This window comes from Euleptes europaea, chromosome 6, assembly GCF_029931775.1.
Source record: "Euleptes europaea isolate rEulEur1 chromosome 6, rEulEur1.hap1, whole genome shotgun sequence".
Classification (NCBI taxonomy): Eukaryota; Metazoa; Chordata; class Lepidosauria; order Squamata; family Sphaerodactylidae; genus Euleptes; species Euleptes europaea.
The window spans coordinates 73,621,447-73,765,625 of NC_079317.1; the positions used below are offsets into that span (position 1 = coordinate 73,621,447).

The 144,179-nt window shown below is 43.3% G+C and overlaps 1 protein-coding gene and 1 pseudogene across 1 annotated transcript; one reads left to right on the forward strand and one right to left on the reverse strand.

Annotated features, from left to right (window-relative positions):
* The first annotated feature begins 6,156 nt into the window (after positions 1-6,156).
* Positions 6,157-69,709, forward strand: SLC17A6 (solute carrier family 17 member 6). The gene is given in 12 exon segments (XM_056851318.1): positions 6,157-6,338; positions 10,082-10,335; positions 13,404-13,522; positions 53,575-53,689; positions 55,883-55,970; positions 56,588-56,674; positions 62,260-62,402; positions 63,060-63,209; positions 63,828-63,960; positions 66,335-66,445; positions 66,636-66,763; positions 69,235-69,709. Coding segments are annotated over 12 exon segments (1,761 nt in total). The 5' UTR covers positions 6,157-6,241; the 3' UTR covers positions 69,571-69,709.
* Positions 69,710-114,210: 44,501 nt separating this feature from the next.
* On the reverse strand, positions 114,211-114,327 carry LOC130479829 (U2 spliceosomal RNA; annotated as a pseudogene).
* Between the last annotated feature and the right edge of the window lie 29,852 nt (positions 114,328-144,179).

Here is a 144,179-nt window from a genome sequence, read left to right on the forward strand (position 1 = left end):
CCATTTTCCTCATTTTAATCTGTTGTTCAGGGCTGAGCACAACCAACCTATAAAAAATTTGAAGTTCAAGAATGAAAATCTGATACTTTAGGGGATGACATGTGACTCTTGAAAATCCCAAGTCATTGAAGAGACAATTTTAGCTTATCTTTGTTCCTTCCAGCTCCCTGTCTCAATATGCTAGATTAGTTCAAACAGAGAGAATTTAACGACTCATTACACAGTAATTGAAGAGATGAATGCAGGAACTGGCTCATTTGCAAAAAATATGGTGTTTATGGATGTCAAGAACCCCTAGTCTAAGGGATTCTTGGAATGGGCCAGCAACACACAAAATTACAAAACCCTTGAATATGAGTCCTCACACCTCAGTCTTAGTAGCTGCCACGAGCCCCCTTTCACTACCCAAACAGCCAGAAGCCAAGGGGCAACCTTCCAGCCTTCCTGGTATTAAAGTCAAGAAAGTCACCCCTGCAAGGTAGACCACTTGCAGCATTTTTTTCACAAAACAATTAACCTAGTAGGTGTAGCCACGTAGGCCTAGGTACTGAAATCAGATTGAAACACCTGAAGACAAAACACTATGAGATATAATTAAAGTGATTTATTAAAATTGTGCAAGAATATTCCTAAAAAGAACAGTGAACAGTGGGGATTAAAATAACAAAGGCTAAATCAAAAGGGCTAACTACACAGTAATAGCATCAGTTCAGATTACCAGATGTTACCCTTCCATTCCAGCTAAAATCCTCCAGCATTCAATCTTTCCAAGAGTCGGCGTGGATAGACAGCCTGACTGACCCATAAAGCAGGTATGAAATCTAAAGGTCCAAGGTTGGAACAAGGAGCCATGAATAAGGCAGGCACCAAGAACAATGCTAGACTGAAAATGCTAAGCTTTACGGCCAAGAGTCTGAGTAGGCCTGAGCTCATATGACCAATCAAATCCATGGCTGTTGATGTCAATGAACTATGTAACCCAGTTACTTGCAGGGGGTGGGCATGAGATGGAGTGGTGGGAGCTCATCTGCAGCTAAGCCCTTCCATTTCTCACAGGTGTCGAGGCTCATGATTTCATCTTCACTAATTAGATGGAATGTGGCTCCACTGTTCTCGGACTAGAGAAGAGTCAGGATAGAAACTGCCTCCTCCCGGCATCTGAATTCTTATCTCAGTTGCAAAAGGTCACAGCTTGCTGAATCTCAGACAAAAGCACAATTGTTTTCCAACTTAAACATTTCTATTGTAGGCCTGAAGCCTGAACCAATGTGTAAGAGAACAAGAAACGACATTAAGGGACTCAGTTTCTTAACAGTGGTGATGGCCTGATTGCAAAATTCTTCCTTGATGTATGATTTCTGATGGATGTTTTAAATATGCACAGAGTGGTGATGGTTCAAATGTAAGACTAGAATCTGGGAGATCCAGGTGAGAATCCTCACTCTGCCATAGAAGTTCATTAGACCAGTCACTTTCAGCCTAACCTATTTCACTGGGTGGCTGTGATGATAAAATGAAGGAGGGGAGAACAATGTGTTAAGCTGGTTTTGGGTCCCCATTGTGCGTAACTCTCCATCACAGAACCAAGGTGGAACACACAGGTATTGGCCAAACCAAGACCCCATATCCCACAGCACCCCACAGTTGGGAAGCCTGAGAGCCAGTGTGGCATAGTGGTTAAGAGCAGTGGTTTGGAGCAGTGGACTCTGATCTGGAGAACCAGGGTTTGATTCCCCACTCCTCCACATGAGCAGTGGATGCTAATCTGGTGAACTGGATTTGTTTCCCCACTCCTACACATGAAGCCAGCTGGGTGACCTTGGGCTATTCATACTCTCTCAGCCCAACCTACCTCACAGGGTGTCTGTTGTGGGGAGGGAAGGTGATTGTAAGCTGGTCTGATTCTTCCTTGGTGGTAGAGAAAGTCAGCATATCAAAACCAATTATTCTTCTTCTGTTTTTGGAACCCACTGACTTCTCACACCCTCAGTGACACTCCAAGGACATCTCCCTTTTGGATTCTTCCTTCACAACTTCCAAGTTTGTGCAGCAGGATCAGGCAATGTATGGGACTTTCTTCTCTGCACTGTTAATCTGCACTATCTTCCCCCCTAAACCTTCCTTCCCAAATCCATCCTCCCTACTCCTCACACCAACCCTCACCCTCTTTGAAGGAAACCTTGATCCTGAGCTCCCTCCATCACTACCCACCCTCTGGAGATACTAAACACTCATAACAAACATCAGGGATGGATTCTAAGACTAGACCAAGGGAAGACACATTTAGCATAAATGGGATGACTTACTGGGAATCTTGAGTGCTCATTCCCCAAGTGCTTATATATCTGCCCAGTTAATCATAGCTCAATCTCATCCCCAAATTTAGTATCTTGCATTGCCTTCTCAAGCTGTCTGCTTTTTCCTCACTTTTCTCCCTGTTATTTTTACTTGCCCAATACAGATTAAAAATCAGTTACCTGCATCTCCCTCTCTCTGCTGCCATGATTTTACCTAAGGTGTTGTTCTGTTTAGGATTGTGTTGCAGAATCCAGGCCATGGGTTTGCCAGTTTCTTTGTCTACTGTCCCAATCCTGTGCAAGACTAGAACAGAGCAGATGTCCCCCATTCTCTTCTCTACATGCTAGGAAAGAACTTCTCATCCTGCATTTCTGCAACTTGATCTGCTGTTAGAGCTGGAACAAAGCCCAAGAGTATATGGCAACTCTAAACCTAACTATAAAACTATCACAAATCAATATGACCTAGAGATTAATTACTAGATCTGTTGGTGTGCTCTACAGTTAATTATTTTAAAGCAAGCAAGCAAATAAACACAATTGACTAGGAGATGCTTAAGAATTGTCCCTGCAACCTCATAGCAGAGGAAATCCCTTTTCACACTGGAAAGTTTGTTGATTCTGGAGCCAGAATGTCGTATATTCCTCTGAAAAGTAGGATGGCACGTACAGGGCAAACTGCAGGTCTTTGATGCCTCAGGCTCTTCTCTCCATCACCCTATCATTCTGCAGTAACTTGTGGGCTTCCTTGGGAACTGCATTCTTACTGGCTGCTTTTGAGGCAGATTTGTTCACTTCCAACCAATACCTGAAACTATGGCAGTGATATCACAATTACTAGTCGCTTCATAGTGGTCCAGAACTCTAGCTGCAGTAGAGACCACTGAGTCACCCCTGCACACCCATAACCAGGCAACGACTCTAAAAAGACACCATACTGTTCAGAACACAAACACTTCATTAAAATGCTATGCATTTTCAGCTACATGACATTATTTTTTAAAATGTATGCAATAACATCAGCTGAACACCCAGCTATCAAACAGGCAAAGCTTTCCCTAGCATGGAGACAAAGTGATAGGGAAAGATTCAGCCACACACTTAATTTCTGCATGTTAGGCTGCTTCTATAAGAACAGGAGCAAGGCTAGTAACAGACTTGGCAACAGCAGTACCATTCTGATTGTGAATGGCTGGAAATGTATATGTCCTTTCCCTTTGTTGATTTCCTCTTTCCATCTAAAGTCAGAGTGTAAGCAAGCTTCTTGGAGCAGGGACTGGCCTCTAGTCAAATTACTATGTAAAACAACATGTACACTAATGGACATAAATAATAAACCATTAAAATTACAATATAGGCATGATATTTCTTACATTTAGTAGAACTGCAGTATGGATAGTGCATTCCTAACTGGGGTTATACCCTTCTAAGCCTATTGACTTCAATGGAGTTAGAAGGGAGTATTTTATTTAGGATTACACTGGACGTCTATTAAAACATTTAGATTGCTTAAAAAAGTACTTCCCAATTAATCATGCAGCACACTCACAAAATACTGCAGGCAGTAGGCACCACTTAGAAGAGGCATTCTCACTTTTATACCCCACACCAGAGTGTTCCTCTTCTAAAAGGAAGCCTGCTGTGATATGTATATGTGTTATCTGAAAATAAATATTCTTCAGAACTATCGTTTTATCCATGTGCAAATGTATTCTGATGCATTCAATTAAAATGACATGATGAAATCGATAACTGTTTCTTTAACTGAGTGATAGCCCTAAAAATTAGGCAGAGGCTATGTATAGCTCATTTTATCAATATTACTCATTAGCCTTTTCAGAAAAACATTTTCTTAAAATGTCACAAACAATGAATTAATAAGAATGAAGGGAACATGTAAAGATATTGAATTCTGTAGGAGAATAAAGGCTAACACAGACTTTAGTTTTTAAAATGCTAAACCTATTATGTATAATATGTTATAATTTACAACCCTGTTTTACTAAATACATATTTCATGTTCATATACTAATGTCATTGTAATGTAATTCATTCTCAAGGAAAAAAGTCTCCACTAAAGGCCAGTAAAACACAGTATCATGATAATAATTAATTATAAAACATCATTGCCTTCCACCAGAGGGCATCCTTAGTAAAATATTTTAATCACAGGGACAATGGTGTATTTATAACATAGCAACAGGGGCACACATTTGATCAAGTAATTATGTGTGTGGACCCCATATTTATGCTTTGAATAAAATTATCCATATCTAGTGTACAATATTTGCATTTAAAGATATATAGTTGCTTTTCAGGAAATTATAATAAATTATCTGAATAATAATGAATTATCATAATGTCATCAAAATAAATGATCAACAGTAACGTGCTTGATGGGACTGTTGAAATATATACATTCTTACCACCCTTTGGATAATATGTTCACTCACAGTCTCACCAAACTATAATTTCTAGAGCAGCCATCAAAGTCTTCCCACCATAAAATAAATAAGGTTCATCTGAAAAATACAATTTGAATATATTTTTATGAACATCAATATATTAACGTTAGGCAACTATATGTATTAAGGAATCAGACGTTAACGATAACATTGGTCCGTTTTCGAACATATTCCATGTGATTAATATTTAATCGTATTTCCCATTTGTAGCAGACAGATTCCGATTGATACAAATAATGTAATCTGAGATATAAATCTATCCAGCGCTGTAGTACAGCTTTCGCTAAAATTCTGTTGCTGCTGTCTGGTTTGTCTACAAGCCCGGTTTCACTGGGGTTTTTGTGTGTGTGTGTGAAGAGATTGTATCTTTCCTTTGCAGGAAATATTGGGCAGGGGGGAGGTTATACTGCAGCAACCGCTCCTGAACTGCTCTATGGCGCTTGCACTGCGCAACTGGGTCAGCCTATGCGTCAGGAAAGAGGGGCAGACATGGAAACCCGAAAGTTAATTGTCAGCGTCTTGTAAACCCCCGTGTTCTTGGAGACGCGCGCTGCTCTCTGGAAAACCTGGAGAGGGACCTTGAGACGGCTCCCGGTTGGTTTCCATGGCATCCGTCCTTCCCTGACTTGGTGGGAACGAGTCCGCCCAATTCCCCTAGAAACCTTGCTGGTGGAGGGAAAGCTTCCGATGGAGCTTTCCGTGGTGCTGAGAAACCCCGGGCGCCTGCTGGGCTCATGAGGCGCTGTCCGTGGTGCTGAACTCCCTCCGGCGCGCACGGGCGCCACCGGGGTGGTGGAAGGGAGCCGCCAGCGCGCGCAGCGCCTCGACAGCCAAGTCTACTTTACATTATCACTCTTTCAAGCCCCGGAACAAGTGGCCGATGAGTCGGACGCTAGTGATGCTAGCTCTGCCCCTGTGCCAGAGTTTGCAAAACCATCAGCGAGGGGTTCGCTTAAACTGGTTGCAGGTGGGCGGCGGGGAGGCTTGCACGCGTCCACTCTGGCAAGCTGCTGTATCTGACGGCTCTCTTCCTAGCCCAAGCGCAGGAAAGCAGTCGAGACGAAACCGGGATTTTATCTGATTCGTTGGACTCCCGTTCAAGCCTGCTGCCTCGCTCAAGCCAGCCATGACAACTTTTGCTCGTGGACCTTGCGCTCTTAAGAAGACGGTCTAGTTGAGTCCCCTCTCCCATTAGGAAATCCGTGGGCTGCATGTAGACGTTGAATCGCCTCTTTCTGGCTCTCGCTCTTTCGCTTCCCCTCTCCCCCAGTCACACACAGAGAGCCTCTCTCCCTCTCTGCCTCCCTCCCTCTTCGTCTCTCTCTCTCTCTAGCACACACTCTCACCTCTTTATCTGGATACACACCAATAGCCACTTTACGGGGGGGAAGTTAGAGATGATCCCGATATGAGCCATCACCGCTGTTTGTAAGAGTGCTCGAGTTAACCAAGCAAACGCCAGTACGAACCTTTACAAGAATGGAGTCCGTAAAACAAAGGATTCTGACCCCTGGCAAGGAGGGGCTGAAAAATTTCGCTGGGAAATCGCTTGGTCAACTCTACAGGTAAGGAAGAGGTTCTCTTGGTCAGGAACAGTGTACTGGGGATATTGTGGCGCTAAGAGGACCGGCCACTTCTGAGAAGATGATAATTATATACATGCATGTATGTACGTTTGGCTGAGGAGAAATTAAAACCTATTTATGAGTTTTCTTTGGGCTCTTTGGATTTTGCTAACTGTAACTGAAATGAAATGGCACCAAAATGTTTAGGATATTTAAAGATTTAATATCCCTGCGTGCATACGTTTGTTTTGAAGTAGGAGCTATTGGTTTGAATGTATTTGGTTTGCAAATAAGAGTTCTTAGATCGCAATCTTAACTGGGAGTTTTCCTCTTTAATTCAGTTGTATGTAGTTTGAACTTCAAATCCAAGGCTACACATTTCCTTGCATTTGAATTTTTTAAAATTTTATTTGGTTTTAACTTTGCAATGTATTTATAGGAAAGTTTCCTATTCCCACCCCCACAACAAAAATATGGTTTTCCACTCGGAATACCCATTCCCCTGTGTAATCGCCGTTCAGGCGAAGAAAAACATGGAGATGCATAATTGATAATCCAATGACTTCTCTCTGGAACACACGAACAGTGGAGACCAAGAGAGTTCCATTAAATCTACCCTGAATGATATATAAAACTATATCACGGCCTCAAAAGCAGAGGTTTCTCATCGTCAAGAAATCTCTAAACCTGAGTAGCAGCCTATAGACGATGCCAATAGAATCGAAAAGTACTGTGATCTTTGCTCTGAATTAGACAAAAAATCCAAAATGATAAACCAAATAATCGTATCTTAGAAGGCAGTGGAAAAAGTCAAAATCATCATTTCAACGGTTTTGCAAAGCTTCTTTTAAAGCAATCGCCATCCCCCCCTTTCAACCAGAGTGGCAGATTCTTTCAATACCTGCACGGGAAGGTCACCTTTTAATGAAATCTACCAATGCGGCACTCCTTTGGAAGCCATGCTGTACCGCTGGAAACGTTATGGTATGCCGACCTCCGGGTGATGTTTAGGAAATGAAGAGGGAACTGATTGAGAATTCCAAAGTTATGCATTGATATCGGTTTGAACCAAACTGGCTCTTCCAAAACAAACACACACACACTCTACCAACCCACCTATTTATCACGCCCTCCCCTCGCACGGGCTGCTTTAAATTCCTGAGAGGAAGCAAAACATTAAATGTAATAATAGCAAATGGCTGGGCTTAAATCTTTTTTTAAGAACATTTTTCTTAGGCATGCTCCGTTTCTAGGGATGTTCGATTTCGCATGAGCTTTAGAAATGAAATGGTCGTGAGGAAGGCAAATTCGAATTGTCCTCTCTTGACATTAATTTTGACATCAGATGTTACTTTTTCACACTCATGCGTTTCTTTCTTTGGTCGATGTTCAAAATAAGAAATCAGCAGGGGTGACTAAACGAGGAGGGGTTTCTCAGTATCGTTGAAATAAGGAGATGCCATCTTACATGATTGTCTATTGTCTCAGATGCTTCCTTGGACAAGCATGGAATGGGACTTGTTGGGAGGCAGGTGCTATGTTGTTTTAGGCATAAATTCAACCCATATTTTAAACGGAGGTTCATCATTGAATTCATTGGGGGAAATAACCTACTCCCTTAAATACACGAACCTGCGAGCTAATCTCTTCTGCCGCCATTGGATCTGAGAATACTATAGGGAACAGTATTAAACGAACGTCTGAAGATAACCCTGACCCCGTAAAGGCGCTTGATCCTGATCCCGGACACAAGCATTTGTTTGCGCTGTTCTTTTTCTCCGCTGAGTTAACGTCCGTGCTGTACAAGATGATTAAAATGGGGTGGGTGGGTGAGAGAGAGATTCCTAGCAATGAGACCCCGAGTATAAAACCATAGTGTGAAGGAATGTTTGGGAGAACTTTCGAATCCTCCAAATACTCATGGCACAAAAACCAGCGCTACTTAAAGGATGGAGCAACATTATTGGCCATTTATGCATGGGATGTTTTGCCTTGGGTTTGCCACTCTCTAGATGCACATTTCCCCCATACGAATGCTCAAAACTCTGCATGGGGGACTTATTGTTGAGTTTTGAGAATTGGGATGGGGAAAATGTGCACACAGAGAGCGGCAAATCCAAGGCAAAACCTCCTATGCATAAATGGCCAATATTGAATGACATCCCGTCTTTGTATAAGAATTCCGTTCGCGGTATGAAATGCAGCCAAGCAACTGTTGGGTAAAATGCAAACCCTACAGGTTTTTGTTGATGTGAATCGCAGAATGCTAAAGTTAGATCGATGGGGTCGATATTTGATATCTGTGTATTTTTGCTTCACACACCGAAGCCCTGATCGAAGCCCTCGCTTCGACATGCACAGAATGAAGCCCGTTGAGTGTTCTTCGGGGCAGTAAAGAAAGGTCCGATTGCATTGCGTGAAAGGCGAGAACTTGCCAAGTCACTGGAGTGCGGCTGAACTGCAGGAGTGGTTTTGCTGGGAACGTGCGAGACAGCCATTTTGTGCTCTGGGATCAAAGCAGACCCCGGCCAGTCTTTCCCAATCGCTGTTCTTTCCCTCCCAACGTGTCCCACCGGGATGCAGGTTTGCACGTTTCCCCCTAGTGTTGGCCATTCATTATAAAACAGTCACGCCCGTTCCCCAGATCAACGTGTTTAGCTTTCGCGATCATTCTGTTCTTCCTTGAGCTCTCCAACATGGCGTCTCTGCAGTAGTAGTTGGGAGGCGATGCAGGCGTGTCTTGCATGCATTTAAGCAGGTGTACCTGAACTGGACATTGAAGAAAGCTGATAGGAAGAAAGTAGACTCCTTTGAAATGTGTTGTTGGCGGAGAGTGTTAGGGATACCGTGGACTGCTACAAAAACACAAATCAGTGGGTTCTAGATCCAATCAGGCCTGAACTGACCTTGGAAGCTAAAATGAATAAACTGAGGCTATGGTATTTTGGTCACATTATGAGAAGGCAAGAGTCAATAGAAAAGACAGTCATGCTAGGAAAAGTTGAGGGCAGCTGGAAAAGATGAAGACCCAACAAGGGATGGATTGGCTCAATAAAGGAAGCCGCAGCCCTCAATTTGAAAGATCTGAGCAAGGCTGTCAAAGATAGGACATTTTGGAGGACGTTGATTCATAGTCCCCGTGAGTCGGAAGCAACTTGAGGGCACTTAAGACACACACACACACGAACTGAAAGAACCTTTGGCTGACCTGCGACACACTTATGCACACCCATGCGGATTTCTCTGAACGCTTAAGCCTTCTGCGAGCCTAAATCAAATTCTGCAGCTGGCAGGCCCTGTGTGTTATCTCGGATGTGTGTGTGGGGGGGGGGCTGGGTGGCTGGGGGTTGATTGCGGAGGGATCTGCGCTCTGAACATGCTCAGAAGCGCGCAGCCCTTCAAGAAGGTCATTAAGCTTTGACCTTCAGCGTGTACCTTAAGGCAGACCCGGTTCAAATCAAGCCACCGATTAAACATTTTTCTTTTCTTATTAAGTTTTTATTTGCTTTTTAGGGGATACAGAAACAGGAAGGGACATATGGGAAAAGATATTGCATTACATTCTTGGTCCGTGCCCGTAAACGCTATCTATAACTGTCTTAGCCCCACCTGATTAAACATTTTTCAAAGCAGAAAATGTACATGGCATTTTTAAACTGGGGGGGGGGGGACCCGAAAAGGAATTCGCAGTAACCTCACTGCGGCTTTTTCTCGGCGCCCTCGTGACCGACTTGTCCCCTTTGCTTGGCCAGAGTCCTAGAGAAGAAACAGAAGCCCGGAGACACGATCGAGTTGACGGAAGATGGGAAACCCTTGGACCCGCCCGAGAAGAAAGCGCCGTTGTGCGACTGCACCTGCTTCGGGCTCCCCCGGAGATACATCATCGCCATCATGAGCGGACTGGGCTTCTGCATCTCTTTCGGGATCCGCTGCAACCTGGGAGTAGCCATCGTCGACATGGTCAATAACAGCACCGTCCACCGAGGAGGGAAAATCATCGTCAAAGAGGTGAGGGACCCCGGGGCGATCGTCCCTGCGCGCCAGGCCCCGACGACCAGCGTGACTTCCACCTGCCCTTCCCATGGCCCACCTTCCAGAAATCCGCAGCCCACCTGTTCCCTGCCTGTTGGGAGTTTGCTTTCCAGATCTGAGGAAAGTTCAGCCATCCTTATTCGCCAGAATAAAACCAATCCCAAGGAGAAACTGTAGCGGTTAATACATGGATGCCCACTCCCCCCTTTCTTCACTTTCATTACATGACGCTGCTTTATACTGAATCAGACCCTTGGTTTATCAAAGTCAGTATTGTCTACTGAGACCGGCAGCGGCTGTCCAGGGTCTCAGGCAGAGGTCTTTCGCATCCCCTACTTGCCCAGTCCCTTTAACTGGAGACGCCGGGAATTGAACCTGGGACCTTCTGCATGCCAAGCAGATGCTCTACCACTGAGCCACGGCCCCATTCCCCATTCCCATTTTTGTTGCCTGTTTCTTTACATATCCCCCTGCTCAGATCGAACGCATTAAGCTGCCTTACACTGCCCTGGGTCCGTCAAAGACAGCATTGTCTACTCAGACCGGCAGCGGCTCTCCAGGGTCTCAGGCAGAGAAGGTCTTTCACGTCACCTACTTGCCTAGTCCCTTTAAATGGAGATGCCGGGGATTGAACCTGGGACCTTCTGCGTGCCGAGCAGTTGCCCTTCCACTGAGCCTCGGCCCCTCCCCAGTGCGGTTGCTTGTGGTACAAGCAAACCAGGGTGAAAACTCTCCTGGCTAGCTTTCAAATCCTCCTCCCAAGTTAAATCGACGTTTTCTTCGAACCAGTGGGGCTTACACCCCGCCCTCCAATCATTTACTTTACAGGAAGTTTCATTTATTTCAAGTAAACCCACTTATCCGTGGCTGTGCCTGGCAGGGCCACAGTCGAGATGGGTTTGACGTCTAGTGATTCAAGGGACCCAAGAGACAGCAGTTCGGATCTACGTGCTCTCTCCCCACCACATTTGGTTCCGACGAACAAGTTGTTCCAGACACCCACCCAGAGCGCAGCTACTCCTTGGCCACGTCTATACTCTTGGCAAAATTGAGACCTGTCGGTGGGGGAGGGGGCGTCTATCTCCTCGTTGGGGAGGGGCTGTGGCTCAGTGGGAGAGCCTCTGCTTGGCATGCAGAAGGTCCCAGGTTCAATTCCCGACATCTCCAGTTCAAGGGACCAGGCAAGCAGGTGATGTGAAAGACCTCTGCCTGAGACCCTGGAGAGCCTCTGCCAGTCTGAGTAGACAAAACTGACTTTGATGGACCAAGGGTCTGATTCAGTATAAGGCAGTTTCATGTGCGTTCATGTGAGATTAGGCAGCTCATCCTGGGGTTGCCTGGGAAGGGGCTGTGGCTCAGTGGTAGAGCATCTGGTTGGCATACAGAAGGTCCCAAATTCAATCCCTGGCATCTCCAGGTAAAAGGGACTAGGCAAGTAGGTGATGTGAAAGACCGTTGCCTGAGACCCAGGAGAGCCGCTGCCGATCTGAATAGACAATACTGACTTTGATGCACCAAGGGTCTGATTCTCAGTATAAGGCAGCTTGATATGTTCATGTGTTGTAAATAGCTATGGTAGATTTTTTTTTTAAAATGCATTCTTAATAATAGGACACCAAGTAGCAAAACACCGAAAAAAGGAGCAGCTGTTGTCGGGCTGCGTTTGGAATGAACCGGACACAATTTATGTGGGAGGTTTTATGCCTGCTTTTAAAATCGGCTCCATTTCTTTTTTAATTGAGAAAGAGGTGGGCGCTGGGGGGCGGGGGAGAGCGAGATAGCTAGAGAATGTGCGTGGGTGGGTCCGTGCGCGTGACAGGTGGGAGGCGGGGGGGGGGGAAAGAGAAAATCTGGAAGAAGTAGGTCATTAGGAAGCTGGGGGAATCTACAGCAACTCCCCAAATGGGGTGGGCGGGAAGGTGGGGCTGAGAAGAGCGGCTGGGTTGCAGAGGGATTGGTGTCCTGTTGGAATCTCAGACCAAGGCTTTTTAAAAAAGATACATATTTTTATTATTTATTGGGGGGACTTTTGTCTACCGTGACAGAAATATAGGGCGACAACGCACGGGAGGTTTTGCCTTGGATTTGCCACTCTCTAAATGCACATTTTCCCCATCCGAATTCTCAAAACTCTGCATGGGGGTTTCTTTTTGAGTTTTGAGAATTTGGCTGGGGGAAATGTGCATTTCGAGAGTGGCAAACCCAAGTCAAAACCTCCCGTGCGTTTTCGCCCTTTTGTCAATGAAAAACATGAAATGGTTCACGTTTGTCTTGTTTTAAAAAATCATCCAAAAAGAAGTCATATTAAAACGGAGGAGGGGGAGAGAGAAACTGTCATCAAGGAAACTGCCCTACGGAATTGTGTCCGAAAGCTATTGGGGTGGGGGTGTTGTGGTCTTCAATCGAGTCTTCGCCCAGCGACATCTTTCTTTAGCAAGCCTTCTCCAAAATGCGGGTGCCCCCCCCCCCCCAAAAAAGTCTTTGTCAGCCAAGGCCATTTATGCATGGGAGGTTTTGCCTTGGATTTGCCGCTATCTAGACACACATTTTCCCAATCTGAATTCTCAAAACTCTGCATGGGGGATTATTGTTGAGTTTTGAGAATTCGGATGGGGGGGAAATGTGCATCTAGATAGCGGCAAATCCAAAGCAAAACCTCCCATGCATAAATGGTGCAAGTCGAGACTGGGCGTGGGCAACAGAGCTAAGCCTCCCGCCTCTGCCGTCAGGGCTAATGGAGTCCACCCACCCGTTCAGACCCATTCATTATTCTTTTTTATTTTTAAGTAAACAGCCATTCAGAAAGCACTGGTTACCCACCCAGCCCTTAGCACCATTTCCACCATCCCCAGTTGTGCTTGATTTCTGCGGCAGCCGATCTATCGCTTTAAAGGGGGGGGGGGGGGGTATCGATTGGATCGAGATAGGTCAGCCCTGAACTCTACTCCCCGTGGCCTTTCGCCTGCTCTTTAAAAGTGCTTTGATCCTCCCTGTTTGACAACCCCCCTTCTTTTTCTTCTCTCTCTCTCCCCCCCTTTTCCAAGAAAGCGAAGTTTAACTGGGATCCAGAGACGGTCGGCATGATCCACGGCTCCTTTTTCTGGGGCTACATAATCACGCAGATCCCCGGGGGATATATTGCATCCCGTCTGGCGGCGAACAGGTAACGGCAACCTAATCTCTCTCCTAGGCGTGCGAGACGCCAGTCAACAAAGCGGGGAAATCCTCGCTGCTGCGTGTTTTGGGGACGGGCTCGTGTTTCTAAACAGTCTGCAGCGAGAGCAGACGTAACAAGAGCGGGAGCAGAGCCACGCAACCTGCTGCGGTTGGCTCAGGGCTCCTTTCCTAGCAGGACAGCTGGTTGCTGTATCCGCGTTTGGATCAGAGCAGCGCTCGAGCAGCAACGCTAGCTTGGCCATTTATGCATGGGAGGTTTTGCCTTGGATTTGCCGCTCTCTAGATGCACCTTTTCCCCATCCAAATTCTCAAAACCCAAAAAGAAGCCCTCATGCAGAGTTTTGAGAATTCGGATGGGAAAATGAGCATCTAGAGATCGGCAAATCCAAGGCAAAACCTCCAATGCATAAATGGCCATGGCTGAATGGCCCCGCATATTTTTTTCCTGAGTTTTTCACGTTATACATGGGAGGTTTTGCCTTGGACTTGTTGCTCTCTAGATGCACATTTCCCCCACCCAAACTCTCAAAACTCGGCATGGGGGCTTATTTTTGAGTTCTGAGAATTCGGATGGGGAAAAGGTTCATCTAGAGAGCGGCAAATCCAAGGCGAAACCTCCCAGGCATAAATGGCCACGCGTGAATCGTCGTTCAGGAAGCGACTGCGAAGCCGGCGCATACCTGCTTCGCCTTACTGTAACGCGACCTTTTGCGTTTGCGCCGCCGCCGCGAAGAATCCCCTCAAGGAAACGTGCAAAATCACAGCTGCGCCTTAGCTGTGCAACCGGCGATTGCTAATGGCTATGCAAACAAGGAGCAGGCGAGTGTGTGTGGGTTGAATTTCTCCTTTTGCATCGGGACCGTGAATATCCATTTTAAAGGTTGCATTTAAAAACAAGCTTTGAGGGAGCTTCAAAACTGACCCTGCATCAATGGCCCTAGAGTCCTTGGCCTCGGAGGGCGGGGAATGGCCAGATCAGGCACACAGACCCTGGGGGCGGGGGTTGTGATCCTAGGACTCCTTCCCGGGCAGGGAGCCCCACTGACCACGGCAATGCCACTTATTTCCGAGTAAACATGCATGGGAGGCTTTGGCTTGCAAGCTTCGCAACAGTGCGAATCGCATCGGCAGCGAATGGGCGGTTTACGCACAGATCATGCCATTTGGGCTTTACCAGCCAGCCTTTGCAGTTGGCGCCACATAAAGTTTGGGTTATATATTTACACAGAAGAGACTTTTCGCAGTCGAGCAGAAGGCACCTCCGGCTGACAGCTCCAGAGGCTACTTCGACTACCGTTCCTGAAATTCGGGCTAGACTCTTCCGCCCTCCAAATTTAAAGGAGTCGCATCCTTCTACACCTATTGAAGTCAAAGGGCTTAGAAGGGTGTAGCTCTATTTAACACATGAACGCATGAAGCTGCCTTCTACCGAATCAGACCCTTGGTCCATCCAAGTCAGTATTGTCTACTCAGACCGGCAGTGGCTCTCCAGGGTCTCAGGCAGGGGTCTTTCACGTCACCTACTTGCCTAGTCCCTTTAACTGGAGATGCAGGGGATTGAACCTGTGACCTTCTGCATGCCAAGCAGATGCACTTTAGGACTGCACTGTTGGAATCTGACAGTTCGATCCTAAACCGAGTCCACTCCACATCACACCCTTCTAAACCGCCAATTGAAGGGTGGGACTGTTTAGTTTTGCACTGAAAGTCTACTTTTCAAGGAAAGCGACCCCCCCTCGCATCCCCTTCTCAACACGAGACATTGGGCGTCAGTTGAATTTGAAATTAGACTTCCTTTTGACTGTTTTTTCCCTTTTAAACGTCTCAGACAAAACCCATCAAAGTCCACCTAGGAGAGTCACATGAACACACGAACACATGAAGCTGTCTTATACTGAATCCGACCCTTCGTCCACCAAAGTCAGTATTGTCCACTCAAACCGGCAGCGGCTCTCCAGGGTATCAGGCAGGAGTCTTTCACATCACCTCCTTGCCTAGTCCCTTTAAGTGGAGATGCCGGGGATTGAAACTGTGACCTTCTGCATGCCAAGCAGATGCTCTACCTCTGAGCCACAGCCCATCCCCAAACATTTCATCTTCCCCAACTATCGTGTTGCCCAATGCTGCTAAAGCTATTTCTACTGCTAAATTAGCAACAACAACATCATGATAGGCCACCCTTAGGTCAAATCTACACCATCTTTATCAAAACATAATCCTCTTATCGCTCTGCAATTCTTTAGTCTTAATTACATGATTATTCAAATATCAGGATGCTTTTCATGGAGGAAGCCCGGGTGAAAACACCAGCGGCCCGTTGATTGGACATGCCTTCTGAATGGGAGGGCATGCATGCATTCGCTTGACAGCAAAATCATTCTAGCCGGCCTGTTGGGATGAAGCTCAGTTCCTGCGGGCTGTATACAGTGGCCATTTATGCATGGGAGGTTTTGCCTTGGATTTGCTGCTCTCTAGATGCACATTTTCCCCTATCTAAATTCGCAGAACGCAACAATAAGCCCCCATGCAGAGTTTTGAGAATTGGGATGGGGAAAACGTGCATGCACAGTGCAGCAAATCCAAGGCAAAACCTCCCATGCATAAATGAGATAAATAAAGAAGTAAATAAATAAATAAAGTGGAACCCCCCCCTCCCATTCTGGTCAGGTTTTTCCAGTAGGGTTTTCTTTAAAGGATTGATTCGGAGTTGACCACGTTATGATTAATTATTTTTCTCCTTTCTTAACAAAGAGGACTGAGATGAAAGGTGGCTATTAATGGATCCGAGTCGACTGAATGGGGTGCCCTCTGTATGAAGCGGGAGGAATGGGAAGGGGGGGATTGGTTTCTCCAAGAGCTTTGCACAATGAAAAGGAAGTGCAGATGGCGCGGGGTCTGAAGGCTTCGTTTCTATGGCGTCTGGCGAGGAGGTTGCCGGCACCCAGGGGGTGATTCTACCTGTTAATTAGATCCTCGGAGCTTTCCGAGGGCGCCAGGCGTTCAGAGCCGCGCTCAGCCGCTCGGAGGGGCCGGGGGAAAAAAAGGGTCCCGGGGCCGCTTTGGAGAGCAGAGCCGAGCTGGGCGCAGGTGGGAGGTTGCAGCACTCCGCAGGCGACTGGAGAGCGGCGAGCGCGGAAGAACAAAGTCGCCTCGCCCAAGCCCCTCGACAGCCAGCAGCTCCATTCAAGGGAAAGCAGCCAGGAACCGTAGCCGCCCGGTTGTCAGCGGATTCGAGGGCTGTTCGCCCTCCCATTTCCTCCAGAGCCCCCCGCTTCAAGGTTATTTCTTTTTATATGTTGCTATAACAACATATGCCCTGACCTGGACGGCCCAGGCTAGCCTGAGCTCAGAAGCTAAGCAGGGTCAGCCCTGCCTGGTTAGTATTTGGATGGGAGGCCACCCAGGAATACCAGGGTTGCTGTGCAGAGGAAGGCACTGGAGAAAACCACCTCTGCTAGTCTCTTGCCATGAAAACCTCAAAAGGGGTCGCCATAAGTCGGCTGCGACTTGAAGGCACTTTACACACACATAACAACATATATTAGGAGCCCTGTGGCGCAGAGTGGTAAGCTGCCCTACTGCCGGCCAAGCTCTGCTCAGGACCTGAGTTCGATCCCGACGGAAGTAGGTTGCAGGTAGCTGGCTCAAGGTTAACTCAGCCTCCCAAGGTCAGTAAAAAGAGTATTTAGTTTGCTGGGGGTAAAGTGTAGATGACTGGGGGAGGCACTGGCAAACCACCCCTTAAACAAAGTCTACCTAGTGAACGTCGGGATGTGAAGTCACCCCATTTACCGACGGAAGTAGGTTGCAGGTAGCTGGCTCAAGGTTAACTCAGCCTCCCAAGGTCAGTAAAAAGAGTATTCAGTTTGCTGGGGGTAAAGTGTAGATGACTGGGGGAGGCACTGGCAAACCACCCCTTAAACAAAGTCTACCTAGTGAACGTCGGGATGTGAAGTCACCCCATGGGTCAGGAATCACCCGGTGCTTGCACAGGGGACCTTTTCCTTTTATAACATCTCCCATCCCACCTGCAGTCTCTAATTCAGCAGGATCTGTTTCAGATAGGTGGGCGGGGCACCCTCCCAGGAATGTTAAAGCAAGCATGCAGGACTCCCCCCCTCCCCATTTCTGTCTTAATTTCCCTTGGGTAAATCCAGTCAATGACCTCCTCCCAGGTACCTAGGGTTGCCAACCTCCAGGTACTAGCTGGAGATATCCTGCTATTACAATTGATCTCCAGCCGATAGAGTTCAGTTCACCTGGAGAAAATGGCCTCTTTGGCAATTGGACTCTATGGCATTGAAGTCTCTCCCCTCCCCAAACCCTACCCTCCTCAGGCTCTGCCCCAAATGCCTCCCACCAGTGGCGAAGACAGAGGCACCTGGCAACCTTACAGGTACCTCCAAAGTGTATCCATTTAAATGGGAAGGGTAGGGTTGCCAACTTCCAGGTACTCCACCTTCACTTTTGTATATGGTATATATAGGATTTGATTGTGTGTTTAATATTAGTGTTTAGTTAGATATAAGAGCCTGCTTGCTGCCTTATTTTTGTTGTTAACCTCCAGGTACTAGCTGGAGATCTCCTGCTATTACAACTGATCTCTAGTAGATAGAGATCAGTTCACCTAGAGAAAATGGCCGCTTTCGCCAATGGACTCTGTGGCATTGAGGTCCCTCCCCAAACCGCGCCCTCCTCAGGCTCCACCCCAAACACCTCTCACTGGTAGCGAAGAGGGACCTGGCAACCCTAGGGAAGGGACATAACCCAGGGTACTTTGTGAGGATGGCAGAAAGAGGCAGAAACCACATGTGATGCTTGCACATCGCAGCAGGAGAGAAAGGTAGCATCCACAATCCTTATATATTGCTCCACAGTAGTTGGTCGCCTCCTGCTGGATTCCAATAGCGCAATATGCCACGTGGATACAGCCACTCAAGCATATCCTTAACGCTAATTCCTCCAGCCGCACTTGACATCCCAAATTTGGTGCCAGGTTCACACATCATTTAAATTGGATCGCACATATCCTTTTAAAGCAAGCAGATAGCACGATCCTATGCATGTTCAATCTGAAGTAAGTCCCACTGTGTCCAATATGTCATGAACCGGAACAGAAGATTGCAGCTTAGTTCCCGTCGAGCTCAATGGGAATAATTCAGCGTCTGTAGGCCAGGCTTCCTGTTTAATTGGTTCTGGGTCTGCAGTGGTGGAAGTGCAAATTGGGAATTGTGATTGTGTGTGTGTGAGGGCGAGGGGGATTAAGCTACTATTTTGGAATGGGAAAGGAGAGAGGAGCAAGCTGGAGAAATAGAGACCCGCTGTTCTTGAGCACTGGCAGTAAAATCCTCGCTCTATAGATGGGACAATAAAAGTCTCTCACCATGAGGCTGTGAAAAGAAAATAAACGTCAAATTCTCCACTGTAGCCTTCATAATGCAGCATAAATGGAAGTAGCAGATTATCATCATTATTGATGATTATTTAGTTGCTTACAGCACCCACCAACGTTAAGAGCAAGGAAGGTAGTTGATCTACATGTTGCTTTCATACGCACCCCTGGGGATGCATTCACCAACCCTGTATCCACACCTCACGCAGAGACTCTGCCGTCTGACTGGCCCACCTTTAGCGTCCAGTACAGAGGGGAGGAAATGACGCCCCCTCCTGGTCAGGGATGGAACAATCAGGTTTCCTCTTGAAGGGATTTCCTCGCGGCAGCACCCTTCCCCCAATCCAAATGACTAGACTGAAACTACAGATGAAGACACCTCGAGTATGAATACGGTTGCCAACCTCCAGGTACTAGCTGGAGATCTTCTGCTATTACAACTGAGCTCCAGCAGATAGAGATCAGTTCACCTGGAGACAATGGCCGCTTTAGCAATTGGACTCTATGGCATTGAAGTCCCTCCCCGAACCCCGCCCTCCTCAGGCTCTACCCAAAAAACCTCCCGCAGGTGGTGAAGAGGGACCTGGCAACCCTAAATGTGAGTGGTGGGTACCCCCACTCTAAACAACCAAGTCTGAGTAAGAAATATTATTCTGTTTTCTCCAGAAGGGATTTCCCCCTTCCTACTTCATATACCTGAATGAGTTTTTCCATTTATTTGTATTTAACAACCACAACAACAAAGCTGAATTGAAGGAAGGTAAGAAGATTCTACGACCTTAAGCAGATGATGAGAGGGAGGGCATCTTGGCTATCTTCTGGACATGGAGTAGGGGTCACTGTGGGTGTGGGGGGAGGTAGTTGTGAATTTCCTGCATTGTGCAGGGGGTTGGACTAGATGACCCTGGAGGTCCCTTCCAACTCTATGATTCTAAGAGCAGGCCCTAGAATCCGCAATTCTGTTTCCTATGGTGACCAACTAGAAGGTTCAAGAAGACTGACAAGCAGGTGGAGAGGTCACAGCCCCTAGCCTACAACCTGCCTCCAGCAAAGATATTGCCTATGGAGTTTCCATTGTAAGCATGATAATTCATAGGTACCTTGGGCCTTTTCCTCCCTAAGAGGTATTTTTTTGAAGCTGTGTAAACTAGTGGCAGGAAAAGAAGAAGACCCAACAAGAGATGGATTGACTCTATAAAGGAAGCCACAGCCCTCAATTTACAAGATCTGAGCAAGGCTGTTAAGGATAGGACACTTTGGAGGACATTGATTCATAGGGTCACCGTGAGTTGGAAACGACTTGATGGCAGTGGCGGACCTACATTTTTGGGGCCCTGAAGCTTGAACTGTTATGGGGGCGCCTTTGTAACCAGCAACAATAGGGCAACATCCAGCAAGGTCCTAAGGGCCTTGCTGCCCTTGCAAGGACCTTGAGGCCCAAATGGTGGAAGACAGGGTGGTGGGTCCTTGAAAATGGGCCATACAGTGATGAAATAAAACTATAGAACTATTAAGCTGTGCACCAATAAAGGATTCAAGGATCCACCTGCCAAAATGTAGGCTATGAATAGATTCTGGGGAGCTCAGGGAGCCCTTACAGCTGGGGGTTCGAGCGCTGCAAGCCCCCAAGAAAACTGTGAAATTTGACCAATTGCAAAGATATTTTCAGGCCATATGAAATGGGTATTAGAGCATATTCTAAAGTCAATATTAAGTACTTTAACCCATCGGCTTATTATTCTGTCGCTAAAAAACTCCATCAATTTTGTTGAGAAATTCACTCATTAAAAAAAGCTGCTTCAGGGGCCCCCTCTGGGGTTAGGGGCCCTGAAGCTTAAGCATCATTTGCTTCATGGTAGATCTGCCTCTGCTTGATGGAACTTAACACACACAAACTAGTGGCCATCACTATGTCAGGTCGATGCAAATCAGTTCCATACTTTCATTATGCATCCCGTGGTAGCTGGAATATGCGGATCTTCTGCATTATATGGCCATTTATGCATGGGAAGTTTTGCCTTGGATTTGCTGCTCTCTAGATGTACATTTTTCCCCTCCAAATTCTCAAAACTCTACAAGGGGGCTTACAGTGCATTCCTAAGTAGAGTTACTCCAGTCTAAGTCCATTGAAATGAATGGGCTTAGACTGGAGTAACTCTCCTAAGGAATGCACTGTTATTGTTGAGTTTTGAGAATTTGGATGGGGAAAATGTGCACCTAGAGAGCAACAAATCCAAGGCAAAACCTCCCATGCATCAATGTCTCACCTGGGCGCTCAAGGGGAAGATGCCCTTGGCAGGGCAGCGGGATTTCAAACACTGGACTGGAGGCCGCTGGGTTGTAGGAAGGCGGCAAGAAATGGCCGAACCTGTAAAAAGGCTCTCGATGGTAATCGGGGCTTTAAGCTCTAATTGCAGCGGTTTTCCCTACAGTGACATCTCTTTACACCAGAGCAAGGGAAGGAAGTCTCCAGAGAACGCTTCATTCAGGCCCTCACCAGAGAACCCTGATCACAACCCCGTTCCGTCTAACCTTAAACGGAAAACAATGATTATGCTTTTATGGAGCCCAGCTCGTGTTAGCTGGCTCTTGAAAGGCGCCGACGATGCCACCAGCCTTTCCTGGCGTGGTCTCCCCGCTTCCGCCCACCCCCGGCCCTGTGCTTTCCGCCAAACGAGAGGCGCCAAAATTGCGCCTGGTGTCTATTAGAAAGCCCTGCAATCAGGGCGGAGGGCGGTGGCCCCCTTGCAAACGCCAGGAGGCGGACTGTGTGGGGAAGGGGAGGCGTCCTTTCATCCGGTGGCTCCAAGACCTCCTTTAAGCACGGGAGGTTTTGCCTTGGATTTGCCCCTCTCTAGATGCCCATGTCCCCCATCCAGATTCTCAAAACTCAACAATAAGCCCCCATGCAGAGTTTTAATCTGTGATTAATCAATAAGTCAATCACGCCCATCTGGACATTAATGAGCTGCTATTAGGCACACAATACCAAAGTCCTCTAACAAATCAGATCTAGTCATTAGAAAGTATGTAAAGGGGCAATGAGGAGGAAAAGGAGACAGTAGCCATATATGGAGAGGTAGTGATGGTTTTATTTCTGTGATGATGAGTTAAGAGGTCCAAACATCATAATAGTCAGTAGTAGAGTGGATACAGATATGTGGTTTTATATTTTATATAGCCTTGTTTTTAATACTGAGTCTGATTACACCCCACCATAAATACATGACTGGAAGCAAGTCATGTGATTTGAAGGCACTTCCTGCCACAAAAAAGGATGCCCCCGGTAGCTCATGCAGACATATATCTCTTGTGTGTATCAGTGGCTCCATTGACTTCAAGAGAAGGGGAGAGGAGAACGGCATGTCTGTGGTTTTTCAATAGGGAGGTTAGAGGAGCAATGCAGTGAACCATTTGTCTGGGACATGCAACATGAGATTTAGAATGTTTTTTTTTTTTAATGGGTCACTTATTAAGTTCGTTATGGGCAGAAAGTGAATGCGCACCAATGTCAGAACAAATTTTATGCTCAAATGCAAAACTCAACTGAAGTTTCACTTGTAAAAATCTGCTATCATTCACAGTCACACCTTAGCAGTATGTTATTTGGATTTTTATTTGTTGATTTGATCATACCAATGGCAAGAAACTAGACATTACTCAGTTCTAAGAGCACTCCAAAAAAGTAGGTTTCACTAAATTCAGTGGGACTATGTGATGCTGCCATCCTGAATGCTTTTATTTGGAAGCAACTTTCATCAAAATAAATAGGAGCCCCCCAAGATGAAGATGTAATCTTTTACATTTAAAATGTTCAGTTTTGCTTGATTATGGAGCTGCAGAAGAAGATATGCAAAGCACAGATCTTCCCTGGTTGAGGCACACATTTCTAAATGGTCATCAAAATTAACAAAGAATAATTGCATATGAATGTGAAGACCATTATGGCATACATTTTGTATTTCTTACTATTACTAACCAAAGATAGACAAAACTGTTAGAAGAAATTATCTGGGGAAATACTGCATTATGTAATCCCGGGCATGGATTTCTATAGAGTTTTGGTCTTGCCACTGCTGGGTTCTGTGTTGAACAGGTTGAACAAACAGCTGTGCAACGTTGGGTCATTCAGGGTCATTGTCCAGGCTTTGGTTTCAACAGGACAGACTGGACTCCCCTGTGACCATCACTTTCAACAAGTAATTTAAAAAATCACTGGGGCTTACTTTCAGCTATACATGCTCAAAACTGGGGCATCATCTTGTACAATGATTGAGCTACAGAAGTACATAAAAATATTTAGTACTCCCAGCAGCATTTGAATCCAGTGATTATAGGATATTTTATGTCACACCAACTATCCCATCCTTAATCACCTTGCTTGAAAATAAGATTGGTATTTTTAGGGTATATGACCATGCAAGGTGTTCAGGATGCAATTATTGGAACCTGGGCTTAATCTTGACAATACTAACATTATTATTCATTTAAATATTTCAATCCCAGTTTGCTACCAGTGTGAAAATACACAATGTGGCTCAGTTCCTACCAATAAGAAAAGATATAAGAAGGCTATGATATTGTCATTTCTGCCAACAACCCTTTTGTACTGCACACAGTTTGAACAAAACAACATCTCCCTGTGTTGCATCTAAAAATGGAACTGGGTTTCCTTTGCCAACAGAGTCTAGAAACCTCTCTTTTCCCACAAGGGCAGAGAGATCTGCTATTGGAAGAGGGCATTTGTGACATCATCATGAATTCTCTAAGGGCAGAAAATATGAACAAAAGGCTGCTGGCTGTACAGTCACAAGGGTATGATTTAGTACACCCAGCTTCTTCCCTTTCAGGGAAATCCTCAGTGAGAAACTGGTAGCATACAATCCACTTTCATTTGATTAAATTTTCCTAAACCCATAACATGAGGCTTTCTATAGCTTTCAGTGTAAATTTTGCATGAAGGTAAAGTCTCCCCCCACCCCCAGCAAACATTGTGCAACTTATTTCTGTTATTTGCATACATCATTAGGGTTTCCAGGTCCCTCTTCGCCACCGGTGAAAGATTTTTGGGGTGGAGCCTGAGGAGGGCAGGGTTTGGGGAGGGACTTCAATGTCATAGAGTCCAATTGCCAAAGCGGCCATTTTCTCCAGGTGGACCGATCTCTATCGGCTGGAGATAGTGGTAATAGCAGGAGATCTCCAGCTAGTACCTGGAGGTTGGCAACCCTATACAACATAGTATTTCAGCATCTTCTCTTTTGGATAAATTACGTTTGGTGTGCACTCCTTAGACTTGTGGCAATGGTCTAATGCAGAAATCCAAAGCAAGGTGCAGAATACTGAATGTAATAATGTCTAGAGAAATATGTGTTGCAGGTGCCGGTAAACGTACCTACAAAAATTATATCAAGCCTGTTAAGTCCGCGTGGGAAGGATTCACGAGATCAGAGATGGAGTTCAACAACACAACTTTATTTGTTCTCAGCACAGAACTAACTTACACACTGAACGTGCCCTGCTTATATGCCCCCCTGGCCGCCTGCGGCCACTCCCCCCCAATCCGTGATGGGGGGGGAATACCCTCTTGGTGACCAATGGGACATGCTGGCTTAGGTCCAATAGGATCCGTTTGCTTAGCCAATAGGGCGAGCAGGGTTTAGGATCCTTCGTGCGGAACTCAAGCTCCTAAGTCTCCCCTTGCTTACTACCCTGCTAGATACATACACAACAAAGCCCATTTAATTTTCAGTAAGATTGAGTAGCAACATTTCTGAGGAATTTCAAGTATGAACCCAAATGTTAGTAAAATCCATGAAAGCCAGTGTGGTATAGTTGTTAGTGTATTGGAGTAGGATCTGGGAGGTCCAGGTTGTCTGCCACGGAAATTTGCTAGGTGACTTTGGGCCAATCACTCTCACTCAGCCTATCCTACCTCACAGGGTCGTTGCGAGGATAAAACTGAGGGGCATTGAATAACGTATGGTACCCTAAACTTGAAAAAAGTGGGGTAAAAAGCATGCTTAATAAATAAATGTTACATAATGTACAGAGTAGCTTCAAGATAGATAGATAGATAGATAGATAGATAGATAGATAGATAGATAGATAGATAGATTGATTCTGAGTAATATCAGTCTCACCAGGATATAACCCACACCAGGATATAATCCACTGATAAATCTAACTAGGGGAAGGGTAAAAAACCGAACCAAAAAGCCTTTGCTCATTACAATTTCTCCTAAAACCTTAGGGCAACATACACGGATCCCCACAGTGCACCCCCAAGGAAGAAAAGGATGAAGAGCTGATGAACAACCTGGTTTAAGGTCTCACACAGTAAGACTAAGGGGATTTGAATCCAGATTTCTGTAGCCTGATACTATATCCATGAACCTTACTGGCTATCTTTTGCACCATCTGTGCAGGATTGTTTTGAGCACCTTACTAATGTACATTACTTCCCAATCACCTAGTAGATACCCTTGAACATCTCTGGAATGTGCCTAGGGTTGTAGTGCCATAAATCATTCTATGAAGTTCAAATTCTCTAATCAGATGAACTAATTCACAATATTTTGAATAGTTAAAAAGGTGCTGCCATATAATCAGGGAGCAGATTCTGAATATAGAAATGTTATTTTAAAAAGAATTACGGATGAACACCACAGGCAACAGGGGCCATCTGAGATGAGGTGTTTCCTTCTCCTTGGAGGAAATTCCTCTTTCTAAGATGTCATTTGCTAAGTTAAGTGCATTGCTCATCTAGAAACAAAGTATATTTTCCATCGAACCTGCTAGTTTTATTTATATGCAAATTTATACAATTCAATCAATTAACTGATCGACACTCGTACAATGAATCAACTGTTCTTTCTTCAATCAGGGGCCAGTCCTAAAAGTATGATGCTTATTATCATCGCTAGATGCCCACTTTCTCAAAGAGGTGCTATCCCATTAAGGGACTGCTTCTGAACTGATTTAAATATCACACAAGATTGAGGGAGACCTGCATTCAAATCCTTCTACAGCCACCCAACTAGGTTACTTTAGGCCAATCACTGTCTGGGCTAACCTATTGTGTGTGGATAAGGAGGGGGGAAAGAATCATATAAACCTCTCTGAGCTCCTCACAGGAAGGGCAGGCTAAAAATGAAGGAACAAAAGTAGATCATGTTATATCCCTCCCCTTTTAATATATAAATCTAATGCCTCTGTGTCTGACATAATACTATTTTTTAATTAAGCGACAGGGATCTCAAGGTTACATTGTCAGTGGCAAGATTTATTTCAGTCCTTATATCCCTCAAACATTAGATTTCAAATTACGCAGCTCAAGATCAATGGATCATGGAGCTTCTAAGGGATAATGGAAAGGAACAAAAGGAGACCACCGTCCTATTTTTCTGTGTTATTTAGAACATTAACTGGCGTCAAATTCACACAAAGTTTCATTAGTATCATATTTCCGTGTTACCTAATAAAATCAGACATAATTCAAAGATTGGGACACTGATGGTAGTATAAAGCAGTATAAATCTCATTTGTCTGCTCTTAAGGTGCAGGCTTGAACATTGCTGTCATAGTTGCTCCTGTCAGAGTGGATGATATTTGAGAAGGCTTTAGCCTTGTAATCCATTGTGTGCCTGGAGAACCATCTATGCAGTTCTGATAGCCTTCTGACCTTTCCGTTTCACGTCTTAATTAGGGTTACTGATGCCAAACCTATCTTGTTTTGAAAGCCCAGATGTCTGATTTGCACATCGTTATCATGGAATTAAACATTTATGTGAGAAACGATTTTGTTATAGATATGATAGTTTCATGCAACGCTTACTGCTTTTGTCAAATATGAAAAAGAATGATGGCTGAAACAACTCACTGATTGAAATCATGGGGTAGGAAGGGAGTGTAGTTTAAAGAAGAAGAAATGAACGGCAGAAGTTCATTGTTAGTTGTACCACACGTCTGTTGTCCTTCACAGTGGGGTTGCCTGGTCCCTCTTCACCACCAGTTGCCAAAGCGGCCATTTTCTCCAGGGGAACTGATCTCTGTCGGCTGGAGATTAGTTGTAATAGCAGGAGATCTCCAGATAGTACCTGGTGGTTGACAACCCTACTGGGGCTGCCATTTCCACTCGTGTCTTGATTACATGCTGTTTTGGTCCTTACATGGCTGCGTCTTCAAAGGGTTGTTGAAAGTACTGTAAATAAACAAAATGGCAGGTATCCAATGATCTGTTGACCTCATCAAATGGAACTTCTCCTCCTTCCTGCGGCAACCCATGTGCACCCCCAGAAATTCTGATCTTGGGAGTCAGCAAATCTGAAATATTCAGAAAATCATGGTTTCCAGTCTTAAGGATGGAGCTTATGCACAGACACTTCTACATTCATAGGCTCTATGCTCTTAAGCCAGCAATTGGATATAGGTGGGGGTGGGGCCAGCGTGTTCATGTCCACTACTCCTCTACACACATTGATTTCAACATGCTTAATGCCATGTAGAGGGCCATAGAGAAAGTCCCCTGTATACATTTGTATGTGTGCAGGCTTATGCATACCTAATGAATATGTGCAGGTTATAGAGTAAAGTGTGCCATTATGATCCCATACCCATGATTGTACGTTTCATTCTGCCTACATATATTGTGCAAAAAAAGAATGTTTGCCCTATGCATACTTATGTGCTACGAAGACAAAGATGAAATACAGGATTTTGTTTATTAATTGCACACAGTGTGATTATAACATAAAAAAGACATTCTGAATTAATTAGTTTTATTTCATACTCTCAGCAATGTGAGCAGTGCAGAGCTTTGACAATACTGCAGGATTTTATTTGCCATGTCGAAATGAATGCTTCCAGAGCTTCCTAGGTTTTACACGTCTAATAATGCTTCTTTTTGTCCATAAGAATTAAAATTATGCCTATGTTCTGAAATTCAAAATGTATGGATTAGCTGTTGTTGAATCATAAATATTTGTTTAAAACACTCATATCCTGCCTCTCTATAAAACTACATTCAGGGTGTCTTGCAACATAAATCTCAGCCGGGAAAGAGAGTGGGTTATAAATCTAATAAAATAAATAAATAATAATAATAATCCATAAGCATATACCAATAAAACCACTAAATGAACATATAATAGGTAATGTCTCATCAACCCACATTGAACTTCTGATCTTCCCTTCTGTCAGGTCTCACCTGTCGTCCTGTAGACTGATCCGTGTCGGCGTCCCCTTTTCCCTTCTTTCTACTTGCCTTCTCTCCTCCCTACTCCGCTCCCTCTCCAGTGCCCTGGCTCGCAACCCCTCTTCTTAGCCTGTTTGCTTCGCCTCAGACTTCCGAGTTTAGAGACCGCTCGTCCCTCTTGGCACTCGTGGCTTCCTTGGAAGGCGACCACCCAGCTTCTTGTGGTCGTCTCCTATGCCCGTCTCCTCCTCGGCCAGCAAACCTAAACCTCTCTTAAGCTTCCCCCCCTAGAACCTGCCCCACCCACCAATTAACCTGCTTTCCTTTCTTCACCGCCTGAGGTGTTGTTTTATCACACCTGCCTGCCCTAGATCTATCTCCCCTTTAACTCTCTGTTTCCCTCCTGCCTTATTGTCTATCTTCCCTCTGTCTCCCCAAACCTTGTCTTCCTCTCCATTTGACTTCTCCTGCGGTCTTTCCCTCTCTCTCTGCCTTCTCTCTGTTTCCCCTCCTTCCTCCCCCTGCGGAGAGGCCGGCCGGCGCTCTCCGCCCGAAGTGCCGGGCTTGGCACACCTTCCAACTCGGCTTCCCCTCTTTGTATGTTAACCATATCTATTGACAACATTGCCTTCCACCCCATGATACAAGCACAGACTCCAGGCTTTCCCCCACTCCTCCTTCTTGACCCAACACTTTGTTGCCTAAATACTTATCCTCTCTAAATAATTATCCTTGCTCAGTTGTCCTCCTGAAAAGCCTACACTGGTTTACCTTTCGGGTTCTGGACCCATCACAAACTTTTTATCCTCATCTTGTCCCCTTACTTTTCTCTGTTTTCACATCACCTTCTGTTTAGGGCTGTCGATTCGGTTTGTCCCAAACCGAAAAACAGCCGAATTTCCCCTGATTCGGGAATTTTTAGTTCGGGAAAATGGGGGAGCCGAATTCAGCGAGTTCGGGAGTTCACGAATAAATTCAGGGCGTCAGTAAGCAGCATAACCGTCAGTAAGCAGCATTCTCCTCCCCCGGCCAATCAATGGCCAAGCTGGGTCTTCTTCTGGCCAATCAGTCAGGATTGAGTATTGGAGGAATCAGCTGCTGCGCGGCCCGGCCAGGGAGAGAGAGAGAGAGTGAGAGAAATCCTCATGGGGGGTGCTTGTGCACATTCGCTTCTTTCCATGGCTGCAGGGGCGCATTTTTGGGGGTAGAGACCCCAAACTTTCTGCGAAGCTTCAGACGAGCCTTCTTAAGAGACCCCCCAAGTTTTGTAAACATTGGGTCAGGGATTCCCGAGATACGGGCTCCACCCCTTTTCCCTCCCCCTTTTCCATTTCCGTGGCTGCAGGGGGTGCTTTTTTGGGGATGCAGCCCCCAAACTTTCAGCATCGCTTCAGACGAGCCTTCTTAAGAGACCCCCCAAGTTTTGTAAAGATGGGTTCAGTGGGGGCAGAAATATGGGCTCCCCCTTTTCTCTTTCCATGGCTGCAGGGGGTGCATTTATGGGGGTGCAGCCCCCAAACATTCAGCATAGCTTCAGACGAGCCTTCTTAAGAGACCCTCCAAGTTTTGTAAACATTGGGTCAGGGGGTCCCGAGATATGGGCTTTCCCCTTTTCCCTATTGGGATGAATGGATCAGCCGATCCTGTATGCATCTCCAGAGCGGCAAATCCAAGGCAAACCTCCCGTGCTTAAATAGAATCATATTGGATTACCCAGTCCTCCCAGCCCCTCCTGATGGAACAGAAGACAGCCACAGTAAGACCCCTTTGGGGGCTTTAATCTATAATTTTTCTCCTGTGTGTGTGTGTGGGGGGAGGGAGCAGTTTCTGTGGGTGAGGGGGGGAAGCCAAAGGGGGCTTTCGCCCATTCTGCCTGGGGTGTGTGTGCCCCCTCGAGTCTCTCTCTCCCTGGTTTGAGGGGGGGCTTCAGTTGTGTGTCCTCAGGTTTTCCCTCATTCATAAGATCTGTTAGGTCTATTTTGATGCTTGCTCAAAACTGGTTTTCAAATGATGACTTAAAGAATGCATTTGCCTGGTCCCGAGTCCCATGCAAAAGGGGAAATTCCACCCCTCCTGCTCATTTTGCATAGCTAGCTGCCTCTGTCCCTTTCCATGGTTTGCAAACTCCCAGGTGTCAGGTGTTGCTTTGCAGTTGTGTTGCTTTGCAGTTGTGTTGCTTTGCAAACTTCTTAGCACCTGCCCCGCCCTTGCTCTCAGCTGTTTGTTGGGGCTGGGAGCTTTGTGCATGGGTGGCAAGCTCTGCTCAGAGATGCACATTAAGGGTGGGGGGACCCCTTTCGGGGCCCATATCTCAGGCCCCCCCATACCCAATCTTTACAAAACTTGGGGGGTCTTGCAAGAAGGGTCCTTTGAAGCTCCGCTGAAAGTTTGGAACCTCTACCCCCCAAAATGCCCCCCCTGGAGCCGTGGAAAGGCTCGGTTGTGTTTTTAATGGCTTTATTAGGCCGAACTTTGAATTCGTGCCGAATTGCACGGACCCGAAGCGGGGGAGTTCGGACTTCGGCATATCCCAAATCCAGACAGGCCGAATTCGGTTGAATCCGAACTATACCGAATTTTTTTTTCCAACACCCCTACTTCTGTTCTCCTATCGCTAGCTCCAAATCCCTCAGCTACCCACAAAGCTGTCAGGCCGTTCTGCCTTGCCAACCTGAATACCTGGAACTGCATACAGGAACCCCAGAGTGATATGATCTCTCTCATGTCTTTCAAATCCCTCTTCAAAACACACTTTTTCTTTGACAAAGCTCCCCTTCCCTCATTAATCTATAGGGCTGCCAACCTCCAGGTACTAGCTGGAGATCTCCTGCTATGACAACTGATCTCCAGGTGATAGAATCCAGTTCCTCTGGAGAAAATGGCTGCTTTGGCAATTGGACTCTATGGCACTGAAGTCCCTCCCCTCTCCAAACCCTGCCCTCCTTGGGCTCAACCCCAAAAACCTCCAGCTGGTGGTAAAGAGGGACCCTGCAACCCTATTAATCTAAGCCTAACTTCCTGTCACTGGAATGAACTCCTGTTCATCCCATCAACCTACAGTCCCTTTATTGTGAATCTGTTTCTAGATCATACCTCAGCAGATGACAGGTAGGGTCCCAAAATGACTTAATCCATATTGGGTTCCCTACCCACAGCTGCATTTTACAGACAAATCACACATCTGGGGATTCAATCACAAATTTCCAGTGTCGTGTGTAGGTGTGCTATATAATCATTAAATGGCATGCGTATCAAACTTGAAATGTAAACTTTGAAATAAATGCTTTATAAAAAGTAATAGCAGAATGGTCCTGAGTTACAACTGAACTGAACATTCAAAACTATTCAAAATTCACCTACCTTTCCAGTTTTACCATTAATGTTTATATATATTTTTGAATGTGACATTTTAATAAAATATGTGCAATTTTAATGCTATAAATGTTGGTACCTCCTCATCTTCTTCTTCTTCCTCCTCCTCTTCATAATATATTTTGACAGACATAATGACATTTCATAAGCTATCAATGGTCAAATATTTAATACCACTGCATATTTTCTATCAAATGCTGTCAAACTTTAAATATTATTGCATGCCAGCTATAAAATACTATCAAAAATCAGTATGCAAATATAAAATATAAAATATTATCACACAGAAAGCACAGATAAATATGTCTGGTAAACATATTGCAAGTATTTGAGTATATTCAGATAATATTTATAAAATATTTGGACAGTGCAATCCTGAGCAGAGTTACACCCTTCTAAGGCTATTGACTTCAGCAGACTTAGAAGGGTGTAACAGCACTGTAAATCGAAGTCCACAGAGGAAACTTATGAGAAAGATGTTGGGGAGAAAATCCCCATAGTGTTCAGTTCAGTGTTCAGTGTTCAGTTACAAGTCACAATTCAGGTTTTATTAACAGAAGACCAGCAATATCATATATCCCTTCATATTCTTAACGCAGCAACTGAATATAAAATAGAGGGTTTTTTTTTATTTGCAGTGTTATTAATTGGCTTGTAGTTGCATGCAAGTAGAAAGATCTCATTTGATGCTCTCTTCTAGAAAAAATTAACTATGACACCTTGGGTAATAAGCGTACTGGTGCTGTGCATAAATGTGTCTTCAATTTCTCAAAATTTAATTTATGCAAATTGCCACCACTGCTCTTTTGTTTATACAATACTTCTAAAAACAAAAGCTTATAAAAGCATTCAAGCATTGAGAAAGCAGTTGCAGACCAACTCCAGGTATTTTGGGATAACTCATCAGCTCTGAACCCTTTTCAGTTTGGTTTCACGCTAGCTATGGGATGAAGGTGGCACTGGTAGACATAGCTGATTATCTTCATCTAAATGTAAACAAAGGCCATGCTTCTTTGTTGCTCCTACCTAATTTATCTGAAGCCTTTGATATAGCAGACCATGCCATCTTTATAAAAAAAAGAACTTTATTTACATAATAAATTAACATAAATATTTGAAATAACATTTGACTGAAATCTTCATACTCCACTTAAATACATCAACTGAGCAACTCTTGGAAAAAAAAGGTTTGCCGGACTGTTCAGTTGACAGATATCCTTCCCTCTTTTTAAAGAATGTCAATTTGATTACAAAAAAGGTTTCTTTATATTTGTTGGTGGGATATTATCTGACTTTCAATATCTCGTGAAGGTAATTCAAGCTGCTGTCATCATATGAAAGATCGTCGTTCGAAACACTTTTGGAAACATGGGTATATAATTTAAGAAGATGACCTCAGAGGAATAGGGAAAATTCGTATCTAATCCACATTTCTTAGTGACTACAACCGATAATCAGTATTTTTTGGCCCGTCTGCATCTCTACTGCATATGCAAATAGTCTGCATTTGGTAGTTTGTAATACCAACATATGTCATAAGATTTTTAAAATAACGGTTTGCTATTTTGTATGGTGTCGAGTGCCATTGATATAGCATCTTTATTAAATTTACTCAGAATGTGAGAGAAATAGAAAAAGATAAACTGTAAAAACAAATTTCAATTTTTCTTCTGGAATTTCATATTTCAGATCTTTTCCCCATCTACATCTCAGTCTAAATCTAAATGAGACCATGCCATCTGTTGAGATGTTTGGTGGCAGAAGTGGTATCAGGGGATGTGCTTTGGACTGTTCCTTATAGGCCAGTCTCAAAAGATTGCTACTGGAAACCAGCTGTGATCAATGTGGGACTTGTCCTGTGTGAGGGCACAGTCCTATCCCCCTTGCTATTCAATATTTATGTAAGGCCTTAGGAGAAATCACTTGTAATTCTATATCTCTCTATCCAAATCCCTTGGTGATAGAGGTCTTGAGCCACTGCCTGACAACTGTGGTTTAATGGCTAAGACTGAAGAAACTGAAACTGCATCCTGACAAGTTGGAGGTAATGATGGCTGGGAAGGCTGAGGTCTTGAAGGAAATTGTATTCTCCCCCTTTTTATGGGGTTTGGGTTACCCTTACTGACTCACTCAAGCACTTAGGGGTTATACTAGCTCTAGCATTACTGCAAGCAAGTTAATTGTGCTGCTGCAAAAAGAAAGAAAGAAAGAAAGAAAGAAAGAAAGAAAGAAAGAAAGAAAGAAAGAAAGAAAGAAAGAAAGAAAGAAAGAAAGAAAGAAAGAAAGAAAGAGAAACATGGTCCTTTACCTTAACTCAGATGATCTAGCCACCTGGATCCATGCTTTGGTAACATCAGTGCTAGACTATTGTAATGCAATCTACATGGGTCTTCCTTTGAAGTCAATTCAGAGTCTCCAGTTGGTACAGAATGCTGCAGTTGGGTTATTATTGGGAGCTAGGCAGTTCATGCATATGGCTCTAATTCTGCAGTCGATCCATTGGTGGTCCATCAGTTCATTAATTCAATTCAAGGTACTGGCTATCACAAACAAAGCCCTTCATAGCCTTGGACTCTCACATCTCCAGAACTACCTTTCATCCTATGCTCTGCCATAACAGCTAGGGTTGCCAGCCTCCAGGTGGTGGCTAGAGATCTCCTGCTATTACAATTGATCTCCAGGTAACAGAGATCTGTTCAAGTCCCTCCCCTCCCCAAACCCCACCCTCCTCAGGCTCCACCCCCAAAATCTCCTGGTATTTTCTAACCTGGAGCTGGCAACCCTATTGATCAAGGTCTTCTGTGGTTGCCACCTGCTAAATGGGCAAGACCAACAATTGCCTGTACATGTGCATTCTTTGTTGTGTCTCCCACCTTGTGGAATGTCCTGCCCAAGGAGATCAGGAAGGTCCCAACACTTCTGTCATTCTGCAGAACTATGTTCAGGAGGGCGTGTTTATAATAGTAATAGGGGCTATACTATAACAGAATGGTTCAGAATGGTGCTTTTTAAAGGGCAAGGTACTATGGAGTGGTATCTGTCTGCTGTATATTATCCTGCTCTCACTAAATTATTTTCTACTAATATAATATCATTTTCGGCATTGTTTAACATAGCATGTCTAATACTTTATGCTTCGTTTCAGATTTCTGTAATCCTAGTCCTAGTACATTGCTTATTAGGTGTCTCATCCTATTGATTGCATCAACATCTGTCTTGAGTCTCAGTGAGAAGGGCAGAATATAAATACAGTAAACAAACAAGCAAATAAATAAACGATACCACATAAACAGAGTGATATTATCCACAAGTTTCAACCACATGATTTGAGAGGGGATCATTTCTGCACACATACCCCTCTACCAGTTGAGCACAATGCAGTTCTGGGGGGTGGGGGTGATATCATGAGACGCTTAAGCCATAAGCATATATGAAAACTATTTGTAGTTGGGGACAATGAGATGGTCAAAATCCTCTGCTCACTGGGAGTCAAACCAGGCTTCAGCAGTACTACAATGTTACACTTGCAAATGTGATAGTGTAAGTTAAAACACTTCCACTGGAATCATTGGCGAGTCCCAGATGAATGCTTTCCTTGCTTCTTCTCCAGCCAACAGCCACTATGGAAGATTCCAACAAATTCTGCAGCCAATCATGGCCAAACAGCAGCCATGTAAACCTCAGTCAGAGTATACACACCTCAGATATTAAGGTATGCAGCATGTGAATATATCATTCTGTCCCTATGTGAGGTTGTTGGTGATGATAATTTTGGTAATGGGCAGATTTCAGAAAGGGAGAATTTTTCACAAACAGAAGCTCTCAGCTTCCAAACAGGACCCAAACAGGACACAGGGTCTTATTCCAAGACACTGAAATACTGGACAATTCTACCAACTATTTTGTCAGATTGCACAGAGAAGCCATTGAAATTCATAAACATCAGCACAACTTTAACAGAAATGAAGAGAGTTTAAGAATGAATAAGGCTTGGCTTCCTGTCCTGAAAACCTCCAGACTAACAAAGACTACAGTCCACAGTAGCCATGCAGATTAGCCTTGGATTCCACATGTTAACAGATCACTTCAGGATACAATGGTTCCACATTAACATACCACACCCTCATTAGGACAGGACAATGATTTGCACATTACCTTTAATACTTTGCAGGACAATGACTCAGCTCAAACCCAACCCCCTTCTGACTATATATTACTCTTCCTACACACTTGACACTGAGAGACACTGTCCTTCAGTGTTACTCCTCTGAAGATGCCTGCCACAGCTGCGGGCGAAACGTCAGGAAAGAAAATACCTAGACCACGGTTACACAGCCCGGATAACCTACAAGAACCAAAGAAGCTCTCAGCTTCCAGCAGGATGAAAAAAGAAATGAAGGAAAGATGAACGATACTTCTCAGAACCTCCACAGGCACCCAGCCAAAGGCCCAAATACCCACAAGGAATCTCAACTCTACTAGGAGTACAGGAAGAAACTGTCCCACACAGGTAAGTTAGGGAGTGGGGGACCATGTCTCAAAGAATGAAACCTTCACTTTCTCGAACAACCATCCCTGCAACCATCCCCACAAGGGAAGAGGTGGGTATGAAAGCACCCATTCCTTCTCTTCCATTACCTCTCTGCCAAAAGGGAAACTGTTTACTGTCCTCATTCAATGTGCGGAAGCAATGTCCCCCATATAGTGGAGATAGGGCAAGTGTGCAGTCAAAGAAAAGATGGCCTGAGGGCAACAGACACAGGTAAATTCTCACCATACATCAGTGAATGAAATTGGGGAGCACAATCAACTTTATTGATAATAATCAGGCACCCCACTCTACCCATCGCCACTACCGGCCAAAACTAATGGTTTGGATCCACCAGTCCTTGGGTGGAAAGATCACTGATCCCAAAGACCCAAAATTTCTTTCCCCCATTAGTCTTTCCCAACTTCAGGAAAGTTGATTCCCAGGACAGTAGGCTTCACATAGACTAATGTGGGTCAGGGGTCTGTACTGAAGAGGGGGAAGGGGTGAAATAACCGTTGCCTCCCTCTTCCATCAGCATACTTCATAGAATCATAGAGTATGAAGGGACCACCAGGGTCATCTAGCCCAACCCCCACAATGCAGGAAATTCACAACCACCTTCCCCCTACACAAAAACTCTCCAGAATCCCTGGCCAATCTGGCCTGGAGGGAAATCACTTCCTGGCCCCAAAGTGGCGATCAGCGTTTCCCTGGGCGTATAAGAGAGGGCCACAAAAGTTTCACTGAAAGAAGAGGCAGAAAGGGCGGTTTAATTTCTTTGCCTCGCTAGACTGCAGCCCCCCATCCTGTCTGGCTATTAATCCATATGAGTCCTCTAACCCCAAGAATCAATTTACCCGGGGCTGGACAGAACTACTGGAAGGGAGGGAACAGGGCAAAGATCCATGACTGTCAGCACCTTCCATTGATATACTGCTGGATCCAATGAAATGTGTATTTTTTTTCCCATTCAGTATGTGAACTAAGATACTTGGAGCTGAACAGATAAGAACTGCAGACTCCATTCAGATACAACTTCCTGTAGGTGAGTATTCCCTTGATAACTACATTATCTACCTCAACAAATGTCTTCTCGAACAAATATCGGGCTGGCAGATTGGGCACCTTGGCTAGGGCATAAAGAATGGAGGATAACCTAGATTATAGCCTCATGCTTCACTAAGCTCTGAAGAGTACTTACAATACCAGTTGCAGCTGCTATCCATAACTCATAACCACATCCGTATTTCTCTTGTCCCTTCACAGGCAGACAGGCGGCCACTTCACACAGACAAGGGTTCTCCACCCTCCAGAGTCATGCAGACTTTGGTCTACAACAGCAACAGTGACCACCTGGAAACCAGCTACTCCTTTATAGAGCTTCATCTTTCTGCTCAAGAAGGGCACCTAAGTGCTTTCCAGAGTGCAAAGCAAATGGAGATGCAAGTGATAAGTACAGCTTCACCTATTAACATCTGCGCGTCATACAGCTTTCGGACACAACAGCCTGACGGGAACAAAAACGTTACAAGCTTATCATCCTATGATACTATCAGACCTCATTGAGCAACTGACTGGGCAGAAAGGCAGGAGATAAATGTTGCAAACAAACAAACAAATAAATAAAAGCGGTGGCCTTTCAGCTGTGTGTCTGTTCTGGTGATTTTTAGCAAATAGGGAACCGTAAGAATCCGTGAATGGACACACTTACTGGGAAGCAGGGAAGCAGTTCTCCATCCACCAGGGATGAGGATCTACATTTAGCAAAGGCCTTGCCACAGGAGCATTAGAAAGTATGAGAAAGGAGGTACCGACCACTCACTGTTCTTTCAGCCATCTCTAGATACTGCTAGTGTGATGATAAACCCAGCAATGGTACTGCATAAAATGAAGGATGGCAGGAAAAGTGAATAACTAAGCTCCAGGGACAATAAGAAGTAGATAATGCCAAGTAGGGGACCCACAAGATCATGGGATCATCATCTCATTTCCCCCTCCCTCACATTCTCTTTCCCTTTCCTGAAAGCCCCCATAGCCTCTCACCTTTTCTGCTTCCATCACTCCTTTCCACCCACTAGACAACCTATTTTTATCTGCTCCCCCACTTTCAGCTTTCCTTCCCTCCCCCAGTAGCCTCTCCTCAGGGAAAGTATGGCCCAATTGCATGGTGCCAACTGAGCTGGGCCCATTTGCACTGGTTTGTTGAAAGATCTGTCTTGCCCATTCACCACTCCAGTACTCTAGATTTAAGTATCCTCAGATTTGGCTGACTTTGCTATTAGTATATAGAAAAGTGGGGAACTGTGAGAAATTTGCGGGGAAGGGGCATTCCTCCCACCTTTGTTTCCTCCCCTCTCCCACGACGTATCCACCTCTCACCCTTTCTCCATCTTGCCACCTCGTCTTACTCTTTCCGCCATGCATGGCACTCTTTCTGCCCCCTACTCCATCACTGTCTCTTTCTCTTTCTGTCCCCTGCATCATCAATTTCTTTCTCTTTCTCTTCCCCCCCGCCAGTCCTCCCTTCTCTCTTTCTCTATCCCCAGCCAATGCCCCCTTCTTTCTCTTTCTGTCCCCCCAAGTCAATGACCCCTTCTCTATCTTTCTCTGTCTCCTCCAAGCAAATACTTCCTTTCCCCTCTTATCTCTCCTCCCAAGCCAATACTCCTTCTTTCTCTTTCTCTCTCCCTCCCATTCAACCCCCTACTTTCTCTTTCTTCCCCCACACGCCAATCCCCCTTCTTTCTCTTTCTTCCCCCCTTCCATTTTCCTATCTTTTAGCCCAACTCCAAGCCCACAGCAGATCCCAACCATGGCTAGGATTGCCAGGTCCTTCTTTGCCACCAGCGGGGGGGGTTTTGGGTGAAGACTGAGGAGGGTGGGGTTTGGGGAGGGACTTCAATGCCATAGAGTCCAACTGCCAAAGCAACCATTTTCTCCAGGTGAACTGATCTCTATCAGCTGGAGATCAGTTGTAATAGCAGGAAATCTCCGGCTAGTGCCTGCAGGTTGGCAACCCTAGTGGTGGCTAGGCCCAGAGCCTCTGCTGGCATCCGCTATCACCACGGCTGGGCCCAGAGCAGCTCCCAGCACCTGTTGCCTCTAGGCCCGGAGCTCCTTCTAGAGTCTGCCACTGCTGCCATGCCTGGAGTGACTGCTGGCGTCCTCTACCACTGTGCCAAGCTGAAGTGACTGCTGGCTTCTGCTGCCATCACTGGGCCTGGAACAGCAACTGCCATCTTTTAATGCCGATGCCAGTCCCAGAGCAGTTGCAAGCATCCACTAACGGTTGGAATGGAGCAACTCCATTTTTTTCTGGTAAGTGTGTTGTCTACACGTGTTCAGACAATGCAAATGTATAGGGGTGATTTAAAAAAACAAAACCCATATATTTTATTGAGTTCAGATTTTTCTGCAAACCTGGGGAGTATGAAGAAAAATCTGTTTAGCTTCAGTATAGCCCCAATCTGCAGATTTAGATTATGCTGACGATTTATTGCTAAATATTGGGGGTATTGCTATCATATTGGAAAGTCATATCTGAAACAATTTCCGTTTTCATAGGTATTGGATGCCTGCCCATTATTTTGTGTGGGGAAGTAAAGTTGGGTTTCCAGAATGGCTATTTTTTAAAATTTGCAGGAACCCCAAACCTTTCTGTCTCTCTCTACTAACAACCCTCAAGTTTGAAGGGAACTGGATAAAGGGGTCCAGTTTTATGCACCCCTGAAAAAGGTGCCCCTAGCCATCCTTGTTTCCATTATTTCTTATGACCAAAGGCACGCTTTTACTTTGGTGAGATTGAATGCATTCCCTACACAGGTTCTGAAGGGTCGTTCTTAAAAAAAAATCCTTTTAGCGACCGCCTGTGTGACTGTGAAGACAGGGTAGTTGAAACTTTATTTCACCTGATCCTCTTTTGTAAGAAATTGGAAGCAGAGAGAACCCGATGGATTTAGCCTATTTTAGTAAAGTACCGCCTTGGATTATGTCGTTTCTTTTATCAGCTCTAGACTCAGATACTGAGAAAGTACATCAGAGAGTGAAATATCTAGCACATGTAATGGCCGTAAAGCTATCAAATCGCTCTGATAACACAAGTTTACCCTTCACCACAGATGGATAAAATCTTTTATTAATTGTGTTTATTCTAAAATTGTAAAACTGTCCGTTTCTTTGTTTCTTTGCTTCTCTATATTATGAATGCTTAAGACTTTGTCAATGAGCAATAAAGATTAATCTAATTATTTCTTATGAGGGAGAACACCAGAGGGTGGCTTGGGATGACATCATGGTGTTGCTTGGCTGTAGCCATGTGTTGGTTGGTACCTTCTGTGCTAAATATGTGGGTATGAATACACATTGTGGTTGGTGGATAGTGGTAGAGTTGCCAGAGATAGTGTGGGGCTTTCTTTCAGCTTTACCACATTAGCTTGTAACAGAAGCTGTTGTTGACTCTACGGCTGCATGGACCAAAAGATCGTAACTATGTTACACCAGCATGAGTCCTGCCATAGCATTCCCTGCAAAGGGGAATGATAAGATTGGCTGCTCCAAAGCTTTGAAAGGTCAATTTTAATTTTCTATAAACTCTTAACTATATGCTAAACTATTCAACTTCATGTACATGCACACAAGCACATGTATATATCATTTGACATTCTCATTTCCTGCCTCTCCACCTGCCGGATTTTAAATCATACTTGTAAGTTGCTAGACTGTATTGGTGACCTCATCCTGCCTCCATTGGAAATACGTAATTTCCTTGATGTCCTTCCAGTGCCGTCTCTACAAACCTTACTTAGAGTATATAAATTTAAAATATTCATTAGTGGGATTATATCAAGTAAATGGATGTATGCTTCAAGCTGAAATGTCTGCATTTCCTCTGGGTAAAGCTATTAGCATATTTTTAAAAACAATGGTGTAAGTTGTGATTCTGTGAAAGCATAAAACAGCACCGAACATAAGACTACACACAAAATACAGCTTCTTGAGAAACTCAACATAAAAAAAATGTGTCTAACCCCTATGACTGTAAAAAATACATTTAAAAGTGTCTCAGCAATACCTAAGGAAATGTCACAAGCCAGAGATGTGACAAATATAATTTTCTCATGGTTGAGGTTGGGGCTTCAATATTCTGCACACCTGCATGAGACTCCATATCCCTTGCAAAGTACAAAACTATGCAAAATAAAAATTTGCAAATGGGCAGCATGTTGGGAATGCTGGTTTAGGGAATCCTTGGAGGAGAGCAGCATAACTCTTGATTTGTCATCTGAAGCTCTGAAATGTGTGTGCTGGCTTTCAGAGGTGAAGTGGGTCATGACAGCACAGGGCCTTTTCTGTTGTGGCACCTCCTTTATGGAACACTTTTCTCTCATGCCGAGGTCTAGTGCCAAATTTGATGATTTTCCATTGCCCAGTTTTAAACTCGGTTGTTTGCTCTGGCATTTGATTTTGCATAGAGAAGTTCATACAAATGATGGTAATTGTTGATGTTACCACTGCTTTTTCTCTGCTAATTTTTTCTCTGCAGGTTTTATTGCTATTTTTCCATTTGTGTTGTTTTTTTTGTTAGCGAAGGTGATTAATCTGATGCTGCTATCATTTTACAGTTTTATCTCCTTATAATTATTTTATTGCTGCTTGATTTTCTTCAGATTTTATCTTCTGCTTTTATTATCCTTTATTGACTTGTTTTATTGTGTTTTAAATAGTACTGTGCTATTGCTGTTAACCACTTTGGAAATTGTTGACTGATATATACAGTATATTAAATCTACTAACAAAATTAATCTCTCCCCACCCATAGTTCCCACATCATGTGAGCTTTATTGCATTTTTTGTTTTGGATGTTCTCGTCACCTGCTGGACAACAATTTGTGTTCCGCCGTGGCTGGAGGCACACAGTTAGCTCAGCATCCCAAAAATTTGGAGCAACTTGATTTTATTATTAAGGAGAACCTATTGGACTCTATACAGAGGAAACTGATATACAGTCTCTTGTAAGGCTCATGATTGTTCACAAGATTTTGTTAAAACTATGATTTTTATAAATGTTTTCAAACTTAAAAGTGGACAATAATTGTTAAAGTTGAACCTCCTGTCTCCCTCTTCCCTTACCAACCCCCCAAATACTCCCTGAATGATTACCCTGACCCTTCCCAATGCTCACCCCTTCCTCAACCTCAAATTACCCCCCAAAGTATTCCCCAATGTAGACCCTAAATTTGCTCAGCATTCCTCTGTCCCCAGGTCCCAAATGTCCCTTGATTACGGATACTGATTTGGTTCCGCATTTATTGATTTCAGGATAGATTTTGCCTGTTGCTTTCTATGCGCTGCATATTTGTTTTCTTCTGTTCACTGCCGTTTTGGGGGTCCACTCGGACAAAAAAAAGTAGAAAAGAAATCTGAAAACAAAATAAAATACACCACACGTAAGCCTGACCCCAAAACCTTTTAATCTGTACGTAATAACTTTAATACCACACAACACTAACCCAACCCCCAGATCTTCCTCACTTATTAATCTAACACCAACATTTTCATCCCGCACACCAGCCCTCCAAATCCCTCCCCAAACTCCCCTTCTGCGCAAAATTACTTTAAGACCCATATACTGACCCACTGTGCAGTTCCCCTAGCTTTTCTCCCTCCAATACGAAACTCTGGATACCCTCCCAATTAAGCCATGCATACACACCTCCCTCCAACCCCAAATCTCCCCAAGCCTGAAGTTATTTCAGTACCCTCTCTCATAATTTTCCCCAATGATTTTCTTCCTAATGTCATACTTTCTTCCCCCTTCTGCAATCCCAAGCACCTCTAACTTTCTCCCTTCTGACACAAAACTTTCCACACCCCCAAATTAACCCTAAGTCCCCCATACTCCCCAAACATATTCCTCTCCCCAAATGTCTTATTGCTTCTACCTCGATAACATAATTTTCCACCTCCCCATATGTTCCTCATGCCTCCCCCCAGTCCTACCCCCCCCATGTGGAGCCTAGGCCTTACTTATTCCCATAATGTTGACAGCGGTTACGACCCCCCCACAATCTCCTCCGGAATCCTTGAGTGGTGGTGGGGGCAAAAGAATGGAGGGGGGGAAGGTATGTCCTCAGTGCGCCTGCGCAAGGCCCAAAACAACGGGGCTGGACACTACAACCCAGCGGCACCTGATGCACAGCATGGAGGTGGGAAGCATCCACAAGAAAGGGGTATCCTCGTGCATGCGCATCACACAGTGGGGGCAGAGGAGAGGGTGGAAGGTAGAGACTCGGAGCTTCTGGAGCTCAGTAGCTATAGCTCCCTCTGGTACCAGCTCCCTTCATTAGTGCTAGTTTAAATGCACATTCAAAACAACAGGCTACAAAAATGTTGTGCCCACACTACAACAAAAGAAATAGGGCAACAAATTCAACCAAAAATCAACTGAAAAGTCTAAGAGGTTGAGCTAAAGACAACACAAATAAAAAATAAAAGTGTGCATCAAATGATGTTCAAAAACAAAGGGCCTGGGAAACAGGCTTCATTAAAATAACTGCAGACCTAAGCCTTGCTGAGATAAAAGCCATATCATACAAAGTTGATGAACATGAACAATAAACCACAAAAGACCAGACATGTTTCGGCTTCTTGGGCCTTCTTCAGTGGTCACCAATATACAAGCTTAAAACCCACATCCCAATAGTATATATTAGAACATATTTTAGGAAGCCTGACCAGGTGGTTGTTCCTGAAATCATAAAATAGGAAAAAGAGTGGAAATATCCAAATTATTATGATTAAAATGAAAAATGATTAATATCTTTTTATTAATGAAAATCACACTATTCCATCAATTTAGGAAACCTGGGATTCAGGAAACTTCTTGGCTTGTGCTTCCACTAGGTACAAGCATTTTCATTCTTGAGCAGTTGAGAAAACAAGATGGGAAAAGTCAAAAGGAACATGGCTCTAGGACTGCGTACCATTTTTTTCTGGAATTTTTTTGGGTTCAGGTATATTAAAATCAGAATTTTTCAAAAATCCAAAAAAAGCCAAATATAAAGCATTTGGCTTTTCCGAATCATTGAATTTTTTAGGGTTGAATGACACCAAACCAAAGAAAATATGCTGGTCCCCTGCAGCCTCCAATGTTAGGGGCAGCAGGGGATGCAATCTAAGTGCTGGGCGTGATATTCCAATTCATGCTGCTTGCCAGCTCGACCTCCACATGGAGGTCCAAGCCCGCAGGCAGCGGGAATCGGAATGCAGGGGTGTTCAGATCCCTGCCGTTTGCTGGCTCGGACCTCCATGTGGAGGTCCGAGCCAGCATGCAGCATGGATCTGACTCAGGATATAATGGGGGAGGAAGGAAGAGAGTGGGGAGAAAAATGGTACCGGGGACAATGCGGCCTGAATAATGCTGGGCAAAAATCAACATTATTCAGGATTTGCCTTTTTCAGCTCTCTTTATTGCTGTCATTTTTTACCGGTAACCCCTCCCCCATACTGAAAAGCTAGTTTTCGGGGGGGGGGGGTTTCCATTCAACTTTAGATTACTCTTCAGATGTAACAAGCTATCTTTAGCTGCTATTCATTTTCTGAAGATGGGATATTTTGGATGAGAAGCGTGATTATAATCCTAATAATAAAATATGGCATTAAAAAAAATCTGGTAGGGCCTTACTGCCTGACGATTTCAAAAGGCATTGGCACTCATTATCTGACTCAGTAGACTATGCACATAAGATTTTTGTATACTATGATCACCCGTGTAATAAAGACATATGAACATACCTGTCTTGTTTATGCAGCTCCTCGTAAATTTCTAAACCTCCTCTTGCAAGAGGAAAAGTAGTCAGAGTTGCAGCCTGCCAGCATGATCTCACATGTTTGACTTGGGCTAACATCCCAGACAGCACCACGTGCTTCTTTGTTTTCAAGACAGATCAGCCAGTGTGGTAGAAGACATATTGAACAGCTTCAACCCCTCACCATTCTGTAGCCTTTTGTACCAGTTTCCCCACAGAGGGGGCTAACGAAACATCACACAAATTTTCTCTGCCATATGGCTTGTGGGTCTTCCATTTTTCTCTCATAGGTGATGAAGCCGTTTTCACAACTTAATGATGCACTAAGGGATTTGGGGGGGGGAGTGGAGGCTGAGGGATTTATTTCACAGAAGTGGGGCTCAGATGTGTGGCAAAAATTAATAATGTATTCAGGTCTTTATTAGATTAGAGGTGGTGATGGAAGATCAGCTTATACACATTAATCCTTTCTGAAAGGTTTAAAATAGTATTTAGTGGGGAAAATATACACATATGCTTCTATCCCAGTACACTGGAGAAAGGAATATGCATTTAAAACTGAACAGAAATAGCCTGTTTCATCATAAGTTTAATATCACCAGGGAAACTGTTAATTCAATACATCTGTCAGCATTGAGTGAAATATATTTAATTATTAACCAGATCAGCTGAAGGGCAACCAATATACATAAAGCCTACAGAAACATAAAATATATTATTGTGAAGCACAAGGAGTTTATTTACTTGGAATAGGGCCCCCAAATGGATTTTCATTTACAATGATATCTAGGCTATTTCATAGTATGAGGAAATCTTCAGTGGTAACAGGCTTCCGCTAAGCCTTCCAAAACACTACAAACATCTGGATCAGTGTCCATGTATGCCAGAACTACATATATCATAGTAAGACGGCAAATTTTATGGTTGAGACTGTAGCCTCTGCTGATTTGAGCTTGGATTATGTTGCCAAATGCCTGGAGCATTTTCAGCAATGTAATCCAATTTACCCAAACTATTTCCAGGATGGACTAATTTGGGGGGTAGGGGTGGAGAGAGAGATACTCATCATTAAATTAGCTCTCTGTGTCATTCCCTGTGATCAGCTAAACATAAAATGTTAAGCTAGTGTCCAGGTCAGGGTTGCCTACTTGGAGTTGGGAAATTTCTGGAGATTTGGGGGCAGACCATGGGAAGAACAGAGTTTGGGGAGAGGAGGGAGTTCAGAAGAGATATGATGCCATGGAGTCCATCCTCCAAAGCTGCCATTTTCTCCAGAGGAACTGATCTCTGCAGTCTGGAGATCCATTATAATTCCAAAAGATCTCCAGGCACCACACCACTGGGCTGCAGGGGTGTCTCCTGCTGTAGTGGGAGACCCAGAAACCAAAGTCCAGGTAGTCCAAATGACTACACCCATAGTAATTAAAAGCAAGTCTCCTTTGAATGGATACAAATTCAGATATTTAAATTCATGAGAACAGCAAACTCCCTACTTCTAATCTTTACAAGTAGAGAGTTTGCTGTGCTGACAAATATGTGGCTATAGAAGTGGTGGAACTGTGTTGGATTCGACCAGAGATTTGCACACATCTAGCAAGCTGCATTGTGAGTCCAGAGGAATTCAACAAAACAGTTGTTTTTTGCCATTTATCGCACAGAATCTTTTGCAAATGAGCAACAAGCTGCTGCATTTTTGTAGCCTATGGAGCTATTGGAAATCAAAAGGTTTTATTTGTTTTTTGTTTTGTTTTTGGTCTTATATCCCACCCTTCTCCCGGCCGAAGTCGGGCTCAGGGCAGCTCACAACAAGTAAAGTTACACAGTTTTTAGCCCATTAACTTCGATGAACTTATAAGGGTCTAAAAACACAATAACCTAGCCCTGCGTGGGTTCGATGTGTTCAGCAATGAAGAATATGAATTTCGTAGAAATCTTTTGATAATGAATCCATATCCTTTGAGCTTTTTATTTTTGGGGGGCAGGGGAAGCAGGATTGGGCAATAATTTCAAACTCTAGCGTAAAAGGCACAGCAGAAAGAGGTGCCAAATGCAACATCATTGTGCCTTTGCCTGATTGCTGGGATTTAGATGACAGGAACAAGGGCCTGGACTGACTACAAGAAAAGATTATGGGAATCAGAAGCTCATAAACTGTTTCATTAGAAGTCCATCTAGAAATAATTTCAGGGTTAGGACCTTGAATTCTGGCCAGAAGTTGAGTTGAACAAAAATGCAAAATGCAGGTAGGCTACGAGGAAGGGTAGTGAGCTCAGCTCTTCCTTCTTTATAATGATTATTATGTTTCTGATTTAATGTTATTATTATTATTGAACTTATGTTGTTACCTGCCTTGGTTTCCACATTGGTGTGGAAGAAAGAAAGAATATAAATATTCCCCAAAAATTAATCTTGGGAGGGGGGTTCTAGAGCTGATCCTTATTTAAGGAGAAGAGGGGTGATCTGATTATAAGGAACTGGAAGTTCTACCTATGTTTGGCTAATAGCCCAGCTTACAATGGGCTAAAAACTGCGTAACTTTACTTAGGATTGAATTGTAAGCTTAAAAAAGAATTTAGTGAAGCAATTGCTCCATCTGCTGACATATAATCACACAATATCTTTAAAGCATTCAAATATGTAGGCTTTGATGCACTTGAATGTTGTATTTCCCTTCCCCATCCCCTGCATTTAAAGTCACAGTGAAAAACAGATAGTATTAATGCTCTTTAATCAGAGAATGCAAAGGTTGCCAAGAGGTCAAATGACTGGACATTAAAGTGCAGAATGGAGACAAAGAAGATTCCTTTAACCAGAATGAGAACTCTATTATGTGAAGCTATTTTGATAGGACCAAATCCATGCATTCCATTAAAATGCCCTTGTTACCCACAATCCATTGTGTTGGAACAGTGCCATCTCACTCCAGGCAGCACACACTGCAACTGAGGCAGATATACCTATACAAACATTTAGGCAATGACTTCAGTGAATATAAAGAAATTTCTATCATCATTGTGGACTTTAGGCATTGTTTGTGTCCTTGTTTAGATGGCAGTAGTGTAGTTACCATTGTGAGAAGTTGAAATAAAATATGTTACAGAACAAAGATGAAGAAAAAGGCATGAACTCCTAGCCCGTGTCCTCTAAAGAGAGAGGAAATAATGGGAAATCATCAAAAGCGACTTCAGTTGGACACATTTATTTTTGCTCAGTTTAATAATTCAAAGGGAAAACTGTCTCTAAACCATAGAGGTCCAGAGAAGGGTAGGTAGCCTAGTGAGAAGAACCAAGGAAGACCATCCATGTAAGAAATGATCAAAAAATGTAGCATCTCTTTTCTCTCAGTGTTTGATCAGACTCTGGCTGCTCTGCTGAACCCACAGAATAAGAAATATAGAATGAGTGAAATGGTACTGAATTATCAGACACATTATCAGACAATGTCTGATATGGTGCTTTTCAAATTGCATTTGGGGGGATCCCTAGGGTTCCACAAAAGGTAACTGAGATGGCCAGTAATGGTGGAAAAAATGATCAAAAAATTACTTCTTGTTCATTACTATTAATCTCCCCCTGCAGTGCACAGCTACTGGAAAGTGTTGGGAATGTTCTAGGATGCATTCTCAGGTCACACAAGACACACATGAGGCTGAACAAGCCTGGCCTGCACCCTATGCGAGATGAATATATTCCTTTTGGCAGACTATGTTTACGGGGTGGTTTGCCATTACCTTTCCCAGTCATCTACACTTTACCCCCAGCAAGCTGGGTACTCATTTTACCGACCTCTGAAGGATGGAAGGCTGAGTCAACCTGGAGCCGGTTACCTGAAACCAACTTCCGTCGGGATCAAACTCAGGTTGTGAGCAGAGCTTGGATTACAATACTGCAGCTTACCACTCTGCGCCACAGGGCTCTTTGGCGGTGGAGGTTACTTGCCAAAAATGTCAACATGGGCTGAGTTACTAAAGTAAAACATTTGAAAACCACAGATTAAAAAAAAAGTAGAGTTTTGTATTTTTAAAAAAATAAAAGTTGTTGTCTCCAGCCATGTAAACAGCCCATCTTAAGCTGAGCTCATCAGAGCTGGGAAGCTAAGTAGGGTCAGCTGCAGTTATAGTCAGATGGGAGAGCACCATGGAATACTGGGGTTGCTATGCAGAAGAAGACACTAGCAAGCCACATCTGCTCATCTCTTGAACACCCCATGGATGGGATCATCATTAGTTGGCTGAAACTCAAAGACATATTATTCGTTTGTTCGTTTGTTTGTTCGTTCATTCATTCATTCATTCAGTTGTCCCCATATAAAACTGGCATTATATGTTAAACCTGGTGATATCTACTAGCCTTGTTTTGCTAGCCTGAGAACATGCTTGGATAACCAGAAATGTAGATAAGTGCAACTGGATACAGTTCTATACCAGCACTGGAACCGTTCATCCCGAAGTTATGAGCTATGCTTGTTCAGAAGTATTGTAAGTTCAGGCTACAGTTGCCAGATCCCTCTTCACCACCGGTGGGAGGTTTTTGAAGTGGAGCCTGAGGAGGGTGGGGTTTGGGGAGGGGAGGGACTTCAATGCTATATAGTCCAATTTCCACAGTGGCCATGTTCTCCAGGTGAACTGATTTCTATCGGCTGGAGATCAGTTGTAATAGCAGGAGATCTCCATCTAGTACCTGGATGTTGGCAACCTTAATTCAGGCAGCAAGTCAGACAAATGCCATCTACATGACTTGATGTTATAAAGAAATATAGGAAGGACATAAACTATAAAAGGGCTCTGATAATGAAAGAAGCAGTGATATCTGGGGGTTTTTTTAAATAAAGGGGGACACTAGAATCATACAAGCAAAAAAGAACCTCTCAACAGAAGGAGATGAGATGTGCATTTATGTATGTGTGGTTAAAACAATGATAACTGCAGGCTGCAAGAGATAACAATAGGAAAGTAATTACAACAAAAGAAATCTAACATATTAATGGCCATTTATTTTTGTTAAAAAAAACCCTACAAAAGCGTAATACAGAATGGACCATAAGGAACTGCATTCGTTGTTTATTTTGTTGTTGTTTTGGTTTTTTACTTCCAGTATGACTCACAAACAAGCCTTACTGAGTTGTCTTACTGAGTTCACTGGGATTACTCCCTGGAAGGTGTGCATCGGGTCACTGCCAGGCTGCAATGCTATGCACACCTACCTGTGAATAAACTCACTGAACTTCGTGGCTCTTATTTCTGAGTCAACATACATAGGATTATAGTGTCTACATTCTACAGATGTGACTATATATCAATACAGGGAACACATGTAGTAAAAAATATCCACCTTTATTGTGTATCTTGATACTTGCATCTGAGGCTAAATGTACTGGAATGGATAGCCTAGGAATAAAATAGAAGGAAATGAACCACTCATGCTTTGTTATAAATTTCATTGTTCAGGAAATATAAGCTATATGTTAAAAGTAAATACTGAATCTGGGCCAGAATTGTTAATCTCAGGAGGAAAAAAAATTACAGGAAACTTGTGAGGAAAAGCTGTCAGACACCGGGATATGCAGTCTGTCACAGATTCTGGCACTCTCTCCCTCCCCCCCCCTCTCTCTCTCTCTCTCTCGAGACTGAGATATTGTTTATATAGAAAGAGGCTGGATGGGATGTATTAATAAGAAGAGAGAGAAGTGGAAGCCCATCTCAGCGGAGCATCCTCCATGGACCAAATGACCTTTTCCTGTGCAGCTGCCTTGAGCCATTTGTCTGACTTTTCAAACAAAATCAATCCTATTTCCAGTTCAAGATTTCTGTCTGTGTGAATAAGCAGATGCACGAAAGACATGCACTGGAAGTGTGCCTCGCAACGTATCCCTCCTTCCTGCTTCAACAAGTGTAGTTCTTAACAAAGAAACGACAAGCCACACTTCCGCCTCAGAGTAATGGTGACCATTGATGACTGCCCTCCCAATGCTCTTTCCTGTTAAAGGCAACGAGACATCCTTATTTCATTTACCCTGAACAGTAGCCTGAGAAAACAAATGATGTGTTCGAGGTCAAGGAGGAACATCTTGGCTAAGTTAGTGGTTCAACGGTGACGCTGTGCACTTCAGGCTTTGGGGCTGATTTTCATATTAGTTGTATTTGCTCACTTTCAGGGTGGTAATTTCCATGGTTAAATTGGACATCACAAAATTATAATTAATATAAGCAAAGCTTTTGTCTTTTCCAGCACAATCCTAAAGGGGGGCAAAAGGGCTTAGGAGGCGGTGTGACCCCGGCGTAAAGGCCACTTGCGCTGGTGTAAGGGGCATTTACACCAGCGCTGGGCCACTTACACCAGAGCTTGGGAGCAGTGCGGCAGTGCCACGCATGGGTGCTGGTGCAGCCACTGTGGTAGTGGCTCTTGCAAACACCCCAAAGGGGGTGTTCCTGGGAGTGGAACACCCCCTTTAGTCAGCTCCTTGAGCCCTTTCACCCCAGAAAAACCCACTTTTGCTGGTACGAACTTATGCCAGCAAAAATGGTGGGGCATCCCGTGGAACTGCATACAGCAGTTTCACAGATGTTGGGGAAGAGTTACTTTTTGGCTTGCTGGCTGCAATGCAGCCAGACACTCAGTAGGCGGCTCAGCTGCACTGTGGCTGTGCTGTCCCTGGCCACGACACATATTACCCCCCCCCCAGAGGATTGCACTGCCCTTTGCATCAGATTTAATATTCAGCTACAAATAAAGATGTGTGTGTTAAGACCTGTCAAGATGTGTGTGTTAGGTGCCATGTGTTAAGTGCCACCAAGCCAACGTGGTGTAGCGGTTAAGAGCAGCGTGCTCTAATCTGGGTTTGTTTTCTCGCTCCTCCACATGAAGCCTGCTGGGTGACCTTGGGCCAGTCACAATTCTCTCCGAGCTCTCTCAGCCTCACCTACCTCACAAGGTGTCTGTTATGGGGAGGACAAGGGAAGGCAATTGTAGGCCACTTTGAGACTCCTTAAAGGTAGAGAAAGCGGGGTATAAAAACCAACTCTTCTTCTTCTTCTTCCAACTTATGGCAACCCTATGAATTAAAGATCTCCAAACTGCCCTGTCATTAACAGCCTTGCTCAGGTCTTGCAAACTGAGGACTGTAGCTTCCTTGGTTGAGTCAATCTGTCTCATATTGGGTGTTTCTCTTTTCCTGCTGCCTTTAACTTTTCCAAGCATAATTGTCTTTACTAGTGACTCTTGTTGTCTCATAATGCGACCAAAGTACGACAGCCTCAGTGTAGTTATTTTAGCTTCTAGGGAGAGTTCAGACTTGATTTGATCTAGAATCTATTTGTTTGTTTTTTGGTGGTCCATGATATCCGTAAAACTCTCCTCCAGCACCACATTTCAAATTAATCAACATAATTCCTGTCAGCTTTCTTCATTATTCAACTTTCACACCCATACATAGTAATGGGAAATACTTTGGCATGCTTTATCTAGATCTTGGTTGCTGGTAACACATCCTACACTGAAGAATCTTTTCTAGCTCCTTCATGACTGAATCTCCTGCTGATTTCTTGGTTGTAGTCTCCCTTTTGATTGATGATGGAGCCAAGGAATAGAAAATCTTGAACAATTTCAGTTTCTTCATTGTAAACCTTAAACTTGTGTAATTCCCCAGTAGTCATTACCTTTGTCTTCCTGATGCTCAACTGTAATCCTGCTTTGGCACTTTCTGCTTTAACCTTCATCAGTAGCCATTTCAAGTCTTTGCTATTTTCTGTTCATAATGTGGTATCATCTGCATATCTCAGATACTTAATGTTCCTTCCACCAATTTTCAATCCTTCATCTAAATCTAATCCATTTTTCCTTAAAATATGTTCTGCATAGAGACTGAAGAGTTATTGGCCATTTATGCGTGGCCAATTTTGATGCTCGCTCAAAGCTCTTTTTTAAAATGCAACTTAAAAAATGCCTATTCACGGTCCCGATGCAAAAGGCGAAATTCCACCCCCACTCGCCTGCTCCTTTGTTCCTCTTTGCATAGCCATTTGCATATGCATAGCTAACGTGCCTCTGTTGTATTGCATGGTTCCTTGAGGGGGATTCTTCACGGAAAATACCAAAGGTCGCATTAAATGGGCTCTTTAGTAATGCGAAGCAGGTATGTGCCGGCTTCTTCCGAAATGACGGTTCAGCGTGAAAAATTAAAAAAAATATATGCGGGGCAATTCAGCCTGGAACGCACTTCTAATTACCATCCATAAATGGCCAGTGTGACAAATACAGATGTATGGTACTTAATGTTGATTAAGTACAATGGTAACTGAGCGGCCATCTGTTGTTAGGATGATGAATTGCTACAAGTCAAGGGTAGTTGGTTGATGCTTCATCAATGAGAGTTAATGGCTAGGAGATGCTTTCCTGAATATATTTACCCACCTATCCAATTTTTATCCTGCTCTTCCCCCATGGAAATCAAGGTAGTATATATGGTTTTCCCATCTTCCCGTTTGTGATAACCCTATCAGATAGGCTGAGAGTGAGTGACTGGCCAAGGTCAGTCCATAACAGATTGCAGGAAGCAGAAGGAACTTCTTGTGCCTGAAATCTGGGAGAATCGTGGCCAGTCAGAGTTGATGATACAGAACCAGATGAATGTGAGCCGGTGTACAGTATAGGCATAAATATTAAAAAAGACAGATAGGACACAGATTTTATATGTGTGTGTATAATTAAACAATTACATATCTGTCACCTTTCTGTTCTCTTACAGAGTGTTTGGTGCAGCTATACTCCTGACTTCAACTCTCAACATGCTAATACCATCTGCAGCTCGAGTACATTTTGGATGTGTTATCTTTGTTAGAATCTTGCAAGGCCTTGTTGAGGTATGGAAAAGAATAGAAATTTACTTGAATACAGAAACCACCTGGTGTCTGAAATGCAAAGTATTAGGCACCAGGTGAACAGATGTAGTGTTGGGAGTCCCACAAGTGATTCTTAGGGCCGCCGGGGGGGGGGGGGGTTATGCAGACAAAATTCCAGGGGCCCTGGTCATTCCAGAGGTCCAAATAGGGTTGCCAACCTCCAGGAAACAAGAAAACCTATGCTGAAATTAGTCATTAACCTCCAGGTACTAGCTGGAGATCTCCTGCTATTACAACTGATCTCCCGCCAATAGAGGTCAGTTCCCCTGGAGAAAATGGCTGCTCTGGCAATTGGACTCGATGGCATTGAAGTCCCTCCCCTCCCCAAACCCTGCCCTCCTCAGACTCCAATCCCAAAACCTCCCACCAGAGGTGAAGAGGGGGCAACCTTATCCATGAAGCTGGATCTCCTTTCATACTATGATCTCCTTTCATACTATGTCTGGGTTTGGTTTGAGTGGGCATAAATGAAATTGTATTGTGGCCATCAGCAGATCTACAGAAGAGGCCTGTTCACCAGAAAAGAGGAGATAACTTTTCTCCCCTTATCCAGGGTAGGTATAAGCAAAGTGGGGAAATGGGAATGTACTTCAACCAGTATGTACTATCTTATCAGACATTTATAAACCCCAGAGTGATAAGCTGCAGTACTGCAGTCCAAGCTGTGCTCACGACCTGAGTTCGATCCTGATGGAAGTTGGTTTCAGGTAGCCGGCTCAAGGTTGACTCAGCCTTCCATCCTTCCGAGGTTGGTAAAATGAGTATCCAGCTTGCTGGGGGTAAAGTGTAGATGACTGGGGAAGGCAAACCACCCCGTAAACATAGTCTGCCTAGTAAACGTCGGGATGTGACGTCACCCTGTTAGCCAAAATGCTCGGTTATGAATATTTATATGGGGAAATTAGCAAATCAATAACCGGCAATGGGCATAACCTAAGCAGGATGCAGCCTTTGGGTGAAAACGCATGGTTGCTTTATCCTCCTTTAATCCCTGTTTCAGCCAGGATTCAGCCTGGATCGAACAAATGTGTTTCGCTTAATGTGCGTTCGATCCTGGCTAAAACAGGGATTAAAGGAGGATAAAGCAACCATGCGTTTTCGCCCATAGTCTACCAGAGTCCGTCTACCAGAGTGACCATAAAATGAGGCTGAAGCAATGGATTTTAAGTTCAAAAGGTTTTACTTGATAATATGTGCACAAGCAGTCCAATAACACGTACACAACACACAGTCAGAGTCTAAGAAATAAAGGTAGGAGTACAGAGACGTTAGCCAATGTGGCAGGTTCCTTGAAGAAGGGTGATACTGCGCCTGATCCAGTAGGGGGACGTCCGAGGTTCCATGTGGCTCAACCAGCAAGGCGGGAGGAAAAGCGTGGCAGAGCATTGCTCCACTCAAACCGGCAGAGTGACAGTAAGTGTGGGAGGGAGAGAGAGCTAACTTCCTTATGGCTGAGAGCGACCCTGTTTATACTCTTTTTGGGGTGGGGGATAATGGGATTATTTCCTCGTAGTTTCCATTCATTCACAAAAGGTGAATGAAACCTTAATGGTCGGCTGCTAAGGTGTGTCAGGGGGGCAACTGAGACAGGTAAGCTAAAACCTATGGCTTGCTTAATTCCGGGAGAGTCAGGAGACGATCGTTGATGGGTTTATTCAACAGGAGACAAAAGGAGCGAACAGCTGTGTCCGGGAGCGTCCTTTTTTTTTTTTTTTCTTTTATCAGGGAGGCTTCTGATGGTTCGTTAATCACACAGATGGAGGGGGGGGAATGACTGCGTACGTGTCAGGTCGCCTCTTGCGAAGTGACAGCTTATTGGAGAGTGGGTCAGAGAAAGAAAATGGATTCCCTCTGGTTCTTCCTTCTTGCTAGTGCGGGGGCCTCTGTCCATAACGTCTGGGCTTGACTCCCATCTAGAGTGGCAGGGAAACCTCTCTAGGTAGCACAGGCTTGGAGGAGGGCCACGGCTTGGCTACAACCCCATGGGTCAGGAATGACCCAGTGCTTGCACAGGGGACCTTTACCTTTACCTATTGATTTGTCACATGTTTTAAGAATGATCATGAATTCCAAGTCCTGTTAGTTCCATAGACTGATTACAACTATTATAAAATCATATGAACCCTAAATAGTAAACAGCAACTTATTCCACAGGGCGTAACTTATCCAGCCTGCCATGGAATATGGAGCAAGTGGGCACCTCCTCTAGAGAGAAGTAGACTAGCAACAACTTCTTTCTGTGGTAAGTAACGTCTTAAGTTCTTTCTTTCATTTGACTGAATTCTCATCTGAATTTAACATGATTTCTTTCTTTCTTTGATTCATCCACAATATTCACACCCCTCATTTGCAGCGGAATTCACTTCCACATAAGAGTGCTTAGGATAGCAATCTCACACTTCTGGATCTATTAAGAAAACTGGGAATTTACATAGGATCACACTGTTAAGACATTAAAACTATGAAAGTATGGGACATTTAGATGTTCACATCACCTTACCCACCTACATTACAGCTTGACGAGAAAGCCAGATCCACCTGAAAGAAGTTCATGTAAATTGGTTGTTCTCTCTGATGTATTTCTTACTACATCATATGATACAGTCAATTAAAATGTGTACACTTATCCATATAATCTACATTTGGATATTTTGTCCAGAAAATATCAATGGTTTTCTTCAAAGGTCCCCAAAATCAGAGGTATCTTTACACTGTGAAAGAAAGCAATTTATTCCACAAGGCTTAATTTATCCAGCTTACACACACACTACACGTGTGACTTCTGATGAATATCCACTTCAGCCCTGTTACCACCCCTGTAAGCATTTCCATTTTATAAACTTCTACCTTCTTTTCCAGGTTCCTATGCAGGAGCAGTTATTGCAATGCCTTTGGCTGGGATATTAGTGCAATATAGTGGATGGTCTTCTGTGTTCTACTTGTATGGTATGATATCAACTATCTGCCTCAAATCCTGTCTGTATAACCATAGCCCAACTAGATTTTAAATATTATTTTATTATTAATGCAAATGTTGGATATTATTGCTAGACTTCGATACATCAGAGAGATCAGATCAAAAGCATAGTATGAGGGCCAGTGTGCATGGAAAGTGGGATCTCAAGTCAGCCGTGAAATTCACTGGGGGCTTTGGGTCTATGTGTTGCTCTTTTGCAGTCTAATCTACCTCACAGAGTTGGGAGACTAGGTTGTAGGGTGAGGGAAACTATGTATGACTGTACACATCAAAGTTTCTTGGAGGATGGGAGATAAAAAATAAATAAGCATAGAAATTTACTATTGACAGCCCAATCCTGAAGGGGGGGCAGATCCACGGAAGCAAAAAAAGGGTTAAAAAATAAAAATAGAGGAAATGGGGAAAATCCCCCATTGCCTCCAATGGGGCTGCACCACCAAAAAAGGTGGCGCAGCACCGCTGCAATGCAAGGGGGAGTTCCTGGGGTGAAAGGGGTGAGGAAGCTGCCTAACAGCAACTCCTCCCTCAGGGACATGTCAGGAATGTTCCTCACACCAGTGGCAGAGGCTGGCAGCGCCTAGATGCTGGTGTGTTTGCTCCATGATAAGGCAGCACCTATGCCAGGGCGGGGCCACACCTGATCCTAAGGAGCTTCTCCCCACTCCAGGAATGGGCTCTCAGTCTACATGTGCCATGGAACAGGCAATGGAACTCTGCTTATCTCCTGCCTGTAATGGAGTCCTTTAAAATTTCACCACAGAAAATCCTACCACCTTACCTACAGAACATGGGGGCCATTTCCAGACCACTGACAAGTAGATCAAATTTCAGCAAGTTCATGAGCTCATTGTGTGGCCTTCTACCCCCCTTCAGAAATGGGTTGCCCATTATCTGCTGAAAGGGAGGGTTCCCAGATTACCTAATGGTTGTGAGTAGCCATATTTCCTCTGGGAGGAAATACCATATTTCCTCTGGGAGGAAATACCCCCTAGGCTGGTCCTTAGCTGCCTAGTGCTTTAGAGGTCAAAACTAGCATCCTGAAATGGCCACTGGTCCAATATGCCAAAGCTGCATATGAGATTTACAGCCAATTTCTACAGTCTGAATTTTTTGTGATTGCCCCACATAGAGTGCATTTCAGCAGTCAAGACTGAATGTCACAAGAACACAAATGACAGTCATCAAATCCCATCTCTTCAGTTAAAGCCATAGTTCCAGATGGAGCTTGTAGAATGCCCCTCTATTATCCCACTTGAAGAAGAAGAGAAGAGTTGGTTTTTTTATATGCCGACTTTCTCTACCACTTAAGGAAGAATCAAACCCACTTACAATCACCTTATCCCCTCCCCACAATCTGTGAGGTAGGTGGGGCTGAGAGAGCTCTAAGAGAGCTTTGGCTAGCCCAAGGTCACCCAGCTGGCTTCATGTGTAGGAGTGGGGAAACAAATCCAGTTCACCGGATTAGCCTCTGGTGCTCATGTGGAGGAGTGGGGTATCAAACCTGGTTCTCCAGATCAGTCCACCACTCCAAACTTGCTTGTTCAAAATTTCAATCAGGTATTAGATCTGCTTCCTTAAAGTAAGCAAATGCCATCAATATATATTCAGTAATTTGCATTTGTGGGAATGTGATCTGTGCAAAGGGTGAACTTCAGAAAAGCTCAGTATACAAGTGTTCTCTTATAGTAAGGAAGAGTCCCAAAAAGTGGGGAACGAGGGGTATTGTCTATGTGGATATGGAATAGTGTTGCTTGATGAACAGAGCTTCAGGGCCAAATTGCAGGGCTCAGATGATAGTAGAGAGGAGGGAAGCTCTAAGGGGATTTTGAGGAGGAATAACATCACAAATAGCAGAGAGAAAATAGGTCAAAGGAAGCAGTATAATAATTTTCAAAACAGCAGAATTGTACAAACTGCCAAATTAGGCATAAATGTGGACCATGACTCAGTCACATTGTGCTTACCTCAGTGTAAAACAGTAGAAGCTGAACTGAAGTCAGTGAACTAGATCTTTACTTAGAACAAATGCACAAAGCTAGATTGAAAATAATTTAATTATACTGGCTAGCACAGAAGTAGGGTTCCAACAGGCCATTTCCAACAGGCCAGTTTTGCTTCCGGAGTTCCCATTCTTTTTGACAGCTACAGGCAGGCAGAAATTCAACAGCTGAATCATTACCAATCTCCAGGTGGGGCCTAGATAGGGTTGCCAGGTCACATGGATTGGTGGACAATTGCCCACCAATCCATCAGCCAGCTCAGCAGCGGGGATCGTGCGTGCACGTGACCGTGCCGATGTGATAATGTCACTTTCGGTTTACACCCGGAAGCGCCGCATCACGATTGGCCGCTTTACCATTCAAACCAAGGGCCCGTTGCAATGCAGCACTTCCTGGTGTAAACCAAAAGTGACATAATCGCATCAGTGTAGCCACGTGTGCATGCTCCCCACTCCAGCCCCACCCAAAAAACCTCCTGCCAGAGAGGGGGGGACCTGGCAACCCTATGCCTGAATAGTGTTGCCATCTCTGGGTTGGGAAATACCTGGAGATTCTGGGAGTGGATCCTGAGGATGGCAGGGTTTGAGGAGGAGTGGGTCTTCAATGGGATATAATGCAATAGAGTCCATCTTCTAAAGCAGCCATTTTCTACAGGCAAACTGATCTCTACCACCTGGAGATCAGCTGTAATAGCGGGAGATCTCCAGCCACCACCTGGAGGTTGGCAACCCTAGACCTGGCAGTATCCTGGAATTACAGCTGATCTCCAGACCACCAAGATCAGTTCCCCTGCACGAGAATGGTTTAAACACAATAAAAAAATGCACCTTTGCAAAATGCAGAACACACGCTGTATTCTTTCTGATCATGGTCACCACCGTATCCCCCCCTTGTCTTGGTCTGTGGGACCTTGGGACTGCCCCCTCCATGCAGATCATCACTTTGTTCAGTTAAATAAACAAAAAAAAACTGCAATCAGACTCACTCACATGTTAGCTGAAATGCAACAGTGAAAGCACAAAAATAGATGGCTGATGGTGGATGCGAGAGGTGGGGTTGAAGGGAGGCTAGCCAGAGGAGGAGTGGGAGAAGAAGAAGAAGAAGAAGAAGAGTTAGTTTTTATATGCTGACTTTCTCTACCACTTAAGGCAGAATCAAACTGGCTTACAATCCCCTCCCCATAACAGACATCCTGTGAGGTAGGTGAGGCTGAGAGAGAATGACTTGCCCAAGGCCACCCAAGTAAATAAAATATGAGGGGATTCTAGACAAACATTACTGAAATAGCATGGAATGAATGGAAAGCAATGAAACTTACTTAGTAATGTCTGAAAATAATATAAACCCACCACTGAGCCACAATTTTCAACCATGACACTTCCCATAGGGCAACAAGAGATGAAAAGTTAGGTGTATATACTCCCCCATGCTCTTCCTGACACTGCCTGGCTGCTGCTTTCATTCCCTTATTGCTTAATAACAAAGTGAAGAGGAGATAGGGAGCAGGGCACTAAAATCACAGTGTTTTTTGCAGTATCACACAAGAATCCAGAATGTATTCTCCATAGGGTTACCAACATCAAGGTTGAGAGAGTTCTGAGAGAACTGTGAGTAGCCCAAAGTCACCCAGTAAGCTTCATGTGGAGGAGTGGGGGAATTAAACCCGGTTCTCCAGATAGGAGGCACCGCTCTTAACCATTATAACACGCTGGCTCTGCGAACGCTTTGGAATGGCTATAAGGACTTTAGGAGCCCCATGGCACAGAGTGGTAAGCTGCAGTATTGCAGTCCAAGCTATGCTCACGACCTGAGTTCGATCCTGATGGAAGTTGGTTTCAGGTTGCCGGCTCAAGGTTGACTCAGTCTTCCATCCTTCCGAGGTCAGTAAAATGAGTACCCAGCTTGCTGGGGGTAAAGGGAAGATGACTGGGGAAGGCACTGTCAAACCACCCCGTAAACAAAGTCTGCCTCGAAAACGTTGGAATGTGACATCACCCCATGGGTCAGGAATGACCCGGTGCTTGCACAGGGGACCTTTACCTTTATAAGGACTTTTAAGATGTACTCCACTTTCATATGCTGTGTCCCCTTCTAGCTGCCTCTTACTTCTATATCCAGTTGCCCAATAGGAGAAGAGATGAGTGTGAATGCATACCAGGAGCCCCTGATGGAACTCTGTGAGGGGCCAAATTTGGCCCTTGAATTGGTAGTTGCCAAACATTGAAATAAAAATTAGGGAGCCATCACAGTACCAGAGATTTGTTTAAAGTTAAAGAGGCAGTTGAACAACTGAGCTGCTTTTTTGAGAGTGAACGCTACTGCCAAAAAAATATTCAAAGACAGCTTTGGCTATGTATGGAATTCTCTCTCTTGCTCACAAATGTATCTTTAGTTCCATCAGTAGCTGAAGAAGAGGGCATTTTTAGCATCTTAACCGTTATTAAAACCAACTGCTGATTCCTTGTGAAATGTCTATTATTTGTCTTGTTGATGTGAAGGATGAATGGTTTAAAAAATGAAAGTATTCTGCCGAGGAGGGGATGAGAATGGAGAATAACCATGGTGTACTTTTAAATTAAGGAGGAATAATTTTCTGAGGGTTTAAAAATAAATAAATAACTTTAAAGAGGCTTAATAGTGGCATTTAAAAGGATAAAAGATCCCATGTATGATCTTTATTGGATACACCAATGACTATGCTTCAAAATATAGTTCCATTTTGAATTAACAATTAATGAAGGAGTTTCTTTAGGCACATCCCAGTTAATAATAGAATGAAAACCCAGGATGGTTATTCTGCACTAATCGACACTGCTTATTTCACATGCTTCTTCCTGACTGAAGCTCCGACACTTCGCACCATTGGTGTTACTGAGATGAGATGTTTCATGCCCCTGTTTTTATCTTACTATGGAGAGAGGAGCCTTCAAATTAACGCAGAAGTATGTGACACTGTCAGACAGACTGTCATAGCTCCACCATGGTAGTGAATATTTTTTAGTTCTACAAGAACTTGCAGGGTTACAACTATGAGGCATTTCAGTTAAGTAGAATTGTAAGTAGGTAACTTCATTTAGGCAGAATAAAGATAGTGAAGTGTGGCAATGGATTGCATCCCATGTCAACACACACACACACACCAGGAGTGCATATATCTGCAGGCTTGTAATCAAGACAAGATTGTATAAAATTGCTGGTTTACGAATGACCAGCTTCATTGGGGGTGGGAGAATTTTTTTGGTCTCTGCAGTTTTCCAGTTAAAGCAACCCTTACTAAAATGTGGTGAACACACAAATTGCAGCAGATGTGTGTCCACCTCCATGTGGAGCCATTAATTTATACAAACATTCCAGTGACTTTTCATGTAAAGAAAAGAGAACGTCATTATGGTCCCAAACATATCAGTACTCGCATCCAGCATAGAAATATCAAGAGTGACTCTGTAAGGAAAGCGCTGTACAGTACTAAATACCAAGCAAATATATATTTTGTTCTTGCATCACCTACATCAGAGTTTGTTTTTAAATCCTTCCTTTCTTTATATATTCAACAGGAAGTTTTGGCATGGTTTGGTACATGTTTTGGCTTTTGGTATCATACGAGAGCCCTGCAACGCATCCCACCATTTCAGATGAAGAACGCAGATACATAGAAGAGAGTATTGGAGAGAGCGCCAATCTTTTAGGAGCAATGGAAGTAAGGACTTTGTCTCTGGTTGTTAGTGTAGAAATGATCATCTTGTAGCTCGGCCAAAGGTTGAACTGAAACTTTAATGTTGGTCCCACTGTAAGCAGAAGCAGGTTGGGGCTACAATGTTCATTTTCACGTGAAAGAAAGCAAAAGAAATTTAAATGGTTTTGTGAATCTAAGAAAGAAAAAGAAAGAAAGTGTTTTGTGACACCCAAAATAGTGTTACATCCTTCAAAGTTCTTTGAAGTCAACAGGCTTAGATGGATGTAACTTTGCTTAGGAATGCACTTTCTATCAACACTGTAAACAATACAAAGTAATACCCAATGAAGTAATGCCAACTAATAAAAAAAAACTTCCACCCTAGTCTTTAATATAAATCTTGTTTTATGATTACAACTTGAAAAACTAAAATAAAAACGAGGTTTTACAAAATGTTTTAAATTAAGTGTCATCATCATTAGTGCATTGTTTTATGTTCCTTCTGATCTTCCAAATATTTGTGTATTTTTCTACTTGTTCCTTGGAGAAAACTTCCCAAGTGTACAAAAATCAGTCAGCCATCGTGACAAATGTGAGCAACTCCAAGTTTTGGATGTTGTGCTAAAACAATTAATCAGAAGTGCACAAAATCCACTAAAATGCTGCTTTTATTTGTTCCAGAAATTCAAGACTCCGTGGAGGAAATTTTTTACTTCTATGCCTGTCTATGCAATAATTGTTGCAAACTTCTGCAGAAGTTGGACTTTTTACCTGCTGCTCATTAGTCAACCAGCTTACTTTGAAGAGGTGTTTGGCTTTGAAATCAGCAAGGTATTTATATGATTGAATTTAAATTACTGAATTGAACGTTCATGGGAGGCATGAATACCAAGCCATCAATCTTTCAGAAATGATTCTAATTTCAACTACCGGTAACTGCATATTCTGTGCTTCAAATGGGAAAGACCGATAATATTTTTCTATACCTATATATGGAGAGAAAGGGGAGGGGACAACAACACCAGAGAGCATCACAGGGATGGAGCATGGGGATGCAGTTCCTGCCCATTTCCACGCCACGTTCTGCTGTTTGTGCAGCAGGGCCCACCTTTTCCTACCTCTGTGTGGAAGCAGCCAAAGATACAATAATGACTTGAAGTGATTTCCACACTCCTCCTTGTCCCCTTCAGTTGAACAGCTTGTGTTATACTCAAAAGTTACTGCAAAGAAAGCCAAAGATCTAACCCCCAGGCTGGCCACGTATTTACTATGGGCCAGCTTAGAGCCTAAATGTGATATCAGTAGTCACTGGCTGATGATTTAATCTTGGAGATCAACATTTTCCCATGTTGGTTAGCATCATCAAGATGCCATTTCTTGACATTGCAGAGATCCAAAGGTTTATCTGCTGATTTCCCCCTCACATGTGGTTTATTGTTCTAATCTTAGGTGGGCATGTTATCTGCTTTGCCACATTTAGTGATGACTATTATTGTGCCTATTGGTGGACAAATTGCAGACTTTCTAAGGAGCAGGGAAATTCTTTCAACCACTACTGTCAGAAAGATAATGAACTGTGGAGGTAAGCTATCATACTTTATTCATATTATAGCCTGAGGGTGAACATTTTAACTGTCCTGGTCATTCCATCAGCAACTTAAGAGTAGTCATTCTCCGACAGCTGTATTTGGGTGGACATGTGGAATGGGAGATGGCAAAACAGAAAATAATTCAATTTGACTGTGACAATCAAGGCCTAAGCAAGGATCACAGTGTAATTTAACAACTGATAATAATGCTGAACTAGCTTGCAGTTAGGTTTATGTAAGATTCTATACTCATAGTATCAAGTATTCTTGATTGCTCTTTGGGGAAACCATCCAAAATTAAGGGTGTGCACCAAAAGCAACTCAATATTTTTGGATTTGTGTATATTAGACCCAAATTTTTCCAGGATTCCTCAAAAATACCAAACAACCTTACCAGTATAGGGTTTCCCCCAGCTTTTTTCAGGAACCCAAAAATTTCCATCTCCATTATCCTCTATAGAGAATCTTTCTGGGGCTTTAAGGGGGCTATTTTTTTTTTAGTAGAGGGACCAAATTTGCAGCATACCAAACAACCCTGGAGTTTGGTAAAGACTGGGTTAGGGGGTCCAATTTTATGGGCACCAAAATTGAGGGGAAAATGGGGGCCCATAAAATTGGACCCACTGGCCCAATCTTGTAAGGAGAATCACCAGCAGCTGTGCTGCTATTTTGGTCTCTCTACCTTAAAAAACAGCCCCCCACCCCAAGCCCCAGAAATATTCCCAGTAGGCTTCAATGGGAGCCTTTTTTTGTTTTGCTTCTGTAGATGCCCTTTAACAGTAGCCAGCAATCCCAGAAAAGCTAAAAAAGCCAATTTTTATTTTGCTTTTTCGGATTCAGATTTTTCAGCTACTGTCAAAGGGTGCCATTTTTTTCCAACAGGGAAAAAAAATCGGGAAATGCCCAAAGGGTATATTTTTTCAGCTTTTTAAAGTTTGGTATATCCGAATGCACACCCCTATCCAAAATAATATCTTGGAGCTCCTCTATTTTTGTTACCTATGGAGCAGTGACAATAAACCTGATCCAATGCCATGGCAGGAAACACTAGGAGGTCACTGTTACAGTGTACCTTAGGTTTCTGTGTGAACCTCCCTGCCCAGTTGAGTTCCAATCAAATCACACCTTTATTTGGCATCAAGCCAGATGAGTTTAGCCTTTATTAAGCTATGTGGGCAAGAAGCCACAGGATTCTTTTGTTGTGATGGCCTTTCCAAAAAGACTCATCAGACTAGCTCTTTCAGATTTTTCAAAGGGCAGTAAATAATTTTAATTGCATAAAATATCTTGGGGCTTTTGAGAGGTACGAGTAGATCTTACATGGAATTCTTCTGACTTTGTCTACTGTGTTCTGTTGAGATTGATGTTTTGCCTCTAAAGGGCAGAAAACCAGAATAACATAAATTCAAAAAAATAAGTGAAAGGACAACAACAGATTGACCTAGATATTACCCCAAATCCCATTCTCTCCCATGTTAGATATACTAAGAATAGTGCATGGCATAATGTCATTTATTTCTGTGTCAGTGATATAAAATGGAGACAGAGAAATACAAGATGTGATGTCATGCATTTCTATTATTTCAGATTATGAAAAGAAGGAGGAATTTAACATAAGGAAGTGAGTTTGTGGTAGGCAGAATCTGTAGTAAGGGCAGTTGAAGCAGAAAGAGATGTAAAATTGTTTTTGTGTATCTAGTAGTTTTTACTACTGTTTTAACATCTCTGCTTCAAATGAGTCATACTGCTTTCTCCTAGTGAAATTAATTATTCGTTTAAAAAAACACTTTCCAGTGTGGTTAAATCTTGGTGTTTTAGATCCCCCTCTCCCAATTGTATGGCCAGATGGGAGATGAGTGGAATTTAAATTACTGAAGCCATCAAATGAATAAATCTTCCCCACCTACCTCACAGAAGATGTGACTTAGGCTGCAAAAGTGGTGGATAGGCTTTTAAAGCCTCAAGCACGTTTGCTAGGAAGTCCTCTGATTTAGCTCCTTAAAAGGACAGGTCATCCGACACTACTACCTTAACAGTGTTGGGACAGCTGTAGTACATCCCTTTTCTGATCAGTTCTGATAAGTTCAATAATCATGAGGGAGGACTGGCAGTGGCTCCCATACCACTAAGGTACCAGCAGAATAGCCATGGCAAGTGTTGCCTCTTACCAGTCCTTGAGATCTTTGCTGAATATTGTTCCATATTAACTGAATCCTGAAATACGCCAGCTGAAAACTATTCATTCATTGACTTTGTTAATTAAGTGGATGCTGTGGTGGAAATACTGTTCATCTGTCCATCTTGTATTTTCAACAGATTGTGAAAGTGATTAGCATTTGTTCTTTCTTCTTTTTTTAATTTTTCAAGGTTTTGGAATGGAAGCAACCCTTCTCTTGGTGGTTGGCTATTCTCATAGTAAAGGTGTGGCCATTTCTTTCTTAGTGCTAGCTGTAGGCTTCAGTGGCTTTGCCATATCTGGTAAGTGATCATTTTTTACTGACCGTCTCTCTTCTATCACAGTAAAAAAAATTGAGTCTGTGAATAATCAAACAATGTCAGGGTTTTCTGTGAATATGGAAAGAATATCAATAATCAGTAATAGCACTCTAAATCTAATCAGCACAGTACATTCTTTTCTGGCCAATTAATACTATTTTTTATGTTGCAGGATTCAATGTTAATCATTTAGATATTGCTCCAAGATATGCTAGTATCTTAATGGGGATTTCAAATGGAGTTGGGACACTGTCTGGAATGGTGTGTCCTATAATTGTTGGAGCAATGACAAAGAATAAGGTGAGTTTAATTAAAGGAGAAGGTAGTCCCCTGTACAAGCACCAGGTCATTACTGACCCATAGGGTGACGTCGCATCACAACATTTACTAGACAGACTATTTTTACGGGGTGGCTTGCCATTGCCTTACCCAGTCATTTGCACTTTACCCCCGCAAGCTGGGTACTCATTTTACCAACCTTAGAAGGATGGAAGGCTGAGTCAACCTTGAGCCGGCTACTTGAAGCCAACTTCCGTCGGGATCGAACTCAGGTTGTGAGCAGAGCTTTTTGACTGCAGTACTGCAGCTTACCACTCTGCACCACAGGGCTCTTTTGAGTTTAATTAACAATACAATTTCCAAAATGTTTCACACAAAGATTGATTAAAAGCTTGGCAATTGATTAAAAGCTTGGCAACCATCTCTTCTTCTGATTATGTTGTCATTCCATTGCACCAGTAAACACAGTTGGGATAAGAAATATTGTTACCATATCAAAACAACAACCCAAATTACAGTGACAATTTTACCTCAAAATAGTAAGGTGAATTCATCCTGAGAAAAGAATAACACTGATTGACTATAATTTTTCATAAAATGGCTGTAAGTATATGCTCAGCAAAGTTTTGGTTGGAGCCTACGGAAGTGTTTCATTATAAAAAGTGAGACTATTGTTAAAAGTATGACTATTGTTCTCCACTGTTTAGACTTTTTCCATTTAGTTTCATTCTCAGAAGTCTCTCCTGACTCTACTTTCTCTTTTGGCTATGTTTTTTTTTTTTTTTTTCAATCAGAAGATTTCAATAGCAGGGAATACTAGTTATTGGAATTCTAAGATCACATTTGTATTGTTAAAGGAGAATTGGTGACAGGTTGAAGTATAAATACTTACATTTTGTTAACATAAACAGTGTTATTTATATTGAAAGAATATTTTAGCAAGAGTGAATAAATTCTACACAGCACCCTCAAGTTGTATTTTCAGGGTAGAATTCCAGGATCCCAGCATCAGCCTAATCTTGCTAGAACTAAGTGCCCCCCAACCCAGCTTATGGAGAGGTTAACAATTCCACTGGTTTCTATCCAAACACTATCACAACATTGTTTTTTTAATTATATTTTATTTTTATATAATAGGATATAGGGAAAAAAAAGAAAGAAGGGGGAAAAGGGGGGAGAATTGGAAGGAAAAAATATCTCTGCGTCCGCGTTTCAATATAATAATATAGACATGCATTCTTCATCAGAGTTAAGCTTATATTGCTATTCTAATGTTAATTATTGATTTGACAATCTTAATTACACACTAAAAAGCAAAAAGATTTGATGCACTTACTTAATGATCGAATAATAACTGTTTCAATATAATACATGCACATTTCTGTATCAATTAAGCTATGACCACAGGCTTCAAATGCTGAATACTAATTTGATGTTCTACCTCTTTACACACTAAAAGACAAAAGAATTTGGGGCATGTGAATAGTGGTCATATAATGGCTGCCATTTTAACTTAAAACCATCTATTGAATGTATTTTCATCAGATGTGTTAATTTTGACATCAAAGCAAAATCAAATAATTTATTAATCCACACGGCCACGACTGGAATCATGGCAATTGCTATCACAATTGTGCTGTAAGAGGAGCTTGGGTGGCATTGCAGAGGACAGGTTCCAGTGATGGCTACTGCAACTCAGGATCAAAAGAGATATTCTGAACGTCACAAATCTCTGTCAGTCTTTTAAAGGTAAATTGAGTTTGCACACAGGTATGATTCCGATTGGGGTCTTATGGGGTGAGAAAAGGTGACTAACCCTTCGATCCCTGATCAATTTTGCCAGTTGAAACTGGACTTCCTGTGCTGTTAATAGTGTTTTAAAAGAAAAGACACATATTCTTTTCCCCCTTTAAACCACTAACACAGGTAGTAAAGCCAAGTGAGGCATGAAGGGTTAAGTCACCTCTTCCCTTCCTGCATAACCTCAGTCTGAATCATAGCTGCAAGAGTACACAGTGGATTGACAGAGGTCTTTATCACATCTGTTTTGGTCTTAATATAGGAGGTTTGGAGTCCAAGAGGGCTCAAGTCCATAGCAGCAAGAACAGCTAAATGAAAATCAAAAATTCAGAAGTAGAGCATATTCTCAATATGGAGAAAGTCCCCGATTCAATCATTGGCATCTCCAACTAAATGGATCTCAGGGTAAGGAGTTCTACCAATCCCCTGTCAATCAAAATAAAGACTTTTCTCTGCTTCAATCAATGTTAGGGCTCAGCATAAGGAAGCTTAATACATTAGTATGTTCATGAATTGTAGAAGGAATCTGCCTCACATGTGAAATATGGAAAGCTGTTGTAACTGCTGCAAACTCAAGCCAATCCATAGATTCTAGATTGACAAGCCATAGTTCCCATAAAGAATAGTTTTTCATTCAAAGGATCTACCCACTGTAGGCAGCTATTCTGAAATGGCAATCTTCTTTCTCACAGACACGTGAGGAGTGGCAGTACGTCTTCCTTATTGCTGCTTTGGTCCATTATGGAGGAGTCATATTCTATGGCATATTTGCATCTGGAGAAAAACAGCCATGGGCAGATCCAGAACTGACCAGTGAAGAAAAATGTGGTTTCATACATGAAGATGAACTTGATGAAGAAACAGGGGACATCACTCAGAATTATGTAAATTATGGTACCACTAAATCTTATGGTGCTACGACCCAAGTCAATGGCGGTTGGCCCAACGGTTGGGAGAAGAAAGAAGAATTTGTACAAGAAGAAGTACATGACTCATATAGTTATAAGGAAGGAGAAGATTATTCATAACAGACCTATGTTGGATATATTTTGTAGTGTTTGTGATTTATTCATTGTGATTGTTTGCACATGCAGAGAGACACACACTCACAAATGTGGTATAGACATGTAAACACATATCAAACAGAAGGTCTTACTGTAAAACGTTTTTAAAAAAGAATCCATTAAAGTGCAATCTGTATGAGTTTGTGACATCTCATCACCTCCATTTGGATGTATCCATCCTGTAGAGTTTTAAGGGTTTACTGGTCAAAACTACTAGAGGAAACTAGGTTCTTTCAGTATATATGAGCTGAAAGCTCATAGCTAAGGTTTAAAGCACAACTACCAACCAAGTTGGGACATCAACTCTTCTGTTTAGAAAGCCAAAAGAACTTGATCGTTTGAAACGAAATAAATGCACTTACAAATTTGTTACACTGAATTGAAAGAGAGGGGGGAATGATTGTGTGAAGCTATCCACATGTTTACTTGGTACAATGTAGGAAATGTATGGGTATTCTAAGGCAAGGATTTCTCACGGGAGGTTTCTGTTTTAGATTATCATGAAGCCCCAATCCAGTTCCCTTCCAAGAGAGCTGAATTGAGCCTTTACAGAACAAATGAAGGTATCACATATATTTATTGTGATTGTATGCTGCAGGCAAAATTGGTTGTTTAGGCACAAATATTTGATTTCTGTTCTTTACAGACTCATACGGTTGTTGTATGTATCATGTTCTTCCTTGCATGTACCAACCAGTATAAAGTCATACTAAGTCTGAACTTCCATGCAGAACGTTAAAACCAACCAACCAATCAAACAAACCTTAAGCAAGACAGAGATGTCTTTGGTACGTTCAATGTCTGCAGCAAATGATTAACCATAAATCTCCTTTGACCCAAACAAAATCCAAAGAAAATCGAACCGCAGACAAGTAGCCCTAGAACAAAAATGGATGTATTTTTTTTTGGCACCTGTTTTGAGGTCAATGCAAGAAAAGGGGGAAGAAATTAGCTATTTGTTAAATCCTGGGTAGTTTTTTCTTTCTTTCCATATTTTCAGATGCTGTGCCACAATTATATAAATAAAGTAATAGTTTATTGAAGATGCTGTATAATGATAAAAATAGTACTATTTTAAAGATTTCTGAATTTAAAAGGTGTATTTCTCTTTCAAATAAATAGAATTATAAAGGACACCGAAGATGAGCAACCATCTTCATGGTGAGCCAAAAGTGGCATCTGACTTGGGTTGGGCTTAGGAAGAGAGTCACTTCTACTTATACAGAGCTCAAGTGCAATTCAGATCTATCAAGATCAATGGAAAGTTTGCCATTGGCTTCAGGGGGACATGGGCTGCAGCTCTCTGCCTTGACATAGAAATCCTTTGCAGGTCCAGCATTTAGGTTGCCAACTCCATTTTAGGAAATTCCTGGAGATTTGGGGGATGGTGCCTGGAGAGGGCAGAGTTTGGGAAAGGGAGCTCAGAGGGGATGGGATGCTGTTGATTCCACCTTCTGAAGCTGAGAGCCAGTGTGGTGTAGTGGTTAAGAGCAGTGGTTTGGAGCAGTGGACTCTGATCTGGAGAACCGGGTCTAATTCCCCATTCCTCCACATGAACGGCGGAGGCTAATCTGGTGAACCGGATTTGTTTCCCCACTCCTACACATGAAGCCAGCTGAGTGACCTTGGACTAGTCACACTCTCTCAGTCCCACCTACCTCACAGGGTGTCTGTTGTGGGGAGGGGAAGGGAAGGTGATTGTAAGCCGGTTTGATTCTTCCTTAAGCGTCAGAGAAAGTTGGCATATCAAAGCCATCTCTTCTTCTTCTAGATGGGATGCTGTAGATTGTGCCCTTCCTCCTCCAGGGGGAGTGACCTTTCTTGTATGGAGATCAGTTTGTAATTCCAGGAGAACTCCAGGCCTCAGTGTGAGGTTGGTTACCTTAGCAGCAGCTTCAAGGTGAATCCTGAACTGGTGCATAAACAGGCTTCTCAGTTTGTTTCATGGGACAGGTCAACCCAGACAGTGCAGCTCTTGGCACATGCAGACCTGCCTTTCAGATTGAAGTGAGCAGGGAAGTCTATGAAAGTAGGGATTTTTTATCCACTCCAATGGGCATGGAGCTCTAGATCGAGGCCTTGTGTTTTTTAAGCGTCTTTCAACGAGAATTGTAATGTTAGTGTACCAAGCAATAAGTGCAATGCACAATTAAGTGCGTGCTCTTTTAATCTCTTTGTTGCCGTCACTATTGAACTTGTCGTAGATCCTTGAGACAGTTGGGATAATTAAAAAAAAAGTTTAAAACAAACTAACAGACCAGACCAATCAACAGGGAACTTCAGCATGACACCACCAGACCACTTAATGCTCTAACAAGTATCCATTTCCCAACGTCAATGAAACGACTATCATTGTATGTTAAAGAAGCCATTCTGGGTTTTTTGATCTGCTCATTGTATTGTGCTAGTATTTTAAGGCCCTGCTACTGCAATATACAACTCGAGGATTGTTTTTTTCTTTTTCTTTCCTTCTTCTTTTTTATTTTAAATGAGAATAAAATAAAACGAACCATACTTTGATCTGAAGAAAAAAAAAATCAATGATATATTTTGCTTTGTGCCTCAAAGTGATGTAAAACGTGATCATAGCTTTTGCTGTGAAAAGATGTGGACTGTGTCACTTTCGTTGCTGCAAAAAAAAAAGTGTTAATAAATGCTCTATTTATCCTTTTATATATAACGAAAGCATATTTGTGATTTCTGCTTCCATAGTCTGTAGAGACAGAGTCTGTCATCTGTTTGCAGTACTTTGCTGCAGTCTCAAGCAACAGTCCAGAGGTTCATAATTTGCCACTTGTCTCCTTAGCCTTATAGCTACAGGGCACTTAAGAGGCAATCGGGGGGGGGGGGTTGCACCCCAGCCAGGAACGGCACAGCAATGGCACAGCCGAGCAACCTCCTAAGCAGCTTGCTGTGCCGCAACCAGCAACCTAACAGGGAAGGTCCCCCAACCCCCGTTGAACCAGTGTATGCAGCTCTGTGGGCTGCACCTATGTTTTTGCCGGTGTAAGTTTGCACCAGCAAATGTGGGCATTCCTATGCCGAAAGAGCTCAGGGAGCTGACGAATGCCAGCCCCACCCTGGGCACACCCCCTTTGGCACCAGCGCAAGCCTCTGTGCTGGAGATGCACTGGCATGTAGAGCTGCTGTGGTTGCACCAGTGCCCATGCATGGCGCTGCTGTGCCGCTCCCTGGTGCCACCGTAAGTTTCCCAACACTGTCGTAAATGCTTCTTACACCAACACAAGTGCATTTATGCCAGCATCATGCCTCTTCCTCGGTGCTTTCGGGGGGCCCTTATAGATTGCTCTGTAAGGGTGTCTTAAGGCAAGTCTTAGGCACAGACAACTGACCACAGTTCTGCTATGGTGATGTATGGGACAGGCAGGATCTACCAGCTGAAGCAAAATCTTCTACCCCCATGGATCTTTTAAACCAGGCCTGCATAACATGGAAGCCACCAAGACAAATGGAGCATTCCAGTTAGGCTGATAAGTAGGATTGCTCCCACTGGCAACCTCCCAACTCCCATTGCCTCTAGGTAGTCCAGCGGGGGTGGGGGGATGGAAAAAAATACCATCATGCCATTCTAGGATTCAGCAGAAATTCTATGGTACAATCATAGAGTTTCCACTGAATCCTATAGTGGTGTGATGACCCTTCTGGGTTCAGGCCAGAAATGGCATTGTGTTGTGACAGAGTACCCTCATGCCCCGCCCCCCAGTGTCCCACCTGCTGGCAGCTGGAACCCCTACTGCCAAGAGTTTCCCCACTGTTTGGGTTCTTACCAATCCCAAACATAATCAGGTGGCTTATTGAGCTTTTAGATTCTTCCTCCAACATGTTGCCGTTCCTCCAATCAAACAGCAACTTAAGTTGGAGGCATGCTTCAAACTTTGCTCATTGGTACGGAAGGATACTGGATCCGCTCTACTATAAGTTGCTGGTTTACATGGGGTTTACTAGGTCAGAGGGTGTTTTGCGAGTCAAAGCTTTTCAGAACTTCATCAAAAGAGAATTTCATTTATTTATTTCATTTCAAGTCTGCCTTTCTCATTGAGACTCAAAGCAGATTATGTTTTTAAAAAACCAACACAACAAAAATACATGCAACAAACACTGCAGTGAAACGGCCTGATTTTTTTCCCATAGACCATAAAACTGACACTACAAATTATTCTGCCCCCTGTGCCCTATATAGTACTATATCCTGGAGCTGGAGTTAAAGGATTGCTACTACTAACAAAACTGGTGTCCTGGAGACTTAAAATATTCATGATGGCTCCAACCCATACTTCACCTGGTACTGCATGCACATAGGTCCAGTAAAAATGAACCAAAAAAAAGTTATACTTCCTGAGCACAAACTTCTTAACAGGATTGTTGCGTGGATTAAATAGAGAATGGCACAGCTATGTATGTTTTCCTCCTTGAGGGAAGGCTGGGATAAAAACATCATATGTTTGACATGAAGTAAGAGGCAAGGAGGTTAAACCACCCCCTGCTTCCAATTCTGACAGGCACAACTGTGGCTTATTCTACAAAACTACGTGCATACAGCCCTGGTTGCTACATGTTCATAAACACTCCCTAGCTGGATGTCGGCTTGGGATCTATTCATGTGATGTTGCACACAATGCTTAGCTGACTAATAGCAAATGATTTTCTAACTTTTTATAAGCTTGAATATGTTTTTATTTATTTAGTCATTTATTAGACTACCCTGCCTTTCCCAACATAGGTCGGGCTCTAGGAATGCTGGCCTCTCCATAGGAAGAATTGATATCCAGGTGATAGCTCATCAAGTCCAGATATCTCTCAAAGAATCAGTTCTGAATCTGTAACAGTAATCTATCATTTAGAAAGAAAAGCATATTAAATCTACATTGATGAACCTTCCTTTTGTATACAGAGTAGGTAATCCTGTGGTAAAAATCTGAAGGCTCCTTTTAAATGTTAGCATGGAGTTTCATGCTTCTTCCCGATTCTGATAGCCTTCAGAGTTTTTCACTCTCTATATGGGTCTTCTTCCATTTCCCAGTGTCAATAGTTGTTTGGATCCTGCCAAAATCTCTGCTGAAGGAAAGCACTGCTGTTAATGGAGTGGGAGTTCCTTACCTGCCCCATCCCACTGCAGCCCCAAATGTCCCCTGAAATGCTGTTTCTGGTGGTGAGGGGAACCCTGGGAACAACACAATAAAGGAGTTGGAGATTTGAAGAGGGAGGGGGAAAGTCAGCAAAAATCAATCCCCTTGGCAGAAGTTCTACACTAGATCCAACCCAGAGTTTCTTTCCTTCCCAGAAAGAGCTAGCCTCCTTTGCCTGTGAAATCTTGCTAGAAACAGTTGAGCAACACTGTGAATTGTGAGGTGCATTTTTCTTTATTTCTTTGAAGTCAAGGGCCCTAATCCAAATAAGAGAGCAAGGGAACATCAGGATCCCTTTAGATATGTAGGGCTGCTGAGAGCAGGAGAACTGAAGGAGCAAAATTCCACAAGCCTTGGTCACCTTTGGAAGTTGGTCAAATCATGCAGGTCACTTTCATATGTCATTAGAGTTTGGTCTGGTTGGCCTACAAACAGCCCACTTAAGGCTGCCAGGTCCTTCTATGCCACCGGCAGGAGGTTTTTGGGCCGGAACCTTAGGTGGGGGTGAGTTTGGGGAAGGGAAGGATTTCAATGCCATAGAGTCCAATGGCCAAAGCAGCCATTTTCTCCAGGGGTACTGATCTGTATCGGCTGGAGATCAGTTGTAATAGCAGGAGATCTTCAGCCAGTACCTGGAGGCTGGCAACCCTAAGCCCACTAGGAATTTTTGTCTGGGATCTATCAATGGCTCACAGCAGTCCTGACCTTATAGAAGAATTCCCAGCATCCTTGTTACTGCGCTTCAAAGAGTCCTCTGCTGTATCATGTGCTTGGAGATAAATTCCAGTTTGCAGCATACTCTGGTAGATGATTTATTGGACATATCACCATTACATGGAGCCTTAATAAAGACGACTCTCTTCTAGGATTCTTTTAACTCATTTCTGCAGGAACTGGACTGCAGTTGTTTTGTACACTAGAATTTCATAGCACTACAACTGCATGTGCTTGGGAACATTTTGTGCTATCTAGACAGCATTTTTGCACAATATATATCAATGTTCGGTAATTCTTGTCACATTGAATTGAGCTTCAGAGCAAATTTTTGGAAACAGCTTGATGTTTTCTTCTTCTCCAGCTTTCTTTGAAACATTTACTCCCCTCCTGAAGGTCTTTTCCAGCTGCAGCTTTGCCTTCAACATCTTTCACTTTTTTTCTGCTCCTGTCCTTCTGACATTTCTCAGCCTTCGTTCCGGAACACAACCAGAACTTTTTAGTGAATAATAAGAAAAAAAACCCAGTCCATTCCCTTCCTCCAAGACCATTTTTCACAGCACCCCACAATTGGAAACATACAAAAACAGATCTTTATGGTCACTGCAAGAACAGCTACCCCTCACATCCCATTTCCCTGTTATCTGGGTCACATCCTAAATTCTTGTGATGACTCATTTCTGCAGAAATCTGGACTGTAAAGTGACTGAAAAGGTCTCCCTGAAGTGAACACAATATTATTTTCTGAATCCACATTTAGAAGCAGAAGGTTAGAGCTTGTCAGGGATCAGGGGGTGGGGGAAAATGAATCTTTTTAATGGATCCTCCTGAAACAACAAAGGCAGAAGGGGAAAAAACCCACTGTGGGTATAAGTACAATTTTCATTTTAAATAGGGCTGCCAACCTCCAGGTACTGCAGGAATCTTAGGCTATAGTTACTACAACACAAATTAGTGAAACATCAAAGTGTAATCAATGCATACAATAGTGGAAAGGGACAAACATACAACTATATACAATGGTATTTCAATAGTCCACAAAGGTATGTATAAATGTGTTTTTTTCAATAGTCCATAAGGGTACATAGATCCAAGAAGATTCCAATAGTTGGTCACAAGACCTCAGCAGATGTGTAAAAGACTATTATGAAAGGAAGACGATCGTTTCATTCTTCATCAGTTCCATTCCTATGTCAAAAATCATTCTATTAAAATATTACTACTAGGCATAATGGATCAATAAATATCAATAAATATCAAAATGTCCATGTACTTACAATTCATGCAGTTCAAAAGGTATACAAGGTTCAAAAATTAATTTCTTCCCCTTAGGGATAAATCTTATAACTATATCCATTGGCAAATGTAATAGTCCATATGACTTAAAATCTATAGAGGATATAGTTGGAATAAACAGAAGTCATTGCAAATGTAACAGTTCCACAAGGGATACACAAAGTGAATGCTCAGCCGCTGGTTACAAAAGCTTAAATGAAGTACAGGTGGCACGTGTACTATGCTGTTTCTTAAAGGGGCAGTATCAAATAAAGCAAGATAGGTCATTTTCAGCATTTAGTCCTTGGGGTTCTAGAGATTGAAATAAATTAATTAAATATGCCTCTTTCTGCCTTAAAAGTCGTTCATTATTCCTTTTGTCAAAGAGTTTACCCTTGAGTCGCCAAACTACAAAAAAACGAAGTTCATTTTCATTGTGGCGAGCTTTAAGGAAGTGATCTACAATGGGTGCAGAACGAATTCCTGCCCTAATTCTGGATTTATGTCCCAAAATCCTGGTTTTTATGGGCCGAATACTGGAACCAACATAAATCAATTGGCAAGGGCAAAGTAAACAATAAACACAGAATTTCGTGTTGCAATTAGAAAAGCTGTTAAGTTTAAAAGTAAAATTGCTGTCAGCACGTTTAAATTCTTTGACTTCTAAAGCCAGGTTACATGCAAGACATTTATTACAGCGAAAGTGGCCCTTAATATTAGTACCCTCATTATGATCACAAATTAAGTCGGCATGGACCAATTTGTCTCTAATAGACATGGTTCTGCTATAGCCGATTTTGGGGATTTGTTGACAGCCAGGGACATTGGAGAGGAGGTGCCAGTGTTTGTGGATAATTGCAGTAATATGACTGGAAAGGTGGTTGAAACGGAAGGCAAAGGTGAGTGGTTTATTAGTGGCATGTTCTTTCGTATTGTAATGAACAGAAAGAACATGCCACTAATAAACCACTCACCTTTGCCTTCCGTTTCAACCACCTTTCCAGTCATATTACTGCAATTATCCACAAACACTGGCACCTCCTCTCCAATGTCCCTGGCTGTCAACAAATCCCCAAAATCGGCTATAGCAGAACCATGTCTATTAGAGACAAATTGGTCCATGCCGACTTAATTTGTGATCATAATGAGGGTACTAATATTAAGGGCCACTTTCGCTGTAATAAATGTCTTGCATGTAACCTGGCTTTAGAAGTCAAAGAATTTAAACGTGCTGACAGCAATTTTACTTTTAAACTTAACAGCTTTTCTAATTGCAACACGAAATTCTGTGTTTATTGTTTACTTTGCCCTTGCCAATTGATTTATGTTGGTTCCAGTATTCGGCCCATAAAAACCAGGATTTTGGGACATAAATCCAGAATTAGGGCAGGAATTCGTTCTGCACCCATTGTAGATCACTTCCTTAAAGCTCGCCACAATGAAAATGAACTTCGTTTTTTTGTAGTTTGGCGACTCAAGGGTAAACTCTTTGACAAAAGGAATAATGAACGACTTTTAAGGCAGAAAGAGGCATATTTAATTAATTTATTTCAATCTCTAGAACCCCAAGGACTAAATGCTGAAAATGACCTATCTTGCTTTATTTGATACTGCCCCTTTAAGAAACAGCATAGTACACGTGCCACCTGTACTTCATTTAAGCTTTTGTAACCAGCGGCTGAGCATTCACTTTGTGTATCCCTTGTGGAACTGTTACATTTGCAATGACTTCTGTTTATTCCAACTATATCCTCTATAGATTTTAAGTCATATGGACTATTACATTTGCCAATGGATATAGTTATAAGATTTATCCCTAAGGGGAAGAAATTAATTTTTGAACCTTGTATACCTTTTGAACTGCATGAATTGTAAGTACATGGACATTTTGATATTTATTGATATTTATTGATCCATTATGCCTAGTAGTAATATTTTAATAGAATGATTTTTGACATAGGAATGGAACTGATGAAGAATGAAACGATCGTCTTCCTTTCATAATAGTCTTTTACACATCTGCTGAGGTCTTGTGACCAACTATTGGAATCTTCTTGGATCTATGTACCCTTATGGACTATTGAAAAAAACACATTTATACATACCTTTGTGGACTATTGAAATACCATTGTATATAGTTGTATGTTTGTCCCTTTCCACTATTGTATGCATTGATTACACTTTGATGTTTCACTAATTTGTGTTGTAGTAACTATAGCCTAAGATTCCTGCACTACTTTCCTTATCCTTGATATTAGTGCAGAGGTGTTGATTTTGGTTTGCTCAACCTCCAGGTACTAGCAGATCTCCTGCTATTACAACTGATCTCCAGCCAACAGAGATCAGTTCACCTGGAGAAAATGGCCGCTTTGGCAATTGGACTCTCTGGCATTGAAGTCGCTCCCCTCCCCAAACCCCACTCTTCTCAGGCTCTGCCCCTAAAACCTCCCACCGGTGGCAAAGAGGGACCTGACAACCCTATTAATAGAATGGCCTAGGACTTGGACAATTGATGAAAGCAGGAGGTCATTGTGTATTTTGCCTTCCTGCTGTAGGCTTTATTATCTTCATCACTTTTAAACTGATCTCATAAACCCCAAAAGACCGTGCTGCTTTCAATGTTCAGATGGTGGCAAACATTGAAATTAAATGTGCAGAAGGACCCCATTGAATAGCACTGCATCTGAGAAGTTTTGGGGAGACAGATCTACAATGACTCTTTTGCAATGTTCACATCATTGCTTGGTGAACCATGTATATTTATTTATTTAGATATTTGTGTACCACTTTTCTCCCTAATGGGGACCCAATGCAGATTACAACATAGTTCTCCCTTCCTTCATTTGCTCCTCACAACAACAACTGACTGGTCTGAGGTCACCCACAGTTAGGGCTGCCAATAGGCATGGAGAAAAAATGTCCTGTCCCTTAGAGGTTAAATATATGGGAACGGGCTGAAGCTCTTCTTGGCCTGATGGTAAATAACATCACCTGGTACATTCTATTAAATCTCCATGATAGGGAAAGGCCATTTTTTTTCTACAAGCAGTTTCCTACACTACCAACAGTGGAATCCTAATCAGAGTTACACCTTTAAGTTCATTAAAGTCAATGGGCTTAGAAAGGTTTAGCTCTGCTTAGGATTTCATGGCCAGCGAGCTTCCATGGTAGAGTGTGAATTCAACCTGGGTCTTCTAGATCCTACTTCAGCCTTCTAACCAATACCCCATGCTGGTATGGAACAAGTGTGATGTAGTGGTTATGTTGCTGATGTAGGCTTGATCAGCTTTGAGGGTGAAACCCCCTTAGGGGAGGGGTTTAAGGAATGGGGCTGTGGCTCCTTGGTTAGCATTGTGGCTCATTGCTTAGCATGCAGAAGTTCCCAGATTCAATCCCTGGCATCGCATCTCCAGTTAAGGATCAGGTAGGAGGTGATGTGAAAGTCCTCTGCTGGAAACCCAGGAGAGCTGCTGGCTAGTTTGAGTTGACAGTACTGACTTTGATGGACCAGTGGTCTGATTCAGCTTCATGTGTTCCTGTGTTCAATCCTGGCTCAACCATGCAATTAATTAGCTGACTTTTGGTCTTTTAGCCTATCCTGCCTCACAAGGTTGCTGGGAGGGTAAAATGGAGAAGGAGAGAATAATGTATACAATCTAGAATTCCTTGGAGTGGGGGGGGGATGCAATAAAATGCAATAAAAGCATTTATTAACCGCCTTTCTGCCTGAAGGTAGCTTGTATGAACTAAAGGTAACTTACAATGTAAATAATAATAAAATACATAAAACACACACAAAAATACTAATTAAGATCACTAGCAAACCCAGCAGCCAAAATCAATGATACACAGATTTTGCTGTTGTTTTTGCAGAAGAGAAATGATTTCCCATTATTTGTGGCCAAGAAATGTAGTACAGTAAATTCCAAGGGGAAAATCTTTTCATGTGAAAAAGGTAATAGCTGAATATCTGTCACAAAAGAATATCTGTGTATTAGAATTTTCTTTCATTGGGAAATAAAGAATGGGAACAAATGCTGAATGCAGAAGAAATGTCACAACTGAAAGCTGCAGTATTTGAAAGATCACATCAAAGTTGGAAGCCACTGCCACAGAGAGATAAAAAAAGGTTTTGTTCTTTTCTGGGTTAGCTTTGACAACCTGAGAATCTCTCTCTCACACACACACACTCACATATCACCTACCACTTAAAGTCGCTGCTTAATAACAGTTTTTTGTAGCACATTTTTTCTTTCATATCAGGATAGAAAAAAATAATTAATATTATATATTACAACTGCACCAACGCATTTTTCATTCTAGCATGAGTAGAGTGTATAAATAGATTGCCCCCTCCAAAACATTTCAGAAGAGGATAGATCACACATAGCACCCATGGTAGTAATGCCACCGACAGAATAACCAACTGATTTTTAAATGTCCACTGTTATAAACAGATGCTCAGCCATGTCAAACAGATGCAAGCTGCCTTGAACCATGAGGGAAGGCAGGTGTGATGAACAGCTAACTACAGATGTGTTATACCACTCTGGAACCTTGATTTACAGAGGCTTCAAATGAAATTCTACTGTTGACCTGAGGGAGTGGTAGTTGAGAGTGGCAGTGAAGTGAAACCAGTAATCTTTCCCTGAGGGAAGTAGCTCCTAGAAAAGGGTGCTGATCCCTATCAAGTGTTAAAGAAAGAAAATTGGAACCTGTGTGTCTGTTCCTGCCTCCACAGACTTTTGAAATTCGGGCCTTTTATGCATGGTCTGGTTCCGCTGGATCTGCTGCTCTCTAACTGCACAGTATATGCAGTTGAATTTTGAAAACACTATGCACAGGAGCTTTTCCCCTGAAGAACTTCCAGGGCTATGCACCCTCAGCGAAAATGCGGAGCTTCTGAACCATGCAGGAATTCCTCCCCCTGAAAATGCTGCTTTGTAACTGGCTGTAATGTATTTTTTTAAAAAAACATATATGTCACCAGCCCCCTAACAGCCCTGCAGCAGGATTCTTTCATTTGATCTGAACCAAGTGGTCATTTTACAGCCAAAGCAGAGTCTGAATTATAAAATGGAAGTGAACCTGGGGACAGTGTCATGTTTAGTTGTGCCCTGCAAGCAGAGAAAGTGGCTGCCAGTTGCATGTTTCAGATTGGTTGCAAAGGTTCTGACAGCAGAAGAAAGCCAGTGTGGTGTAGTGGTCAAAATGTCAGGCTGGGATCTGGGAGACCCAAGTTTGAATCTCCACTCTGCCATGGAATCCTGCTAGGATCAGTCACACACTCTCAGCCTAACCTTCCTTGCAGGGTTGTTGTGAGGATGAAATGGAGAGAAGAACATTTTACAGTTTTGGGTCCCTGCTGGGGAGAAAGGTAGAGTGTGATTGAAGTAAATTAACGGAAGAGTTTGGAGCTGGAGTGGGAATGGCTCGTAACATTTCTCCATTTTAATGAATGGCATTGTGTCATTGTTTCATCCTTCTTTTTTTACACTGACAGGGTGGTGTTTATGAGAAACCTTCTGAGAATCAACATGGTTTTCACGAAGGTACAAGCATATACCATGGATTACTGGTCAAAGGGACAACTCAAAGCTCTCTTTTTGGAACATGAATTAAAGGATGCTAGAAAGAAGACATAACAATCTTCTTGGCTGCTTTACTTGCATGGTGGGGTGGGGCACCCAAACTGTTCACCACATACACGGTGACACTCATATTTAAAGTAATTTCTGACTGGCGGTCAGTGTGTAAACATTGTCCTAAAGACATCCAAAGCTTTATTTAACACCTTTAGAACTGAGTATTAAATATACAGCTTACTGTGAAATCTCCTTTATCATACTGGCTCACTAGATATCTTTCTAGTGATTGTAGTGAATTTTTGGGAAGTCTCTATCTACTTCCTCAGATGTAAGGAGCTGTAAAATGTTTGTAATCCTCTCTGTAATAATCTTGAGATAGTTGCGTACAAAGTACGGGCAAGCATACTCTCTGTTCACATGGCAACAATTCACTTTTAGAGGTTCCAGAGTTTTCTCAATTCAAGCTTATCATGACAACTATGCAACATCATGAATCAATGGGCGAAAATGCACAGTCGCTTTAACCTCCTTTATTCCCTGTTTCAGCCAGGATTCAGCCAGGATCGAACGCACATTTGGCGAAACGCATGTGTTCGATCCTGGCTGCATCCTGGCTGAAACAGGGAATAAAGGAGGCTAAAGCGACCATGCGTTTTACCCAATGTGAACAAAAATGATGTTTGGGGTTTTGCATCTGGTTCTCAGCTTTTTCATAGTACAAGTGAAGCACTGAATCTTTTATTGGACAAAAGTGCATTCTTAACTCTCCTGTTTTGGATGTATCCATTTCACTCTGCAGCCTCCTCACCTATTCCCCTGCTATTGGAAACGGTTTTGTTTCCATTTACATTTACTTATATCCTGGTCAAAGCTCCCTAAGGTTGTGTTAACATTCTCTAAATGCTCAGAAAGCAGGCGTCAGTGCTGGTTCTGCTGCCTCCACTAGAGATACTAGTCAATCTTTGTGTGTGTAAAGTGCCTTCAAGTCGCAGCTGACTTATGGCGACCCCTTTTGGGGTTTTCATGTCAAGAGACTAACAGAGGTGGTTTGCCAGGGCCAATCTTTACATGCCATTAAATAGAACAGCAGATGGCTCTCACTTTTCTAAGCAGATGTGCCCTTTTGTGTTACCAATCTCCACAGTCCAGATGTTCAGAGTATTTTGTACCATTCACAACCAATCAGGACTAAATCATTGGCTTCCTTGGGTGACTACAGGTGGTGTGCGTTGCCTTAGAATGCTGCATTCCTTGCTTTAGTCTCTGATTTGCAGCCTAAAGCAGGGGAGCTACTATCTGAACATGCTTTGAAGATGATTTCCCAAGCCTTTTTATAAAGCTCCTGGGTTAGCACAGCTGCACAGCTGCTCAGCGCCTGTTCCCAGTAACAAATGGGAATGTGATCTTCCTGATCCTTTTACTAAACAGGTTCAGCAGTTCAGTTTCAATGAGAATGTGAAAGGCATTATCAAAAATCAAAGTTTCTCTGCTGACGAGAAACCCATAGGAAGAAGCACACGACTTGTAACCAGGGCCGGATTAAGACCGTTAGGGGCCCTAAGCACGTAAAAGATTGTGGTGCCCCCATATATGTAATACAAAATATAAACAATGGTAAACCATCAAATAAAATTTTATTTTTTGAAGTCAAACAAAATTTACAGTATGATGGAAAATAATGTTTATTTTTTGTATACTTCCACTTTATTTATATTGGTGTGACTATTCTCAGTTCCCCCTTTTTCTTCATCTTTATGTTGTTGTTTTTTAAGGATAAGAGTAAAAAATTGTGATGTTCAGTTTTTGTTTTTGAGTCACTGTATGTATGTTGTTGTTGTTTTCATTTCTTGTGGACCCCCCCCCCCTTTTTGTGGACCCTGGTTCAGCTGCACCATTTGCAATTTTGCCCCATATGGCCCATGGTAAATCCGGCAATGGAAAATTTCTGTGGTGCCCCCTTCCCCTTCCTAAGCTCATTTGTAATTCTTCTGTCAGGTAATTCTGCAGTTTAAAATATCTAAACTCTAGACTAAATCATCTGCTCCTTTCATTAAAATAAATAAATAAAAACCCTCTATTTTCCCCACAGGCAGGTTCAACCTAGCCAGAAAGGTATATATTTATACCAGCAGCCACATGAAATACATTTTTAATCCTAACTAAGTCCATTTTAAATGGAAACTGTGGAAATAATAGAAAAGAAAGGACCAGTGTGGTGTACTGCTTAGCATGCAATTGGGTTGGAGAAACCTGGGTTCAAATCCACAGGCAGCAATGTTCTTGAAGCACTCACTTCTCAACCTAGCCTACCTCACAGGATTGTCGGGACAGTAAAATGGAGGAGGGGAGGTTGAATCATGTATACTGCCCTGATCTCCTTCCTTAGATAAAGGGTAGGATAAAAATGTAATATCAAGATAAAAAAAACTTTCACCTGATTGTACATATTAACCTCATGGAACACATGAGAATGCTTCTCTGCAATCTTTGACTTTGACTGTAAATAGCCTTTTGAAAACAAAAGTGTAAATGTCTCTTTCTCAGTTCAATAACTTTCAGGTTAGAAGTAAATTTAAATGTATCTTTCAAGGAATAAGTAACCCTGATGGGAAAGTATAAGCAGGAAAAAGATGTGAAAGCAAAGTTACATTCTTTATATGAAAGCAAAGTTACATTCTTTATATGTAAAAACCAATGTCTTCAGATAAGTTAATTAGCTCAGAGCACATGCTTAGGACACAATGCAGACAGATTTAATCCCTTTCACGTCCCATTGATTATAGTGAGAAATAGTCACTTACTTTCTGCCATTAAAATCATTTTGAGTGCTTTGTTCTTCTACTATGATAGATACTCGTTTTGAGGGGTCTTTCTAACTTGCGAAACTATCCAGCCAAGCCTTACATTCTCTGAATAACTTGTTTTACAGCTATATGCATTCAGATACCTATTGTGCACCTCTTTGGACCGCCTTCCTTTTGAAGGACGGCACGCTCTCAGCAACAGTAGGAAGAAAAATTGTTCCTTGAGTAGCTACTAGGGATTGCAAATCCCTTTGAGCCTTGCGGCTGGGGGCATGCCCATGTCTTGGGAAACAAGAGGGAGGGCCAATGAAAACAATGGGAGTGTCTGGACAAGATGGGCAGGACAGGCACCAGTGATGGTGGCTGAAGAGTAATGCCCACACTGGCTTTCCTCTATGTAGAAACAGTGATCACCAGACACTACCAACACTGCTGCTTGACTTGACCTCCAAAACAACTAATAATAATAGCAGCAGCAGCAATTATCTATCTGCTATCCCGCGTTTCCTTCAAGGAACTCAGGGCAGTGTCACAGTGTATCCTCATCTATCATTTTGGCCTCACAATGCCCCCGTTGCTTCTGTATGCCTCTAGCTAGCCCTAGATGGATTTAAAACAATTCCATTCTTGTAAAAATTTGGAAGAACCAATGTTGCGGCATCTCATGCTTGTGACCATAAAAATTTTAAAAATATATATTCATGGCTATGCAGGTACTTTATACATACATGCTCTGTGGGTGAATTATGTCTCTTGCAAGTAACATTTTGCTTAGTTTTATTTCTGATCTTCCACACACTGTACTCTAACATGAACCCCAGGAGGAGGAGCAGGAGCAGAGTTGGTTTTTATATGCCAACTTTTACTACCACTCAAGGGAGACTCAAACCGGCTTACAATCACCTTCCCTTCCTCTCTCCACAACAGACACCCTGTTAGGTAGGTGGGGCTGAGAGAGCTCTAAGAGGGCTGTGACTAGCCCCAGGGCACCCAGCTAGCTTCATGTGCAGGAGTGGGGAAACAAATCCAGTTCACCAGATTGAAGAATCTATGACTCCTTGGATGGTCTCACATTTGGAAATCACCGATGTACCCTCTCTTATACATTTCCAGAAGAGTAGTCCAGTCTTCAGGATACAGCTGAAAATTAGACACTTCAAGCTGTTTACAACTCTGAGATGCACTGGTAAGCCTCAGATCTGACCTTGCAATGAATCAATAACCTTACATGTCAAATTGAGTAATCACGTTCAGAGATTGATCATATCCCACAGAGACTGAAATTAAAAATTTAAAAGTAGAGTTGCTTCTTTTCAATCAATACTTGTAACAAGGCAACATTTCTGCATTTTTTCAATTTTCTGTCTTTTATAGAAACAGGGAAAAATGAAGCCAAAAATAAACTCGTAAAATCCGTGTCCATTTGTCAAGGCAATGAGCTTGCTCAAACAAAAAGATATGTCTTTCTTATACCAGTTAGACTTTGTATCTCTCACTTATTGAATTATGCTGTTCTGTATTTAGAGCAAAGTCCTTGGAGCCATGGATGATTCATTGATTTTTCAAAGAATATTTGAAGAGATGGAATGTATGTGTATTTCTGTGTGTGTAGGGAGAGAGATAAAAGCAAATATGCACATTTGCAAACCTTGATATGCAAATTAGGTTATGTTTATGAAGGATCCAGTACAATAAACCAATGGAATTGGGGGGAAAAGGCTGAGACCTGACATTGTAACACCTTTTAGCTACCTTAATATTTCCTCCTCAGAATCCTACTCAAGTCCATTTAATGGATCTTACTCCTGGAGAAATGTTCCTAGGATTGTACCCTTAAAGCCTAAACCCTGCTGTGTCTTGGTTCAAGTAAGGTCCTGAATTAGTGGGGGAAATCCTAAGAGAACTCTCCAGTTCTTGTGTCAGTATTAAGTATGATTGGTTTCTGTTCTGTGAGCCTGCAGCACATCAACCCCTGGGACCTGTGTCATTTGTAGAGCAATGCAGCTGCTATCCTGGGGGACCACAGTGGAGTCATTCTGCCATGTGTGGCCATTAATTTAGTCAGGGATTGCCAGTAAAGTGCAAGAAGATGCAGATGAATGAATTATTGATTTACACTTGGGGCACTGATTGGAATACATTTGCAGCTCATCTTTCTTAAAAAAAAAAAAAAACCTCTAACACTCCCCTTTTATACATCTCACAGGCAATCAAACAGAAGCAGTTTTAAATTTATTGTTTGTACATTCCTTAATTTTGTGATTAATTGGGAACATAAAAAAACAAATCTGCCTTGAATCCATAATAATTCATCTACAAATGAGATTGTAAGGCTTGCACATCCTGTTTACTCAATAACTCTTCTGATGAGAGAGAAAGAGTCATTCACCAAGCAACCCATCAAATGTGGCAATCTGTCAGGAATTGTTAAACACAATTCCCTTTCTGCATTCGTGTGGATGGAGCAGTCTTCACAATACACAACGTGACAGTTACAGTTATTTTAGTTCAAACTTAATCAGGTCTACTTAGAAGTAAGTCCAATTTTATTAAATTGGGCTTGCTCCCAGAAAAGTGTTCTTATGATTGCAGCCATAGTCATTTGAAACTATGCCTTCAGATTATTCTTCCCCTTGAATTATGAATACTACATTCCTTGGCATCTGTCAAAGGGAGCTTTGACTCTTAATTGTTTATACCCCGGAAAATCTTGGTGCTCTAAGGTTAGGGTTGCCAACCTCCAGGTACTAGCTGGAGATCATTTGAAAATATACCTTCAGATTATTCTTACATAAGAACATAAGAAAGGCCCTGCTGGATCAGACCAAGGCCCATCAAGTCCAGCAGTCTATTCACACAGTGGCCAACCAGGTGCTTCTAGGAAGCCACAAACAAGACGACTGCAGCAGCACCATCCTGCCTGTGTTCCACCGCACCCAAAATAATAGGCATGCTCCTCTGATACTAGAGAGAATAGGTATGCTGCACGACTAGTATCCATTCTAACTAATAGCCATGAATACCCCTCTCCTCCATGAATATGTCCACTCCCCTCTTAAAGCCCTCCAAGCTGGCAGCCATCACCGCATCCTGGGGCAGGGAGTTCCACAATTTAACTATGCGTTGTGTGAAAAAATACTTCCTTTTATCTGTTTTCAATCTCTCGCCCTCCAGCTTTAGCAGATGCCACTGTGTTGTAGTATTATGGGAGAGGGAGAAACATTTCTCCCTGTCCACTCTCTCCAAACCATGCATATTTTTATAGACCTCTATCATGTCTCCCCTTAGCCACCTTCTTTCCAAGCTAAACAGCCCTAAACATCCTAACCGCTCCCCATAGGACAGTTGCTCTAGTCCCCTAATCATTTTGGTTTCTCTTTTTTGCACCTTCTCAAGCTCTGTAATATCCTTTTTTAGGTGTGGTGACCAGAACTGTACACAGTATTCCAAGTGTGGTCTCACCATAGATTTGTACAAGGGCAGTATGATATCAGCAGTTTTATTTTCTATTCCTCGTCTAATTATGGCCAGCATAGAATTTGCCTTTTTTACAGCAGCCGCACACTGGGTTGACATCTTCATTGAGCTATCCACTACCACCCCAAGATCCCTTTCTTGGTCTGTCGCTGCCAGCACAAATCCCATCAGTGTATATGTGAAGTTGGGATTTTTTGCCCCAATATGCATCACTTTACACTTACTCACATTGAATCTCATTTGCCATGTTAATGCCCATTCTTCCAGTATGCAGAGATCCTTCTGGAGCTCTTCACAGTCCGATTTTGTTTTAACCACCCTAAATAATTTGGTGTAATCTGCAAACTTGGCTACTTCACTGTTTAACCCCAACTCCAGGTCACTGATGAACAGGTTGAACAGCACCGGTCCCAACACAGATCCCTGAGGCACCCCACAGCTCACATCCCGCCATTGTGAGAACTGACCATTGATTCCTACTCTCTGCTTCCTATTTTTCAGCCAGCTCTCAATCCATAAGAGGACAAGTCCTCTTATCCCATGACTATGAAGTTTGCTTAGCAGTCTTTGGTGGGGGACTTTGTCAAAAGCTTTTTGGAAATCCAAATACACAATATCCACAGGCTCATTCCTGTCCACATGCTTATTGACAATTTCAAAAAACTCTAATAGGTTAGTGAGACAGGACCTACCCTTACAGAAGCCATGTTGGGTTTTGCCCAGCAGACCTTGCCCTTCTATATGCTTGACAATTCTATCTTTAATAATGCTTTCCACTAATTCACCCGGAACAGACGTTAAGCTAACTCGCCTGTAATTTCCTGGGTCCCCCCTGGAACCTTTTTTATAAATGGGTATTACATTGGCCATTCTCCAGTCCTCTGGTACAGAGGCTGATCGAAGGGACATATTGCATTATGAATACTACATTCCCCTTGAATTATGAATACAACATTCCTTGGCATCTGTCAAAGGGAGCTTTGGCTCTTAACTGTTTATACCCCAGAAAATCTTGGTGCTCTAAGGTTAGGGTTGCCAACCTCCAGGTACTAGCTGGAGATCTCCTGCTGCTACAACTGATCTCCAGCTGATAGAGATCAGTTCACCTGGAGAAAATGGCAGCTTTGGCAATTGGACTTTATGGCATTGAAGTCCCTCCCCAAACCCCATCCTCCTCAGGCTCTGCCCCCAAAATCTCACCCTGGTGGCAAAGAGGGGACCTGGCAATCCTATCTAAGGTGCTAATGGATTTGAATCTAGCTCTCTTTGGTATAGGGTAGTTCATTGTCAACACTTGGAATCTGTGCTATTGTTAGCTTCTCATTGGGATGCTGAAGTTCTTTTCTTGCTTTCTGTTACTCGAGACAGTTGATAGCAGGTTAAAAGTTAAAAGGTTAAAAATAAGTGATCTTATCAAAAGGGTACAAGTTCTAACTCTCACGTCACATCCTAGCATTAAGATTTGTAACAAATGGACAATAATGCAGTATTCATTTATTCATTTCAATGTATATCCCCACCCTCCCACCACTAAGCGGGGCTCATAGAGGCTATCAACAATAACAAATACGTTTCAAATTACAATAAAAGACAATGGATAGAATAAATACAATTTAGGACACTATAAATAAATACAAAAAGGCCATTTAAAATTCTATAAAGCCAGAAACCTGTCAGCCACCCATCATAGTTAGGAGAGAGGAAGGGGGGGGGGCAGAAGAGGCAATACCTGCTTTGACAGCACCAGTGGCCAGCTAGTCCCAGATTGTAAATAGAGATGGATCATAACTGTCACAGCCCTCAACCGTAAGCCTGACAGAACAATTCCAACTTACATGCCCTGAGGAATTGGGAGAAATCCTGCAGGGCCCTGATCTCCACAGGCAGAGTTTTCTACTAGGCAGAGGCCACAGCTGAGAAGGCCCTGGCCCTGACTGAGGAGAGCCAGACTAACTTGAGGCCAGGGACCACCAAGAGGTTTTGTGCACTTACCCTTCCATGATGGGAACATGCCCATTGGACTTCTAAAGTTCTGCTGTAAAGCATAATTCATTTCATATTCAAGCACTTAATGTATACGCACATAGGTTCGCCAGTCTAATATGAAACACTATACATGCTAAGAGCCACATGCAAAAAATGTACATGTGCGAACCTCCTCATTTGTTCCATGTAAGTGGCAGTGTAGTTTGCACACATTTTAAAAGTTGGATGGCTGCCCCTCCACTGAAGTGAATGGGAAGCCACTGAAGGCTGGAGAATATATGTGGCCATAAGGGATTGCTCAGGCAAAAGTGCATATGTTAGAACCTCTTTAAATTTTCATTATTACAAATGCAACATTTTTGGGACTGTATCACCATTTTTATTTTTATTCTGCCTTGCTGCTAGGCTCTTAACAGCACAGAGAAGTCTATTCTTATCGGACACAGATCAGTGGTGCCTCAGTTTCTTCTTTAATCATACTGCTGTCATGTACCCGGTCTGGCTGACACACATTTCCTAAAATGCCATTTTAACTGACAGGTTGGTGCCTTACCTATTTGAAAAGCCTCCTTACGGAGAGCTAAATATAACTGTGGTTGTGTATCCATTCCCCTTTCCACTTTGTTGAAGTGAACTGGGCAGTTCATTATCTCGTAAATATATAATTACAACCGGCAGAGGCAACCCTTCCTTAATAGGGCCACTGTTGTGTCTGTGGAAGATGCATACACTGCTAGTGTTATTATGAATTTGTTGTCAGTACTGGCCCCACACAATTCAGTTAACTGAGACCTTATGTAACAAGTGATGCCAGAATGTGTCTGTGACCTGGAAGCTAATGTAGATGCGGATTAGTCATACTGGTAGCAAACAATTTACAGTGCTGAGGAGGGGGGGGAAACCCTAAAAATGCAAATCAGTGTCCTCATTTCAGTACTGGTATCAAGAAGTTTCACTGCATGGATCTTAGAGCTTATTATTTCTCATACGTGCAACCAACTCCCCACCCCCAAATTATTTCTATAGCATCTTTAGCATACATGACTCGGTACCGTAATAATGAAATCCAGGTGTATTTAGATAGTGATCTGCCAGAATAGTGATGCTATTGCGTGTACGATGCTATTCTGTGTACATTTATTTCTGTATAAGATACACAATGTGCTTTGAAATGTTTGGCAGACATATATCTGGACTGTAGTCGAAGACAGTATCGCAATATACCAGACTTTACATAAGAAGTTCCCTCATGGATTAGAAAAAATGGCCATCTAGTCTGGCTTCTTGTTTCCCACAATAGCCAAACTGTCCCAGCACAAGGTTAAAGTCTGCCCCTCTTCTTGCCCCCAACAACTGGTATTCAGAAGTAAACTGCTTTTGAACATTACAGTGAATGGCCACCAATAGACCAATCCTCCAAGATTTTGTCTTAGTTTTTATTACATCTATATATCTAATAGTGAAGTGTGACACCCATCGGCAGATATCTCAGTCCACAGATTGGGGCCACACTGAAAGAAAACAGATACTTGTGCAAACCTGGGGGATCCCCCAGATTTGCAGAAAAATCTGAAAATGTTGAAAAATACATTGGGGGGTTAAATCCCCCCCCCAAATAAGAGAACATTATCTGCATATGTGCACATGTACAGACTATGCACTTATCTCCTCCTCCTATGTTAGGCTGCAGTGATATTGACACAGGGGGAGGAGAAGCCTCAACAGCTAAAGGCTTGAAAAGAAAAGAAAAGAAAAGAAAAGAAAGCTGGCGAACTAATGGGCCAAATGGGTGCTGGGTGGTATGTCCAGATACTGGATAAAACCCAATAAAACAGGCAATATGGCAATCCTAATGTTGTATCAACTGCAAAGTACAAGTGCGTATGATTTATCATTGACCCTTCTAAAATATGTGGAAATGGTGATTAGGAAAGTTCAGACTGGAACAATTGAGCAGCAATTCAGTTTCCTTGAGATGTAATATTTTCCCCCAACTGTGTCTAATTTCTAACGAAAATAAGAAGGCCGTTTCAAAATTGTATTTCACTTTGAATATCAGCACTGAGCTGCTCTGTGTGTTCAGAGTTTTGGTTTTCTCAACTACACAGCTAACAGCATTATGAACTTGCTGAGTGGGAATTAGATAGCCTCATCTGCATTCTTTGCACATTAGAGGCTACACAATGATTTTTCATTTTCCCCTCTGCTATTAAAACCCTGCTGCAGTGATTATTTTTCTCCAAAATTTTTTTTCATTCTGTGGATTTAATGCAGCCAGCAATAGCAGATCAACAAAATCTTACAGCATTAAGTTACTGTTCAGACACTGCAATGCATCTACAAGTAAGAGGGTGGGCCCAGAGAGATTCCCAGCAGTGTTCAAAAACTTATTCCTCAATTTTATTGAATGTAAAAAACAGAACATTTCCATGTAAGGATATTTAATATATCATCATTATCATTCCTCTGTAGTTATTCAGGTTCAAGGTGCCTATCCTACCTAAATGGCACATTTATTGTTTGGCCAAAAGTGGGTGTAGGGGCATACCACGAACATGTTCTGTCAGCTTAGTTTCTTCCGTGTGTGTGTGTTTTAGTTTTGAAACTGTCTAGTATGACTATTTCCAGACACAAATCTTAAATTCAGGTAAGAGCGCTAGATAACCAAACATCTTAACTGTTTTATAGCTATAATATGTCTTGCTGCTAATAGGACTGGCTTGCATTGTCTTATATAGTGACAACTGTAAGCAACCATAATGCTGCTGGATTTCCAGAAAATTTCCTTTCTTTTTGTATGAATGGTTTTGTACTGACCTACTTTGCATCTCAACAGCAGCCACTATTATGGGGGTAAACTCCCTTTAAGAAGATGGAGGCATACTTAAGAATGTTTAAAGAAAACAAGCACTTGTCTATGTCTTGATGCATGGATATAGCTCCTCCTGTTGCCAAATCCCTCAGATTATTGTATTTAAAGCAGTCCATGACAATGACAATCCCTAGACATAAACTCTATAGACAGGAAAGGGAGGGATGTGTTGGAGGAGGTATTGTTTTATATATCAAAGACAGCATAGAGTCAAGTAAGCTAGCAAACATTAGGGGAAGAAACTCTCGCTCAGAATCACTATAGGTAGAGATATGAGGCTAGGGTTGCCAGGTTCCTATCCACCACTGGCAGGAGGCTTTGGGGGTGGAGCCTGAGAAGAGCAGGGTTTGGGGAGGGACTTCAATGCCATAGAGTCCAATTGCCAAAGCGACCATTTTCTCCAGGTGAACTGATCTCTATCAGCTGAAGATCAGTTGTAATAGCAGGAGTTCTCCAGATAGTACCTGGAGGTTGGCAACCCTATCTGATGTAAATGAGGAGGGTGATACCAGGCTTCAAGCTAACAATCTTTTGCAGAAAATGAAAGAACTGGAATTTGTGTTTATGCTGCAGTTTTGGACCCGTGTGCTAGGTCATTTCCACAAGTCAGCAAAGCCATTCAGAAATCATTGCTATGGGGAAAGGCTAGAGAGTCTAGGACTTTTCAGCCAAGAATAAAGACAGCTAAGAGGAGACATTATATAGATGTATAGAATTAGACATGTAGGGGAGAAGTAGATAGAGGGAACTTTTTCACCCTCTCCTATAATACTAGAACTCAGGGGGCACTCAATGAAATTGTTGGGAAACAAGTTTAGAACAGACAAAAATAAATACTTCTTTACCCAATAAGTAACTAAGCTGTGGAATTCACTGGAAGGGGAGGTAGTGGTGGACACAAGCATAAAAAGCTGTAAAGGGGTGTTAGATAAGTTCATGGAGGAGAAATCCATCAGTGGCTACTAGCCAAGGTGATTGTGAGGATCTTCCATATCCAGAGGCAGGAAACATCTAAAAAGCAGTGCTGGGCAGAAGAAGGAGAAGGAGAAGGAAAAGAAGGAGGAGAAGAAGGAGAAGAAGAAGGAGAAGGAGGAGGAGGAGAAGGAGAAGGCCTCAGCCTCTATGCCGGGTTTGCCCCTCAGGCCAACTGGTTGGCCACTGCATGAAAAAGTATGCTGGACTAGATGAACCACTAATCTGATACAGTAGGCTTTTCTTACGTTCATATGTCTGTGCCTGGTGACTTCTGCAATTGTTGCAAAGCAACGACTGATACAGCAGCAAGATACAACTTGCTGATAGTTGTGATGCTTGGATATCTAACGCTCCCATCTTAATTTAATGCTCCCCATTGCATGCCATAAATGTTATATGTACTGGGATATGCAGGGACTACATATTTAGCAGCTTCTGTAAGCAATGAAGCATCTTTAGTTTCCACAAGAGTTAGTATGCAACCAGGAGACTTTAACTGCTTCACAGTTCTGGCCTGATTTTGCCAATGACTTACCTTCCTTTGGAATGCTGTTTTTAAAGCACTTTGTTCTATAGCACATGAAAATCTTACTTCCTCATCTTGCTGCCATAAGCTACTTAATTTTTTTTAAACCCTCAGACCTGGAAAAATGTCAAACATAATCAAAAGGAGAAAACTATAAAAAGAAAGAAAGCTGGCACATGCTTTTCCTCAGGGCCCTATTCAAACAGGTTCTGCAAGTTCTTCTGTTTCTTCCACTAAAAATCCGGCTGCCATTTTAGCTATTTCTACAGTTTGCCATTGTGTCATGGCTTGGGCTGCATAGGACTAGTTACATCAAAAGAAAGCTTTCTTTAAAAAAACAAAAATCTATCTAATATCAAATCTAATTGAGAAGCAGAAAAATTAGTTAAAGTGAAACACTAGCAGCTAAATATTGGGATTTTTTTCTTCACCTTTGGAAAGTTTGCTAAAGCAAGCCAAAGAGACCTGCCACAGAAAAGCAACATTTCCATTGTTAAAACATACTATCAAATATCCTAGCGGCATTCCAGTACCACACCATAAAACACCAGCCATAAGACTTGCATCCAAAAATCCTAGCTGAAGTTACAAGACATGGGAAAGGCTGCCATTTAAAAAAAAAAAAATCGGCCTGATGGGCTGACTTGAGACAATTGTCGTGAGCTCTGGTGAAACTCCTGGGACAGAATCAATACCATTACCACAACATGGCAGGTCAGGATTAAGGTAGGTGTTGAAAAGCTACACCGCATGCATTGCAAAAATGTTCTGGTCATCGTCCTCTGCATATGAAGTGAAATCCATCCTTATGGCAAAATCCCTCCTGGATTTTTCTCTCCACCGATGTAACCCAGCCTAAGAGCTCTGGCGAAAAGTGTCAAGAACATGTGTATGGTTAAACCAGTCTGCATAGGCTATGGCTAATTAAAACAGCCTTTAAAACAGACACTCTCAAAATGATAGCAAACACATGCAGTTAAACCCAGATATCACGTGTCCACTGCCAAAAAGCAAAATCCATTCAGAAGTCTTACTATAAGGTTACAAATACAGGGACAGATACAAGCTTGTTTTGGGTAGGGGGTCCTCTAAGCAAGGGACCTTTCAAAGGCCCATTTTGCCTCCTATATTCATCTGTTCAAGAGCCCCGTGGCGCAGAGTGGTAAGCTGCAGTACTGCAGTCCAAGCTCTGCTCACGACCAGAGTTCAATGGACTTCACCCATTTTATCAGCATCTAATCATTAAATTCTTTGGCCTCTGTTCTCTAACTTATTCTTTGTTTGGGTTGTTTACTTCATGGGGTTTTGATTATTGTTTTGGCTGACATTAAGGCTATTTATACTTGGCTGTTTCCTCGTGGTTATCCCACCGACTAGAGTTGTGCCTATTGATATACCTGAACCGAAAATAAACCCGAAATTAGCTATTTTGGCAATGTTCGGGTTTCAGGTTGACCAAATCCACAATCTGGGAATCTGCCCAAAGCTGAATAGGTGATTCCCAAAAAGACCATCTAAGGAGAGTCCCTTGCAGCCATACTACAAATTTGGTAACTCTACCTTCAAAAATGCCCTCACGGAAGCTTTGAAAAAATCCCCATGGATATAATGGGCCCGAATTTTTCTGTAAACCCAGAAACAAAGCCAAAATACCTCTTTACCGGTATGGTAAACCTCCCTCCAGTGGCAAAGAGGGATTTGGCAACCCTAATTGCAGAGGTGGTGCCATTCTCCTGTTTCTAGCATTTCTATGTGGTATTCCAGTATAAAACTCATAGGGAAGGGAATATGATTTGAATTTTCCATTTCAAGTGCCAAGACTTCTAACAGTAGGGATGATGTCAGCATTCCTGCTACTGAAGCCAACTATTCTTTTCTGCCATGTTATTGTTTCATCCTACTGCTACCAAAGCTTCCTTGCTGGCAACACTTCCTTCATTTGACACACATAACTGCTGGCTATTACATTCTCCTTCGAGATCCTGGCCTTTTCCAATGAAGCCAAATACCTTTCTTTAAAAAGGAGACTCGGTAGCTTTCCCAGGGATAAGGATAAATTTGAAATTGGTCAACCAGGGGAAGACCACACTGTGGCATTCTTCTCCCCACCAACCATCATCAGAGTGTTCCTTCTCCCAAACTTTAGCCATCAAGGAAACCATGAGCAACACATTACAACCTTAATGTGTATGCTACTTCCCAAACACAGCTTATATTGCTTGAAATAGTAGTGGACTGAAAAGAGAATAGACCTGAGGCATGGCGCCTTGTGCACTCTGAGAAATGTGGGGCCCATGGTCTGTGGCATTAATAATTTCCCAGAGTTCAGTGTGGTGTTGTACCTTTGATGTATCAAAAAGAGTATTACAGATGCAAACATTCACTTATATTATTTTCAGTAGAATAGCAATATTAACCACAAAAGCTGTTTTTTTTCATCATTATGAAAATATGAATGTACTTACATCCCTTCTTAGCATGAACAAACATCTGCAGACTCTTTGAACACCAACAAACAGGTTGAAGCATGTTCACTTATGCTGATCACAACTGGTGAACCGCTTGTGAGTTCAATGAGTGGTCAGCATCCCCATCTCTATTCCACAATCCTATGGCACATGAAACAATTTCTTGTGTGCACCGAGGAAGAGCAGTGGCAAAATGAATACTGATTTTATAAATAAGAAGCATTAGAGTCTCCTGTAAACAGTGAGAGAGAGATTTAGCTTTGCAATAAAACTTCTGGTACAGATGTTTAAGCCTATATTACATTGGAGGGGGGGATCTCATCCAGGAATTGAGATTTCCCCCTTAAGCTTGTTTTCAGTTTTCACAAAATTCTAGCTTTGTTCACTTTCCCCCACCAGTCCCTGGAGTTTGCCCTGAATTGAATTGCTTGGCAGGTTTTATGCCTGCAGGCAAGTTTTAAATAATTTATGTCTTAATTACAGTTTATCAATTTTATTTCAAAAGGGAGAGAGAGAAAAGAAACCTTGGTTCTGTTTGTGCAAGTACAAAAGGATGGATTTAACTGTAATGCAATGCCTTCTCATGAATTTATTTTAAGTACTGATATGATCATGGTGTTTTAACAAATGTAGGATACCTTTCTTTCTCTAAATAAAATGTCAGAAAAAAACAAAAACCATCCTTTGCTTGTATGGATTTCATGTTATTTTCCAGCAGCCAGGATGCATTAAGTTCATAGCATTCACAACAATGTCACACATTAGAGATCTCTGAGAGCATCCTTATTGATCAATCTTTTCAACAGTACCACTCTGTTATACAATCTACAGTTCCATTCTGCTGGGCATTATGACTGAGTCCAGCTGATGTTTCAATCAATCTCTGCCAATAGCCCCAGGCCAATCTTAGGCATTTATAACACACAGTATAACCTTGTTATTCCTTTAGTCCATGGATCAAAATTAAATTTTATTTTAGAGCAATATTTTAAAGGTGGTTATGCCTTTCCAAAATTTAATACTTTCTAAATGCTGATGAGTACCTCTTGAATCATACCTGACACCAAATTCATAATGCATTCTAGATAAGAATCGTTCTAATAGAAAGTTACATGTACCATTTCTTAAAGTCACAGATCTCTTTCTGAAGAATGTTGTAAAGTGTTACATCTGAGGGAAATGACCCTGAAACTAAAACAGAAGTCTGATCTATCTGATGATCAACGAAGAAGTTTGCAGAAGTTAATCATTTCCAGAGACAGCTAGGTTTTCACTCTAAACCAGAGACACTCCTCTTAAATTAGAATTGCTAGTAGTAACCCACATATTAAGACAAAAGTGATATTTAAAGAAAAAAATTCAACTCCAAACTAATAAAATAAAAGAATAACTCTTATATTGTGATAACAGTGCAATTTTAAGCAGAGTTATACTCTACTTTTCTTCACCTGCACTAAACCTGTGCAGAAAGATTTTGCCCATCAACCCCATCCCTGTGCATCATGCAGTCTAAATAGGGTTGCCAGCTCCAGGTTGAGAAATACCTGGAAAGTTTGGGAATGGAGTTTGAGGCAGACAGGGTTTGGAGAGGGGAGGGACTTCAATGGCATAGAATCCAATCGCCAAAGCAGCCATTTTCTCCAGAGGAACTGATCTCTATCACCTGGAGATTAGTTGTAATGGCAGGAGATCTCCAGCCACCACCTTCAGGTTGGCAACCCTAAGTGTAAAGGACCAGACATTGATGTGCAGTGCCAAGGAATTAACCACAACCAGCCCTCTGGGACTGTGCAGCAATCTGCGGCTGGTCTGGGAGCCTCCCCTGCCCTTGGATGCCTTAGGGTTCTTGGCAACTTAATTAAGGGACAAGCACCTCACCCACAAAATCTGACCAACCCCAAAGAGGATCTCACCAACTCCTTAGGATCAGGCCTATTTATAAAACCTAACTCCACAACAAGAAATGTGAAGCAGGCAAATGAAGGTCCCTTATCCTAGCCAATAAGATAGTGATCTCCCAAATCATGCTGCTTAGTCCAGAAACAACCAGTTAATCCCACACTGGTGTCACAGGGAGGGAAGTGTGGCAGTCACAAAGTCCAGAGCATTGTTAGTGCTCCAATTGGTTCAGCATGATAGCTATCCAGTATTCATGTGAATGCATGGTTCCCAAGACCAGATCTATCTACCCTTTCACCATGCTTTCAAAAATTTAACTTCTACAGCCTTGGGAGATAGAATGGAACCCAGGAATATGACAATTCTAGCAACTCATGCGGCCCAGGTAGAGACAAAACAGGGATGATAATGTACCAGGGACTGTACAAGTAAGCAAATGCTGTCCTTGCTAAATAAGCAAAGTGTAAGGAGGTGATGAGCTGGGGGTTCCCGCTGGTGCTACAGCGCCCTCCATTATTCCACTCCCTGGGAGAGGCAGCTGTAGTGCAGGTAGATCAAGCTTGAAGTAAGAGTTCCAGTCATTTCCATTTATCTTCTGTATGCTTTCCTCTTGAGAGCCAGAGTGGTGTAGTGGTTAAGTGCGATGGTTTGGAGTGGTGGATTCTAATCTGGAGAACCAGGTTTGATTCCCCACTCCTCCACATGAAGCCAGCTGGGTGACCTTGGGCTAGTCACACTCTCTCAGCCCCACCTACTTCACAGGGTGTCTGATGTGGGGAAGGGAAGGTGGTTGTAAGCTGGTTTGATTCTCCCTTGAGTGGTAGAGAAAGTCGGCATATAAAAACCAACTCTTCTTCTTCTTCTTCTTCTTCTCTTGGATGGCATCTCTTAGCTAGCTAGCTGCCTGACCAACTGCCACCTCCCTTCTTGGCTGTCTGAGCTCCTTTTAAGAGCTCCACTCTGTAATAGTGTAGACCCAGAGCTGGCCCCCAACTCATCATCACCTGAGAAACTCTCTGTGAAAGAGAGCTCAGCCCATTCTAATGGGAAATCCCCACACCTCTCCCAGGAAAGCTGGACCAAGCTGGCCTCATCAGAGGAGATCACGGCTCTCTTTTCCCTTCCCTCACCAGCTCTTGGGGATGAAGGAGGGGCCAGGCATCTTTGCTGCATCTGTGTAGTCCACAAGTCCGCACTCCCTTGAGGAGCCCCTAATATGGGTGGACTCTTGCTGCCCCACCACCTCAGGCATGACTCACCCCAACTCCTCTTGAGTAAGTCCAGTCCAGTCCACAAGAGTTACACCCTTCTACTTCCACTGTCAATAGATTTAGAATGGTGTAAACTGTTTAAGATTGCCCTGAGAGTATATTCTTCTATGCCACGTTCTGTGAGTTCCAGACAGACTTGAAACCCCATATCTCTCTTTTTGAGGAATAAAACACTTCCAAGATCTAATAATGTACAGGAAAACAGTTAAAATAAATCAGGGCAATAAAAAGAAAATATGACTTCTAGATACTTTCAGGCAATATAGATTTATATATGCTTTAATGCAATAACCTATTCTGAAGAGCTGGTATAGATCAATATACATTAGAAAAAACACTTTTAAGAATATTTATAATTTCAAACCCTGATGCGCAAAAACACTAATAACATTTGCCTCACTGGAGCCATTTCAAAAGATGTGGCAGCTGTAGCTTTCCTGTCCTTAAAGGGATTATAGGCTCCTGATAATGGCATATCATATGTCTTAACAACCCTGGGTGAGGATAATTTCATCACAACCGCATACACTGGCTCAAAGTTGATTTATTACTCAGCTAATAGTCTTCAGGGGGCAAATTTGGTGGCATTCTAAAATGCGCTAGACACAGGGCTACGTGCTGATAGCATTTTAAATGGCAAAGGATTGTGAATTGCTAATGGGCCAAATAGGTAGCCAACCAGCAGGCCTCATTAGAAAGACATCCATCAAAATATCTTAGCCCTGGCAATCAGATTCCAAGAGCAATAAATGGCTTCCAGCTCTTAAAGTGACAGATCTGTATATAAAACCTTGGGTACACCTCCCTCCCAGCTGCGGGATGACATAAAGAAATTCAGTCGGGAAAGCTTTCCCCATCACTTCATCTCCATCCTATGCCTGTTGAATTTTTATTCCATACAACCTTATTTGCTTGAAATGGATGATACAGTATGAATTTCCCCTCCTCTGGTGTTCAATTATGACCCACTGGATTCAGGATGGCTACTTCCCAGGTGGGAGCTCCACCCTTCCTCAGAGGCTAGGGTTGCCAGGTCCCTCTTTGCCACAGGTGGGAGGTTTTGGGGATGGAGCCTAAGGAGGGTGGGGTTTGGGGAGGGGAGGGACTTCAATGCCACAGAGTCCAATTGCCAAAGTGGCCGTTTTCTCCAAGGGAACTGATTTCTATCGGCTGGAGATCAGTTGTAATAGCAGGAGATCTCCAGCCACCACCCAGAGGTTGGCAACCCTATCTGAGGCAGCGGATGTTAAGAAGAAGTTTCTCTTCTTCTGAACTTCAATTTTGTCCATACTCAGGTTCTGATTGGTTGCCTTTGTTGTGATCAAGGGATTTCCACCTGGGCCAAATTGGCTTTAGGAGATTTCCATTCTCTTGTGGCTTTCCTCAACACTATCTGCTGTGCCATTGCCTGTCTGCAATGTGCCAGCTATCTGGCTATGTGTGGTCAATACACTTAATTGTCAGTGTGGTGTAGTGGTTAGAGTGTCAGGCTAGGATCTGGGAGACCCAGGGTGGAATAAATGAAGTAAATAAGATCAAAATTAAATTGATGAGTTGCTATGCGCGGAGCTGGTGAGTGTTGTCATTCTCCCTTTGGTGTGAGTCCAGATCTCTCATTCAACTCTGACTTGCATTACAGCTGTACATCCTAAAATTCCTGAACAAAAAAAAAATGAACATACACATAAACCCCCCACTGTTTTAGGATATTGCGGTGATTTCCAAAATGGAAAACACAAATCTGGTATAGTTAGGTTTTATGAAAAACAGCCCTGGGGAAATCTGTGTTGTTTTCCACGTTGGGTACTTACTCTTATCAGCATCAGGAGGTATCTTATTTTGCTTTAGATTAGATTAGATCTTCCATCACTCTGACTTCATGATTCCCTGTGCAGACAATGTGGTGGATCCTGCCCCTATCCTACCACTCCAGTAAGCAAAGCTTCCTCTAATGGGTGAACCACATTATTTGGAGGAAGGCACTATCCATACCTATGGGTGAGGCAGCAGGGAAGGAATGTCATTAACCTGCATATCTTTCAGAGTCTAGTTCTCTCATGGTGCCCAGAACACAAATACACAATTTACTGCAGAGTAGTCATTTTAAGAGTATGCAAGATACTGGATGCCAGTCATCAGGTTAGAGCCCATCAAACCATGAATTCAACCATTTCAAATTATCTCCCTTTTCCTACTGCAGCCTTCTGCATTCCTTAAAAGCTACTCCTGAGGGTTGGAAGATCTTGGGGGATATATGGGATATGGTGCAGGGTTGCTGAACAAAGCAGAAATTGACAGAATACACACACACACACATCACATGATCGCTTTCACAACTCACACGATATTCAAAATGTGTCCCCCAAACCCCTATATAAAATGTATTAGCAACGTGTTGGATCCAGCCAGCTTTCCTATTCAAATCTCACCCAGTTCCCATTCTTACTGCTGCAACCACATGGGCTTTGTACATGGGAGCATAACTTTTTTGAGTAATCACTGGGAGCCACTCTTTGCTTTTTCATCAGCAGAAAAGCTGGCTGGATCTAACCCATTCTCTACATGCTTTTAACACTGAGGCTTTTGGAAGCAATGTCTTTTGGGTTCACCAGAAGCTGAAGCAGAAGAAGAAGAAGAGGAGGAGGAAAGGAGGAGTTGGTTTTTATATGCTGACTTTCTCTACCACTTAAGGAAGAATCAAACCAGCTTACAATCACCTTCCAATCCCCTCCCCACAACAGACACCATGTGAGGTAGGTGGGGCTGAGAGAGCGTGTCTAGCCCAAGGTAACCCAGCTGGCTTCATGTGTATGAGTGGGGAAACTAATCCAGTTCACCAGATTAGCCTCTGTTGCTCATGTGGAGGAGTGGGGAATCAAACCCAGTTCTCCAGATCAGTGTCCACCACTCCAAACCACCATTCTTAACCACTACACCATGCTGGCTCTCCATTTAAAATGGTCAAGCCAATAAAAGCTTGGGTGTACAAGCAATAATATAGCCTTTATATAAGCTACTGGTTTCTTGGTCTTCTCAGAGGTTTGTTAGACAAGTTCAGGGACTGCACAGCTTTGTTTTTCCCCTAAGACTTGGGAACATCCCTGGCTTGGTCACAATATATTAGGGTCTTTAAAATCGCTGAGGTGTACGTTTCCTTAGTAGTAATTGTACAACAATTGTTGTCCATGACTCAGATGAGACATTGACTTAAACTAACAGTGTATTACGCGGATCGCAGAACCTTGTTTAACACATAGCAAAAACGAGGTGGTAATGGTGCTCATAATTGGCAGCCCAATTACAATTCAAGACAAAGGGCAGTTTGCGTATCATTGATGTTGACTTGCTGTGAATCTCAGACATTCTCCTTCTGTTCACAGAGTGAACTAGACGGTACCAAGTTTGCCTCACTATAGTATATCCATGTTCTGGCAAATCAATTAAAACCCTTCCTCTTGCCAGGGATGGGTCAAGTACCTGGGGAAATTCCACATTCAAATAAATAAAGTGCACAATTGCTTATTTGTCTCTTTCTTACTGCCATGAGAAGGATGGGCATGCCAAGCTTTTAAATAAACCAAATTGTTCCACAGAACCAAGTGCTCGATTAAGACCAAGGAATAAAATCTGGAAACAGTTGGGATTTCTCTACATTTTCTTTGATTTCTATTAAATTTTTGTCCTGTCCTTCCTCAAAGGAGCTCAGGATAGTGCACAGGTTTCTCCCATCCCCATTTTACCCTCACAACCCTGTGAAATATGTTTGACTAAGAGGTGATGATGAGCTGGTTTTTATACTCCACTTTTTCTCTACCTTTAGGGAGTCTCAAAGTGGTTTACAGTCTTCTTCCCCTTCATCTCCCCACAACAGACTTCTTGTGAGGTGGGGGGGGGGCTGAGAGAGTTCGGAGAGAACTGTGACTAGCCCAAGGTCACCCAGCAGTCTTCATGTATAGGAGTGGGGGAAACAAACCCAGTTTACCAGATTAGAATCCGTTACTCATGTGGAGAAGTGGGGAATCAAACCCAGTTCTCCAGAGTCTGCCGCTCTTAACCACTACACCATGTAACTGTCCCAAGATCACCCAGAGAGCTTCACAGGAGCTTCACAGGAGAGTGAGGAATGAACTTGCCCGGAGCTATTGGAAGGTCACAGTAGAAATATTTAATTTTTTTTAAAAAAAGTTTACAATCTCAGTAATAATGTCAACATATTTTCTTTCTTCTTCTTTTTTTAAAGTGTTAACATCCTTCAAGCTGAAGGTACCATAATGAATTGCAACAGAACATCAAATGTAAGATCATGTATGCACATTTGCACCAGTCCCAGGTAGGTTTCCCTGGTCTGTATGAAAATAATACAAGAAGAACATAAGCACAATGTCAGGGTTGTCTTCCCATATATAATTCAATATATTTATGTGTACCTAGTAGTTGTTGGGGTGGGTCAAGAGAGACTGTAATTTCATCATTGTTCGTCACCGTAAATCAAATAATTTTGCCAAACTTTGGCAGTATTTGAACTACAGAATTGAGATCCACGTTAAAATAATCTGATCTATTTCCAGGCATTACTATTTTGTCCTCTGCACAGCTTAATATTCTTCCGTACCTAAAAAAAGATTTCTTCCAAACTTCCTACAGAATTCCTTATCAATTTCCGGAGTCACTGTCTTGGTGAAAAGAAGGGTTGCTTCTGCAAGAAGGAAAACTTAATAATCAGATTGAGTTCCCACATGAGCCACTGTTTAGGAATTTGATTTAAAGGGCAGGAGAGATTTAGAGATTTAGGGCAAAAGACAAAGAATTTGACTTGGTGTCTGCAAGACTTAATTTGAACCATAGCTCACCAGAACTTGGCCCAACAATCTGTTTTCAATTTCAAGGGCAGTGCAAGTTATATTGGCCTTCCTAGAATTATGAGGGCCTGAGAAGAAAGCAGAAAATGAACATAAACTGTGGTTTTACAGATTGATGGCACTAAATAGGCAAAAGCTGCAAAAATAATAGCAAGCATGACACAGAAGGAATTGCTGTTTTTTTAAAAAAAAATTGTTCCGATTTAATCTGGTGTGTGTGTGTGTGTGTGTGTGTGTGTGTGTGTGTGTGTGTTAAGTGCCATCAAGTCGCTTCCGACTCATGATGACCCTATGAATCTAAATCCTCCAAAATGTCCTATCTTTGACAGCCTTGCTCAGATCTTGCAAATTGAGGGCTGTGGCTTCCTTTATTGATCTGATGACATTATTAATCTGATGACATTCACTTAATTCTCTGCTCAGTTTTGACTCAGTTGGGCTGAAAAGGGTGAGTCAGGTTGCTTAAGCCAACTTCCTTATCTATATTTTCCTTTTATTCTGTCAGGCCATGTTTGTTTATTATGGTTTGCAACTTGTAGCCAAGAGAACAACATCGGGTTTGCATAAACGAGACTGGGCATTGAAAACCTAATGACATTTTTCAGGTAGACTATCATTGCATTCCTAAGGAGAGTTACTCCAGTCTAAGCCCATTGAAATGAATGGGCTTAGACTGGAGTAACTCTCCTTAGGAATGCACTGTATGTCCCACAGAAGACCATCCCAGCCCACCTTGGAAGAAGTGAGGGCGGGGTGGATTTTGGCTGCGGTCGCAAGAAGAGAGCAGAGCGCTGTGCATCGTCAGGTCTGACGGGCGATGAGGGTGGAGCCAAGGGAAGGGATATTATGCAATGGGTCACGTAGACCCTCCCTCTTTGGAAGGCGAACAAAGGAGACAGCAGCTATGGAGCAAGGAATCCCGATCGGGCCATGTGGCTAAGTATAGGGGGGGTTGACTGGGGGTGCTTCTGTACTCACAATACCCCTTTTTTCCCCCCTGGGATATTCTGCCTCTGTGGGGGAAGACTAGCTCTGAGCTGCAATATGCCAACTGGTCGGCTCTCGGCTCCTTCTTTTTTCCTCTCCACGTGCATTTGACGGCCGACTGTGCTTCGGCAGCCCGGTGTCTCCAGGGTCCTACTGCCTGATGCATTTAACTTTCTTTATCTGTTTTTGCTACTGCAGGCAGCCCAAAGTTTGGCTTAGCTGCTTGGGGTTTTAGTACATTTACGGCAGCCGGCTATGGGACCAGACAAGGGCACACAGGGGGCCACTGGCGCGGGCCAAGAGACCCAATAGGATGAGAAGGCCCACCCAAAAAGTGGGCAAGCGGGCTGAGGGTGGTTAGTCAGCCACGCCTCTTCGCAGCAGCAAGCCGCCGATGCGGCCTCCCAGAAGGGCCCCGGCGGGGCGCATATTGATCTGCAGCCAGTGGCTGGGACTCGGGCCATCAGGGCCCTTGGTCGAAACAAGGTGCGAGGTACCCGCAGGGTACACAGTAATGCTCCAACAGCGGGCGGGGTACAGGTCGCCGGGGATGGTGCGGCGCCTCAGGGGTGCATGATCTCGAATCCATCTATCAGATTGTTTCTGCGATTTCAAGGCTGCTGGATGCACTGCAGCGAGGGACTGCGAAGGAGCCCTTGGAGAGCAATGAGTCCTGCTCGGGAGCCAGGCCCTCAGGTACGGGTGAGTCCCTATTGCACACACATTCAGGGGTGATGCAACCTAGTGGAGAGGGGTCGGTTAGCACTCAGGCAGTGAATTTACCACTGCCTTACTGTACAAATGAATCAATGCAGGTTTCAGGGGCCCACAGCTATCCCCACAGTTAGAGGGGCTGGCTCCGGGGGGCAGCCCCATCTGGGCAGGGGCGACAGGCTCCACAACAGCCTGCAGAAGCTGCCCAGGGGCAAATGTCCGTGAGGGGACAGTGGGCAACAGACCCAGGGGCCCCGGGTAGGGAAGCTGCACGGCCCTCTCAGGGAGGGGCAGTGGCTCAGCGGTAGAGCATCTGCTGGGCATGCAGAAGGTCTCAGGTTCAACCCCCGGCATCTCCAGTTAAGGGAACCAGCAATTAGGTGAGGGGAAGGACCCAGCCTTAGAACCGGGAGAGCTGCTGCCAGTCTGAGTTGACAATACTGACTTTGTTGGACCCAGGGTCTGATTCAGTATGAGGCAGCTTCATGTGTTGAAGGGTTGCTTATAATGAGTTTGTGGGTCCGGCGTGGCCGTAATATGAGGCAGCTTCATGTGTTCAAGTGTTTGCTTATAATGAGTTGGCGGGTCAGGCATGGCTGCAATACGGGGGTACTTTAGAGCGCAAGCAGCTCACAACCCAGCCCTTGCCTGGGATGTCCCTCAGGGTGAGTTATTGGATGCAGTGCATGATGCCAGCAAGGGCAGTGCAGGGGGAGAGGTCCTGCGGGGGACACCTCATTCAATCGTTCTCCAAGCCTCCGCCCCCCAGGGGGCCAGGTGGTTCAACCCCGCTCGCTTTGCTGGGAGTTCAGTTCTACCGGCTACTGTGCTCACCACCCATGCAGGTACAAGCATGACTGCTCCATCTGTGGTGAACCCCACCCTGTCATTTCCTGCCCCAAGGGGTGGCCCAGTAGGCACAGACATAGAGACCAGGGCTGGGGGGCAAAAAGGAGGGGGGGAACCAATGCAGACACTGCACCAAAAGGCGCCCAGTCCAATTAAAGTTCACGAACTCAGGTGCATTTTGGCCACCTACCCTTTAGAATTGGATGCACTGTATTTGATTGGGGGTTTTCACATTTAGTTTTCTGATCCAGACTCTAGTTCCTAGGGTGCAGAGTGTGGGAAGGAATTTGAGGTCAGTGAAGTTCCTAGGGTGCAGAGCTTGGCAGGAATTTGAGGTCAGTGAACGGGACGGAGGGCATAGTTCGGAAAATGATCGATATGGAAGTCAAGGAGGGCCAAGTAGCTGGCCCCCTTTTTACTGCCCCGCCCCTATAAAACCTACGCATCTCACCACTAGGGATAATCCCAAAGAAGGCTACGGGGGAGTCTCGCCTGATTCCTCATGACGCCATTTCCCTGGAGCTCTGTTCAGGCAAATATTCATCATTTGACAATGCAGTGCGGATGGTCTGCACATGTGGTGAGGGCGCCCTGTGGGGGAAGTGCGACATTAAGTCGGCTTTTCGCCTACTCCCCATCCACCCCCCTTGACTTCTCTCTCCTGGGTTTCTCAGTGGGAGGCCAATTCTATTTTGACGAGGCATGGCCCGTGGGGTGTTCCATATCCTCCTCAGCGTTCAAGAAATTCAGTTCCATGCTGGAGTGGGCAGTGCAGGTGCTTTCTGGCCACCACAGCATGACAGGTTATATAGATGAATTCCTCTTGCAGGCCCCGCCGGGTCACCTCAGTGTGCGGCAGTTTCTTACCTTATGGGGGGAATTGGAAGTGCCCCTGGAGTGCCCCTGGCCCATAAAGTGAGCTAAGGCCCATCTACCAAGCTAACCTATCTGGGTATCGAATTGGGCACGGTGGGGCAGTTTTCTAGGCTGCTGCCCCAGAAGCTTGCTGCACTGTGAGTCTGCGTGCCAGGTACTATCAAGGCAAGGGAAGTCACGCTGTGGGAGCTCCAGTCATGGATGGGCCGTCTGAATTTTGCTTGCAGGGTGGTTGCACCGGGGCGCGCCTTTGTGCGTCACCTCTGCAGGGCCAGGGCAGGTGTGCGGGCCACCCACCGCTGGATAAGGGCACTAGCGACAGGAGGCAGGACCTTCTCACGTGGGCCAGCTTGCTAGAAAGTTACAATGGGGTTTCCTCCTGGAGGGGAGGCCTTTTGCTTGAGGCTGTGCTGCAGATACACTCTGATGCAGCTGATGCCCACGGGTTTGGCGTGTGTTTTTTCGGGGCAGGTGGTGTGCCAAGCGATGGCCTGCCGAGGGGAATCGTCGTGACATTATGAGAGACCACACTTTCCTGGAATTCTTCCCAATGGTGGTGGCAGTTTACAGCTGGCCTGAGGCTCTGGCCAATCCTTTAGTGCTTTTTGGTGGGGCCGTGGTGCACAACGTTAGCACATTGTCCCCCAAATCTCCTAAGGTCATGTCATTAGTGCGGGTTTTTGTACTCCAGTGCCTCACATATAATATCCTTTTTTCAGCTCACCATGCAGCTCGCTATGTTCCGGGAATAACAAATAATTGTGCCAATGCACTATCCCGTTTCCAGATAGAGTGCTTCAGGATCCTGGCCCCACCAGCTCAGGAAGCATCAGCGGGGATGCCCGAGGCACAGTGGAGTCTTGGAGGGGTGGGGTCTGGGGAGCCATACACAACTCTCTGGCCCCGAGTAACGGTAGGGCTATGCCAGGAGTTTCTGGGCAATTGAGGAATTTAGGGAGAAGGAACAGCTCCAGCCAGCCTGGCCTATGCCAGTAGACCATCTCATGCAGTATTGTGTCCTGCCGCACAGTGCGGGATACACAGTGGCCACTATCGCCGGCCGCCAGTCTGCCTGGCAGTTCTATGCAAAGCCACCGGGGGGGGCACACATGGCAGGGGACTTATGGGGAGGAGGATGCTGGAGGGGTGGGTCGGAGTGGAGCCACGGAAGCTGTGCATAAGGGCCCTGGTCTCCCCCGAATTGCTCTCAGGTTTGTCTCCAGCCTTAGAGTCGCACTGTACCTCTGCATTTGAGGTCAAGCTGTACCGCACAGTGGTCCTGTTGGCCTTCTTTGGGGCCTTGCAGATCGGCAAATGGCTGGTGAGGTAAAAATGGGATTAAGCGGGCAGAGTACTGCAAATGCACATTGTTATCATCATGGTCATGGCTGTCAGGTTGAGGTCATCTAAGACAGACCAGAGGGGGAGAGGGGAGGTGTTTCACCTGTACCTATGTACAGCAGTTGCCCTTTGCCCCGTGCAGGCCTTGCCGGGCTATGTTGCTTTGCGGGACCAGGGGGTGGGCCTTTTATTCCAACATGCGATGGCAGGCCACTTACCAGGTACCAGTTCGGGGCAGTGGTGTAGAAAATGTTAGCTGGTCTGGGAGCCCCCCCCCCCACCTTTTTGGCACACACTCATTTCGTATTGGGGCAGCCTCCACAGCAGCCGCCTTGGGACAGGGTGATGAGATGGTAAAGACGGTTGACAGGTGGCGTTCCTCTGCCTTTAGGTCTTACGTCGAGGCCTGTGGTATCGGTGCCCAGCTGCAAGGACTGGGGTGGGCCAGGGTTCCTCTGCAGCAACACACTGACATGTTGTTTTTCAGGTGGGCTCAACGGGAGGAAGCAGGTTTCAACTGTGGCCACAGCATTGGCTTGGGCAAGCCACGGGGCAGCCACGGGAGGCCTCGGCTTGCAGCTGGGTGTGAGCGAGACAATGTGGATTACATGGCTGGGCAGAAGGGGAATGCGGTGGGAGCAGCTGTTTGCCAACCCCCCACGACTACCTGACGGCATCTCCCCCACCTCGTGTAATCGTCATTCACTTGGGCGAGAATGGCATAGAAAAACGGGCTGGGAAGTCCATTGTTTGGCAAGCCCTGACGGACTTGGAACACCTGAGCACACGGGTGCCAGGGGTACGGTTGGTTTGGTCGGACATGCTCCAGCAGAGGGTCTGGAGGGTGCTTTGAACCTGGGGCTTTTGGAAAGGGCACGGGCGAAAGTGAATGGCAAAATATGGCGTGGGGTAGTTTCAGATGTCGGCTATGACATCTTCTTGGGGGATCTGCAACGTGGCCTCATGGCGGCCTTTAAGGGCAAGTGGGGTCGTGGGACCAAGCATTAAGCTGATCCGCCCCCTGTGGTAGCAGTGCGGAAAAATGTGGTTTCATGATTATGGTACAACTCCGGTGAGCACCCTGAGGCATCAATTGGGAAGATGAAGGAGTAACCCTCAGACCAGGACTGGGGCCTCGGTGCCTGGCAGGGACCTGGGACAGGAACTCCTCTGTCCTTTACCTATAGACCTCGTGGCTAGGGTGGATTGGACATTGCACTTTTCCCTAGAGCACTAAAAAGGCTTGGCAAGGAAGAGCAAGAGCCATACCACACGTGACGACTCAGAGTTCAGAGCCAGGGTGGTTCTCGCCCTAAGAATGGGGATGCAAAAAACAAGAGGAGGCCTGACTCTTCTGCATCCCAGCAATGGCCCGCACTGCAGTCAGTTATGGGGGATGTTTTGGTTTTGTGTGCTGCAGATCCCTCTTGAACAATAAAAATAAAGTTGGCCCTTTTATTATCCCCAGCTCTGGTGTCAGCTCTCATTATTACACATCCGCGGACAAAGATACTTTGGCACATGCAGTGATTTGACAGAAATGTTATCTAGATTCTCAGGGGAAAACGGAGTGTGAAAATTGTATTGTTTATAGTAGGGGAAAGGGGGTGCTGTGCAAACATCTGGAGAAAATTGATTGGAATCTGAATAGGCAGATCAACATTGGCAACCAATAACATTTTCTCTATACATTTCTTTGGATGTCCCTTGTTTGTGACCTTTGTGTGTCCTATGGGGCCTCAGGTGCCAGTATGCTGAAGTCCTTGCATTTGGGGGAAGCAAACAAGTCTCCCATACACATGAGACATTTATTTCATTTCTATTCCACTTTTCCTCTGTCCTGGCACTCAGAATTGCATGCATAGAGTTCCAGTGTGTCCATCCAGTCACTAAGCAGACATTTACCTCCTTACACTCGAGGAGAATATCTTTCACCATCTGTACTGGGAGTTACCTAATGCTTCATTTCCTATGTAAAATGGTTGGGTGACTATGAATGATGATCACTGAAGAAAATTCCTGATATTTTTCCCTACTGAAAATGGCTTTTCTGTCAGAAAATAAATATCTCCTAAGGTAATTTCCTGCTGGGAAATTTCCTGCTTGTTAGGGCTATTGTGAGGTCCGTAGCCTGCAAGAACCTATACTTCAAAACCTCTCCGGGACAGCTGTAGGTCAGACTCCGTAAAAACTGGTGCTGGTAGGAGAACATACAACAATTTTGTTTGTCCATGTTAGCACATGCAGTTTTTTACATAAGACCTGTAGGGTTACCAACCTCCAGGTAGTAGCAGGAGATCTCCTGCTATTACAACTGATCTCCAGCCGATAAAGATCAGTTTTCCTGGAGAAAAATGGCCGCTTTGGCAATTGGACTCTCTGGCATTGAAGTCCCTCCCCTCCTCAAACCCCGCCCTCCCCAGGCTCTGCCCCAAAAAGCTTCTGCCGGTGGTGAAGAGGGACCTGGCAACCCTAAAGTCCTGACCTGGATAGATTAGGGTTCTTTTTTTAAAAAAGTATAATCTTTTACTGCTTGTTATGTACATCATCAGTGATTTATTGAAAGAATCACATGGCTTATTTTGTTGCCTGCATGTCTAGAATCAGTGTAGCCTTTAGTATTTGCTTAATATTTTAATAATAAATGTCAAATAAAACCCTCACCCATTTCTCTTTGCAAGGTCCCCCTTGTTTGCAAAACATATTAGGTACCATTGACAAGCCTTTTTGCTTTTCTTTAGGCTATCCTTTCTGTGAACAGTTTTAGTGACAAATGGTAATTATCATTTGGAGTCTCCAAGTAAAATATTAAAATCCACAAATGAGCAGCTGCATAAATGTTGAAGCTTTTCTGGACAAACTGATGGCCTACTGGCATGATGACTGCATGTGTAGCACCACAACTAGAGTGATAGCAAATGAGACAATATCTGTAATTAATGGCTAAGTTCTTTGGGGGGCTCTCTTTGTTTATATGACCAATATCGGTATATAACTGAACATTGATTAGACTGTGGCCTTGCTGGTTTTGGTTTAAGAAGGACCCTGATTTTCCTCGGTAGTGACATTTATAGTTCAGCAACATCAGAAGGCGAGGTATTGCTTGTTTGAAATTCACAGCACTGCCTATGCTTCCCTTGTGACCAATTCTGCATTCAGCTAAGTTCCTCCCTCTCGCCCTCTGCAGAGCTCTCATGAATCCTTAATTCTATTGTAGCCCTCTGATGCCAAAGTCACTTTTCATCAGAACAACCCACACATAAATCTTGGTAGCTCCCTTGTGAAAATCTTCAAACTATGGTTGATTGCAAACAAGATGGCATGTTAAAAAAAGGCTGCATTCTGTTAAGTAATCATATGATATTAAAAAAAATTCGTTAGCAATTTTGAAGGACAACAAAAGATAAAACGGGTTAAATATTCTTTGCGATAATTTTCCGCTTTAAAATAGTGGTCTGTTAACTGTATGATCCAGCCAAAGTGGAGTCTCACTGATTTTACTGGAAGAGATATCAAGAGCAATCCTAATCAGGTCTCTACTCTGAATCCTATTCAAGTCTATTCAATGGGGCTTATTCCCAGTGTTTTTAGGATGGTACTGAAAGACAACTTTAAAACCCATTTTAGAGTAATAGGTTTTAAACATGTTTAACTTTGCTTGGATCATGCCTAATATTTCACAGAAAATATTGGGGTGCCATCTCTAATGAGACCTTTGAAATTTCACCACTGACTATTGTGAGGGTCTACCATGCTGTATGACCATAACATCCACTATCATACTTGGAAAAATGGAAGTACAGGAGATAATGTAGCAGCACGTGCTAATTCACATGCAGAGGTTGCAAACACATGCAACACAGAGAGATTATAATCAGAGAGCCAAGATTGGTTATAAATTCAGCTTGAATGTATATTTAGGAGTAAATGTGAGTTTACGGACACACTATGCGTAAAATGATCTAATGTGTATTTTATTTATTATATACAGAAGTGTAATCATTATATAATCCTCAAATAGCGAACATATCAGATATTAAACTGATAAGAACAGACACTACACTTGAACTTAGCCAATAGGCTGAGAAGCGATAATTGTTATATAAAGTAAAAGAGGTGTGCACTGTTCATTTAGAGTGACAATCTGGAATCACTGAAAACAGACCAAGTTTTGATTTCAGCAGAGCAGTATTTTTTTTTCCCTTTGTACTATTAGAGGTCCGATTCAGTTCCCAAAGTAATTAACAAGTATCTGAGTGGAGAATCCATTCCATCCATTATTTCCACTTTCAAGAAGATATTCGATTTCTGGTATAAATTTATACCCAATGCCAGCTGATTCTCATCCACCCATCTCAGATTAATGTGAGAAATACATCTATCCTTCATACATTCTAATAGGTTGATTAAAGCTTCCTGTTGGGACTAGGCAAGCAATCACTTTGAAATTTTATTACAGCTGCTGATTGTAAGCTGTTTATTGGATCTGTAGGGCAGCGGACCTGCACAAGTATTGTCTGGCCAGATGGGTGCATGGATATTTGCAATAAATAAATAATTCAAGGATAAATGAGGCTTCCTTACCCCTTTGGGAAGTGAGTGACAGATTCAGTGCTCAAAGCATTAACATGACAGGTAGTCAAATGACTGGAGATTGATAGGTAACATTCGCACCAAGCACATGTGCAGGAAACACATGCCCATTACTTAATCAGCCTTGATTCTGCTTTCATAGACCAGCTCTGGGTCGGAAAGGGTGAGTGATTCCAATCAATATCTAGTTGTTAGAGTAACAGCCATGTCCGTTCTGGACGGCTGAGTGGGTGAAAACATGTTTGTTCTACTTAATGTGACACAGTCCTGTCAAATTAACAGCTACGATGGCAGGAGCCAGCTTGCTTAATAGGTTGGAGTCAATTCCACAGAGAATTTATTATCTGCGCCCCACCAATAGATCTACAAACCTCATTACTCAGGTTTATTTGCAGATAATAACCAAAGATACACTTTTGTATTAGATACAGCTTGTCCAATTTTAAAGATAGACCAACATACTGTAGCACCTGGGTAACACCAGAATAACCTGTAGATAACAGCAGTACAGTTACTTAATTGAGTTCCTGCCGAGTTGAATGACTGTAAGTTCTGTTAAGTCTTAAAAGAACAAACACGTAGAACATAAAACACATTATCCTTTGACTCAGAGATTAACTATGTGCTCACGCAATATGTTTGTATTGTGGAACACCCCTTTCCTGCTGTCTTCAACATTTTCAAGCATTATTGTCTTTTCCAGTGAGTCTTGTCTTCTCATAATGCTCAAAGTATGATACCCTCAGTTTGGCATTTTAGCTTCTAGGGAGAGTTCAGGCTTGATTTGATCTAGAATTACCAGTCTAGAAATTCAGCATTGGTAGCTGAGCAGGATTATAGGACCAGACAATTACAGTATTTCAAAGACTTTGGGTGAGTCTAGGGGAGAGAGTAAACAAAGGTACAGAACAAGTGACCTAGGAACAACAACTTTTTCTTTGCCTTTGTAAAATATAGTTATGCTGATCCCTTGATTGCCTGCAAGGTTTGATTAAAATATGAAATATAAAGGATATATTAAATATATATGAAATGTAAAGAACAGTTTAAAAAATAAAATATAACAACTATTGGAAGAAGATTCATATATCTTCTTTGAAACTCTTTCAGATCCAGTTTTTTAAGGAAACAATCGTCAACTGAGTTTCACATGCATTCATAAAACAAACAAACAAAAAAATAAGGCCTGATCTTTAAGGTTGCCAGCCTCCAGGTACTTGCAAAAAATAGCAGCACGAGGGCTCTCAGTAAGTATACCAGTACGTGATAGAATTCAGGTATGTATTCAGATGTTTATAACAAAAACAATAAAGTATAAGCGCATTGCTTCATGCGTAAACAATATGCAAAGAATATACAACAATTGCAAATAATATTCAACAATGCTGTCCAAAGTGTACAAAATAAAAACTCTTGAAGAGAGAACAAGGTAAGTTCTTGCATCAAATTGTATACAACATGTATTAAACCCAGAGATTCATCCGTGCATACCCCACAGTCTATGGTACTTGTACACGAGTAGTCCAATTAATCAATCCAAATATCCAAGACGATACCTCCGGCTTGGTATTCGTTTTGCTTATGCTTCTTCAGTTGTATGCCATCTTCGTTTCAAAAATACTCAACAATTATTCTGTATTGACCCGGAGGGAGCCTAGACCATCGGTTCTCCTATCCTTCAGAGAGGTACTAGCTGGAGATCTCCTGCTATTACAACTGATCTTCAGCAGATAGAGATGAGTTCACAAGGAGAAAAATAGCCACTTTGGCAATTGAACTCTATGGCATTGAAGTCCCTCCCCAAACTCCGCCCTCCCCAGGCTCCACCCCAAAAACCTCCTGCCAGTGGTGAAGAGGGACTTGGCAACCCTACTGATCTTCGATTTCCCCCCTATTTAATAAACAGTGTTGCCTGGTTATTTGTTTAATAGGTGAAACTCTTTAAATTCTTGACACCTTTCCATTAATCAGGTGATGAATTACATGATGAACATGATGAATTACAAAACACATTACCAGTAATTCAGGACAACATTATGGTCTGTGTAATGTGGCAATGTAAGAGAAAAGGGGGAAGAAACAAGACACAATCATGGTTACTGCACTTGCATCTGTAACATCTTAGCAGTGCCAGGCTTCCTCTATGCAAAGGCATTTTCTTAAGTAAGACAAAGGCACCCCAAACTGCTACATCATTTAGTATATGGATATGTGCCTAAAGGACCCCCTTCACCAACCTCATTTACAATGCCATCCTAAGCAGAGTTACACCTTTCTAAGGACCCATTCCTGAAAATCGGGCTCAAAGCCCTTAGGAGGCCGACTACGGCCTCCGCCAGCGCAGGGGCCCACACCAATGGTGCCAGGAAGGCGCACACTGGCGTTAGTGGCCCCAGCGCTGGCGTGCAGGGCCGGGCGCTGCTCCCCGACCACCGCCGCTGACCGCTGGCCTCTGGCCGCCAACACAGGCTGGGAGGCGTTCCAGCACCCCAGAAGGCGTTCCTGGGGCGTAGCAGCACTGGTTGCGGGGCGGGGCTGACGTTAGTCGGCCTCCCAAGCACTTTTGGCTCGAGAATACCCCTTTTTATTTTTGCAAAGAATCAGGTTTTTGGAGGCAATGCGGCTAGTTTGCCTCCAACGCCCAGCACTGGCTTTCCTTTCAGGAATGTTCTGTCAGTCCATTGAAGTAAACGGGCATGGAATGGCACAACTCTGCTTATGATTACAATATTGCTATGTGGACTGTTCTGTTGCTACGTTTCTCTGGAGCTTTTATGAGTTGGATTCCACATTTTATTTATTAATTTGTTATGCTTATTGTACCTGATTCACAGAGGACCTCTGGGCGCATTACTGTAATTGTAGATAATCATGAATATTTAAAAAATGAATAAATCAGAAAACCAAAACTATGAAGAAGTGCAACCATAATAACTCAATTTCTACACTCTAAGAGAAGCCATTTTAAATACAATGGTCTTCCAGAGGCCCACAATGGAACATTTTCATCAATAATAGAAGGCAAGGATAATTGTGTGATTGTACTGTTTTTGAGCATAAGGTACAAACAAGGGAAAGTTAGTACCTATAGAACCCTAATTCCAGTTCTATTGAATATGAATTATCCTGTTTTCTGGTTCCCAAACAGTCCACACTCCATTTGACCTTTCCAGCCAACAAGTATGACAGCAGAGAATAATACCTCCTCCATGTACATGGCTAGGATTCTCAGGGAGATGGTTCTGGGGAATCTCTCCCAGCCATCTTATTAAAGCTTGTGTTCCAAAATGTGTTAATTATCCCTCTGTCAACCTTTTCCTCATGAACAGCTAGATTTGAGTCCAGTAGCACCTTACAGGCCAACAAGATTTTTGGGGTATGAGCTTTTGAGACTCAAACATGCTCAAACCTGCAGACCATCACTGCTCTCCTCTGAAACTGTCCTTCATGAGAAGCAGGAATGCTTGTCACATACTCGTTACAGATCAAGAGGATGTGAATGATTCTGGACGTCAACATTTAGCACGGTGGAGTGTCATTTTCCTTGCTTGTCAATAGATGACTTGAATGTCCTCAGATCATTTTTAAGTAGCCAGTCTTTTGCTAGGGGGTGGATGCTATAGAAGGATCTCTTGCAGTGGGCAAGGCTCCTTGCACCCGAGGAAAGCACCTCTGCTAGCACAATGGATCCACAGGATCCAAGACAATATCATAAAAATATTAAATGTGGAAATGGGCAAGGCAAGGCTAGTGACAACAGGTCTCTGGAGTATTTTGTGTATGATCAAGACAAGTTTAGGAAGGTTAAGTCAAAGAAATCTTCTCAGGAGAAGCAACGTATCTGATTTTTGGAAATGAGGGTATATGACAATATGATTAATAGAGAGGCTCCAACTTCATTTCACCAAAGCTGTAAAAATTTGTTCTTGTTACGAATGAAACTCTACTGAGGTCACATCCAGCCCACAAGTCATCTCACATAATCTCGGCAAAGATGAGTCGGGTGAAATATCTCTCTGCCTTCAGCAATAACATAAATTTATGACCAGCATCCACAGCTCTATTTTTACCCCTGAGATGGCTTTGTGTGCAACCTGTTAGATTCTGTGCACTGACTTCATGAGGAACTGCCGGGGAGGGGAACAAAAGTTCAATTTCTCTTCATTCTGACATTGCCTTCCCCAAAATTTGCAGCTGCCAATAATAATTTTTCTTTGCTTTGTACATGTTCTGCTGATTAGGTCCTATCCAGTGTTGCCATTTTGTCTGGAACTGCTGTTATTTATTCACCTGGGTTTAATGAAGAGTTCAGATGACACTGCTGGCAACCTCTTCAGAATGTTCCTTATTGCCTTCTGGTTTTTTAAGACCTCTTTTCTGCCTTTTTTTAAAGTTTAAAATGTGAGTGCAGCATCCAGATTATCCCATGTAAACAGCCAAAACATTGGTTCTCGTAGGTTATCCGGGCTGTGTAACCGTGGTCTTGGTATTTTCTTTCCTGACGTTTCGCCAGCAGCTGTGGCCGGTATCTTCAGAGGACTAACACTGAAGGACAGAGACACTGTCCTTCAGTGTTACTCCTCTGAAGATGCCGGCCACAGCTGCTGGCGAAACGTCAGGAAAGAAAATACCAAGACCACGGTTACACAGCCCGGATAACCTATGAGAACCAATGAACTCTGACCGTGAAAGCCTTCGACAATAAAGCCAAAACATTATTTAAGCTTTCCAGGGCTACTATCCCAGGGGTCTCAAAACTGCGGCTCCATAGCCGCATGCGGCTCTTTGGCCCGTTGAGTGCGGCTCTCTGAACTTGGTTTGGAGCCCCTGCTCTTGCGCCCGTGTGCGCCGGCAGCAGGGCTGCGGAGCCAGCGCGCCTGAGAGAGAGCGAGAGAGCGGGTGAGCGGGTGCGCTGTCTCTCCCCCCCCACACCATGGAGAATGGCCGGGTCCCCCTTTCCCTTGCCCTCAATGGTTGGGAGGCTAAAGCCTCCCCTCCCCTCTAGCCGCGCAATTGCTGGGCGGGTGGCTTGGTGGTTCCTGCCCCCCTGCCTATCAGCTGTTGGGCGGGGCGGGCTTCCTTTGTTAGACCTGGCCTCCGGCTGAGTCCCATTGGGAGGCGATGTCTACCCACTGGCTTTCTTGGCAGTAGACCTGGACTCCGAGGATGGGGAAAAAGTCCCCCTTCAGAGGCCAGGTCTACCAATTGGCTTCTATGGGCCTCCGGAGGCCAGGTCTACTGCCAAGAAAGCCAATGGGTAGACCTGGCCTCCCAATGGGACTCAGCCGGAGGCCAGGTCTACCAATAGGCTTTTACGGCGGTAGACCAGGCCTCCAGACGAGGACTCCGGATGGGGAGGGGGAAATGTCAGGGACTTACAATTTAATTTTTATCAATAAATAAGATCACTATTAAGTATGATATCAAGTTTTATTCAGTGTACCTATAGTTTAATTAAGACTTAAAACTTTAATTACAGTTTATTAAGTTAATAAACAGTGTACCTACCTATATAGTTTAAGAAATTTGGCTCTCAAAAGAAATCTCAATCGTTGTACTTTTGATATTTGGCTCTTTTGACTAATGAGTTTGCCGACCCCTGTACTATCCCTTTATTTTCAGCAATTATTTTTATTTATATCCTGTGGCTTATCACTAGGGTTGCCAGCCTCCAGATGGCTGGAGATCTCCTATTATTACAACTGATATCCAGGCGACAGAAATCAGTTCCCCTGGAGAAAATGGCCACTTTGGCAATTGGACTCTATGGCATTGAAGTCCCTCCCCTCTCCAAACCCTGCCCTCCTCAGGCCCCACCCGCAAAAACTCCAGGTATTTACCAACCCAGAGCTGGCAACCCTATTTATCACACTAATCTGTCCTCCACTTTATCACCACAAGCACAAAAATTACCTCGTCAGGTATGTTAAAACTGAAAGGTTATGCCAGGCCCAAAGTTACTGCCGAGCTTCCATGGTGGAATGGAGGTGTGAGCCTGGTTGTCATCGGTCATGGTCCAACACGAACCACTACACTATCTCAGCTCACACTTCCTTCTTCTTTCTTCTTCTGCCATAATTAATTACTTCCTCTTCTCCTGCTTGGGGGGAGGCACCGGAACCTTTCAACATTCATGAATCAGTTTCAAACTGTTTGATCATTTTGTTTGGGGAGGGGTTTAAGTCCACATTTTGTACTTGTTTTCTATTTTGTAGTTTACAAAAGATAATTCTGTTTTAAATGGTTTCATTTCATAATCATGCTATTATGATTACTAGGGTTGCCAGGTCCTTCTTCGCCACCAGCGGGAGGCTTTTGGGGCGGAGCCTGAGAAGGGCTGGGTTGGGGAGGGGAGGGACTTCAATGCCATAGGGTCCGATTGCCAAAGCGGCCATTTTCTCCAGGTGAACTGATCTCTATCGGCTGGTTGTAATCAGTTGTAACAGCAGGAGATATCCAGCTAGTACCTGGAGGTTAGCAACCCTAATGATAACAAAAAAAAATAAAATAAGCGTGACTGTGTCTGGGCACAGGGTAAGCACAAAATATTCAAGGCCTCCAAGTCTTCAAGGGTAAAAAATGAATAATTAACCACTGATCCTACTGCAGCTTCCTGATCCACATGGTTATTAATCCATGCAGATCCCAAGATCCTGAGAGTCAGCTTTCTAACAGCAAATAGGATGGCTAAGCGGGGAGGGAATTGTGGGGAGGAAAGATCTGTGACTATCAACATCTATCAGCTGAGTGTCTGTTTTTCCCTTCAGGGCAGTACAGCTGCCTGTCCGTTACAGAAATCATTAAAGGTTCTATGTACTTTAGCCACATTTAGTTCATTTTGCAGTTTAGTATGTGGTATGGATTGTGGTGATAAACAGCCCAATCCTATGCTGTTATTGTTCCAAACATTGTCTTACTACTGCATTTAGTGGGGCCACTTCCTCGTAAGCACACACTTCGCCTGTTTAAGTCACTTGCAGGTTCCTCATAGAATCATAGAGTTGGAAGGGGCCATACAGGCCACCTAGTCCAACCACCTGCTCGTTTGATGAACTATTTTATACAACTTGGGCAAACCACATACAAGTGACATAGCTCAAGGAAGGGCTTGTTATAATGCTTGCTGATGGCTTCTCTGATGACTACTGAATGTTGACAAAGCTATTTTTTCTCGCTTTAAGAGTCCTGAAGGTTATTTTCTGTCACAGACATGGGTTTGAAAGTGGCCAGCAGGAGACGTGTAGGGTTCATCAGCAGTTTACCCTTGTTTCTTGGGCGCGCTACTAGGAAGGTTGCAAGAACGATGAGTAATATAGTGCTTTCCCCAGTGCAAACACTACTATGCACAGCACATGGATTTTCCAGCATGGTGTAACGATTAAGAATGGCAGACTCTAATCTGGAGAACCGGGTTTGATTCCCACCCCTACACATGAAGGCTGCTGGGTGACCTCTCTGAACTCTCTCAGCCCCACCTACGTGGTATATGACAATATGATTAGTAGCAAGGCTCCAACTTCATTTCACCAAAGCTGTAAAAATTCTCAGTTCTCTCCAAACTCTCTCAGCCCCACCTACCTCACAAGGTGTCTGTTGTGGGGAGAGGAAGGGAAGGTGATTGTAAGCTGGTTTGAGACTCCTTAAAGGTAGAGACAATCGAGGTATAGAAACCAACTCCCCTTCTTCTTCCTTTCCTTTAAAAGACCTCCTTCAGACTCAATTGTCAAAGAGATCCCCCCTCCCAAGGATTTGACATGTATGCCTGAAGTCCCTATAGGATTAATTAGCTGTGTCTGCTTCAAACGAGGAGCTTCCCTGTCCTGAACGCACAGGGCCCACACAGGCATCCATGCAACTGCAGCAATTATTCAGCTTGTTAGCATTTTTTCTGCCTCACTTATGAAGTAATACCTAAGGTGTGAAGATTACTAATCTGCATCCTTTCAGGGGGGTGGAACAGATGGTGCTGTGTTGCCATCAGACGTTTGCATAAGAGACAATATAAAGATGCCAGGAATAATTGATTAGATGTACCATAACTCGGAGCCAGACTGTCTCTCTCTTACACACGGACCCACCTTATACATGCTGGAAGCACAAAGACATGTTTATGCCAGCCATCTAGGCATATTTCTTAATAGTGTCTTCTTGTATTCCCTTGAATAAATAATAAGTGAAAATTCTATCATTTTCTAAACTAACAAGATGTCTGGGAAGGAAGGCAGCGTAGTATAGCCCAATCTTGTCAGATCTTAGAAGCTAAGCGGGGTGGGTACTTGGAAGGGAGACCACCAAGGAAGACTCTGCAGAAGAAGGCAATGGCAAAGCACCTCTGCTTCTCACTTGCTTTGAAAACCCCTTGCTAATGTCGCCATAAATCAGCTGCAGATTGACAGCACTTTACAGACTCAAACATGCACACACAACAAGAGGCCTTACCAGAAGTCTGAAATCTGTAGCAAGAGCCTAGACTGAAACTCTAACCACTACACAACACTGGATTTCATATGGTGGCTGTTGTTGAACAAGAGCAACCAGCCAGGTCTGGGTGAGTGTTGCCAGTTACGTGATATCAAGTTGCCAGGCAGTTGCGGCCAGGCCTTACCTCACTGAGTCCTCCCTCAGTGGCCAAAACAACCATGGAAAGGTACCCACAAAGACTTGCAGAGGCATTTAATTTTCCCCTGCCCTACTATTTTCTCTTTCCTTGCCCCGAAAGCCCCCATAGCCCCTTTCCTACCTCCTTCTGTTTTTCCTACCCACCAGTCAACTTACCTCCCCCCCTTCATTTTCAGTTCTCCCTCAATCTCCATCCCTGGCACCCTTTATTAAGGAAAATTATAACCCTTTTGTTTGGTGCTGGCTACTTGGCCAAGCAGGGCCCAGTAGCACAGTGGGGAGCCTGCAAGGACTTATGAGGGGTACCTCATATTTTCCTATATCACCTTCCCCACACTATTTCCTCTTTCCCTCCTCCTGGCAACCCACATACATTCATCTTTCCCTGCTTCCTTCCCACTCACCCATCAACCTACCTTTTATCTGCCCTCCCATCTTCACCTAAATTCATTATTTATTTATGTCATTCATACCCCACTTTTCTTCACAATGGGGAACCAAAGCAGCATATATTGTTTCGCTCTCCTTCATTTTATTCTCACCACAACCTTTGGGTTGCCAAGTCCCTTTTCACCACTGGCCTCCAGTGAGCTCAGGGCAGTGTACAGGCTACTGGCAGTGATTCTCTCCCCTCCTCCATTTTATCCATGCCAGGTCCCTTTTCACCACTGGCGGGAGGTTTTGGGGTGGAGCCTGAGGAGGGCGAGGTTTACAGAGGGGAGAGACTTCAATGCCATACAGTTCATTGGCCAAAGCGGCTATTTTCTCCAGGTGAACTGATTTCTGTTGGCTGAAAATCAGTTGTAATAGCAGGAGATCTCCAGCTTAGTACCTTGAGGTTGGCAACCCTACAACAACCTAGTGAGCATGGGTGGACTCGGAGTGAAAAACCCTTGAAAAGGGCCCTTCCTCCAGCCCATCCTGGCCCCACCACCCAAAGGAGGAAGGAAGAGAGGAAGAGGCCATTTGCCTGCCCCTGTCATTTCCTCCCAAAGCGGGAAGGGAGGGAGGAATAGACAGCCTGCCTAACCAATTGGCCAGGTACTGCCTCCCTCTTCTCACGCAGGACTCTGGCCAGGCCAGGCCAAGCCAGGCACCTCCTCCTCCCTCACCTTGTGCATGGTTTGGGTGGGTGGACTGTGTGCCGCCTCGCATTCTGCCTTGCATCAGATGGGCTGGGCACCACCTCCTCTGCTTTGCATGTGGCTCACGCAGGCCGGACTCAGCCATCCTATCACAGGGCTGGCCCAGCTCAAGTGGGGAAGGAGGCCACTGGTCTATCAGGAGGCATTCTAGTGCTATGTTTGCCCAAACCTGGTTGGTAATAACCTGGAGATTTGGAGTCAGTGTCTGGGGAGGTTGGAGGTTGGGGATGGGAGGGACTCATCATGCTATAGAATTCACTCTCTGAAGCTGATAAACACATGAAGCTGCCTTATACTGAATCAGACCCCCGGTCCATCAAAGTCAGTATTGTCTACTCAGACTGGCAGCAGCCTTCCAGGGTATCAGGTAAAGGTCTTTCACGTCACCTACTTGCCTAGTCCCTTTAACTGGAGATGCCAGGGATTGAACCTGGGACCTTCTGCATGCCAAGCAGATGCTCTACCACTGAGCCACGGCTCCAGGGAAACTGATCTCTGTAGTCTGGAGATCAGTTGTTATTCTGGGAGACTTCCAGCCCTCACTTGGAGTTTGCAAACCCTACCTGGTGCTCTCAATGGCCAATCCATCCCTGCCTGTGAGGTAAGGTAGGCAGAGAATCTGCAACTGGCTTTGTGAATTTCCAGGGAAGAATGGGGATTCAAGGTCCTAGTCTGAAACTCTAACCACTACACCACACTGACTGTTATGAGGTGCCTACTGTTGAATAGTAACAAGCAGCTGAGCCTGGGTGAATCATGCAAATCAGGTGGTAACAAGTTGCCCAATGGTTTCTGCTGACCATGGCCTCAATGAGTCCTCCCTCAAAGGCCAAAATAGCCCTGGAAAGGGCTCCCCATCTTTTACTGGAAGAAACCAAGGTTGGAACTGGCTGGCAATATTATTGTGTTTGCCTAGCAACACCCACTGACGGCCTCCATTTCTTAAAGCTATAGATGCTTCTTTTATCATTTTTGGGGTTTTGTCTTCCCCAATGTTGGTTTTTTTAAAATTTCAGATATTTCAGATATTTCAGTAACCTGAGGAATTTTTCAGCCTTGAAATAATCAGTGAGAGTGGCCATCCTACTTCCTCACCTTTCCTTCCTCTGTCCCACTTCTCTCAGTCCCTCTCTTTCCTTCCCCCCCCCCCTGCACTTTTTTCTCTCCCCATGCCTACTGTCACTCCTTCTGTCTTTCCCTCTCTTTCAGTTGTGGCGGCAACTCCCCTGCCTACCCGCCCGCCAGCTCAACAGTGGCGGTGGCCACTATCCCATGTGCCTGGCAGCATCACCACTTCAATGGTGGCAGCAACTCCCCCGCCTACTCGCCTGGCAGCTTTGCAAGCTTAATGGCAGCAGTGGTGGCAACTGTTCTACCTGCCTGCCTTCCTGCAGTGTTTGCTGTCTCAACAATAGTGGCAAATCTTTCCCAAGCCCACCTGCAGCTTCACAGCCACAATGGCCATGATGGCAAATTCTCCCCCTTCCCTTGCCTGATGCAGAAGTAGTTTTGGAGCATTGACTGTGACTGTACAGACAATGCTCTTGTCTTTGGAGGATTTAAACCCCTCCTCCGGTTTTCCTTTTTTCCGGTAAATCTGAGGGTTTCCTCAAGTGTGCACAAAAATCTGTTTTCTTTCTCTGTGGTTTTAAGTGCTTACAGATGGGGCCACACTTAGCTATTCGAACATACAACTGGGGACCCATGAAACATGTGTGGGGGAATCCCATCCCACCTCCCCAATCATTTGCCAGACAGCTTGCTGCTCCCCTTCCCCTCATTCACCAAGAGACTTCTGGGGGGAATTCACTATCCCATCCCTCTCACCAGGTCCAGTGGAAGAAGGGTTTGGTGAGGGGACCTAGACTCCCTCTCCTTTCTGCCACTCACCCACTTCCAGTGCTGCTGCCTCAGCAGTGGTTTCAGCAGTAGGGGAAAGGATGGTATGGGTGGCATAGGAAGCTCCTCCTGATTGCCCACCAACTCACCTCCAGGGCTGCCAGCACAGTGGCTGTTCTGGTAGTGATGGGGATATCAGAGCTTCACCCAGCTAGTCTGCCCCACTTCCAGTGAGATTGGCTTAGCAACAACTGGGGAGAAGGAGGCTCCCAGGAGACAGTTGTTTATTGCTCTCTGGTTTTAGGTGTGTGTGTGTTGTTGTTGTATTTGTTTTTAAAAAAAAAACTTTTTTAAGATTGCAGATTTTTCTGCAAACCTGGGAGGATTCCCCAAGAGAGCCAGTGTGGAGTAGTGGTTAAGAGCGGTTGTTTGAAGTGGTGGAGTCTGATCTGCAGAACCAGGTTTGATTCCCCACTCCTCCACATGACTGGCGGAGGCTAGTGTGGTGAACTGGATTTGTTTCCCCACTCCTACACACGAAGCCAGCTGGGTGACCTTGGGCAAGTTACAGTTCTATTAAGAGCTCTCTCAGCCCCACCGACGTCACAGGGTGTCTGTTGTGGGGAGGGGAAGGGAAAGGTGATTGTAAGCCGGTTTGAGTCTCCCTTAAGTGGTAGAGAAAGTCGGCATATAAAAACCAACTCTTCTTCTTCTTCAAGGATGGAGAAAAATCTCCCTTCGGTCAACATGGCCCCATCCACAGAGTTAAGTATCCACAGATTTGGCCATGTTGTGAATTAGATATATTGATGAAGATAGTGAGTGTCAACATAGGTCCAGCAAAGTAGTATTCTTGTACAGCCTGTGATATATGAAAGGCTCAGAGATGTAATAACTGAAGTTCAGAGTGTCAGGAATATTCCTATACAATGTGCCCAGCGCATGGAATGTCTTCCTAATTAAGGTGGATTCACACCTTGCTAGTTGCAAGCATCAATCCAGTGAGTCACTACAGAAAATTTTGATCATATCCCAGCTTGAGTCCCATTTGACTGTGTTTCAGCTGGGAGGTACAGAGGAGCTGTGATAACTTGCTATGCTCCGATGGAGCATCTCACTCATGTTAGTGGGTCTGCATGTCTTTCAGTAGCAGCTCCCTAATTACAGTAAATGGGTCATCCAAAGCAGTGAGCAGCGCCTCCAGTTTTTCTTCACACCGCTTTTGAGGTGGATGGCATCGACATGCAAAGCCCACTTACCACTTACAGGAAGTGAGTCAGGGCGTTACCACAACCTGAATTTTGAAAAGGGCAGCCAAGAGAAGGGGGATCATGACTGGAGGCTAGCAGTTTCCCATATGAATGTGTGAGGTGTCTAAAAAGCTTCATAGCTGCCACCATTCTACAATGCAGGCATCTTTCCAGGCTGATTGCTATGGTCTTCTCACTACTTTAATGTGTAATTGACCCCTTTGCATATGTATTTGCGTAAGTAAGACTAATCTTACCTTAATCTGCATGTGGGATCAGTGCAAATACAAGACTTACATTGGCTCAAGTGATGTCTATTCCGTTTTTTTTTAAAAAAACAGAGGGGTAAATGGGACTAATCTTATATCTATTTAGTGCCTTTTAATCTGGCCCGTCCTCCAGTGAGCTCAGGGCAGGGTACATGATTCTCTCCCCTCCTCCATTCTATCCACGCAATAGCCCTGTGAGGCTGAGAAAGAGTGACTGGCCCAGGGTTGTGTATCGATGCTGTGATAGGGGTGTGAAAAGCATCAGCTGTCAGCCTTCTGTCTTTGAAAGCACACAACACACACCAAATCACATGAGATGCAGTAGTGAGGAAAGCTCTTATCGTCCCTTTTGGTGTGTGAGAGAGGCACTGATTCGATATCTGAGATCATTCAATATCTTCATGCCGAACTAGATGTTCACTTTTTAAAACAATTGGGTCTGGTTTCCTGGACCCAACTTGGGTTCCCTGCAGCTACACAGCAGCTGAAGGGAATGAGTATTTAAAAATAAAGCAAAGCCCATTTGGGCTTGGAACTAGGGCTGTCAATTCGGTTCGGTCCGAACTGAAAATCAACCGAATTTCCCCTGATTCGGTGATTTTCAGTTCGGACGGATCCGAACTCAACTCTGGCGGGCAACGGGGGGGGGGGCGAATTCAGCGAGTTCGGGAGTTCGCGAATAAATTCGGCCAATTCGGCCCCCCCTTCAGGGCAGCCCGCTGAAAGGCGCGGGCTGCCCTTTAAACTGATCTGCGCCTCCCAGCTGGGAGGCTCAGATCAGTTTAAAGGGCAGCCCGCCTCCCTTCAGCGGGCTCCGCTGAAGGGGGGCGGGCTGCCCTTTAAACTCATCTGCGCCTCCCGCCCGGGAGGCACAGATGAGTTTAAAGGACAGCCCGCCCCCCTGCAGGGAAGCCCGCTGAAGGGGGGCGGGCTGTCATTTAAACTCATCTGTGCCTCCCGCCCAGGAGGCGCAGATGAGTTTAAAGGGCAGCCGCGCCTCTCCAGCGGGCTCCGCTGGAGAGGCACGGCTGTCATTTAAAGTCATCTGCGCCTCCCGCCCAGGAGGCGCAGATGAGTTTAAAGGGCAGCTGCGCCTCTCCAGCGGGCTCCGCAGGAGAGGCGCGGCTGTCATTTAAACTCATCTGCGCCTCCCGCCCGGGAGGCGCAGATGACTTTAAAGGGCAGCCGCGCCTCTCCAGCGGGCTCCGCTGGAGAGGCGCGGCTGTCATTTAAACTCATCTGAGCCTCCCGCCCGGGAGGCTCAGATGAGTTTAAATGAAAGCCCGCGCCTCTCCAGCGGAGCCCGCTGAAGGGGGGCGGGCTGCCCTTTAAACTGATCTGCGCCTCCCAGCTGGGAGGCTCAGATCAGTTTAAAGGGCCCCCGCGCGCCTTCAGGGAATCCCTGAAGGCGCGCTTCGGCCGAATTTTCCCCCGAACTCCGGTTCCCCCCGAATTACCGGGGATCCGAAGCGGGGGAGTTCGGACTTCGGACCGTACCGACCCCACAAGGGTCAAATTCGGCCGAATCCGAACTGTACCGAATTTTTTTTTTTTGACAGCCCTACTTGGAACATCACCACGGGAGGAGGAAGGGCTCCTGTCTCAACCCCACCTCCCCGCCCAGCTATTTTCCATGTTGAAACAGCATTGGAGAGGGAGTTATTTCCACATTTTTGCCCCTCCACATGGAGTATTCTGTGTACTCAGAGCAGCAAAAACAGGGAAACACCTCTCCCCCGCAATACTGTTTCAGAGTCGAAACTTAGACCCAACTGTTTAAAAAAGCGAATTTATAATTTGACTCGTAATTCCATGGAACAGATCTAAGTAGCTATATTCTTTCTCTGATACAAATCCCTGACCCCAGGTGTGATTAGCCCTGATTGGGGGGGGGGGGAAGACAAGCAACCTCATCTCCTGTAAAGAAACCAGGGATAGGATTCTAAATTTACCAAAATCAGAATATGCAGGTCAGGAAGCTAAATCCTACCCTATCCTGCACTGAATTCCAGCATTGGAAACATATTTCCTCCAGTTTGGCTCCTATACTGGAAGTTGGCTGGGGTGAGGGGGGATGCTAAGAGAAACAGAGCACAGTGAGATTAGATAGGGGGCTAAGTTTCAAGTCCCCTCACCCACATGTTCCACTGCAAAAGTTTAGACCATCCCCACCAGCTACTTGAGACTCCCAAGAAAGATGGGAAAGTTTGCTGAAAAGCCAGTTTATGCCTCCCCATAACACTCTCCAAATGAGAAAATTAACTGGCAAAAAAGGTTTCCCCCCCCCCATCTTTCTGCCCAAAATTTGGAAGGGTGGCTCACTTGGGTGAGGGGTCAGTATCTGAGAATTTTCCTCCCATTTGCTGAGTGGGGGAAAGTTCATTCAGATGTGTTTTACTTTGAAACTAATGGAAACTGTCAATTGGGTTAATTCAATCAATCAATATTTATTTTGATAGAGAATCAGCCCCATATATAAGTAAAAGGCAATGAAATTAAAATTAGATTAGGAGTATTAAGAGTAGATTAACAACATTAATAATACATTTAAGTTTTTAAAAAGCTATAAAAGGGGAGGTAGTGCCATCTATGGAATAAGATTATTGATCTCAGTCAGCCATTTAAGTATCCCACACGTCCAGAGGCAGAATTTGGGTTAATTTCCTAATGCTTCTAGCTTTCATTCCAATATTGAAGATTCTGACAAGGTTTTTAAACAACACTCAGAATCTGACTTTTGAACACCCCTATCTGTTGACTTCCAGTTATCCATTTGGCCTTTCCCTGCCCGTTATTTTAGTGCCTGCCAAAATATTCTTCACTTTTTCCCCTCCTGCCCCCACAATAATTTCAATGTAGTGAAACTAAATCAGAGTGTGCAAACTTGCTTTATCTGTACAATTTATTTTCATCAAAATGAATTTGGAGCTTTTCCATTGTGGTATTTGGAATGTGTCATGAAGAATCTAGACCTGCCATTTCTAAATTTAAACATGAACATCTGGAAGCTTTATAAATGATTAAATGGGTCCTTTATTCAGCTTCTCCATAAGCAAGGAACTTTGTCTCTGTTTCATGACTGAAAATTCTCCCCAGCACGAGACATATAATAAGTTTTTTTAAACAGACCACATTCTACCGAGATATTGCTCTGTTTGAAATATTGATTCATTGAGAAGAAGTTTTGGATAAAACAGTACCCTCCTCTGGTGTTCAATTATGATCCACTGGATTCAGGATGGCTACTTCCCAGGTGGGAGCTCCACCCTTCCTCAGAGGCTAGGGTTGCCAGGTCCCTCTTTGCCACAGGTGGGAGGTTTTGGGGATGGAGCCTAAGGAGGGTGGGGTTTGGGGAGAGGAGGGACTTCAATGCCATAGAGTCCAATTGCCAAAGCGGCCATTTTCTCCAGGTGAACTGATCTCTATAGGCTGGAGATCAGTTGTAGTAGCAGGAGATCTCCTGCTACTACCTGGAGGTTGGTAACCCGGCCAAAGGCCCATCTAGTCTCGCATTCTGTCCACACAGTGGCCAACCAGCTAGCTTTAGGAAGCCCACAAGCAGGAAGACTGTAACAGCATCCTCCTCCTTGTGATCCCCAGCAACTGATTTAAAGAGGCATGCCACCTCTGGTACTGGAAGGAGTAGATATCCATTATGATTAGTAGCCATTGATAGCCCAATCCTTCATTAATTTGTCCATTCCCCCTTTAAAGCCTTCCAAGTTGATGGCCATGACCACACCTTTTCTGCACTTTTTCAAGCTCTACAATATAATTTTTCAGGTGCAGTGATCAGAACTATACACAATATTTCTAGTGTGGTCTCACCATAGATTTGCTTGACAACTCTATCTTTAATTATGCTTTCCATCAGGTTACCTGGAACAGATGTAAAGCTAACCAGCCTGTAATTTCCCAGAACCCCCCTGGATCCTTTTTTAAAAATGGGAGTTACATTGCCCACTCTCCTCTGGTACAGAGGCTGATCTTAGATGTATGTTGCATATCTTAGAAGTTCAGCAATTTCACATTTGCATTCTTAAAGAACTCTAGGATGGTTAAAAATATCACACCCTTGCAGCAGCAAGAATTAGCGGGAATTACAGGTTTTGCTATAGAGCATAAAGTTAAATATTTGGGAATATGGTTAACTTCTAATAATTTTAATTTATTTAAAAATAATTATGATAAAATATGGCAGCAAATAAATATAGATTTTAAAAATTGGGAAAAAATACCCCTATCTTTGCGGGGTAGAATATCGGTAATCAAGATGACGGTATTACCCAAGATGCTCTTTTTATTTCAAAATTTACCGATTATTAAAGAATTTAAAATTTTTAAAATTTGGAAAAAGGATATTTTACAATTTTTGTGGGGAAAAGGAAAACATAGAATAGCGTATAAAAATCTGATTCAATTAAGAGAAACAGGAGGACTAGGACTACCAGATTTGCAACAATATTATGAGGCTTCCTGTTTTCTCTGGTTAAAAACTTGGATTAAGTTAGAAAATTATCGATTATTGGAGTTAGAAGGGTATAATCTTCGTTATGGTTGGCATGCATATCTATGGTACGAAAAGGAAAAAATAAATAGGGATTTTAAAATCCATATTATTAGAGCTGGGCTATTCCAAATTTGGACAAAGTACAAGAAGACTTTAGAAAATAGGACTCCGGGATGGATTAACCCAACAGAAGCTTATATGAAGAGGGGAATACAACTAAATTTAGATATTGAGATGTATAGGAATATAATTGAGTGGAAAGAGAGTAAATGGGTTTTAAAAAGTAGGGAAGAATTAAATATAAAAGACTGTTTTGTGTATTATAAGTTACAAGATATCTTTAATAAAGATAATCAACTTGGATTTAATAAAAATAAATCCGAGTTAGAAAAAATATTAGACAAAGGAAATAAGGGAATTATTGGTAGGATGTATAAGCTATTGATTACAATTAATTTAGAACAAGAAAGAATTAAACCAGTCATGATTAAATGGATGCAGGATTTAGGATTTAATATAGACTTGGATAAATGGGAAAATTTATGGAAGATGAAATTTAAATTTACAATAACTAATGAAATTAGAGAAAATTTGTATAAAATGTTTTATAGATGGCATATAACCCCAATTATGGTATCTAAGATGAATAGTCAGGATAAAGGAATATGTTGGAAATGTGGAAAAGAAAGAGGAACTTATATGCATGTCTGGTGGACGTGTAAAAAAATTAACAAATTTTGGAAAAAAATAATGAAAGAAACAAATAATTTGATTAATGGTAAAGTGAAAAGGAAACCATCATTTTGTTTGCTGGGAATTCCTCCAAATAATATTTATGACCGGGATAGGATTATTTGCCAATATAGTTTTGCTGCTGCAAGAATTGTGATAGCTAACGTTTGGAAACAAACAAATAAACCCTCAATTATAGACTGGAGAGAGAAATTATGGTTATATATGAGGATGGCCAGACTAACGGAATCTTTGCACGGAAATGATATGGAAGAGTTTAAACAAACATGGTCTAAGGCCACCTCATATTGGGATAAGATGGCAAAAATGGATTTTACTATGTTATTTAGTGAGTTATAGAAAACATTGTTTTAAGTAAAATTAAATTTTAGATAATTAATAAATAAAACTACCAGACACTTCTTCGGAAGTCTGGTGATGGGTCACTTTCTTGGTGGGTGGGGGAGAAAGGGTATTTTTGAATATTTTGATTGATAACTGTATTGAATATTGATGTTGTATAAATACCCTTTTATATTTTTTCTTTTTTCTTTTTTTAGTAATGTATTTCTTTTTCTTTTTTATCTTTGCTTTTTTATATTGTATTGGTTTGTTAAAAAAATTCAATAAAAAATTATTTAAAAAAAGAACTCTAGGATGGATACCATCTGGTCTTGGTGATTTGTTAGTTTGCAATTTTTCTACAAGTTCTAGAACTTCCTCCCTTGTCTTTGCTATTTGTCTAAGCTCCGCATCCTACCTTCCTGACACACTCACACCTAGGGTTACAGAACTGCTTCTCCTTGTGAAAGAGATGAAGTGATTTTATCTGGGAAAGGCTCACTAAACACTGGGATCTCTGATTGTTTCACTGCTGCCTTCACCATGCTGATAGAGATACTGGAAGAGTGGACATTAACTATTTGTCCTTAAACCCCCCCCCCATCTGGCTCACCTATTGACTCAGATGCTGAAGATAAGGTTAGCTGGTATCTCAGGAATCTCACAGTCCTCTCACCCAACATACTGCTTCCCTAAGAAAGACTAACCTGCCTAACACAGGATATCTAATCCTATATCTACCCTATCCCAACTTCTCTGTATATCTGCCTGAGCCCTAACTGACCACTTGACTATGTTGCTCATCTTCTAAATTCCCCCTCTCACAACCTCCCCCCTCTCTCCCACAGAATATTCATTGTTAGGGTTGCCAGGTCCCTCTCTGCCTCCAACAGGAGGTTTTTGGGGCAGAGACTGAGGAGGGCGGGGTTTGGGGAGGAGAGGGACTTCAATGTCAGTCCAATTGCCAAAGTGGCCATTTTCTCCAGGTGAACTGATCTCTGTCAGCTGGAGATCAGATGTAATAGCGGGAGATCTCCAGCTAGTACCTGGAGGTTGGCAACCCTAATCATGGTGTCTCATTGGCTGGAAACTCTAGGGAAGGGGTGTCGAACTCATTTGTTAAGAGTGTCAGATATGACATAAATGTCACTTGGTCAGGCCGGGCCATGTGTACCATAAAATTTAATGCCAGGTATACAACCTTTATAGAAGACAACAGGGAAAGCCAATTGATGATATAATTGTTTACTTAAAATACAAACATGCTTAAAACAATAACACTTTACAGTATTTTCTTTTATTTAAAAGTCTTTGATAATTGACACTTGGGCCAGATCAGGACAGGGGGTGGCTGCCTTGTGGGCTATATAAGAACTCTCAAGGGGCCGGATCCAGCTCCCGTGCCTTATGTTTGACACCACTGCTTTATGGATTAACATATACCCCAGGTGAATCAATGGCTGTGATACCTGGGGGGAGGAACTGGAAGCCGTCCATCACAGATATATAATATGTTCTCTAGGAAAGAGGACAAGAATATGTAAAGACAAGCCAGAGCTGGTTGCTATAGGATATCTGGTTGGATTTGAGCCATTTTGCTGGTCACAACAACTTTGTGAACTATATTCTTTCAATCTTTCATTTTTCTTAAAGATGGGGGGCTCAAACCGAAAGACAATTGAGATGGATCTCACCACTCTGCTTAGCAAAGTTTGAAGCTTTCCTCCACCCCAGTGGCTAGATAACTTAGTTTCACAACACTGGGGTCTAACAAGTTGGCAGGGCTTTGCCATCCCTGGCTGCTTGTTGGCAGTTGATAGGTGCCAGATCCGGCTGATATATTACAGGATTATTTCTGAATGGGACCACATGGGATTCACCAAATTACAAAATCAATGTGTGATTACTTTATTAATAATTATTAGTCCCTGTGGTTAGGGTTGCCTGGTCCCTCTTTACCGGTGGGAGGTTTCTGGGGCACAGCTTGAAGAGGGCGAGGTTTGGGGAGGGACTTCAATGCCATAGAGTCCAATAGCCAAAGCAGCCATTTTCTCCAATTGAACTGATCCCTATTGGCTGGAGATCAGTTGTAATAGCAGGAGATCTCCGGCTAGTACCTGGAGGTGGTGGAAATTATCAATTATCAATGCTCAGCCACCAATAAGGCTATTATGCTGGACTTACTATTTCCAAATTATGTATTCATAACTTCAACATAGTTCGAGCAGTTACAATAATACATGCGGCATAACAGATGTAAACAGATGTAAACATACAAAATGCCATAAAATAAAGTCCTTGAGGTAGAATGGAACATCAATCCGACTTTATATCTTCAATGATTTGGAATTACACCAGGGAAAATAGAAGAACTTATCCCACAATGTGATGTTTCCGTGCTGGAGGTGCACTGAGTTCCGTGGTCAGCTGATGTTGGCTGGCCAATCCTGTGTTGTTGCTGGATTCTTCTATTTTCCCTGGTGTAATTCCAAATAATTGAAGATATAAAGTTGATGTTGATGTTCCATTCTACCTCAAGGACTTTATTTTATGGCATTTTGTATGTTTACATCTGTTATGCCACATGTATTATTGTAACTGCTTGAACTATGTTGAAGTTATGAATACATAATTTGGAAATAGTAAGTCCAGTATAATAGCCTTATTGGTAGCTGAGCACTGATACTTAATTTTCCTGCATAGGAATTTCCACAACCTTAAGTCAGTGCTCATCTAGCTTATAGTACCTGGAGGTTGGCAACCCTATCTATGGTTCAGTATGGCACCTTTGGCTAAGGCTCAGTGTTGGAGAACTGGTTGATGTTATTGTCTTGGCTTGCTGCTTCTTGAACTCATACATCCCATACTGGCATCTTTCTGGGGAGGAAGAACCACTTAAGTTGGAGGATGGCTCCTTTGGCTGGTCAGAGGATCCTCCTCCAGTCTAAGTTACTATGCAGTAATATCTGCGCAACACTGTCAGACTTGCCTCCAATTATAGTAGAAACTGGACAAATAAAAAGAGCAGTAGATTGTGCATTAGTAGCCACTGAAAGCCAGAGCAGACCGAGTATTCTGTGCAGTGAGCTGCCAACCAAGACAATGAATGACCTCTAAGGCCAACGTGCTTGAAGTATTTCTTGGAAAGAATGTTATAGTTCTCTCCAGGAAGCCAGGCTTGAGCTGTATCTGTTACATTTGTGAGGACATATGTTGTAACAATCTTTGGGCTACAGCAGACCTGCTATTTTTATAGCTACTGATGAAATTCAAATATATTCTGGTATGCTTCACAGGGGCTTTGTAGTGGCTCACATTTAGAGTGCATGTTCAAAGTGGTGGTTAGGATTTTTAAATCCCCCAAATATCCATCAATTTTATGAGGCAAAACAAAAAAAATATACAACAGACATCCACAAGAAATATTTCCCAAAATGTGTTTCTTTGTACTCATGAAGTACTTATTTATTTCTTACATTTTAATCCTGCCTGGTTTTCAAGGAGCTCAGGGTGGCTTATAGGATTCTCTCCTCCTCCAATTGGTCTTCACAGTAATTCTCAGTCAGATGACTGGTCTAAGGTCACTCCGTTTTATGGCAAGCAGGACTTTGAACCTGAGTATCCCTAGCTGGTCTTCTCTGGCTTTCAGTAGCTACAAATGCACTATCTAGTGCAATACCGGGAAAGAAAAGTGTGCAAGCAATATATTTCCCTTTCACCAATCTCAGTTATCTAAAAACAAGAAAAGTCTGCCACCAGTCATAGTGCTTCTTAAATTCTGAAGAAACTACCATCCTCATGCTAACTTATAACTGGTTTTGGTTTTTTTTTAGATTGAAACTTTTCAGAAGTTCAGATTAGCCCTGAAACATGCACACACCCCGATAGATTTCTTCAGCTTGTAGGAGGACAGCAGAATCATGGGGGGAAAAGGTCGGTTGCTGAGGGCCAAAACAGACATAACGTTGGAGAATTCCCAGCAGCCACATGAGGTGCAAAAGGAGAGAGAGGTTGGCCCTTCTTCTCCTGCATGGTTTTGCCAATCAAAACTAGTGCCAAATCACTCCCCTGTAGTGTTTGCTCTGGAAGGGAAAAGAATCAGATGCCCTCTATTTGAGATAGATCACGATGGGTAGCCGTGTAAGACTGTCAATAGCAGTAGAAAAGAGCAAGAGCCCAGTAGCACCTTAAAGACTAACAAAATTTCTGCCAGGGTATGAGCTTTTGTGAGCCACAGCTCCCTTCTTCAGATGCGCTGTGAGCTGTGGCTCACGAAAGCTCATACCCTGCCAGAAATTTTGTTAGTCTTTAGGCTGCTACTGGACTCTTGCTCTTTTCTACCCTCTATTTGACTGTATCCTCCCCTTCCAGGGCTAATCATTGCGTGTCAGTTTCAGTCTGCAAAACTGAGGTGGAGGGGCAAGGGGGTTAAATTTTACTCTGCCTTCATCACAGCTCTGATTTGAATCCGGGTTCTATTCAGGTGCCATTTCCCTTTTAAAAATCTTGAACTCTTCCAGCATTGTACCTATTTTGGCCCAGAGTCAGCTGGCATCTTGACCTCAGGCCCCAGGTTTTCCCCTTTACTGTTTTATGTGACCTCATGCTTGTAAATCTTTTATCGATTCCAGTTTCGTGCCACTCATGAGCCTAGGACTAGCAACTAAATAATACGAAGAGATTCCTCAGGCATTGGTACGCAAGGACCGGCCAACAGCTTAAACTCTTTGCCAAAGAGGCTACTTGTTTTAGAGGGATTTTGAGTTTTATTTACTTTTGCTGATACTTTTTTATAGTTTGTACAGAAGAGGAGTTAGACTCCCTCCCCCATAATCGTCACTGTGCTCTTAAAAATAAGAAATAAGAACCAAATATAATGGCGAGGGCTGTGATTTCCGTGTATAATTAAATCCATACTTGAGGTCAGAGTTGATCTTATTAAGCTGCACAATGAATTGGCTAAATGTGGCCCCAGGCATAATATTTCACTGTTCCAAATGAAGTCATTCTTTGACAGAGGAAAGAACAGTTGCGCTTCCATGATAATTGTTTCATTTATTCTACATTCTCCGAGAGTTGGTCTGTGTCTTGATGTGTGATAATTACTTTTTCATTTGAATGCCAAAGCTGTTACAGTCAGGTGTGAATGATCTTAAAGTTATGAAAAGCAGAAAGAAATGTATGTCTGTCCAAATTATTAGTATAAAAACAATCAAAAGTATATTGAAATATTTCTCTGACTACTTGCCTGAAATCATGATTCTCTTCAATAAACTATCTCTGATCAGTCCACCTTATTACAGTCCTTATTTTCCTTTCTGTGCCTGTTCTGGAGTTCTGTCATTTTGCAATTTGATCCCAAACCTCAGGTCATGGATTAGCCTTTGCCTTCCATTGGAGCCACAACCTGAGTGGAATGGAAGTTTATGGTCATCTATGCATGGGTATTTTCACTCATGTTCACCCCATTCTGTCTCGGTTGTTCCTTGGAGTTATACATGAGTTCTCCATTCATTAGAGATGACCTTGCTGTCAGCCTTCACAAATCCTGGGACTTCCTGTTCCTCTATTAACCTGATTCTTCCATCTCCCCTGAGCTCAGCCTGGGTGAAATCCCCATGCATAAGGCAAAGTGCGGGACACAGATCCTTGGTTTCTTTCATAGAAACAACTACAGCCAATTACAAAGCAGTGTGCCAAGGGGAGGGGATTCAAATGCTTCCTGCTTCCTCGGAGTTCTTTCTGAGCAGAAGAAAGGCTTTTAAAAATGTGGCTTGGGTCCCCCCGCCCCTCCAGTTCCTTTCAGATAGCACCGTTTTTTGTTCTTAAAAAGCTTTTTTATGCATCAATTCAGTGTCAGGGTGGGGGACTTTTCTCTCACTACAGCCAATTACACAGCAGCGTTTCAAGGGGCAGGGATTCAAATGCTTCTTGATTTGAGCTTGGAGAATGCTGGTGCATAGATTCCCAACAGGAAAGTATGGGTCCAGCGAGCAACTAACCTCAGGTAAAACTCCCACACATAAAAGACCTATGGGTATTTCCTGGAGTACTTTTGGTAACAACATGTCTTGTTCTTCCCACCAGTATCATAGAATGTTCTATGCTTACAATCTGTCATAGAGTGGGGTGCTCTTTTTTATTTTTTGCCATCAAGTCACAGCTGATTATGGTCACCCCATAGGATTTTCAAGGCAAGAGACGTTCAGAGGTGGTTTGCCATTGCTTGCCTCTGTGTAGTGACCCCAGTATTCCTTGGTGGTCTCCCCTCCAAATACTAACCAGGGCCAACTCTGCTTAGAGCTGATGAGATCAGGCTAGCCTGGGGTTTTCAGGTCAGGGCTTGGAACTAGGCTCCTTATGAAACAGCATTTGTGACAGAATCATTTTGTAGTTTATAGCATGTTGCATTTATAAAATTTATAAAATACAACATAGCCATTTCTTTTTTGTTTGCTTACTTGTTTGCTACTCATGATTTCTCCTCTTGAGACCCAAGCAGGGGCAAAAGTAATTTAGGGAGCAATCCTAAGGAGGTCATTTTGGAAGCAAGCCTCATACAATTTAATAGGATTTACCCCCAGGTATGTTTGCATAGATTGCAGCCTGAAATTTCTTAACCGGTATACATCTGTCTCAGGGGGCTTGAAGCAGAAGTTGCAAGGTACTACTGGACACTTTCTTACCAGTGCTGGTACTTTCACCCTGGATTCAAGGCAGATTACAAACTAAAACCTAATAACAATCAGGATAAAACAACAACAAAACCATTTGACAATACTGATCTCTACCAAATTCACCTCTCTGCCACTTAGAATGCTTGCCTGAAGAGCTCAGCTTTACAAAGTGTTGTCAATGTAAGAACTAGCGTTGCCAGCCTCCAGGTGGTGGCTGGAGATCTGCTATTACAACTGATCTCCAGGCAATAGAGTTCAGTTCCCCTGGAGAAAATAGCCACATTGGCAATTGTTCTCTATGGCATTAAAGTCCCTCCCCTCTCCAAACCCAGTCCTCCTCAAGCTCCACCAGCAAAATCTCCAGGTATTCCCCAGCCTGGAGCTGACAACGCTAGTAAGAGCTCTCCTCATATGGACCGACAAGTGTGCCACAACTGTAAATCCATACAACGAATGGTGGTCAATCCGATGCATCTCAAAGATGGGATCTTCAAGACCTTCTGCTTGAACAGCAAGGCTGTCGTGGAGGCGGGGCAGTGCTCTTAATGCTACCAACAATTTGGTTCATTTGTGCAGCTTTTTAGACAGGACATTTTCAAACCAGAGGATAATTTATTAGCTCATACTCTGTTCTGTTTTAATGTCACTGTTTTAACCTCTGTGGGCATGCTTATCCAATTAAGTTTTCAAACAGCATTGAAGAGAAACTTATGATGTGTATCTGGCTATGATTGCAAATCTTGATTTTTTTAAAAAAATAAGCTCAAGTTTCTAAAAGGGTAAGAAAGAAACACACACTGCATAACTGATCTAACAACATTGGATTTTACAAGCATTCTAAATAAGCACACCAAAAAGTACCATATAGTATATATATGCTGCATTAGGCATCAGCATAAAGCAATTGGTTTTCTGTTCTCGAGGACTCTTAAATCATGTACAGGAGTTGTTCTGCTGTGTCTAGAATATTGTATTGAATTTGGGCTCCGCACCTCTCTACACCTACATTATATTGTGAGAAAGCTGCAGTGCATAACTATTATTTGTTAGCAAAGAAAGAAAGAAAGAAAGAAAGAAAGAAAGAAAGAAAGAAAGAAAGAAAGAAAGAAACCCCATTTTTAGCCTTAAAAAAAAAAAAGCCTATTTCATTCCCTAATTCTTCCCATGATGGTAGTACACTGGGTATAACTGAAAGGAGCATCTTTTCACAGCACTGCAAAGTGCTGCAAAGCTATGATCAAGAATGACAATTCAGAAAGGCATACAGCTGACCCATCTCACACATTTTTTCTCCCCTTGTACTGTAGTCTCACACATACTAAAACTATACATCATGAGAAACCAGGGTTGCCAGCTCTGTTGTTGTGACAGCTCTGAATGGTGAAATACCTAGAGATTTTTGGGTGTGGAGTTTGGGGAGGGTGGGATTTGGAGAGGGGATGGATCTCAGAAGGGTATAATGCCATAGAGTCCACCCTCTAAAGCAGTCATTTTCTCCAGGGGATCTGATTAGGGTTGCCAGGTCCCTCTTTGCACCGGTGTGAGGTTTTTGGGGCAGAGCCTGAGGAGGGCTGGGTTTGGGGAGGGACTTCAATGCCATAGGGTCTGATTGTCAAAGCGGCCATTTTCTCCAGGCAAACTGATTTCTATCGGCAGGAGATCAGTTGTAATAGCAGGAGATCTCCAGCTAGTACCTAGAGTTTGGCAACCCTAGATCTGATCTTGGTCACCTGAAGATCAATTGTAATAGCTGGAGATCTCCAGGGGCCACCTGGAAATTGGCAAGCCTATTTGTGCTGGCCAATGTCCGTAACAATAAATGTAAGGCAAGCCTATGAGAAACATAAGGATGCCATCAAAAACAGCAGCCTTCTGTTCAAGGTTATAGAACTAAAGAGATAGGGCGTCACAGGAGAGGAAACAGGCCTAAAAAAAACCTCCCATTAAATTCTATGGGGCAAAGTAAATGGACCTCACTACTGGGTGGCAAGCATACACCTAGGGTTGCCAGCCTCCTAGTACTAGCTGGAGATCTCCTGCTATTACAACTGATCCCCAGTCAATAGAGATCTGTTTGCCTGAGAAAATGGCCACTTTGGCAATTGGATTCTATGGCACTGAAGTCTCCCCCTCCCGAAACCCTGCCCTCCTCAGGCTCCACCCCAAAAGTCTCCAGGCATTTCCCAACCCAGAGCTGGCAACCCTACACACACTCCTTCTAGGGTTGCCAATATTCATATGGGGCCTGGAGAGCTCCAAGAAATAAAACTGAGACTCCAGAGATCAGTTTGCCTTTTGAACATGGCTGCTCTGTGGCATTATACCCCACTGAGGTCCCCCACTGACTTCAATGCCATACAGTCCAATTGCCAAAGCAGCCATTTTCTCCAGGTGAACTGATCCCTATTGGCAAGAGATCAGTTGTAATAGCAGGAGATCTCCAGCCACCACCTGGAGGTTGAATGAAATAACAGCACCGGCTCAAACTATTTTCATACAATAATGTCAATCCATAGTTCACCAAGAATTCAATATCAGATAACCAAGATAAATTATAATAACTGTATTATTAAGGTTAAAGAAACCAGGTTGCTTCACCAGTGGTATTACAAGTTTCACAAGACCGGAATACAAGTCCTAGATATAAATCAAAGTTAATAACAGGTTACTTCACCAGTAGAATAACAGGTTACTTCACCAGTGGTTTAACTTTTGCGCAGACACAAAATGAAATTTGTCCACTTATTTAAAACTATGACACCGCTGGGTTTGATCTAGCATGTTTCCTTTAAAGAACTATGTCCTAATAATGAATGACAGTTGTGAGCCATTTGATGGTAGGAATTTATGCAGAATGGGTTTGTACTCTATACCAGCTACAGCAAAGCTAGAGGAATTGTGAGGGTCAGCTGGTGAAATTCTGGTAAGCGAGGTAACTTTTTGGAACTTGATTATTACATATATTATTATTATAGCATGTAAAGTTAAAAGAATTCTATGCTGTGTATATTTTTTCCAGAGGTCTTTGTACCCTTTCTATCTCTTACCAAGAACTACAAAACATAATCCTTTTGGGACAAGGATAAAAGGAATAAACAACTGAAGCAATTTATATTGCGAAACGTCCACTTATCCGGAAGTGCCGTTTTGGATTGGATTGGACTGTGATTTTTGGACTGTGACGTTATGGGACCTTGGATTCTTTAATAAGTTCTAATTTTGTTACCTATGATCTTTATTCTACTGGTGAAGTAACTTGTTATTAACTTTGATTTATATCTGGGACTTGTATTCTGGTCTCGTGAAACTTGTAATACCACTGATGAAGCAACCTGGTTTCTTTAACCTTAATAATACAGTTATTATAATTTATCTTGGTTATCTGATATTGAATTCTTGGTGAACTATGGATTGACATTATTGTATGAAAATAGTTTGATCTCTCTCTCTCTCTCTCTCTCTCTCTCTCTCTCTCTCTCTCTCTCTCTCTCTCTCTCTCTCTCTCTCTCTCTCTCTCTCTCTCTCTCTGTCTCTCTCTCTCTGTCTCTCTCTCTGTCTCTCTCTGTCTCTGTCTTTCCTGGCAGTCATAATGATGGGCACCAACCTAGTAAAATAGCTGTAATGGCCAGGCTGGTTATGTACATTCTTTTAAGTAGGGAAGAGTGTAATTTATTTCAGTTCCTTGAGTGTGCCATGGCAGTGGCGGACCTACATTTTTGGGGCCCTGAAGCTTGAACTGTTTGCAATCAGCAACAATAAGGCAACATCCAACAAGGTCCAAAGGGCCTTGCTGCCCTTGCAAGGACCTCAAGGCCCAAATGGCAGAGAACAGGGTGACAGGGTGGAGTTCTTGAAAATGGGCCATACAGTGACAAAATAAAACTACAGAACTATTAAGCCGTGCACCAACAAACAATTTGAGTATCCAGCTGCCCAAATGTAGGCTGTGAATAGATTCTGGTGAGCTCA